Source organism: Buteo buteo, chromosome 8 (genome assembly GCF_964188355.1).
Source record: "Buteo buteo chromosome 8, bButBut1.hap1.1, whole genome shotgun sequence".
Classification (NCBI taxonomy): Eukaryota; Metazoa; Chordata; class Aves; order Accipitriformes; family Accipitridae; genus Buteo; species Buteo buteo.
Window position 1 is genome coordinate 19,282,096 of NC_134178.1, and position 144,179 is coordinate 19,426,274.

General features: G+C 42.9%; 1 protein-coding gene across 2 annotated transcripts; it reads left to right on the forward strand.

The window, feature by feature from the left end:
* Window positions 1–20,229: 20,229 nt before the first annotated feature.
* Window positions 20,230–80,770, forward strand: CYYR1 (cysteine and tyrosine rich 1). Of its 2 annotated transcripts, none has more exons than XM_075034732.1 (4): window positions 20,230–20,380; window positions 22,604–22,706; window positions 74,850–75,007; window positions 78,058–80,770. In XM_075034732.1, the coding sequence occupies exons 1-4, from the start codon at window positions 20,290–20,292 to the stop codon at window positions 78,189–78,191; spliced, it is 486 nt and encodes a 161-aa protein (XP_074890833.1). In that variant the 5' UTR covers window positions 20,230–20,289; the 3' UTR covers window positions 78,192–80,770. The 2 variants fall into 2 exon arrangements, with proteins under 2 accessions (XP_074890833.1, XP_074890832.1); XM_075034731.1 differs by having other exon boundaries at window positions 20,232–20,380; window positions 22,601–22,706.
* The last annotated feature ends 63,409 nt before the right edge of the window (window positions 80,771–144,179 follow it).

Genomic DNA, 144,179 nt, shown 5'->3' on the forward strand with positions numbered 1-144,179 from the left:
GCATACTGAACTCAAAACATAGCACCGTACCAGCTACTAGGAAGACAGTTAACTCTATCCCAGCTGAAACCAGGACAGTAACTTAAATACCCTCAGTCAATTCCTGCATGGGGAAGGAGGGGGGATGCAGTGCCATCAGGGCAGGGCACTGCCCTCCTTCTCCAGCCAGGTCCCATCCCACAGGCTACATCAGGGCAAGCCCAGCCCGGCTGGGACACCAACAAGCTGGCTTACAACAAGCTATAGACAGGTTCCAGAAATTTGAATCTGATGTTTTAATTTTCTTAATGGCTACATCAGAGGAGCTTGAAGAACAGACACAAGCTGTATGTCTGGTGTCAAATTATGGTTACCTCAGCAACACTACAGTCACAGAGACAGAGTCATGGATGCAGAGACACTCCTCCTCTCCCTCTCTCTCTGTCCTTCTCTTGCTTGCCACCAAATGTTTCCACAGAGAATGTAGCTATAATATTAGGGTCCAACACACCTAATGCAGCCCTGCATGGAGAGGTCTGACAGCTCCCATCTCCTCGAAAGGTTTGTTTCCAGCCTTTCTGTGGTCTTCCATTTCTATTGATGCAGCTGACATAAGGTCCCACTCAGATGGCATGAGGCACCCCTCTGGGGCCATCTGGCTTACAGGAACTGCTATGAAGACAAGAAGCAGTGTGCCAGCCACATCATCTGTGGAACATCTCATCTACTAATTCACCCATAACATGAGAGCAGGTTGTCAGTTAAATAAGGTGCTCTACAAGGTACGGAATAACGGATTACTCTTTCAGTCTTAACAGACAGGATGAACAAGAGGTTGAAAGGAGGAAGATGAGAACAGACTTGCTGATGGACAAGGAACTCCAGCCCAGTGTCCTCAAGGTCTTTGGGCACTCCTGTTCACTGGGTGTCAGGTCCTTTAAAACCCTTTGAGTACATGGGCCCCAAGAAGCTTGTGAGGGTACCAGAAACTGCGATCACATTCTCTGTTTTCCAGTCTAGGACCTCCTCAAAAGGCTTCTGATTAAGGAACAATTGTTGCAGGGAGCAGAAGTGGTTATGTCCTCTGAAAGTATGTTTTTACCAGTAGCCTGATGGTTGTGCTCAGCCCACTGGAGTGCTCTGGCTTTGTCTGGCCTCTCTTACCTGTATGCTAGAAGTGATTGCTGCTCCTGAGATCTGTTTCCTTTTAAGTCTACTTGACAACTTCATTGTAGAAGTAAAACTGGACCATGTGTTGAAGGGGAAGCTGAGGTTTGCTTCCCTCAATTATTCTCACAAAAATAAAGTTACAAGGACCAAGTTGCATGACTTTTATCAGTAGCTATTTCTCCTATATTTCCACTTCAAAAATAGCAGAGAGGATGGAAGTATACAGGTGAAAAAAGAAACCTTGTGACTGCTGGAAGCTCTACTGAATATCAGATGGAATATCAAAGAGTTTGAAAGGTGATGTTTTCTATGTTTTTTACAGTTGTCCTTAAATTCTGCCTGATTTGTACCTTAGTTTATTTGTCCATGAGGAAAAAAAGACCATTAAGTAGTTCAGCATGAGAGATTATCTTTCAGCATTTGAGCTAATTAACATGAATTGAGAACATATATTACTTTCTACTGACAGCATACCCTGGAATATATAAAACCAGAAATATCATGGGGTTTTTGTTGGGAGACAGTCTAATGGTTGTTTATTTCAAATTCTTAAGTGAAATGCTAAGAGTGTAGAAATTCTAACAGAACCTTGCTGATTTATACAGAACATGAGGTGCTGAAATTAAACAGGTGTTAACAAAAGCAAAACAAAAATTACTTTTAAACAATTGGGTTGAAACCCTATTTTGTTGTAATAGCTCATTTTCTTGTCTCATGCAGTCACGGTTTCATCAGTTCTGCAGTGAAAAGAATCATCCAGTCCAGGCAGGATCTGAATCCCTAATGATAGACAGGATGGAAAGAAAAAACTAAGTGGTCCTAATATATAAGGCAACCTAAATTTGGTCCAGCCTAGGAGAGCATCCCAAATGTAAATAAAGAATTATACAGAATTGCAAAAGAATCTTTCCTCTGACTTAAAGCCAACATCCCTTTCTTCATCCAATAGCTCTTAAATATGAGCTTTATTTTTTTTCAAAGCATTACATTCTCAATGCAACATGTTACTTTTGTTGATACTCCCCAAACACCACCACATTTACTTCTGTGGTGTCAGGTAAAGGAAATTTTCCAGGTCAGATTTTTGTATGTTGGGTGACTACTAAGCTATCAATGAATTAATTAAAGAGACACTTCCATATCATACATGACAAATTATTACTGATACTACAAGGAAGAGAAGTGTTGGAGGGGAGCTGCCATTTTGTGATTCATCGTGTTTCTGGCTTTCCTCCTGCTTTGTATGCATCCTATTGCAAGTAGCTGCTATTGTGTTGTTACTGATGCATTTTTCACACAGGCTGTAATCTCGGTCTTTACTTGCAGCAGTGAACATTATATTTCTATATTTTCCGCATTGTTTCAGAGGTCAGGAGACTGCAGATTTACATGCCTTGCTCTGTTACACAAAGCATGCATATTCACTAGAAAAAAAAGTCAACAAAAAAGAAGAGACTGTCTTGTAACTCTCATGCAGATAAAAGGAGCTGAATTCTTCTACATTAATCACACCAGTATTCAAGGATGAGAAGTCTCCATGGCAACCTTATTGTCATATGGCACGCATAAAGTTCCAAGTATCCTATGAAACTACTATTTACCTTTTTAAAATACTGAAGGACAGGGCAAAAGACATATTAAGGTGTGCTTCAGTAAACATCAATACATAGCTGTGTCCATAAATAATCTGAACAAATCTGAGGTCTTTACTGGTGGGATTTTTTAATCAGTCTTTGCATGTGCAAAACTTCTATTCGTGACAGTGCTGTTTAGGATCTGCATGAGAACTCAGCTATGTCCTTGCATGAGGAGCTTCCTCATTCTTCTCATTAACTGCATCTCAGATTATCATTGTAAGGGGAGCATAGCTATTGTAGGACCCTATCATACACCATAGCAGGGAGTGTATCTACTGGGACATAGAATTTACCAGAGGTGTGTCAGAGCAGAAAACAAAACATGGCCACTTCCTTTCCCCAACTGCTTTTAGGAGCCTCATTTTTGTTGTTTCTTCTTTTTATACTGGCAAATGAAGACCTATAGGCCTGATATCAGTGTAAGGCAAACTGACGGAAGCTGCACTAAAGAACCAAATTCATAAATGCACAGACAAATATGACACTGAGGAAGATCACATTATTTTTTAGTAGACACAAGTCATGCCTCACAAATCCGCATGAGTCCTCTGAAGTGGATTGAGTGGACTGAGCACACAGACAAGCATCACAAGTCCATGGTCTACTTCATCTTCAGAAGGCTTTCGGCAAGATTTCCTCCTCCTCCCCAAGCAGAAAGCTCTTCAAGAGACTCAGTTGCTACAAGCTAAAAGGAGAAAGTCCTCTTGTGGATCAGTATTTTACTAAAAGGCAGGAAACAAAAGGTAGGAACAAATGACATTTTTGCAAAAGGGGAGAGGCTGCAGAAATTGGTGCTAGGACCTATGCTCTCTAACGTATCCCTAAATTATCTAAAAATGAGTAGAGATTGCAGTGTCAATTTGCAGATGATACTAAATTTTTCAGGGCAATAGTCAAAAGAAAAGAAAAAAGTCAACTGTGACAGGCTGCAGAAGGTTCTTAGAAGAATGATGGGTGAATAAAACAGCATATGAATTTCACTGTTTGTGAGGTGATTCACAAGAGGAAAAACAACCCTCACTTTGCATATAGAATGATGGGCTCTGAACTAGCAATTACCATTCAGAAAAGAGATCTTGGAATTATAATAAATAGTTCTGTGAAAATGTCAGTTCAAAACTTGGCAGCGGTCAAAAAAGCAAATAGAACAGAGAACAAAAGAACAAACATCGCTAGGCTGCTGTATAGATCTAGATGGTAGCTGCATTCTCAGTAGGATGAATAACCTTCATCCCCCCACCTCAAGAGAATACAGTACTATTAGAAAAGGTGCAGCAAAAGGTAACACAGATGGTTAAGGTGTGGGACTTCCATACAAGAAAAGATTAAGCAGACTAGAACCCTTCAGCCTGGAAGATAAATGACCTTTATGATATCTATAAAGTCATGATAATGCAGAGGTAAATAAGGATGATTATTCACTGCTTCTCAGTATAAGGACAAAGGGGCATCAAATGAATCATAAAAGCAACAGGCTCAAAGCAAACAAAAGGAGTCACCTTCTTATATAATCCATAGCTCAGGTGTGGAATCCCTTACTGCTGGAAGCTGCGCGTGCCATAAGCTTTCTCAGGGGTTCAAAAAGAAATTCAGACACATTCATACAAAAAAGATCCTTCAAGATTTATCAAACAAAACAAGTCTGAGTCTCAGACTGAAGAAGCATTGCAGTGTGGTTTTGTCTCTTTCTTACGCTCGATCCCATGCATCCCTTCTTAGTCACCATCAAAGACATGGTACAGAATAAAGGAGACGTCCACCCTGGCCTGGACCAGGCATTCTTATGTTAAACCATTATTCCACAACATTAGAAGTGGGATGATACACACATTCAGCAAGTTTTCCTGTGTACCATGGATCTGTGCTTCCTATACAGTTAGGTCATCTGTATCTCAGTTTTGTATATGTTTGCTCTTAAAAGATATCAGCCTTCCCTAAGGAGTCTTGATCCTTGAGCTACAAATCTAGCCTATACCTTTCTGACCTTTGAATGATATTCCTGAGCTCCTGGTGCAATTCTTGATCAAAACAAGGGAAGAACTCCTTTCAGCTTCAAATTCTCAACAGGTCAGTTGTGAGTGGAGAAACCAATACTCCATCCATTTCCTCTAACCAGCTACTGTCAGTGTTGTACATGCCATTCCATAGCAAACTCTTGGGAAAAAAATAGTCAATAGCTAGCTGCAAATATACTCCTTGTATTGTCTAAATGTATCTTACACTTGGCATAATCTAGATTTGGCCCAGAAGAAGGATTAAAAAATCTTAACGTATGCATTCCTGATGATGATAAGAGGGCCATTTTCATCATTCCGAGCTTCTGTGCAGGAACTCATGCTCTTGGTCATGTGCTACTGTAGTTTTTCATCAGAAAAATGACATAAGTCCAAGGGTGTGCACTTAAATAGAGAAATGTACTGAATGTGTAGGGAGGATGGCAAGCTGCATTCTGCAATTATGAATTGCTACAAGCATCATTTCTTTCTCTTTCCATTCAGCACCGTATGAAGTCATGGTATGGACTCAGAGTGATAAAGTGCAAAAAACATGTATTACTTCTCATCCTTATAGCCAATTTGAAGAGTATGGACTAGGTGGGTGGACTGTAAAATGAGTGAAAAGCTGGCAAGAGTGTTGGGCTCAAATAATAATATTCAGTGGTTCAAAATCTAGCTAGCAGCTGATTACTGTCAGCATTCCTCAGGGTTGAGTACTGAGCCCAACTGTTCAACATCTCCACTTGTGACCTGAGCGATGTGACAGAATTCAGCTTTGTGGATAATGCCAAACCAAGGGTAAGTGGTTGACAAGGCAGAGGGGAGACCTGCATGCAGAGACACCTCAACAACTGGAGAAACAGGCTCCAAAAATCCTCCTGAATTTCAACAAAGACAAATGCAGTCTTTCACCTGGGATTGAACAATCCTGTGAGGCAGCACAGGCTGAGAACTGACCAGTCAGGAGGAAGTTTTGCAGAGAAGGAGCTGGGGGTGCTGGTGGTTAACAGGTTGAACATGAGCAGCAGTGCACTCCTGCAGCAAGGCAGGCCCACCCCACACTGGGCCAAGTCAGAAAGAGTGTAACCAGCAGGTCGAGGGAAATGATGCTTCTCCTATGTGCAGCTCTTTTAAGACCCCAGCTGGAGGACTGGGAAGAGAAACACCAACACACTGGAGCAAGTCTGGGGACAGAGCACTAGGACACTAAGGGGCTGGCGCACATGATGTGCAAGGAGAGGCTGAGGGTTTGTTCAGGCTGAAGAAGAGCTGGCTTCAGGGTGGCCAGGGGACCAATTGCCTTCTTCAGCTATCTTCTGGGGTTTATAGATGAGACAGAATTGTTGGAGGTGCACAGCAAAAGGACAGGAGGCAATGTTCACAAGTCACAATGAGGGAAATTCCAACCATGAGGTAAAAAGATCACAATCATGGTGTTTACATGCTGGCTCAGGCTGCCCAGTGTGTTTTCAGAACCTCCGTCCTTGGAAATATTTGAAATGTGACTGCACAGAGACTGACCAACCTAATCTGAGTTTGAAGTTAGCCCTGCTTGGAGCAAGGTGTTGAATTAGCCTTACAGTACCTTGCTGTCCTGGGATGCAAAGGGATGCTGGGCATTTCTCCAGCACATTCAAAGAGAATTGGGTGCACCTGTTCGTGTGTGCTGAACGGGTTGGTGTGGGCCTGCTTATGCAGCTGTTCAGAGCATCTGGAAGGACTGTCTCCTCAAGGTCTCTCTTGATGTCTACCAAGCCCCACAGAATGTAATACCTCCCAGCTGGCAGGCCCGTGTATTCTCCATAACACTATTTGTCCTGCAAGGAGGGAAATTACTATATGGCTGTTGGCATTTTAAAGATGTAAGGGGAGTTTCCCTCTCACTTGTGGATATTTATAGCTGGAACACTACCTAGGGAGAGACTTAAAGTGTTACTTTAATGTTTTATCGTCTGTGAAATCTTTTTCATGTATTTATTTTTCTGTAGTTATTCTAGTAGATAAAAATACCTTATTTTGCCCTTTTTCTGTTTTGAGGTTTCTTTTAATGATTATTCTTTCACGTCTGGGTAGAAACCAGCAATTCTTACCTTTCATTCAGGAGACTAGGAAGGGTCCATCTTGGGTAAACACATATTTATTCATACTTAATAGAGCAAAATTACTCCCACCAGAGCTATCAGTCTATCAGCTAAGTATGTAATTAAGCTTTTTTAAAGCATATTATGTACTCGGCAGACCAGAATGACAATACAGAAGTTACACTAGTCTATCTGGTAAATAGGCAATTATGCCTTTTATTCAAATTTTTATTTACCATTTAAGAGACTCATTCGAGCCTGTTAAATTTTCTACAGACAGTACTTTTGTTCATCTTTGTATGTAACAACATTTCATTTATTCAACTGAATTGAACATATATTTTGAGTTGCTAGTGGGGTATGCATGAAGAAATATATGTTATCCAACATGTCATGAAAGTCTTAGTCATATAAAAACATGGCATCTAGGGTGCATCACTTACCTTCTGCCTGTCGCTGCCTCTCTTGGGGCTTCTCTAAGCTTCCCAAATCCCTACTATGAAGCATATATCAGCATTTTGAGAGTTACAAAAATCTGCCACAAAAATAATTTGCCTTAAAATGAGAATGATATATAAATATAGGGTATTCCTGTCCTGACTAATGACAGGATAAACATGCAATACAGCTAATAGTAGCTGGATGTGGAAACCTTACACCATACGGGAAGAAACATCCCAGCTTTTCCACTGAGCTTTTCCATTTGTTTTCAGGACCACTTCATGGAAGCTTTTATGAATTAAGCTCATCCTTATTTAGCAAATACTCACACACATGTTTTCTTCCTTTGAAGTGACCCAACATTAAGGATGGGTTTGAGTGCCCTGCTTTAAGTAGGTTCTCAGTTTATATCAATTTTGAAAGCATCAACACTGAAGAGTGATCTCTTCTAAATAATTTCTGGAGAATTCTAAAATGTTTTTATTATACATTTATGTGTTACGTATGCAATTTAAAATGCCTTAAAATGCCACTTAAATAGTGTAATTTTAAAAAAAATATGCAGGACTACCATTGTAAACAGATTGGTCCATAAGCAGTGATCTGCAAAAGTAAACAATCTCTAAAAGTTGCAACTTTTAGGTGTTGATGTTTTTAAGCACAAGCTTAACTTTACCAAACAGGTAGATCCTTACTAGTGGAAGTAATGATACCATTCCTAAAAATGTAAAAAATTACGCTTTTTCATCTTTTCAGTTTTGTACAGAAGAGTATGCCCAAATTTATGAATGCCCAAATTAATCATATCCTAGATATCTGTAAATGGCTTACAACAAACAATTAGACAAGTCATTTACTGTCAGAAGGAAGAAAAGCAGTTATTTTTGACAAACAAGTAAAATACCATTGTAGATTTTTAATATTGCCCTCTCTCAGCATAACTAACTGTGTTTTTACAGGGATTTTTTAAAGGCTTTTGTGGAACACAGAATTTAGGCAAGAAGCATTTTTGAAACTAGGAGAATGGTGGTGGTGGTCTTTGTTGTAGAATTTGAAGAACAGACTGAGCAGGAATCCCTGGGCTCAAAGTAATGTGTCTTTTTTCTTTACTCCATAGAGAGAATGGCAATAAAAAAGCAGCTCTTGTAGTAAACAGACCTTTAAAATCCAAGCCTATTAAAATGCGTAAAATAACCTCTGTTCTGGAAAATGTGGATGATGCTGAGTCTCTTTCTTCCTCTAAGTAACAAATGGCCTTGGATATATTCAACTGCATTACAGCCTTCAGACGTGGATGCTACCATGAACTATGCATTCATTTGCACAGCATATTAGTAAAGACTTCTTTGATCCTGGTATAATAATGGAACAAACAATAAGAAATGTTTTAAAAGCCTCATTTTTACATTCTCTGTTGGCAAGTGACCAAGATTTTTCATCTCTGAATTTTGGTTATGATGTTTCTTACTATAGCACAAGTTCATCAGCAATCTTTGTGTTATCAAAAAAAAAATCTATGCAAGAAGTGTTATACATTTAAATTTATTATTGATTTATTATACCTATAGAATTTGAACCATAAGATGTAACTTACCTTCTCTTGCAGATACTGTTGATGGTTTTCAATGTATCTCACAAAACAATAGTGAACTAAGCACTCTGTGGGTAGCTGTTATTGCCCAATTTAATTTATGGTTTGATAAACAATACAAAGGTTAGGGAGCTCACAAAGAAAATGCTTGCCACTTCTGAGAATAACTCCCATTTTTTGCTTTCAGCCCTCTGTTCCTGTTATTCTTGCTGTTTCTCATTGTGGCTTCCAAAAAGTAATTGGGATTTGATCCTGTGGTTCAGTACTTCCCAGTTTATGAGTTTGTGTTTATGTTTTCCTGCAGTTTGCACCTTCTACAAGCTTTGTGCATAAGTAACATGAGCCAGATCCTTATTTGCTGTAGACTGGTGTAACTGCTCAGATTTCAGTGTCTCTATGGCAGTTTGCAACAGCAGAGGCTCTAGTCCCGAATTCCAAACATAAATGGCATGTTTCAAATATCTTTCATTAATTTAGTGGGGTTATTTAATATGAATGCTACAGCAGAATTTACCTAATCCTCAGAATACTGCTTTTTTAAATGAGTATTTTCCATTTTTTTATTATCCCAGGTGCCATCATGCCCTGTAAGCAACTTTCTCAAACAGGAGTTAGAATATCACTGTTTCCTGAAGAGGTCACTCCTTGACTGTTTGTCACATGGACACAGCTATTACTGACCAATAGTATTGCCTTTAGGAAGCCAAAACAGTATTTCTTTTGAGAGTTATGGTTATGAACACATATGTATTATATGTGCCAACTTCTTTGTTAATGTTTTAGTAAAACTGCATGTGGCCAGCTGGTGTAATACAATGGTTATAATTAAGATGTCAAGTTTTTTTATAGGTAGAAATATTTTCTGTTCTGAATAGAGAAAATACCAATCACTGTGTGATAACTGTCTGCAAATCCTAATTTTCATTGACCATCACTTTATTGTAACTAATGACATGTAAACTCATGCATAGGCTGTGAAACACCTTTGAGATTACTTGTATTTATTTGAGATTACTTGTATTGCTAGTTTTTATTTTTATCAGTGTTGCACTGCTAGCTGAGTATACAACCACAAGTAAGAGACCTTTGGAGAAGATTTTCAGGAGAGGAATTGATTAAAAATGACCTTTCATAGCTTCAGCTTTCCAGCTGCTTTCCCTGAAGTGATCCTCACTGGTCGTCAACCAGTTACAATAATTACCTCTGATCACTGTAAACAGGTGAATGGAATTTCAAACTTGTGCCTTATCACAGGAATGTCTGGCAGGAAGAGAAATAATGAATACAATGTAGTAGGCTCTTAGACAGACAGGGACTCCAGATAGAACAAAGGAAATGGAAGGGATATGCTCATTATGTATGTTGTGCCTTGCATAGACATCTGGCCCAATTTTGCTCTCAGAAAATCACCCAACCAGAAAATTTTTTAAAAAACAGGAAGCAATGGTTGAAGCAGTTTCCCAGTCCTCCTCACCAGGCGATCCTGCCGATTCCCAAACTAGAACAAGAGAAGGGGATACTAGGAGCAGAATGGGAGCATGGGTGCATAACGAGGTGGCTTCTTTTGGAGGAAGTTGTCGTGTAAAGTGTTTGCGGGACAGAGCTCAGTTACAGCTGTCCATATTGACATAATGCCATGGGTTTTTGCAGGAATTGCTCCGAGCTGGTAGGAGAGTCTAGGCAGCTCTCCTATAAGTGAATTACATGATTGCATTGGTGTGTTCTTAGCAAAATCCCATACCTATCAAATTTGGCACATGGACAAACTAGGTGCTGAAGACCTGCAGAGACACATTTTTCCAACAGAACAGATTTTTAGCCACTCAGCATCAATACGTGGACACAGAGTTTCCCTACGTCCCTTCCTCCTCCATCGCCCACCTTCCTGGGACCCTAAATAAGTCTGCACAGAGTGCTGCTTTCATGACATGGTGAGGACAAAGTCCTGTGCTGCAACAGTTTTGATAAGCTGACCCATTCTGGTGTCTAAATAGGAGCTTCAGAAAGAATGTCCCTACAGGTAAAGGCTGAAGTACTTGATAAAATGTTGCCCCTACTTCATCCAGTGCACGTGGATTAATACAGGAGGGAAGAGCTTGCTTTTTCCCTACCTTTTATAAAAAATAGTTACTAATTGTATATTGAGTAATCCATTGTGTGATCCATTATAACAGAATAATTCTGAATAGATGCAATTAAATCTAAATGTACATGAAGATGCCTTCTCTTCTGATTAAGATAGTAATCTCTGGGCTTGATTCCTACAATACATTTTACCAAGTCTTTCATTAGTTTGAAAAGATAATTCTTTCAGTTCCAAAATGGAATGTATATGGCTTGATTATAACGCGGCCCCCCCCCCCGCCCCTTATGATTATACGCCTGTGCTGTTCCAGCCCTTTGCTTTTCAGTTCCACATCTTATGTCACCACACGATGAACTCTGCTGAATACAATTAACAGCTGTTGTGCTGCTGGCAAGGATGACATTGCATGCAAGCTGCTTCCCAATTCAAAAGAAAAACCTTAAAAAAATGTTAAGAGATTGAAAACTTCCACCCCCAAAGTTAAGGCATTCCATGAAAAGTGGGCCATTGCTTGAAAATGGATCACCTGAACTGTTATGGCAGCTGGCCATGAAATCTCCAGAAAATGTTTTCCTCTCAAAAATTATTCCTTAAATGAAAGCCTATGAGCCTTGATCTCTGTAGGAGAGAGCAGGACCTCCAAAGACCCAAGTGTCTGGGAATAATAAAGAAGGTGTATTTGTCACTTGTTAGACATGTTGTTATTAATGGCATTTTTTTATTTGTGTTAACAGCTCCTTGATTCTAGGAAGTCCTTCTTATGGCAAGAACTCATTGTGAGATGTCTGTGGGGCATTTCTCAGAAGAGTGAGCTTTAATCTTCCAGTTATTAGTCCTTGGCACTTACTTCTGAAACCCTGTGCTTTTTCTCTGTCTCTAGCCCCAGGACTTGAAGACAGTCAGATCTCAGGGTTTGAGGAGGAAGCCTTTGGCTGCCTCATGTAAGGGCCACAACACAGTGCCACTACGGAAGAGCATGGGGAGAGACTTTGACAACTGCACTTTCCTCCTCTCAATCCACTGCCTCCTATGGACATTACCTCCTAGCCTTAGCCAGAAGCACTGGTTCTCCATGACAAGCATCTTGTCCTCCTCTTGTACCCAAAGGCCAGACTGCCAAGCACCAGAACAAACAGCTCTGGGGTTTCCTGCTGTCTGCTACAGAGGAGACTTACCACTACTTACTCTTCTGAAATCCTGCTGTAATGTTCTGTGAGGACTGGAAGTGAGGGGTAAGGCTTGAGGTTACCCACCGTCTAGCTAACAGAACATTAAGAAGATAGCATTAGGCTGTGTCCCTTGTCCTCTTTCTGCAACATCCAACCACTCTTCAGCTATAATATGGGTGATATGTATGATTTCTGCACTGCACTTCAGTTTCCTTCCTCCAGCTTCACTAAACTTCCAAATGACTAGGTATTTTTGTATGCTTGTTTATCAGAACTCAGGCTCATTGCCTATTTACATATATATGTGTGTGTGTGTGTGTGTGTATGTATGTAAAAATATTTTTATATACACATATATAGAATATATATATACATGTATGTGTACATTTAGCGTATTACCAGGAAGAAGAACAAGTTTATATCTTTTATATGGGGTTACACAATCTCTGCATTTTGAACCAGAGCAGAGCCATAGTTCTTGAAGCAGCTTTTTTCATTTATGTGTGTGGCCAGAGTGTGATGGCAAGGTATGGCCAGTTTTATCTTAACTTTCTCACCAGAACCTGTTGAGGAAACCAGTCTACCTAATATTTCTAGTGCTGTATTCAGGATAAGAATCCTCCTCCCTTGAAGAAGGAGCTCAGGATCATTCAGATTCAAATCTTGATTCCGTCACTGACTTCTCAGTGGATTCGAAAAGCCATGTAGTCTCTCTACCTTATTTCCTTACAGACCAGGGAGCAGAACACCACTGTAAGAATATTGACAATATTTTTATTCTAATATCCTCTACTTCATGGGGGTCGCTACAAAGATGCTTGCACAGAGCATTGAAAATAGGAGACACAAGTTGTTCAGCTGAGCTTTTTTGGGAAGCTGAAAAACATCTAGCAATTGTGAGGATATGTTTTTTTCCCCACAGTTTATTAATACAAATCACTTGTTTCTATTGCCAGTTCTAGTGAACTAGCAAGCTGCCAAGGTGCTAATGAGCATACAGTCTGAATAGCAATTCCAGTGCCACTGGCCATGATGATTAGGAACATTGCTGAACATAGAAGATGCTGTCTTGACCCTTCTCTCTGCCTCCAACTTGAATGCGTTCTACCCTGCTCTGAAACATTTGTCTTCTTCTTTAACTGAAAATTTTAGAACATTTTGGTTTGTTTTTCAATGCTGCCACTTCTGAAAGCATCCTTATGTAGGAGAAATAGCCAAACATTTGCTTCCACATCCTGCAGTTGCTCAAGGAAGAACAACTGCATGATGACTAGAGCAATTCTAATCCTGAAGTTAATAAAAGTGGCCACCCTCAGACATGTGGCTTTGAGCCTTTTCATAGTTGTAGAACTGTGATTATGGGAGTTGGGTTTCTTTCTCTTCCCCATCTCACCAACTCCTCATCTACCTCTGCTGTCCTTCATATCAATTTATATAAGAATTTGAGGTGTAGACATACAGGCCAGAAGAATTTTGAAAGGCAAGGCACTGAGTCCAGCTAACAGGGACTGGGTTCTTTCTTGTATGAGAGTTTAATAAAATAATGCTATCAAATACCACTCTCCTGTTTCAATCCATGGAAACAGGATACTGAAGGGAATGACCAGGACCCATCAGCATAGGATATCTGCTGTGCTAGCAACGTTCCACCACCATTTCCATGAGCAGCATGTCAGACTGCTGTCCTTTCAGATGGGCTATGTCTGGATTCCCTTAGGCTCCAAGAGGAAAAGCTAAGCTTTTCCCAGTGCAATGGTTCCTCCTGTCAAGCCATACAATGTTGACAAGCACTGGGAGCCACATACCTTTTGTTGCAACCACGAGGATTAAGAGGATGTTATACAAAAGATGGCCTTTTAAAAATAGTAAATAGCTATCTTTGCACAAGCAAATATGTAAGAACATAGCACTACAGAAGACGACTTGTTTCAACCCACATAACTGTAGGCCAGGGACTAAAGGATCAGAAGAATAACTATTTCCTCCCTCCTAAATACAAGAAGCTGCAATTCCTACCGAGTGTGCTCCTCTTCATTTGCCACCAGTCTTAGCTGGACTCTGCTACTTGCTAGTTCATCTTTATTCAAGTAAATAAGTGTATTCATTTGTAATCCAGTTTACCAGCAGACTGAAATGATTAATCTATAGTCTGGTGTTTGTTTCTATAAAACATTTTCCTATATAGATCTGTTTAGCAAAGAAGAAAAGTAAATTTAGCAATATTTTTCACAAAGTTCTCTGAAGGTCACAAATACCAGCGAAGCATCAGCAATTACAACGGACACTGATATGGGAAGTTGAGGCTACTCACCCTATGTGCTGGATGCTGCAGGAAAAGGTGACATTTGGCTGTTTGCACTGTGTATTTCTTAGGAAAAATAATTTCAAGAGATTCATTATACAAGGGGGGGGGGGGATCCCCAAACCTGCTCTTATCATAGGTGCTAAATAACACAGACAAACTGAGATCATACATGATGTGTTGGGAAAGCACAAGATAGAGCAGACTTGATAAGAGAAAATGTACCATACCAGACAGAGCTGTTCTCCGGACTCTGATGCATCCTTCACCAGCTACTGCTGATCCCATGAAACTTTCATCTACCTATCCCCAACATAAGCTTTTAAAATCCTACTCAGCACTGAATGGTGGAGGCATCATGACTGTGCTCTGAATGATTCTGTTTAAAACTAAAAAAGCATTCTGTTTGGAGCAGAAACTTGAAGTTCACCAAGTTCATTGTTTCTTAAGTGGGGGTATTCATCTGCTTCTCGCAAATAGTTCTTTAATGTTAGCCTCTGCCATGTGTTCAGAGGTCTTGCTTTGTTTGCATTGAATGTGACAGAGGCCAACACTTCCTATGAAGCTTACAGCACAATAATATATACTTCTAAGCAATCAACTTTATTAAAAAGATAATATTTAGTATTTTCTAAATATTTTCTACAAGTATTTTATAGAATTTAAAAATTCCAGGCCACACCATCTTAGGTGTGGCATCTCTGAATCAACATGTGAGAGAGAACTTTAAGTCATATTCATGGTTCCCTGAATCCTGGGCTGCTGGATTTTTCCTAAGGCACAAAACTAAGTATTAGAATAATGCTAAATCTTGGCTGCTGGTAATAGCCCCTGACAAACTATGAGGATTTATTGCTTTCTGAGTTATATCACTTGCTGTGGCACTGAGATAATTTCGTACAGAGCTCTCCATACTATTTCAATGCTTTCCAACATAATTGAAGGTTTGGCTGATCATTTAAAATACTCTGTAGAAGGAATGTGAAAAATAAGTGACCAGGACGTCGATACCACATTTTAACATGGTAATCTCCAGCTTGTTGCTCATCCCCTTGCATACCTTCCTCACTGTCATTCTAAAAAAGGATGCTTTTCACAAAAACTTACCATTGTCCCCTAAAACCATGTGCAGGACAAAATTTTCAAAATAACCCCCAGAAATTTAAAAGAAAAAAAAAAACCAAACGATTATTGGTCAGATGATAAGCTAGCTCTCCTACTACCTTTTACTTTGATATTTAACTCACTCACTTAAGCCATGGATTTCATGAGTGTTTAATGAGATTTCATGGATGTCATGAATGTTTAATGGCTAATGCTTAGTTTCAAAAGGAAATAAAAATCTAGTTTTGATTAAGTTATTATATTTCTGATTTTGATCCAGTCAAATCATACATCCTCAAAAGCAATATAGGTATTTAAGAAAGACTGTTAAATTACTTAGATTCTGAATTCTTATACTGAATTACAAAAAAAAAAAAAGATTGTTTGGGAGGGAGGGGGTTTGGAAGAGAAAAAACACCAATGCTAGCACCTAAACCCAAGACTTCTGTGGTTACTGAATTTCCCCTAGATGTTGTTACTGTTTGCTAAGCTTCATCAAGCACTACTGATTAGTTTATTAAAGAAATGTAAGCATACAAGTGCCTGTATTTTTAAATAGTGTTTATCAAGTCTGAATGAAATTCAGCCTTTCAGCAGATCCCTACTGTCAGCATAGGTTTATAAATCACTGTCTGGTGCTCTACCAGAAAGGATACAGCGTTTTTGAGACACTCCTTGCTCTTAATAGAAATAATGTAAAAGGTGTTCCACTATTTCCCTTCCTGTAGGCATATGCATGAAGATGGTATGAACAGGGAAATTTCTGACTTGCAAATAATTAAAAAACATCTATCTATCTTCTTTGCTGCCTTGAGCTTTTCTGTAGGCAAAATGTAGGTAAAGATTTCACTAGCTTTTATGCAATTTTACAAAAATAATGTATTTCTACCTGCAGAATTATTCTATTCTGTAGAATATAACCACTACACTGCAGAGATTACATCTACCTTAACAAAGCAGATATAACCGAAGGGGCCATAAGACATGTTGTTTGCTGCCTAGGAATAATGGCATTCCTGCATTGCTTTTTGTGAGCTTTACACAGCAACAGGCAGGAGTGTTGAGTACATTTCCTCATGTGACAGAGACCGGCAGTCTGTGCAGAGAAGAACAAGACTGTCTTGTAGCCTTCTAGGAGCTCTGCGATAAATTCTCCAGTGTCAAAGATACAAGCAGCAATCAGAAACCCTGAAGGAGATAATAAAGTGGCTTGTGTGGAGATAAGTAGCAATGTAATCATAGACAACATTTTTGAAAAAGAAAGCAAGCATGTATGTTTTTGTGTTATAGTCATTAATAGTGTACATGTAACTATATGCCAATACTACAATAGACCTAATGCGTGCTAATGGAGTGGTCAGGAAAAGACATGGCACTGTCTCAAAGGACAGCAGAGTCTGATATTGAAAATCCATTTTAAATATTGCATTTAGCATTCAGGTCATCCTCAGAAAAAGGTTTAGCAGAAAGAGCATCCCAAAGTGGCAATGAAACTGATTAGAAGTGCAAAAAGATTTCCGTTTAAAGGAGGAGAAAAGATTAAGTCTTTTTGACTAGTGGCAAGATAAGTAAAAGGAGACAGAAGTGAATAAGAAATTAAACGCCCGGTCCGGCTAAGAGTGGAGTCATTGCAAAGCCTTTCATTAACCTCAGAGGTTGGAGTGTGCCCTCTGTCAACTAATCCTGGTTGTTCTTCCATGGTGTAGGAAAAGAAAAGATTCTGAATGAAATGTACAATGAAATTATATTTGCCATCTGAAGTACAGTCTATGTGTTGTACTCCCTACCACTGGACATTGACAGAAGGAACCTACAGGAAAACAAGGGTGACAGTTACACTTCTGCCAGGTACCAGAGCAGACACAGGCACCGCTCCTGACTGAGAACCACGAACCTGAATCTTGCAGAGCCAGGAGGAGAAGGCAGGGCTCAGGGGTGGCTAACACCCAGAAAGAAGATGAGACTATCCCTTCATGCCATTACAGGATAAGATGGGACAGAGCTAAACAGACATCTTCCCAGCTGCCCCTCTTTCCAGAACCAGGCATTTGCCCAACTCCACAGCTCCCCTGCTGCTGCAGAGTGTGCCCAGGCTCTTTTGGAGAAGCTCAGAAGTTGGTCGGCTTGTCATGTACTTGAAAACATGTAGATTTATCATTCCTCATGTTGAGCCAGTTAGCAGCTTGAGTTCAACAAGAGACATCTTTCGTGTGTATATAAGATATCCTGTTAATTGTTTTGAAGTGATTTCTCTAGAGGTAGTCTAGAGGTAAAGCAGTTTAAATGCTTGTCCTAAGCATGTGCCTTTCTATTAAGTTTCCTCTAGTGCTCTATGTGTGATAATTACTGTTTCTAAACTGCTAATTAAGCTTCTGGAGACAGAGATGCCCGATTATAGTGAGTTTTAAAACACTAGTGCACTGGGAGTGGGATTTTCTCTTGAACTGTGCCTGAAGATTAGCACTTCAGGGCTTGTGCACTTAATGTTGTCGATCCTGCATGCTTGTCAAAACCATCTTTCAAAAAACATTTCTGGTAAGAGATGATTTTGTCATCATGTGGTGCTGATATGGAGTTTTATAAGGAGTATTGTTGTGGCTAGGACCTTAGCTCTAATCTTTTGTTTTTCTTTGCTATGAATTAGTCTTCCTTTAAAATCTCTTTATGAGAACACAAAATAGGTTTTGGTCCCGGAAGGCCCTCACCTCACCCCAGCACAACCAGATGATACCACCCTGACATTGTTCTCCCTCTTCTCAGCCTTCTACAAATGTCCTCCATGATACTGGGAGGAGTGGAAAGATTAGGAGACAAGTTAAGCACGCCTTCTTCCAGCAGATTCCTTCATTTTCAGAGGGGACAGTAGAGCTGGAATGACGAGCAGGCCCAGGGCTATGCTTGCTCTTCTGGGTGCCCTTCTCACCCAGGCAGCCCCTCAACCTGCCCGTGACAACCCATTAACAGGAGCAGCACCACACCGCCCCGGGCTCTCTTAGCCTGGTTTACTCGCAGGGATGGGTTAAAGGCTGATAGCACAAGGCCAGAGGATGTTTTGTGATTTTCCCCACCCCACCCCCCTTACAAGAAAAAGAAAAATCCACAGGAGGAAGCTGGTAAAACTTTGGATTGAAAGTTTCTCACTGATTATTTTCAACATTAATTTGCAGATATATTTCCCTTTGACAGACAGACCTTTCAATCGTTTGTCCAAAGGACAGTACTTGGGAAGTAATAATTAGGGCTGGGGAGTGTTAGAGAGGTTCAAAGGACTTGTCGCCTGCTGGCAGGAAAAAGTAACAGCTACAGAAGGTCCATAATGTTGTTAAGTGCAAATCAGTACTGATGCCAAGCATGCTACACTGGCTTACAACTACTTAGCAATTTTACCCAAAATTTTTGGGAAATACTGAAATGTGACTTGCCGAGAGAGCTATGACGGGGAGGGCACTGCAAGGGAAGGAATCAACAACAAAAATGGAAGAACAGAAAATAAATACCAACAAAAGGCTTTTCTAAGACAGACTGGCATGGTGATCAAAGATGATGAATTAAAACAAAAACCTGGAGATGTCAGTTTCTGCAAGTTATCTACCAGATGCAAGTCTCCTTTATCTGATAAATTCTTTTCCATTACTACCAATGCTACCTATTGGCAAAACCTTTTTATTTTTTCAAGCTTTTGTTCAGGGACAAACTGTGGCCTGCAACCACATGAACAGAGAGGGAGCAGATGCAATTCCCTTGAAATCGTTAACCCACCTGGTCCTAGTTTTACTCTCAGCAGCTAACATATAACTGAAATTTCCTTTTATACACTTAATTCAGGCTGCTGCATAAACTAAGGGATACACACTGCAGGGTAGTTAAAAACACGAGAGGTTGTTTTTCTTTGTTGACAGCCAGGTTCTGGCATACACTTGAAAAAAACATTCAGCTGTGCATTGATAAAACAACCAGCTTTCAAGTGATTTGGCTTGGTGGTTTGGGGTTTTGTTGTTGTCGTCGGGTGTAGAATAGCTAAATCCTTTAAAAAGAATTTCGTTCTGTGTTTCTGTGTCAGCCTTCCTCTCTAAACTGGCAGCGGCAGGAAGTCCTTTATGAGCAGAAACACCTGTGGATGTTTCTCATTTTTGTGCACATACTTCAACTTTTCAAAGGGCATTCCTCGACCTGCAGCTCTTCTCGCAAAGTCAGGGCTAACCCTTGCGTTCTGTGAGACCACGGGGGTAAACGTTTGGTCTCCGGGCCCCGTCCGCGGCACCCCACCTTCACCAGAGCGCGCCCCGTCCCACGCACCGATTCCGCTCTCGTGCTTGCAAACCCGTCGCGATTTTAATCCCAGTGTACAAACAATCGCGGGTTTAATCCCAGCAGAAAACCCCTCGAGCGCAGCCTTCGACCGGGGCAGCGGGAGGAAGACGGCCGCAGCCTTTCACGCCCCCTCGGGGCTCCCCCCGCGGGCCCGGCCGAGGGCGGCGGGAGGCGGGGAAGCGTGAGGGCCCGTGCCGCGACGGGGCGGCCCCGCCGCGCCGCCGCCACCCAGGGCGCCGCCGGGCCAGCCCGGGGGCGGCCCCCGGCGCGGCGGGGGGCAGCGGGCCCGGCCCGGGCCGGCCCCGACGGCGCCGCCCGCCACCGCCACCCTCCCCACCCCACCCCGGCCCGCCACCGCCCCCGGCCCGCCTCCGCGCCGCGCCGCGACGGGGCGGTCGGCGGCTCCGCGCCCGCCGCAGGCATGGAGGCAGCGGGGCGGCGCGGCCCGGCCGAGGGGCGCCTCGCCCGGGGGGTGCTGCTCCCCTCCTTCCTCCTCCTCCTCCTCCTGGCAGGTCAGCGGGGCCGGGCGCGTGCGTGGGGCAGGGGGGAGGCGCGAAGCCGCAGGCAGCGGGTGCGAGCCGGGCCGGGGCCCGGCGGCGGGGCCCGGCGGTGGCCCCCGCCGGCAGCCGCCGGCCGCGGGTAGCGGGGCCCGGCGGTTTCAAGCGGAGGCGGAGGCGGGGGCTTTTCCTCGTTGTCGGCGGCTGAATTGGCAGCCGGAGTCGGAAGAGGCTCGCCGGGGTGTCCCAGCGGACCTCTCGGGCAGGGTGTGCTGCGCGGCGGTCCTTCCCGGGCTGCAGGGCGGTCAGACCCGCGCCCTTCGGGAGCGACGCCATGAGGTGCCCCGGCCCCGCGCCCTGGGGCAGGGCGAGGGCTCCCCCCGGTTCCGCCGCCTTGGGGGAGCGAGCGGGAGCGGCAGCTGCCCTCACGTCTGGTCGGGTCTCTGTGCCTGGTGGGCGCGCCAGGGGCGCAGCCGGAGACGCCAGCGCGCCTGCCAGAAACGGGTAACGGCGCGAAAGCCTGAAGCTGCGGGCGTGGGGAGTCGCTCCTGCAAGGGTAACGGTGCAGAAGCCTTGGCACGGGGGGGGTCCCACACGCGGGCACGGCCGTCGCTGCTCCTGCTCAGCAGGGCCCATGCCAGTCGCTGGCCTCCTCCCTCCTTCTGGAGGTTGCCGTTGCTCCGGCTGCCCGCATTCGCCTGTTGCGGGGGCCGGTCTTCAGACTGATGGGCCAGTTGTTGCGCTTTTTCGTGCATGTGCGTTTCTTTAGTACAGGGGTAATTGCGCAGGTTTAGGGCGCAGCTGCATGAGCTGACCCGTGTGCCGCGTTGCACAGCCCTCTCCTGCCCTCACCCTCCCTTGGCACTCGTTTTGAAGCAGAGACCAGGCGTGAGCAGGTTCAGAGAGCTGACCTGCTAAAATCTAATGAGCGAGGTGAAGGTTTTGGGATGGATCATCAGCATGAGCCATTCACTGCAAAGTACCCTCGGCGCGAGGTGGGAACTTGCAGCCAGAGGTGGGGCAGGAACGGGAGCGTGGCGGCAGCTGAGATGAGGTGGGGTTGCTCAGATCCCCACGTGCCGAAAGTTGGGCCGGAATGGATGAAAGAAAGGCAGTAATGGGACTGGGAGAGTGGGAACCCTTTAGCGTGATCTGCTGCCTGGGGAACGGGAGCCACAGCATATCGGGAATGCAAAAGCATAGTTCGTCATCCTTGTTTTCAGGTCCCTGCCATGGCAGCGTGTGTGTGGCCAAGAGGTCACCAAGGGTGATGGTGCACGGGGCAGGGAGTCCGTTTGGACTCATCCAGGCTGCAGCTGAGGTCCTGGCAGTGGGGAAGGAGGGCCTGGGATGAGATGCGGGAAGCGAGGGATCCCTGAGGGGGTTTTTACAGGGCAGTGGCGGTACCCAGAGACTACGCAGTGTTATTTGCTTGGGGGGGACCTGACTTAGGGCCTTGAAAACACTGAATCGCAACAGCACAAGAGGTCCATAGCTTTAAAATAGCTTCTCATGGCAATAAAAGGATACGTATTCTTCCGTGCTTCTTAACTGTGAAACAGCAGTAAGACAGCTCTTTACAATTTGCATTGTTCCTCAGTCCGGCAGACCATTGCTGCTGGAAACGTTTGTGGCCCCGGCTGGGCAGGACAGTCTTTGGCAGGGGGACAGAGAGGGCACTGCTGGCCCCGATGCCAGGTGCTGCTGTGCCACACTGGACGTGGCCCTGGCGCTGGAGCGGAGCGAGGGGAGCCGCTGCCAGCTGGCAGGGGAGGAGGGAGCCCCAGGCAGCTCTAATTTACACCCGGGGCTGGGGCTGGGCAGGGACTGTGGGAGGTAGCCAGTTCCCAGACAGCTTTCTTCTCCTCTCCTGCAGCTCAGCAAGACAGGCAGCCGGCCTCAGGTTTCCCTCTGGACTCCTTGCTGGAATGGAAAAAGGTGATCTGTGGTGTCTTGATGTTTCAAAATGCTCTTTTTATTTTAAATGATGAAATATGAGAAGGAACTGATACAGCCAGCTATAAAACACCCATATGCAAAGCACCTAACTCTGAACTTCCTGCTGAAATGCAGAATGAGTGGGAATGGGCTGCCATTAGGATTACAGCGTCAGGTCGCACCTCTAGTGATGTCCTGTGATTGTATAAAACTGTTAGATTGCATTTTCTTTAAAGCTGTGCTGTACAGCATTTTTTGTTGCTGCCGTTTGACCGCATGAACGTTATTTTTATTCAGCAGAAGATTGTCTGGCTCAGTGTGATAATGACTGCAAAGCTTACTGCTGTGATGGGACTACTCCCTACTGCTGTTCATATTATGCCTACATTGGGAATGTCCTTTCGTAAGTATATTTGCACTTTAGAAAAAAAACTGATGGGCTGTGTTCATGGACTTGATGTAAACTCAATTTGTGGGAAACTGTTTTGGCAATAAACAGTGACAGGGTTTGGGGTTTTTTGGTTTTGGTTTGGTTGGATGCTGGTAACAAATATTGGTATTTCTCTAAAGTCTCATGTTGCATATATCTTTGAAGCATACCAGAAAGCTTGCTAAAATTGAGGGTTATGCCCTTAGCTTGTGTACAATAAGGTAATTTGTGGAAGTAAGCTTTAGAGGTGGCGAAAACTTTGTTTCAAGCTCTTCAGATGAAAAAGACTGTGAATAGAAATCTTGTGGGTTGTGTTGAAATGCTTTGTTACAATACCTGAGTCGAACCGCTATTCAAATGACTTGGATTTGAGATTCTTTTTGCTTCGAGTACCTTTTTTTTCTTTTTTTTTCGCTCCCCTTTTCTCTTTATTGACCTGTTTGGTTTTGTTAAATGGTGTTTTGGCTTTTGGTGGAATTTATTGAATAGATTCCAGGTAAGGGTGATCTGACCCTTTAACGCTGTGGTATGAATAGTGTGTTTCACAGTGTTTAAAAAAAACACAGCAGGTGAAATGGAGTGGTTATGAGTATTTCCTATCCAGAGGAAAATATAGGAGTAAACTGTTGATTAAAAACATAAGCTCCAGTGCAGCTGTTTAACTCTGCATCGCTGAGGAAGAAGAGAAGCTTGCGTGCTAGTGGACATGACTGTAGGCTCTGGGCTTAATTTAAGTGACAACCCATAAGTATTACATTCATGTGCAAAGACAAACCTAAAAAAACCATAAAATGTTGTTCTTCAAGATGGGGCATCTTACCTTCTGTTTCGTCAACCCCACCAGTAAATTCCTTAAACTTTAGCATGCAGTCTGTGGCATACTTTTGGTTTATATTCTTGACTAAAACCAGAAAAGGAAAAAGCGGTATGTCATATGGACTGCTCAGTGCTTGGGGAGGAGTGAGTGGGAAGGTTGTAGTTGCTTTTTCTAAAAAGACTCCTCTGTTGCAGGTTTTGTTTGAGCCATGGTACCTGGGGAACATGCCAGTGTTCCCTTCAGCATATTTTATAGCACTTTGAAGGAGTAGGCAGAATGATGGTATTTTAATACAGAATTGATCCACAGTTTTTAAAGCAGATCAGACACTTCCTGGGCTGAAGTAAATAAAATGATGATAGAACATCAGAATCCTTCATTCCTCTGGAAATGAAAAAGCATGTACTTAAGATTGATTACTGTTGGAGAATGACAAGTGATTTTTATTCCCACTCACACAGTGAATGTCTGCTTTGATATTTTTTTTCTTTTCTCATTCCAAAATTGCTTTCCCATTTATATGCATGGAAGGAGGTGCTGTTTTGAATACCTTAGTCCAGCTCACATGTGGTTAGGAATGATGGACCCAATAACATGGGTTATCACATTATAAGAAGGAGGCTTCTGGATTTCATCTCCCACTTCCATGTGATCATCACTGGCATTTGTCTAGCCTAATGTCAGAACTGTGCTTTGGGGAGGATCGACCAGGGGATTCTTTAGAGTGACTGCTGAAATGTTCAAACCATGCCTTCAGCACCCGGTTGACACCTAGTCTTTTGCGTGTTTATTCAACAAACAAAAACAGCTATTGAATTAGAGATGAGTTCGAGTGGCTCTGACACATTAGAAGGGTTTTTGTGTATCTGGATAGTTTTGAATACCAGAGGGGCTCTTACAAGTGCTGTTTGCGACAACACGTCTTGAAGGAGACATTTGATTTTCTAATTTTTTATGGTTAAGTACTTCAGTTCATAGACTCGAAGACCAGTCAAGAGTCATTATATTTCTCTGACCTGACATTTTGTGTGATTGAGCCATAGATTTTTTTTTTTTTCTTCCCCTAAAAGTTGTTTTGGGTGTGTCTTCTTTAAACATGTGTAATCTCATTTTGAAAACTTAAGGCATTAATGAGTTGACCATCTGCCCTGGTAAACTGCTCTGTAGTTCATTTACTAACATTGCTAGGAAATTTTGCTGGGAAACGAAGGTTGAAATTCCTACTGTCAGCTCTTAACTTATCTGCGAGTTTGAAATGTGGCCCTAAATAGTCATCATGACAGCTCTGAACATTATCACTGAGCTGGGTGAACTCTGTCAGCCTCACATGTAAGATTTGCTTTGTTTTGCTTTGCCCTGCTCAGGGGTCAATTCTTTGGCCTTCCTTTGAGCTCCCTCTAGTATTTTCACTTCCTTCTCGAAGTGTGGCTAGCAGGGCTGAGCACAGGGTTTTGACAGAAGCCTTGCTAGGATTATTTTTTCCTGTATCTTTCTTTGAGTACCTATTTTGAAGCATGTGATGATCACAGAAGACATAAATGAACTTAGCAGTTCGTTCCATCTCTAAGTCATTAAGTCACAGTCTTCAAAGTATGTCTACTGCTTTAAGTCTGCAAACTGTTCTTTGCTAGGGTTACTAGCTTGCATATAGTTACATTGCAAAAGATGTTATTGTGACTTTAACTATGCTCCGTAAGAATAACCTTCCCTTTTCATTATTTGGCACTATATTGGTCTTTTTTTTATGTGCAAGCTTTTCCCGCAGAAGTTTCATGTTGCCGAGCCCCCAAACAACAAACCAATGAAATTGCATTAGAAGATGACACGATCCCTGCAATTTGGAAATGGCCACTACTGACCTATCTGCTTATGTCTTTCTGTTAACAACTGGGTATTGAAATCTTTTAAAGAACCATTTTTAATCCAACAAACTATGTGTCCTGATAATTCCATATAATGCTGTTCTTTAAATATCCTTCCTTTCCCGTATCATCATTTTTGATCCTTCTGTCTGCACCAAACAATGGACTTCATCTGCGTGGGTGCTTTCAGAAGTGCCTTTTTACTGTCTTAAACACCGTTAGTAGTCCTCAGTGTTGTATTGGCTGCTCTGCTTCTTTAGAGGTTGCCTGTGCTTCTTCATTTGTTTACCACTAATTTCTCTGCTCTCTTCATGCTTTATAAATCTGCATGTCTTTCTGAAATTTCTCTTCTTTATCTTCTCTGGAATCTTTTTTTTTTTTTTTTTTTCACAAGCGTAACTTTCTTGCAGTTTTGGAAGAACCTTTTGGTGGGCAGTGGGTTCTTTTTAAACAATTCTCTGTTTTGTTTCACGCCTATCACTCTTCTCTTTCTAGACCCATATATGCCAGCAATTGTGCAAACAGACTATAAACACCAAGCAATAATGTATATACTGATTCTAAAATGAATTACCTGTGACTAGGTCATGATCATTGATACTAAGTTGCTTGTAGCTTTTAGGTGATTAATTAACTCTCTTCACTCATTAAAATGAGGCTCAACATTGAGATATTTCATGAAGGGTTTTAGATTTTTTTGATTTTAAGAAATTGTCATCTTTTTAGGACACCGGGGAATTTTTTTTCTGTAGTCAGATGAAGTTTTCAGCAAACATCCTCCAGGCTGTGTGCATCTGTGATTAGCCTGTTTTTCTTTCCACACATGAAGAACAGATGCAAAGTTATTGGCTCACTCTAGTATTAGGATTTCAGGGCCTGTAAGAGATGTTTCAGTAACTCCATCTTTAGTTGGAGTACACGTATAACCTGTAAGCATTCAAGGTCTGTGATTGAGTCATCTGTAATCCCATGAGCATCTCTAATGTAAAGTAATACGTCCTTCCTCCTCATCCCCTCCTTCATGATACCCTTTCAGAGCAAGTTGCTGCAGCATTAATGTTCCAGCTCTATTTCCCTTCCTACTAGTTTTCAATAGCTATAGCATGTCATTATTTCCTCTGATGCATATGCATTTCCTCCTGTTTATTTGCTCGGCATCTAGTGCTTAATAGTTAGCCCATCTAAAAATGTTTTTTTCTTGGACAAATTACAGATTTATGTTTGGACTTGAGCAACATAACAGAGCTGTGTCTGTGGGATGAAGGAAAAGGTGCAGGGATGCTTGAGTGCTGAGCCTGTTCCTCCAGCCCACTTTTCACTCCCCACCAGAAGAAACCTTGAAGGCACACTTCCCAGCCTTCAGCGTCATCCCAGCCCTTTGAATCAAGAAACTCAAACTGCCCTCCTCCTCAGAAGCTAGTTTCCAAGCTATTGAATCATTTGTGTCTGACCTTTTATCAGTTTCCCTGTGCTGCATCTGCTTCTGCAGCTTGGTACCAGGCTAGGGACTGCAAGGACTGCAGCGTGCTTTCTCCATGAGAGATGCTCCACGTTTACCCACAACAACAGTATCTCCCTAACTAACGAACTGGCAGCATTTTGCCTTCTGTCACTCAGAGGAGTTGGACGCATCTGGTTATTGCCTTCAGCGCCAGCTCCTCAGAGGTGGGAGTCAGTATGAAAGGGGTTTCTTCTGCAGAACCCAAATTTTTCTGTGTGAGTGTTCCTCACAGTGCTCTTCGTATTTGCTTTTGAGAGGCCCCAAATTGTCTGGCCCTCATGCTTATCCTGGTGGCTGTTGGATTTTCTGTGGGCTAATTCCCAGTTTAGTCTTTTCCACCACATTGTGCATGGTGTTTATCATCGCCCACAGGTGACTTTTGAGCTGTGGGGAGCTCTCCGTGCAGAGATGTTAGTAGTTGCATGCTGTCGAGGGTGGTTCTGGATGCTGCCTTTGCTCTTTCACAGCGCTTCACGGCCAGCAGCTGTGAGTTGATATGAAATAATCCCAGATTCCAGGTGAATAATGGAGCAAAGAGGACAAATAGTCCAGCTGTTCTTTCAAATTAATACTGCTGGGCCAGTTGAATATTCAGTGGAAATGAAGGGACTTACACCCTGATTTGGCCCACAGTATTTAAGAAAACTCATTGATAAAATATTCAGCCCCTGCTGATTAGTCCATATTTTCCTGGGTAAGTCTTTAAGGGGTGTAAACTGGAATATTGGCTTAAGCAGAAGAAGAAAGCTAAGATGCAGTGATGCTATGTTACATTGCAAAGTGTATGAAGTTTCTTGGTAAATGTCTTCAGAATGACTTACTCTAAGGCAACTTTTATTTAGAAAAACATAACAAAATAAAACAAAACGCGTGATTTGAAGGACTTCAGAAGTAACTGGAGGAAAAAGTAAATGAAAACTTAAGAGAACTGTGATCTCATTACAGGTAGTGGATAGTGATTTGCAAGAGAGTAGGTGGAAAAATCTTGCCAGAGATAATGAGGATGCAACAGCCTGTTTAGTGACTGCTGAAATATCAGGTGTTATTTACGTGAACTTAATGTATTTTGGAGGGGGTGAGTTTTTTGAGTGGGTTTTTTAAGTCTAGAGGTTGCACAATGGGGCCAGGAAGTAAGTCAGCCAGGCAGAGAGAATGGGAGGAAAAGAGGCAGAGAACACATTTAGCATAAAAATCGTGTGCATGCCTCAGCCTGCAAAAGTGAAGAAAAAGCCATGTGTAGTATATCTAAGTGTGACAGTTGGCATGCAGTACTTTATATCCAGTAGTACTTTTGAGAAAAACAGCTGACCTCAGAGAATGCCTTTTTTGTTCGTGAAAGGAGGAATGTCCCTTAAGCTGATTCCCTTGATACGAGAATATGGGATGGAGGGTGGGTATGAAGGAGGAGTGCACCAAAGGACAGAATTAATATTTTAGAGAGTTAAGAATATAGAGATGTAGCCTCTGGAGTTCATAGTGAATAAAAAAAATTCAGGAAGCTTGGCATTTTCTGTAGATTCCAAATAATTAAAATTAGATGCTTTGAGGCATCCCATAGTAAATATGTGAAGCAGCATATGGGTTGGGGATGGTTCTGTGTCTGCACAACAGCTGTATGTTACTCTGCTTAAAATAAAATTGTGTTCCTCTTCATCAGTGTAATGTTCAAAATTTCCCATGATTGAAGCATTTGGGGATGATATGTAAGATTGCAATTTACCTGGGAGTTGCCATTTCATGCCTCTGGCTCTGTGAGTTCTGATACGATGCCAGAGGTGCACCAAAGGCCTGGTTCAATAATTATATTTTTCATTTCGCTTGAGTTTTGGCTTCTGATCGGGAGAGTCTTCGTGAATGAGCAGGTGGAGCAGAGTCTGAGGATGCTTGTGCTGAGTGCTGGGGGCTAGCTATAAATGTGTCATTGGTAAGGGCAAGACTGATGATTAGACTAAAACTATTTCCCTTTCATTCTGTTTAAGAGGTGAATAGCAGTTCAGCCTCTTAATCCTTGGTCTTCCGCATCTGGAGTACCTGTGGAAGCATGCTATTTGTGCTTCAGCCTGGGAAAACCTCCGTAAGAGAGGCATCCAACTCTCTCTGTGCAGGGGGTTGATTAACCACAGCTTAGAGGAAGATCTGGGACCACATTTTCATTGTAAGATCTGCTGGAGAGAGAACTGGTATTCGAAATGTGACCTTTGCAATGTGTTTGAACTTCCAGTTGTTTTTTGTTCCATGCCTATTGTCCCAGTTCATACCCTTCAGCAGAGAATGTGCGATCAGATTTACAACCAAGGCAGTATCTGCTCTTGATGACGGCTGCAGAGGAAACCCTTGTCAGCACCAGAATTAAAACACAGGGCACCTCTTCTTTAGCCTTTGGTGTTTTAATTTCTGACCCTGTGTTGTGACAAGCAGCTCAAAATGGGAAAAAAAACCATTTTGCTTGCCAAACGGCAGCTCTCAAAAGATAGCTCTTGCTTCAAGTGTCCCACCTTTCTTTTTTTTGGGTGTGTGAGTAACTGTTTTGAAATGTTTGGGACTAACTGGAATGGGTTCTTTTGTTTGTTTGATCGTTTTTGGAAGTTCAGGGGATTTCATTTTAGTAGGTAGCATAAGAACTAGAATACTTTTTTTTTTGTGGAAATTGGAAGTCTTTGTAAACATGCAAGTTCAGTTGAGATGTTCATAAGAAAAAAGACTAGCATGGTTTTGTGCTAAAACTTGCATTGTTGATATCCCTGTGGATCATCTGTTTTTCATCATTTGGAAGATTGTTAGAATTTGGCCTGAAAATGGAAACATTAAGGTATAAATTACTGAAATGCTCTCTGTGGCTTACAGAAAACTCTAAGGGGGGAAAAATAAACATTCATAAGGAATTCAGTGAAATTAACTTGCTTATACTGCACTGTTTATTTTGAAAAGATTTTTCAGTGAAAAGGAGAGATAAGTTTGTGTTTATCACTTGCAGTGGTCTGTTTTGGAAGCCTGTAGGATTTTCCCATAAGGTTCAGTCATGTAGAAGATAAATGTTTTCTTAACACTTAGTAAGATTGATGTGAAGACTGAGCCTGGGGATTATGTTGATCACAAGGGGACTGTCCTTTCTTCATAAGAATTTTACCTTCTGTCTGTTACTTTATACCCCCTCACACACCTTTCCCTTTTTCAAGTGGGGGAAAGTTCCACCTCCGAATTTGATAAGAATCTGTAACTTTGTTCAGTCATCTGTACCTCCAAAGCTTTCGAGAGAATTCAGATAGTCTGCTAGGCACCAGTCCAGCAAAGTAGTTAAGTGCATTTGTAACTTCAAGGTGGTGAGTAGATGCAATGGACAGAGTACTCATCCTGTTGAAATCAATAAGCTAATTACTTCAGCAGGGATTTCATGCACTTGACTCTAATGGGACAAGTTGTAAGCTGAAGTACCTTGTTGAATCCAAGTGTTACAAAAACCCGTTTGTTCTTTCTTTTTTTTTTTTTTAATCACCATGGTACCTTCCATGTTCACTGCCGCTTCATGCTCCCTTGCTCCCAGTTCAAGCGCTGCTTAATAATGTGTATCGCTCCTGGAGGGTCAGGAGATACGCAGGACAAATCCCACCTCATCTGACTCATCCACTCCCTGCACATCCAATGCATACATGCTTCTCCTACCCCTAGCTGGAGAATTTCTGTTTTATTGGCTAATTCTGAGATTTCACTGAGCTTGTGGGATTCTCAGAGGGATTCTCAGTCTGTTGCATTTTGTACTGGTTGCTCTGTAGTAATATCACACCAACTCAGAGCAGGGTTATTAATGAAGATTATTGTGGGTCAAAAGCTGTGCAAGAGGGCCATTTGATGCTGTGCACAGTGAAATTGCAGCCAATCCAAATAAAACCTGTAGCACTAATTCAATATGTGAACAATATTGTCCTAGAAAAGATAAAGTCTCATTCTCATCTTAATGCACCTCTTTAAGGGACAGAAACAAAGTTTGGCACATATAAGCGAGTTACTAAAAATTAAAGGAAATGAACTATTCATTCACAGGGCAGCCACAAGTTCCTTTGAGATTTATAACCACACCTAGATAGAAATTCCACAGTTAATATGATCTGTAGAAATTCAATGAAGTTTTCTCAATGATTTTTCTCTGTTTAGAAAAGAAAAGCTATGCCGTTTACTTTCAGAATCACTTCTGCTATCATGAAGACTTTTTTTTTTTTTTCTTTCCCCCCTGTAATGAACTATTTTTGTAAAATACAAGATTTCTCCTGGGACTTACTCCATATGTAAGTACTTAGTATAGGATGGAGAGGCACTAATGCCACAAGCTGGGCAGGCATGTTTCATCATCATGTCTCCCTCTGTTGGCTCATCCACACAGATAAGAGATTTTTACTGCTATCATTAAATGGAGTTATTCCTTTTGCTCACAAGGGAGGCTTGGTTTAATGCTGAATGTTCCAGCTTCTCTCTCTTTATTGAGGCCTGTAGTACAGTTTGGCAAAAGCACAAGAGGTACTAAGGATCTACAGCTATTGTTGAAACATCTGTTCATCAGCCAAGATGCAGTGAACCTTATTTTTAGGTACCTTGTGGACTTGCTATGCTGCTATTGAAGTGTAAAGGGACTGTGCAAACTGTCTCTACTCCAGTCCTTCATACAGTCCATGGTCAAGATGATCTAATGAAGGTATAATTAGGGTGCTGCTGCCCTGTAGCTATTTCCAGCTGCTGAGCAGCCCATAGGGCACTGGTGTTCATGAACTAGGAATAACATATAACATATAAAATGCAGGCCCAAATATGTGTGCTTATGCTATCACATTAACTGCAGTTTTGCTCTGTGATACTATGTACTGCTTATTCCTGTTATGCCCATGCATTTGACTTTTTTCCTTCCAACAGCAGGGTAAGAGAGGGCCTGGATGTAAGCAGTGCCCCTTCTTTTCCTTCCCTTCCCTCCTGTGACCACTGGTGCTCCCTCCTTGTCCCCAGTAAAAGGAACAGAATAGAAATAATCATTTGGGGCTGGAGGGAAGCAGTTGGCCTTTTAGAGTGGCATGTCCCTCTGTGGAGGGGGAGGCACCAGCTTCACCAGTGGATGCCTTGCACTTCAGAGGACAGAGCACCCCAGGAGCGGTTTGCAACCCTCCAGGTAAGGTAACAAACTGGAGAGAACAGGAAGGTTGTCAAGGAGAGGGCACGGGATTGCAGCTGCTGCCTATTATCTTTCCTACATGATGCATGTATGTATATACATGTGTGTGTATGCGTGTGTATGTATACACACAATTATTATCTTATAATGTATTTTCTTCTGAAATTCTACCTTGCCATTTTCCTACAACACTAAAACCATCTAGAGTACCAGCTGGCATTAGGATCCTGTTCTGGTATCTGTATTGTTGAAGAACCGCATCAGTGGTCCCGGTCAGCAGCACTTGGCGTTGGGAGTTCAAGGTGCCGTGGAGCTTGCGAGACCCCCTTGCCAGGAGTGCTCCAGGCCAGCCGGCCTCTGAGACTTTGGCTGGGGTGGTGAACAGGGAGGAGCGCTGCAGAGCGCTTGTTCCCGTGTTGTGATGCCTCTGCAATAGACCTGTGGAGAAAAACAGAAGGAGAAATACTCTGATAGCAGACTGAGGAGAATTCAGAAATGGAAGACAAGTGGTGGAGAGTCTAAAAATTACTTACGTGTAAGTAGCACTTACAATATCATGGTGTTTAAACAGTACATGACAGCAGCTCGTAATTCTTTTGTTTGGATCACATCCTTCAAGTCCCTGAGCTTTTGTGCCTCTCCTCATCTGCTGCGTTGGAAACGTAAACCAAGGGGAGGGAAAATAAGCAGCCAGCATAAGTTTAACACTTCACTTTTCATTGTTGGGACTAAAGCAACACTAAGAGTATTTTGTACAAGACCTTGTTGAAACATATCTCTTGGAATCTTCGAGATTTTCCTGAAAGAGTAACAAGAATTTTGTTAGTGCAGTATTTTGTATAGAGAATACAGCTTTTTTGTAATCGTATTTGCTTTCCACTTTTGTAGGATATTATCTTTGAGGGTTTCAAAATACTTATGATTTTCAGTTGTTTCAGTCTAATGCTCACAATATCCTGTCACAGTGTCTGGGCATTGCCTACCTGGCATCCATGTAAAGCGTGCTCCTGCTGGTGATGGTCTCCTCAGTTCTAAAAGCAATATAAAGTACCACAAATAAAGATAAATTATTTGGGTTATGGGCAAAATTTTGATTACTTGGAACCAAAGTTTGATGTCTGAATATAGACATTGAATATGCCATGGATAGGCGTATTCAGATGAAAACCTTTTGGGATGGAGAACGGCCTTGTGTGCCATGTCCAGCACAAAAGTGCTCTCAGCTGTCAGTGAGAAGCCTTGGTGTTAATATAATCTAAGTAATTAGTAACCTTCCCACAAAACTATTTTGTCATGTGCAAATGTTGCATTCTTTTAAGACAAGAGTTATTTTTGCCTGCCTTTCTGTTTGCCGACATCTCTGCTCTGCGGCACAGCTTCTCCTGCACTGCAGTGTGCCGACCACTTGCTATGCTGTGTGGTCCTAGTCCGCAAAGACCTCAGTGAGGCTGTGTCCAATGATAGCTAATATATTTACACGGCTGAAAGCTAATATTGTGTGTTCAGTCCACAGCAGTAACCCTGTGTTTGGCTTGGAAATAGATGGCCTGTTTACTTAAACTGAAATTATGAAAATGGATGACAGGATTGCCAATCTGCTTACCTCGCATTGCTTTCCTCCAGTGGCTCCTTGCAGGGATAATTTGATATTAAATTCCAGTGGAGAGCGAAAGAATACAGCTTCAAAGGGATGTGGGATGGATGAAAAGTTATGGCCCTCATTCTCCATTTTCAATAACATTTTAAACTGTCTGAAGTAAAGCACAATGCATCTTTGTTCCTGAGCCTTCACAATTGTTGAACAAAACTTAATAATTGAATTAGCGTATTTCCAGAAATGTAATAAAATGTCAGCTTGACAATAATGCTTTCAAATTGCTATATTACAGGGGTGCTGTAAACATAGTGGCCTGTCTGCTGTATGTTTTGAATAATACGCTATGTTAAGATAATGTGCTGAGATTAGGAGGGAAGCTACAGCATTTAACATCTGTATTTGGTAAGCTTACATTGTCGCTATCTTCTAACATAATTTATTTTGCATTAAAATTCCATATCAAGAGAGGAAATTTTTCCTACTTGCTCCTCACACCCCTCCCCAGTCATCCTTTCTTCTGAAGTAGGTGAGGATGAAATGGCCTCTATGGCATGGCTGCCTGTGCTAGCAGGAGATGGATTTGATGACCTAGGAAGGTCTTTTCACATTAGCCACAGAAGTAAGATTTTGTTCTGTTTTGGGCCTGGGCTGATTGAGCATTTTGAAGCACTAGGCAAGCTGATAGCTATGGGTTCTCTCTCCCATATTCCTCTGCAGTCACAGGCTGAGAGCAGCTGCTTAGAAGCTGACCTCCAGGCTGGCGTTTGCACAGCAGACAGTGATCAGTATTGTTTATCCAGACGAGACAGTCAGCTCTGCATGTGAACTGGCCCATGCACTGCTAGGGAAACAGCCCTGGTTTACATCACTCCAATTTAGCGAGTTACAAAGCAACTTTGTTTTGGTTTTTGAACCATGGATCCTCTCTTAAAAGAGGGAGGGTCTTTTTTTACCTCCTACAAGGGAGGTTTTGTTCTGTGTATCTGTGAGTAGTTACCCAGAAAGATGCCCCAGTAGGGGCCTGAAGAGTCCTGCGATCTCCTCCAAGGTCTGGGAAGTCTTGCTGGGGGATCCCACTTGGCCAGGTGGGTGGTGGGAGGCTGCAGAGAGGCTGTTGTTGTTGCCAGCCCAGGGTTTCTCCCTGGACTCTGTGCTGAGTGTCCACTAGATTGTCAAGGTATTTTTAGGAGTCCAGAAAAATTATGCCTGTAGTTTATCTCCATGTCATTTGAAATCTGTCTGGTACAGGTACAGTCAGGTACTTTTGAGACAGCATCAGTTAAATTTCTGTATACTTATGGTTTATTTTCCTTCCAGAGATTTGTTGTCATTACAGAGCTGCTTGCAATCCCAAATAACCCCAGGAACATGCAATGACTAGGTTAGACTCTCATTAAAGGTTGACTCATCTCTTCTGTGAAGAAGTTGCATTACTTAGAAGTTCTTGTTCCTTAAAACGTGGGGAGGTTGCTCCCTGGGGGAGGAGGGTTGCTGGCTCATCCAGAAAATCACGGACACTCTTTGTAAGGAGCTTCCAGCTGTCCAGACTGCTGTCCAGACGTAGCGGGGCTATGTCGAAGATGGAAAACTGCTGCTTGGTACTCTCTTGCTGTGCCTCATCGTATACTGGGGTTTAAAGGAGAATTGTTCACGGCATTTGTGCTCCATAATTGAAGGAAAAGGGCAGACTGTACCTCAGTAGCTAGGAGCTCTTCTCCCAAGCGTGCTTGCTTGGCAGGGGCCTGACCCCACTGCCCACCCCAGGTGGACACCTGCATTTCATCCTCCTTGTCCTGCCCATGGTTTTGTGCTCTGGGGAGGGCACAGTTTTGGGTGCACTGGTCTAGCGTGGCGCTCAGCATTCGCCTGGCGAGTAGGGGGTGGCCAGAGGGGCCCCCCAGGAGTGGCTGGGAGCTTGACAGGGAGGACGCAGAAGCCTCACGGGTGGTAAGGATGTGCTCTTGCTGCATGGGTGCCCTCTTGCACCTTCCCAGTAGGCTCCCACGGCCACCTCGTTGGGGTACAGCCCTTGTGTTGAGGGAAGACGCAGTACCTCTTTTAGCTAATATAAAAGCACTTGCTGCTCTGTGAGACTGGTAACTGGAAAGCAAGTTATCAGTTAGCAGCCATTGTTTAAATCTGAAGGAGCCACAACTCGAGTCAGGTTTTGCACTTTGGCTTCATTATGTGTCAATAATTTAATGTATGTTGCAGTTGCTGTTAGGGCTTTGTGATGAGATGCCATTGTTTTTCCAGGCTGAATACTTGCTGTGCTCACAAAAAACACTGGATGTGTGGATATGTGAAACAAGTCAGCTGATTTATTACTGTTATCTGTCACTTGCTTTGAATGGTTTTAATAAGTTCCAGAACTAACAGCTCATCCATAACCACCACTAGCACCGCTATAGTTGTTGCTGTATTTTTATCACTCTTTTTTTTTTTTTTCATGTCAGGAGATACAAACTGTCAATTAATTGGGCAAAATCCTCAAGTCAGTTGATTTATACTGACTTGCAGTGGCTGAAAATATGGTCCAGCATGAGAAGAGCTAGGGGATTTTCCTCCCAAACTGGCAAACAGATCTTTCAGGCTGTCTCAGGCCTGTCCAGAAGACTGTTGCAGCAGCTCCGCCACCATAAGGATTCTCTGTGCTCCACTGGCCACGTGGGCTGAGGTGTAAGAAGTAGCTTTTTCCTTGGTATCGTCAAGAAAATCTTCATATTGGCTTCGCAAGAGCAATACAAACCTTTCTGTCCAGGTGCCTGTGCCATAAAACAGGGACTGGAGGTTTCTCCCCTGTGAATTCAAATCTTCAGCTTTGGGTTTTGCGCTCTGCCCTACTTCGGAAGTTCCTTGAGGCTGAACTTCAAACTGGCCTCTTTTGTAGCCAGGTGTTTCCAGTCCTGTTTTATTCTTGGTTTTTTAGCCGCTGCTTCCTCAGAAAATAGCCAGCTGACTTGACTTGTTGTCTCTGCCCCACCTGCCTGGCCTGCTGGTGAACTTGGAAAGCCCTCACGATGACTGCAGCAACACAAAAGCCTCAGACACGAGCACGTTGCTTGGAAGAGCTCCCCTCACCAGGCATTTGCTCTTCCAATGTGGCAGCTCCCAATAGGCACAGGAGCCAAACCAAAATGTTCGGGCTAGAAAGTGCAGCTTGTCCACCACAGGACCGTAAGGGTTCAGAGCAAAAAGCTCTCCCTTCTGTTCCTTGCATAGGCGCGGCGTCATCGCTGCTGTTCTCCGTGGGGGACAATGCTGTGCCTTTCGTGCTGTAGCTGTGTGGAGGCACAGATCACCTGTCCTGAGGCAGGTCAGGCTGCAGCCCCTGGGTGGGAGCTGGTGTTGCCTCTGCCCAGGGAGCCGAGCTGCAAGCAGGCCATCTCTCTGGAGGAAATTGTGCATTGCAGGGGTGTTACTCCTCAGCCCTAAATGCCTGCTGCTGCTTCTCCCGGGCTGGGAGCCCCATCCTCCCAGAAGGTTTGTCCCAGAGCTGTCCATCCCTGTGAGCAGGACCCCTGCCCTCTTCTCCCTGCCACATGCCAGGGAAGCGCTCGCAAGGGAGAGATCAGTGACCTTCCACGGGACGATGCTGTTGTGTAACTACTCCTTCATTAAGAAGTTAAAAGGATTAAGAAGTGGCTGACATGTCAAAAAGTGGCGGCAGCAAAGAATTATTGTGTAATGAGGGTTGTTTGCGGTGAGGTTCTTCAGGGACTAGTACTAGCACTGAAAATATTCCAATGCCAATCAGAACCTAGGATGTAGACGCAAAATCCCTGGTCCTAAATATGTGTGTGTGAGAAAGATACATTTTAAATTAATGCACTTTAGAAGTTCTCAGATGACAGATTTAAGGGGGTTTCTGTGACCTTAATTTGTTCATTTTTTGTATACTTTGTGGTGCAGCCTTCAATTACATGGTTTTCACGGAGCAGTGGGTTTATAACATTTGTATGCGTCTTCCTTGGAGGTGTTTTCAATGTGCAAGGGCATGTACATCTCTGTACAGATTTAAACTTGGCCCCTTAATGCATATTGCATGTAGTAGTGCAAAAGCCCCTCTCTGGTCTTGATAGGGGAGATTTCAGACCTGTAAGTGGCTTGGGCCTTTGATGGCCAAAAGTCTTTACCAGCTCATATGAAATATGCTGCTGGCCTCATTCCAGCTGTTACTGATTACAAGCAAAATTTAACACAGCTGGTGCCAGGTGAAATATTAGTTGGATAGCTCAAACCAGAAGTACAAGGGCCAGAGAACTGAGTGTGCCCTCTCCTTGTACAGGCAGTATCTCCTGGCCAGGACAACTAGCAAGGCAGTTTTCTGGGGCATAACTTACCTGAACACAAACAAGATATGTTCTCTGTGATGTTAGCACGTTACGAAAAGACAAAAATTTTCAGCATACTAATTAAGTGTCAATTTTATTGTGCTGTTTCAGGAATTCAGTGACAATACAGTGAGAAATGATCTATGCAGCCTAATTAAACACATGACAAAGTGCTTTCCAGCCCCTATGTTCAAAAGTGTTTAGGGATCCCAGATCCCATTTTCATGTATCTAGCAAGAGGCTTACTTCCAGAGGAGAAGTTCTGGGAGGCCTCAAAAGACTCAGACTTTCTGCAGGTGGTCTCCTGTGGAGTCACCCCTGGCTTTTGGGACACTTGCTTTCTGTGACCAAAATTTTACCCCCTGTATTGGAAAACTGCATGTTTTCCAATGAAATGTATGCTGACTTGAGTGCACTTACTTCCTGACTTCTTAGTCTTTGCACCATGGCTCTTTCCTGTTCCTTTTTAAAAAAAAAAAACACACACATGCACACTTCAAAAACTCCTTGCATTCTCTACTTGCTCAGTTACTCTGATTCTTGATCCTTACATACTTTCCAGTAACATCTTTACATTATTTCTGCTAAACCATGAAATATAATAAATAAAATCTTAATCAGATGTGACTGCATTCCTGTTTTTGAAAGCTGTCCAAGATGGTGAATTAAATGGGGAGGGAGGTGGGGTTTGGATTGTGCCATGATCTCTGATATTTGAATGTAGGTTGAAAACTCCTTTGAATTAGTGCCATCAGATATAAGACAAAATACCTAGAGTTTCAGGGCATCTTCTCAAATAAAGGTCAAGAAGAGAGTGAAAATAAGCTCTATCCTGTTTGAAATAGATTTCAGTAACAATATATTCATTCTCTTAAGCTACTTAGCATAGTTTTCATAGCAATATTATATTTAATCTATGAAACAGGATTTTTTTGTTGTATTTTTAGGAAGATATTTTCAAGACTGTCTTTTAAAAAAAATTAAAAATCTGCCCTTATATGTCTGTCTCAGGCTTAATTTCTACTGTCTGAAAACAGATTTCCAATGGTGATGAAAATGCCAACTTGATTTATCTTGATGTCAATAGGAATCTTGTTGAAGCTGTAGAACTGGACTGGTAATAAATGCCCCTGGTCCATGTGCACAGTGATCATTGATGCATGGTTCATGTGTGCCTTTTTAATCTCTGAAATAAAATAGATGGAAATGATGGTTGGAGCCCAAGCATCATTGCAATGCATTATCAACGTAGAATCTTTGTGGCATTCTTCCATTTCTTCATGAACCAGGATGTCTTACCATCCAACTTCGTACAGTGAATGAGCTGTAGAAATTTGTCCAGAGACTGTCCATTGAAAGGGACTACCTTCCCTGTGGTTTACTGCACGGATCTAGTAACTTTAAGAAGATGTCTTGATTTAAAGCCTCTCCCACCCAAAGTCACAGTGAATTTACTGTTTGCTTCTTTTTAAGTTCTCAAAGTGTTTATTATTCCCTGGCAAATCAGTTGTTGCCTGCATCTTGCCATTTAATAGCTCTGTCAAGTGACCAGTTTGGTTGACTTTATGTAATTGTATTAGTTCATGGTAAGCTGTGTGTCCAGAGGAGCTCACAGAGGTGGCAGCATGGCTCAGCAGGCAAGTATGAAAAATGAGGGGTGATGGCAGAGCATATCTGCCCCCTCCAGGGGTGCTTCGTGTTCGGGGAGAGGCAGGAAAGGGGTAGCAGAGGTTGTCATCCTCCAAATGTAAGAGCCAGTTCCCAGGGATGTTTCTTCTGTCTTGCAGAGCAACCTGCAGAGTGTGGGAGCTGAAAGGGGTTGTGGAGGAACATCATCCCCCTAATCCCCTCCTTCTGGAAGCCTGGCCTGTTTTCAGGATATGAGAAAATGGCCAAAGCCATTTAATGAATCACCTCCTCTTTCTGCCAGGTGGCTGCCACTCTGACTGCATGAGCAGCACACTCCTCTGCATTCCTGGCTCACCCATGCCCACATGGAGGTGACCACCCATCCCCAAGATCTCTGTGCTGGTTTTGGCTGGGATAGAGTTACTTTTCTTCACAGTAGCTAGTATGGGGCTATGTTTGGGATTTGTGCTGAAAACAGTGTTGATAATTCAGGGATGTTTTAGCTATTGCTGAGCAGTGCTTACACAGAGCCAAGGCCTTTTCTGCTCCTCGCCCCACCCCACCAGCGAGTAGTCTGGGGGTGAACAAGCAGTTGCGAGGCGACACAGCTGGGACACTCACCCCAGCTGACCCAAGGGATGTTCCATACTGTAAGATGTCGTGCTCAGCATATAAGGCTGGGGGAAGAAGGAGGAAGGGGGGGATGTTCAGAGTGATGGCATTTGTCTTCCCAAGTAACCGTTCCATGTGATGGAGCCCTGCTTTCCTGGAGATGGCTGAACACCTGCCTGCCCGTGGGAAGCAGTGAATGAATTCCTTGTTTTGCTTTGCTTGCATGTGTGGCTTTTGCTTTACCTGTTAAACTTTGTCTCAACCCACAAGTTTTCTCACTTCTACTCTTCTGATTCTTTCCCCTATGCCACCGGGGAGGAGTGAGTGGCTGCTGCGTGGTGCCTAGTTGCTGGCTGGGGTTAAACCACGACAGTCTCCCACCCCACCTCACCAGGGCAGGGAGGAGGATGAGAAGGAGAAAGAGGGCATTTTACTCTAGTGCAGTCAGCAAGGCAGGAGGGGATGTGCTTTCAGATAGCCTGCTGGGCTGGTTCTCACAAGGAACAGCGCATAAGAAAGAAGTATCTACTACAAAATACGTAGTGATGGCTGAACCTAAGTGACCATTCCAACGCTGGTACAAGTTCCTGAAAGCCTACAGGTTTAGTGGGAACCAGAGTAGTTTTATGCTAAGGCGTGTTCTAACATTTCTTGAATAGTTTTACAAGGGCCTGAGTGTTGTTTAAAATACTGTTTATTTTGTAAGTACAAGTGATTGTGCTGAGAGCGTATGGATTTGCTGTAACCCATGTAGATGGTTTCTTTTTTTGTTGTTTCATTTGTAATGAACTTCTTTTAAAATCTGCTTGGTTTGTAACCTGGGTCCCAGTTCAGCTCCCAGGGAATCGGCAGAAAGTTTCACACTGTATTTCATGGGCTGTGGTGGAGGAGATTGGAGGACTGTCACTTTCCTAGCGGTAATACTATCCTTTCCTCCTCCACCTGAGCAGAAACGACATTTGCTTTTCAGTCCTACTGCTCAGTTAACCAGTCAGCATCAAGACTGGCACCAGTTATGGTGGCTTAATAGCCAGTTATGGTTATTGGGAGCTGTACCCCTTTCAGTTCAAAAAGTGGACTGAAGCTATCAAATTCCGCTGCTGATGTCACAGCAGTATTTCTGAACTGATCACATGGAAGTATGTTTTATTAGCTCCCCTGGATGTCTCAAGCTAGCAAACAGCGCATTTAAAAATCAGTGTAATCTCTGTTTAGAACCTGAAGCAGTCATATACTAAACACAAGGGTGCAGGGTTTGGCTCCAAGAGAGGTGTTTTGTTGTAAAGCTGATAAATTTTGACTCTATTCACTTAATGCCAGGAAGCAGCACAGTGAATTTTGTAATGTATAGTCCATGCCTGGCAGTTTCCAGTGAATGAGTTATTGCCACAAAGAAGGCAGTGTGTAACAGAGACAACGCCTGCAGAAACAGCTAATGTGCTGTTGGCTTTAGGGCTCCATTTAAAAGGCAGGGTGATAATGGAAGCATGTAATGTTGCTCAGACATGAATATCTACTGCTGTGGTCTGCAGGTCATGCTGTAACTGCACTCTAAATTTGAATAGGTACTTACTTTGTGTGTCTGCACCAGATGGCATAGGTTTAGCACAGCGTTGTGCTGCGCTGACTGAAATGGAGCCTTTTTTGGTGGTGGTAGTAAGGATATGTCCAGCAAGATAAAGTACAGAGTTTTGTTCCCCTCATAGTACCTTTCACTGCAGTATCTGCCAGTGAAGCAGATGATGCTCTCTGTAGGAATGAATGAACAAAGGGGAGTGATAACTCCAGGTGGGGGAGAGTTATCAACTTGAGCAAATGGTTGATCTGGACGGTTCCTTGTACTGAGATAAGTGGTTAAAACCAGACCAGTTACCCTTAATAAAGTAAAAGCATAGTCTTTTTAGCAACTCCCTTTAGTGCTCTCCTAATATCACTTTAGTAAGGGGATGCAAGTATCTTGTTTCAGAGGATTTGCATCTGCTAACTTAGCTGTGGTGCATCTGTCCTGATGATTAAACAGTGCAGTTTCCAAACCAGAAATTTAAAATTCCACAGATAATCCAAGTTATAACTAATTTTTAGTGTTCTGTCACTGGACTTAAGCCTTTTTTGTGGTCTGTTTAAATCAGGATGCTTAGGAATTGACCATTCCCTCTGAAAGCTGTGCTCCCCTTAACCGGCAGAGGCTGCATGGCATGCTCAGACGCTCAGCTTCATGCATGTCTCTTGGATCCCTGGGCTGGATTCATAGTGGTCCGGGCATTTATAAGGATCTCTGCACACGCAGTGTCTCTGTAGAAGTCTATTTATAGTGCAGACTTGAAGGAAATATAAATTAAGGCGTACACTAGCAGGTGACAGAGACAGGACATGTTTTAGGGCTGAGTGGAAGGCAGGTCAGTTAACCTTTGTTTTGCCAAATAGGAAATACAAAAAATATATATGAAATCACTCCATGTTTCATGAAAAATAAAAGTAATTAGTTATTCTGTAATCAAATTACTTCAGAAATGCTAGGTAGTAACAACTGCTGTATTCCTGCTTGTGAGGTGCTATGCATCTGGAATTATTTTCCTGATATTTCAAAGGAAGTAAAATTGGGTTTGTTCTCCTGAGAGTCAATTAGTTCTCTGCAGGTAAATATTTCTAAATCTGTAGGTAAAAAAAGAGTAAAGCTTCATCTGTGCTACAGAGAACAGGTCAATTGTGTAACTGCTTCTGCAGAATTCATTAGCAGAATAACACGTCAAAGCAGAAGGTTAATTTGCAGAGATTTGTGCTCTTCAGCCCCAAGTCCTCCAAGCTGTAAGACTGCTGCACTTGCTGAGGACCCCAGTGCCCGCAGGGGACCAATTTACCTGCAGCTTTTTTGAAGTCTCACCTTCTGGTTTCCAACTAAAACAGTAGTTATATTTTACACGTGTAATCTGGCAGAGCAAGGGAATCTACCTGTTAGTGGCTTTTTCCATTGATTGCTTTGTATTATGGGAATACTGGTTTGGCCCTTAAGTTGTCAGATTTGCCACCGTCAGTCCCGTGTGGCTTTCCAAGGTCCAGTTTTGTGACGGTGTATCACTGTAGACTGTGACCACTGTTCTAATTTCAGAATACAAACTGCTGCCAGGGGAAAGATAGTTATGATACAAATGCTGTTATTTTTCTTTTCTACTAAAAAATGTACAGGTGTGGTCTTGAGAGCTAATATAAAGAAACGCAAAATTAGCCCTAAGATATAAAAATATCTGCTTAGTCTAAGTTCAGTTTTTAAAGAGAAGTTGGTGTTGAAGTGAAGCCTTCAAGGTGAAATCTTGGCTCCTTTTGTATGGATCAGGAGTGGGGACTGGGCTATTCAACCCAGGATGTCAAACAAGTTGCAGATTCTTACAAGTTGCGCTCATACATTTAAAAAAAATTCATCACACTTTTCAAAGAAGGAGCCTGCCCCTCATCTCCAATTTATAAATATTTCATGCTGAAATAATGCATGAGGTAGTAGAGCTCACACCACCCTACAGGGCTGGAATCACTCTTTTTGGATTCTGATTGAAGAGAATCACTGGGGAACTGCATGTATGCTGAAGCCAGTGTACCCAAATCTACCGCTGCAGGGTTTGCTTCTCAGCAGAAGCGTGTGAGGGAAACCATTTGGCTAGCAGAGACCAAGTGCAGCCCATGTTGCTTGCTCTCTAGATTGGTACAGAGGTTGAGCTTTAAGAAAAGAGGAAAAAAAAGTAATGTTGTGTCTAATGTTATTCTGTAATGCAATTAGAAATGCACTGCCCTTTTCACCAGGTAGTGGGTAAGTGAAATCAGTGCATGACTCATTAAGAACAAAGCTGCCTTTTTCTCCCCTTCCTTTTTATGGCCCAGAAGTTCAGATTTTGGGCTGCTGGTGGTTAAGTAGGGTAAGAGTTAGTCTCAAGAGACAGTTATGGGAAAGAAGAAGAAAACCTCCTTTCCTTTTTGTGGCTTTGGGGCAGAAAGGTAGATTCCCTGAGCATCGAGTCATGAGTGCTTCATGGAAATGGGGTTCGGCTGCAGCAGCAGGTGGTGGCAAGCCTGACGGCTGGCGCTCCCTTTGCAGAGCTGCCCCCCAACCTCTGGGAAGCTGTGGGTGCCAACCTCTAAGAAGGATGTGGGGAGAGCGAAATTAAGTTCTGGGAATATCGTGCAAGGAATGCATGAACGCCCATTACAGCTCGTCATTTATCATGGAAATTAGGTGTACAGGGCAGACTATACAGTGTAATTTAGTACTATTTGTATTCCCCGAGTCAGCTCATTTTATCTACATAAAACACTTAATTTCCTGTTCTCTGTCTCTCCCAATACTCAATTTTGTCATGAGCCCCACAGAATATGGGGATTCCTGAAGGTCATATGTTTCTAGTTATCCAAGAGGGAAGATGTAAAAGAACGGGAGCCGAAATAATCACTCTGTCAATTAAAATATTATATGCCTCGTTTTCTGAATCACTAGTAATTTGCATGATCTGGTGAGAACTACTGGGAAGAAGCCCTTGGAGAAATATTATAAAATGCTCAGATGATTTGCATATTTAAACAATTTATTCAGCAATCTGTTAAATCTTAAACGATCTGTTGAAACAGAAAATACAAATCACCTAATATTTTAGCACAAATGAGGTTTCTTCATTGAAAGGTAAAACTTAGTTGTACGTTGTGCTGTTCTATTAGCAGGATTTTTTATCCTGTTAAACCTTTATAAGGTCAGTAATTGTTTTACCAAGCCAGTGGTTTGTTGAGGATTATCTGCATCGTCCCTGTTTCTGATGCGTGGGAGAGAAACACGTGTTCCAGCCAGACTATAGTTGTGATTCATCAGAATTATCTCAGCTAATACTGGGATTTCCTCCCTCTTGGTTCATTTTGTGAAAGAATCAAGGAGAGAATTCAGGTTGAAGTGCTGGATGAGTACTAGTGAAAGTCACAGATAATTCTTGGCTCTGGCACTGACGTCCCGGGCAGCCTTGGGCAAGCCGTCATCAGCTCAGCCTATAAACACATTGACGGAATCAAGTGTTCCCAAATCTGTAAACGTGTGTATAATCTTTATTATTTTCTTTTTTTCCTGGCTGAGTAGGTTCATAGTCTTGGTTGAAACTCTGTAGTACTGTTAGTCATAATAAAGTATATTCCCTGTTTACTGGATGCACTTTGACAGAATTTAAGAGTGAAATTAAATCAGAATTACCTCCACATTTTATACTGCCCGCAATCCCAAAGCTGCTAGGAACCAGATACTGCTTTACAGCTCCTTTTGCAAGTAGCAGAAAATCATTTCTTCCCCACCCCCCTGTGTTTGCAGTGAGGCACCATGAGATGAAGTGAGTTGTCTAAACATTTTAAATGAGTGAGGGATGGAATTATATCACCACTCACAAACCATTTCTCCTGATATCTGGTCCCTTGCTCCACTAACTGCATCACTATGCAAGTCTTTACCAAATGCAGATTGGCAGGGTCTGGCATAGCTAATGGACTCAGTCCCTGCTCCTGCCCTGCAGACAGTTGGCTCTAACATTGGAATTTGGTTTCTTTAAAAGTCATTTTCATTGTTTGAAAAGAAACAGGCTGTTCTAGCTGCTGACACAGGAGACTTAGAAACTGATTGGCGAATTTGAATGCAGAAACCAGACTGGTTAAAATCCAAGTGCATATGTGATACTGGTTGTTTTTAACATTACTGTAATCAACTAATTTCTTGTGGATAATTAAGTACTTGGAATTCTTTTGTCTTGCATTAGCTGTTTCAAAGATCAGGAAGAGAGTGGTGGTTGTTTTTCTCTAAAATTATAGGTTAACAAGTAAAAATAGTGACAGACTGGCAAGGAAGAATTATGAAATGTGAAACTTTAGTCATGGAAAAAGGATATAGAATGGGTGCTGCTACCTCAGCAGCCTGAATTGTGCCAACATCTCCTGTGTTTCTATGGTGGGTTGACCTTGGTAGGCTGCCAGATGTCCACCCAGCTGATCTCTCACTCCTGTCTTCAACAGGTGGACAAGTAGAAGAAACTTAAGTTGAAAAAGCTCATGGGTTGACATGAGGACAGGGCAATCACTTACCAATTGCCATCACGGGCAAAACAGACTTGACCTGGGGATAATTAATTTAATTTATTGCCAGTTAGAATAGAGTTGGATGGTGACAAACAAGGACAAAACCTAAAATACCTTACCCCCACCCCACCCCCTTTATCCCAGGCTCAACTTCAATCCTTCATCTTCAACTCCTCTGCCTCCCCTTTCCTCCAAGCAGCGCAGGGAGATTTTCGGGAATGGGGGGTTGCAGTCAGACCATAACAGCTCCTCTCTACCGCTCCTTCCTCTGCACACATTTCCCCTGCTCCACTGTGGGCTCTCCATGGGCTGCAGTTCTTCAGGATGAACCTGCTCCAGCACGGGTCCTTCCCATGGGCTGCAGCTTCCTTCAGGGCATATTTTGCTCCAGTGTGGAGTCCTCCATGGCTGCAGTGTGGGTACCTGCTCCAGCGTGGTCTCTCCAGGGGCTGCAGGGGATCCCTGCTGGGGTGACTGGAGCACCCCCTTCCCCTCCTCCCCCTCTCCCCTCGGTGCCCGCAGGGCTGTTTCTCACACTTTTCCCCTCACAGCCGGGCAGCGCTTTGCCCTTTCTTACACAGGCTTTTTGGAGGTTCCGCCGTGGTGGCTGCGGGGCTGAGCCGTGCCCTGCGGGGGGTCGGTCGGAGCCGGCTGGAACCGGCTGTGTCCGGCTCGGGGCAGCCCCGGCCTCTCCTCACAGAGGCCGCCCTGCAGCCCCCTGCCAGGGCCTGGGCACCTGAGTCCAGTAGAGTTTCAAAACCTAAATCTATTTAGGATCTAAATTAGTGTAGGTCCTCAAAATAAGTCCTGCAGAGATAATGCAGCATACCTTCTCCAGCTTGGGAAGGCTGGGGTTTCAAGGATTAGCAGTGTCCAGATCTTGGTCTCTTGGGTAGCAGTAAGCATGGTGGTAGCACCCTTACTGAAGCACTAGCATCTCTGGCATGAAGATATGCCAGTGGGAAGCAGTGAGTGCTGTGAACGTCGTGAACTGAGCTGTCACTCCACGTGTTTGGGGGTGCACTGACCCAGACAGGGAAAGATGCAGAAGAAAAGTCCACCATAGTCAGTGTCAGGAGGTGTTGTTGGGTGGAGACAGCCATGGTCCACAGACAGTTGTCCCAAACTGTGGGTTGATCACCCACTGGATCTTTTCCTTCTGTTATATCTGCTGCCCTGGATGAGGTGGGAGAGGAGACACAGCTGGGTCTGAAGGAGGAGATGGTGTCCCGTCATCCTCTCCGGAGCTGGGAGCCCTGGCTGTTTCCCTGCTGTTGTTCAGGAGAGGTGATGAGCAAGCAAAGAAGGTACTGAGATAAAACTTGAAGACCACTGTGCCATCAATGTTTCTTCTGTTTCAGCACCCATCTGGCTGGAAGCTGTGCTCCTTGTCTCCCCTGCCTCCGTGGTAGGCAGCTGAGGCTCTTCCAGACAACCTCTCTCAATGGCAGGGCACCCTTACTATTCCAGTGGCTCTCACTGATGAGGATGTGACATGGTTCAAAATTTGGAGGGCAGGGTTGCCTGATTTTTAATCATGACATTAAAATTACATTAATTGGATTTACCACACAAAAATCCTCAAAAGCTTTTATAAGTGCGAAATTAGATTTACAAATCCTTCCATGCCTTTACAGTACAAATCCTGCCAATAAATCCTAAATACACTTTCAAATATAAATCCTTTCTTCATCCTTGGGATGGAAATCACTGATTTATGAATCAGAACGGTAAAGATCCTGAGGTTGTGTCAGGCTTACAAATCCTGGCATAATTTTTAAATGGAAAATTCTGGTCTTGAATTTCTGGGGTTTGTGTCACTTCATCCCTGGAAGAACAGTGCATGGTTTCCATCTGCTTCTACTTCTGCATGTGCTGGCAAAGGTCCTGGGTGTTTTATTTCAGCCTGGGTTGTCAGTAAGAAATGTCTTACTGGACATGGTAGGAAGGAGAGGTTTTTTCCTTCTCTAGAGACTTTCAGCGGTTACATGTGAGAGGCAATGGAGTGTGATTTGTTGCTGACCCTTCTTGGCAGTGGCATGACTCCCTTGTGCTAACGCATTTAGAGGTTGGCTTCTCCCAGGGCTGACAGTCCAGGCCACCCTCTAGCTCCTGATCCCGATCCTGAGATGAGAGGTAAGATTGGTAGAGGTCCTGTGAGGATCAGAGAGGTAGCAAGCTCAGCAGCAGCCCTTGGCAGGAGATCAGCCTGGCCAAATGCAGAAACCAGCAGAAGGAAAATAATCTTGAAAGGCTGCTCAGAAGGAAAAGTAACTTTTGCCAAAACAGTAGGGGAGACTGTCACATATTTAAAGTGATTTCTGATACAAGACTAAATTTACTTCTGAATAGAATGGAAAATAACTTCTGCATGTAGGAGCAGTTCTTCTCTCCTCTTTTGGCAATCATGTTTGTGTCTTCCTGCAGACTGCCCTGGTCTCCATCTTCTCTACTGTTTTTGTTCGTCCTTGCTCCCCAGGGCAGGTTGTTTAGGTCCTGACAAAGAGAGGAGAAAACGTAACTGTGCCAGACAGCTACAACTGTGTGTTCACTCTGCACTGATGCAAGCTATTGCTCGGGGTTGTATGTCTGGCCTTCTCCATGCATCCATCGCACTTAACTGTTCTCTCCTTTGAAAAGTTTCCTCCCCAGAGCCAAGGGCACAGCTGCAGCTTGCGTGAAATGATGAGGGGGCTACTGGCTCGGCAGTAGCAGCACTCACTTTGTTGCTTTCACACTTTGAAAAAATGAGTAACTTTCTGGAACAGCTCCCAAGGCTCTCTGCATGAAACTGCATTTTCAGAGGCGTTGCAGAGATGGCAGGCACCTCAGTCAGCAGTGGCTTTTATTGCAGCCCATCGCTGTACAGGAACAGATGCTTTCAGATGCTGACTGCCTTCCTGTCCTGTTTAACCCCATTACCTTAGGACCCTCACAAAACTGAGCACAGGAGCTTCCAGGGCATGCAGCACTGTTGCAGCCTGCAAACTCACCTTAACGTGCTGCTGCTTTGGTGCAGACACAGCCCTCCACAGCTGTGATATGTGGATCCAAGATTGCCCTTACTGAGTAGCTGCCATGAAATAGCCCTATCATCTTTATGTCATAGGCTTTAACTGAGCAAACACCTATGCACAGGGATATAAATGAGGAGAAAGGAGGTGTATTGAAAGAAAGGAGAACTTAATGCAGCAAGGCAATCTTTGAGCCCTGTCTTTTGAGATTCTGAAGTGAAAGCAGACTGGATTTTGACAATTACTCTGTTTAAAAAATCACAATGGTGAGATGGGAAAACCAAATACTTCCTTCCATCAGTGGACGTATTGTCACTAATGGAAAGCTACCATAAAGACCTCTTAGCTCTATTTCCTTATTTTGAAATTGCCAAGAAACTGTCACGTGGTATTTTGCATAATTTGCTAGTACAAATGTTGTCATTGTACTCCTTGTACTGTCATTGTACTCCATATAGTCCTTGAAAGAAATATTGACTTGGATGTGATTAACAATGGGAGAACTCGATACACCTGGGTCAGAGGCTTGAATGTTTGGTAGGTTCATGTCAGCAGCCATTGCCAGCTTGACTTCTGCTCCACAATTTAATTCTGCGTATTTATCATGCTCACTGTACCATTATCTAGTACAAAGCCAAGAGGTTAAATCATACTGAATTCCTCAAAAACACCTTCTTGGGAATGCCTTTGATTGGGTGAATAGTCACACTCTCAAGTGGCCAGTGGGACAACTTAGAACATGGTTGCAGACTGTCTTTAATTATCTCAAAGGCTAAGTTTCTTTTATATTTGACGCACTGCTAGTCCCGAGAAATTATTTGAATGATTTTAAACTAAAAGAGGATAGATTCAAACTAGATATAAAGAAGACATTTTTTACAATGAGGGTGGTGAAACACTGGAACAGGTTGCCCAGAGAGGTGGTAGATGCCCCATCCCTGGAAACATTCAAGGTCAGGTTGGACAGGGCTCTGAGCAACCTGATCTAGTTGAAGATGTCCCTGCTGATTGCAGGGGGCTTGGACTAGATGACCTTTAAGGGTCCCTTCCAACCCAAACCATTCTATGATTCTATGATCTGTCAAAGCCATCTTTGGCCATTCTTCTGTCATGCTTATGGAGATGAGGAGTAGGGATGGGCCATCTTAATGCAGACCTGATGCTGGATCCTGGGCCTTCTCATGACCAGAAGGATTACCATTGCAGACACCCCATGGGTCAGACACTGATCATCTGTGCCCAGAGGTAAGAACTGCACACAGTAAGGCAAAAATTTCCATAGTCTGCAAAGCTCATGAGCAACCATTGAGACAGACAGTTAGCCTGGCATGATTTGAAGTTGTTTTTCCTGAATATCTACAGCCTTGTTGTGTCCAGGATGCACTGCCCTTACCACATGTATGCAACACAGTATGTATGCACGTATTTCTTCCTGCGAATAAATATTTGTTTTCAAGGTAATTAATGAGAAGCTTAGGTTCAAAAATGACAAAGCAAAGCTCAAATGTGGCACTGTCTTGCTTTAAAAAAGTGTGAACAATATTAGCAGAATACTGTAAACATACAGCTTTCAGAGGAAAATTACAGATTTACCTCAGTTGCTTCATTTTTTATTTTGTTACAGCTAGAATTACCCCAGGAATGACTGATACATACCTTCTTTATAACACATGCTGTTACTTGTACTGGGGTTGTGCTTGTTGTAAAGCATGCTCTCTCTTAATGTCATTTTGAAGGTAGTTCATGAACAATGCAAACAAATTCAAAACTTCATGAAAAGGAAGAACAGGAGTAACTCTTACACTGATCCCAAACTTTGAGTCACTGCTCAGAGATGGTAAATAAAAACATAGATGAGAGGTCTTTCTTTATGAGAGATGTAAGATATTTTTTTTCTGTTTGCCAGGAATGCAGAGCTTCTACGACAAAGGAAATAGGGAGTAATACAATGTCAGTAATCTTCTGTCCAACTCCAAGATATGTATTATGCGTAAATAGTTTTGGCTGCCAGGCAATTAATTTCAAAAAAGCTTGGATTTACACTGCATAGTTAACATTGAAAGAATTACGTTGCCAATGCCTTTGTGGCTTCCAAAGTATTTTATGTTCATGTAGACTCAATGCTGAGGCAAAATTACTGTTTCTAATCTCCAAGTCCTGAGCCAGAAGCCTGCCTGATTCCTGAAATGAAAGAAAATGCATTAATAGTTCCTGGTTTATTTGAAACATGGGGAAGTTGACACAAAGATTGAAAGAACTGAAATGTTGAAGGGGCAAAACACATTGGCGGGGATTTTGATCAGACTTGTTCTACGAAAGCTCACATATATTTTGTTACATACCTTTGTGACTTTTCTGCCTGGTTCAAAAGTGCACAGCAGTGCTTTTTTAAGATTCCCAGGGGGGTGGGTACTGTCTTCTTGTATTACATTGGTGCCACCATTTCAGTCCTGTTTTTTAAGGTCTGAGCATGTAATAATGATCTGAGAAGTGCATGTTGCTTGTCAAATAACTCACCTTCTGCTACAGCACCAGTTGTGTGAAAGAAGGAGCATCTCAGAGATTGACAAGGGACTTAGGGCCATGCATAGCCTGTAGGACATGACAGGGTCCCAGCATAGCAAGGTCTCAGTGTTGTGCATAAAAGGCTCTTCTGCAATCTCCTTTCTCCCACCAGTTTTACCATGAATGCCCAATTTACTTTTTTTCCCTTCTACTGCTTTTCATCTTGCATGTTTATACAGGAACAAAGTGAGTGTAAACTCCTACCCTGCTAATCTGCAGACTTTGTACTGTTGTTTTGCTTGTATGTAAATGGCCACACTAAAGTGCAAAACACTATGAAGAATGGGATGTGCTACCAGATTTTTTCCTTGTTTATTAACAGATAGGTGAGAGGACCTATGTCTTTTATTCCTGGGAGTGACTCCATTCCACCCAGCTTCTTGCCACATGACTTAGTGTCAAGTAAAGTATTCTATATTTACCTGGACATCAGGAAAGCTGGAGGCCTTTCCCCCTTCTACACAACAAGCAAACCTACAGCGTAACTCTTTGCCTTGGATTCACTCGTTCCATTCATCCTCCAGTCAAAGGAGGAGAAAAAAATCTAAGGGATACAAAAGAGGGGAAATGCCTGAAGTTTACTACTTCCAGCAGCTACAGGCAGCTTATCTGCCGCCCTCAATGCTTATGTATTGAGCACATCAAGGGTTAGTGTTTCAGTAAGAGTCCTGTTTGCCACAGTGCCTGAGGCAGGAGAAGCACCCAATAAACCTAAGTCTGTTTTTGAACAGAGATGTCTGGATGAGATTGAAACTACCTGTAGTACGTTCTGGGGCTGCACTTTTCCATTCATTGCCAGCCTTGCTTATACATCAGTGCCCTGACACGTAACTTCTTCAGTCTCAGTTCATATCTAGCCTAGAACCAAACTAATGGATCATGGAAATTTGCTGGTAGCCACAAACTGCTCTACATTTATTTATGACTGCCATCCTTTTCGGGTAAGAACTCCTTACGAATAGTGAAGGAAATTCAAGCCTGGAGTCACACTGAATCACTGAAGGGCTCTTCCGCTCGGCACCAATTTCTGGAGCACATTCTTTATGTGTTAGACCCTTTGAATGCTTATGCTAACGAAAGGAAAGGATCCCAGAGCCTGCATCAAACTCTGCATTTCTGTACAGATCTTTGTGCTCTGACTGTTGAAGAAGCTTCTAGCACTGCTTTTTGGTATCTCCACATCAATGCAGTAAACCACTTGGAAATTATAAAGCTTTATTTTGCAATAGGGAGATGGATGCCTGTGGGAAGCAGCTAGTATGTATGAGGATTGCAAATCCTGGGTTCCTTTTCAGGAACTGCTGCAGTTCAACCTCTTGTGCCTCCTCTTCTTTCGTAAAACAGGGTTGTTGTTTATTTACCTTACAGGAGTGCTTTTATAAAGCTAATTTGCTGGCCTAAACAAGATTTGTAAAACCCACTTAGGGACATCAGCATCAACTTCCACAACTTAAAAAATGTGATTTCTAATGTTTATCTTGGCAAAGCAAACCTGCTACATAGGAGTGAATGTATAAAGAATCCATTTGTCTTTTCAGATAGTGAAGAGAAGGCAGGCAGTGGAGGCAAAATCCAGCCTATGACCTCTAGTTTGTCCAGCCATGCTGTCCCTTCCAGCATGACATCTCCATTTTATTTGGCTGCTTCAGTCAAACTTACTCAGATCCTGTCCCCAGGAGTGGAGACTGGTAGGGTGGGAAAGGACTAAATATCATCCACTTCTTCCTCTTAGCACGAGGATAGCAACAAATCTTCGTGCCACCACTGTAACTTCTAGGCTATGATTTTCTTGGCTGCATTTCCCAGCTTTGCCCTTCTAGCACTGACTAACTTTACAGCTCCACCTAATAGGATGCTGCACACATACTAAAAGAAGTGCCTAAGGTTTCCCTGTGGAAGGTTAGTAGGGTGGGCACAGGTATTTGTGAGAGGTATGATCTAGCTTTCTCTTAATAAATTTAGGTGATACACAGGCGTTTGCTGAGTTTAGCCTTGAAGACAGAGAATGTGTTTCCTTTTCTTTTGTGGTGTTGGGGTTGTCTTTATTTTTCTCTTTCCACATTAAATCATGGAGATTTTTGTTTTTTTTCTGGAAATGGTGGTTAACCAGCTACTATCAAGTCTTTTTAAATGTTATTGGAGTGCTAAATAGGCAATTTTTTTTCCCCTCATTCTATTTTTGCTTTCCGTTTAAACTATTGTCACTTATCTCCAGTGTTTCAGTATGACATTTTAATGAATGGCCTGTTCCCTCAGCTCGGTTCACAAAAGCTGTTCTACATCTGATTTTATGTCATGTCAGCTTGAGACCAGAATAGGTGAGCTTAACCTCTGAGCACCTGCGTGTTACATTTTTAAATATAATGTACTCTTTGCTGGTCTGTGCCAGTTCTGATATCTCTATAGTGAATTGCTTTGTATTTGCTCTCACCAAGCAGAAAATTTTGGAAGAGGCAGAACTTTCTACTGCCCTGATTTGGAGGTCACACTAACGTTACCAAAACAAAACAACAAAAAAAAAGCCCAGACATTCAATGAAAAACTATGCCCCTTGCCCTAAAATCACAGTCAAGCTTCATGCAGTTAAGGTAAACTCGCTCCCGTTTTGTGTTTTCTTAATACATCAGGCTATAATTTTTGTCAGTTGAGTAAGTAACTAGCGGAAACCTGAACGGTCCCTGCAGTGTGGATGGGAATCTCTGGGGAGGAGGTGGAGCAGGCAGCTAAGGGCCGGTCCTGGGGGTTTCTAAGATAGATCCTCCCTTCTAACCAGCTAAAAATCTGACTCCTCCTGGCATAGGAGCTGGGTACTTGGATATCTTGGAACATCTCTCTCTGAGAGCCTGAATCACTGAAGAATATTAGATGTAGGGCTCTAGATTATTTATCTGCTTGTGTTGGTTTGACCTTGGCTGGCTGCCACATGCCTACCCAGCTGCTCTCTCACTCCCCCTCCTGAACATGACAGGAAAGAAAATAAGATGGCAAACCCTGTGGGTTGAGAAGAAGACAGGGTGATCACTTACCAGTTACCATCATGGGCAAAACAGACTCGACCAGGGGAAAATTAATTTAATTTATTGCCAATTAAATATAGAGTTGGATGGTGAGAAACAAAGACAAAAACTAAAACACCTTCCCCTTAACTCCTCCCCACCCCTGGGCTTTATCCCAGGCTCAACTTCACTCCCTCATCCCCAACTCCTCTGCCTCCCCACCTTGAGCGGCACAGGGGAGTTGAGGAATGGGAGGTGTGGTATGTCCATAACAGCTCATCTCCACTACTCCTTCCTCCTCACACTTTTCCCCTGCTCCAGCATGCACGCCTTAATGGGCTGCAGTGTGCTTGGTACAGTGCTGTACAAGTTGGAGAAGCTATTTCTTCTCTCATTGACCATAGTTTTACATGTAGGAAGTACAGTAATGGTCATTTGAGTGCTACTGAGGAGAAATTATTCTGAAATGCTCTGAGCTAGGTCCTTGTCTGGTGAGTATCTGCATTAGTATTTGTCAGCTTTCATAGACCTACATTCTCTGAAGCCAGCTGGGGATCTGAAACAACTTTTTTGTCCTCTGGAAAGAAAGGAGAAGCTGTTTTCCATATTGTGATTATTGTCACACATGCATAGTGTTGATTAATTAAAAAGAGGTGAGGCTCTTTAGAAAGCTGGGAAAGAGATCTTCTCTCTCCCCATCTCCTGCTTTCGCTCACCCTGAGATGGCTTGTTCACCTGATGCTGAAGGTTGAGTAGTGGGACCCAAAGTGCAGTGCAAACTGCCAAAGGCAGTCAAAACCCCTATCTTGGTGTGCATCTCTGGAAATCCAGCACAGCTATAAGGCTAGGAAGAGCAGAGTATTTAATCATGACTTCTGTATTGGATATGCATTTAAACTCTCTCTCGCTTCAAATCAGACCTAACTGCTTGCCGGTAGTCTAAACTGTCGTGATCATGTATGATTTACATTTTGGTTTTGTAGAGTTTCATTCTGTAAGGAACTAAATGGGCTAAATGAAACAGCTTTCTGTGCAATTAGTAAATGAGGAAAAGGCAAAATTAAAACATGGCTGTTCCCTTTGACAGTAGGAAGAAAACACCATGGTTTAAATTATAAGAGCTTTCAGCTAAGCCTCTCATTAGTAGTGGAAACCTTTTTCTCTGAAATCTCCTGAACCCTGTTTTTGAAGGGAGAAACATAGGAAAAAGCACTTTGTGAAATTACTGTTTTGAAATGGAAGGATTTAATTTATTTGTTTCTCTGCTTCCCAAAAGTTAGTGTTTACAACAGGGTCTCCAGACCACCCGTGATCTGGTAATGGGTCTAGCATAACCTTCAGTCTCTAAACAGATACTTATCTGAGTATTATCTGATTCCCTTGTGGTGGGAGGATCTGTTCATAATCCCCAAACCCATTAAAGAAATGAGGGGGTTGTAAAAATATTTTTAAATAGATGAAACACCTTTCAAGATAAGTTACTGATAAAGGAAAGCAAAAAGCACAGTGGGACTGAACTGATGCCTTGGATACTTCATGCTGCATCTTTGGCAGCTGCAAGATTTATATCTTACTGTGGTGACTGTACTATAAGGCATGTACTGAACAGTAGTTCCAAAATAAATATCTGAGATGTTAGAAATACAGAGAGACTACTTTTTATTTTACTTTCTTATATTCACTTTAAAAAATGCAAATTGCTTCTTAAAAATAATGGTGGTTTGTCATTGACACAGTCCTGTTAGAAGCTTTGTCATCTTTGGTGAGTGCAGGAGATGAAGGCTGAAAATCAAGTGATATCCTGATGTTTGAAATTAAGGTCTTATAAAACATGCAAGCATGTATGTTACTTTATCCACATGAGTTCTCCGATCAGAAAAAAAGAAGCTGTAAAAATCTCTCTTTGTAATTATCTATGTGATAAAGCAGGGTAGAAACACAATATGGAAAAAAGGATTATTAAATAATTCCTAAGCAAAACCAAACTATAGAAACGTTACAATAATTAAGTAGCTAGATCACATACTTCATTACTCACAAGCTGGCAGACCATAAGAAAGGCTCAAGTGCATTTTTATGGCAGGAAATATGTCCATTAAATCATATACACCAGTCATTGTATTCTATTGCTTTATGGGTTTCATATGGACTTTACCTTCTATTCAGTGCTGTTAGACAAGAGGGTAGCATTAAAGATAGGCAGATAAAAATGCATTTACCTGATTGTTAAGTCATGGTTTTTGTTCAGGCAGACATACATAGCTGAAGTATGAAATAGTGAAACGGCAAAAAAGCCACTTGGAGTGTAAGCTGATCATTGCAAAAGCATGAAAATGAGAACTGTATGATAAAATACCTTCATGTTTTCCCGTTTTCTCTAGTTTCTTCATTATACACAGTGATGTTTTGCTTTCCTCCTGTTTTTTGAAGTCTTAAAATTTTTCTTTAGTGTTCCTGGTGGTGCATTGGTTTTGTGCAGTGATCAAATTTCCTCAAATATGAGAGTGGCTAATTTGGTAATTAATACAGCTGACACCTTACTCAACTGCTGTTCTCATTCTCCATTGCCCTTTTTGCAATTTGTGCCTGGATGTATCTTCATCACATCACCAAAACGTAGTGGCTCCCATGACAGGATCTCATTCTGTGATGGGAGTATGTGCGCCACAGATTTCTGGTGCATTTCTCATACTTACGGATGATCTTGTGTCAGGCGACTGGAACTTGGACACTCCCATCGCCCCAACCCTCACTCACTCCCACAACATGTGTGCCATTGCTGTTCTGTTCCTAAAGCATGCCTGACCCAAACCTTCAGTCTGGGTGAAATGTTCACTATTCACTTAAAGGGTGAGAAGCAGCAAGGCCACTGCTTGAAAAGCGAGGCGCAGTCCAAAGGTAGACCACCACTGGTTGTAAAACTCTGATCCGCTTTAGAGAAATCAGTGTGCCTACTGTTTCAGCTCATGTCACATATTAGACGCAGTGCCCTCTGTGGCTTCTGCCAAATCCAACTTACTGCCACTTATTTTTCTGTTCCTGCTTTCCTCCTTCCCCTTAAGCGCTGGAGTCCCAGTGCCACAAAGCATTTAAACATATGTTCAACCCTGATGGAGGTGTTTTGTTGAGTCAGGACCTTTGCATTCAACTCAGCCTGTTTGAGTGCGAGTAGCCTTTGAAGTTTGAAAGGCACAAGGAGACATGCTCAGTGGCACAGAGAGGACCAATTAATTCTTTCCTTTATTAGTCTCTTTGGTTCTTCAATGTAGTTGCTCTTAGATTCCCATTTTTCACTTTCTTTGCCTTATTGTACCATCTGCCTTTTTGCTTCACATCACTCCGTTCTTCTTTCATTTACCACTTGTCTTCCCCAGACTTGGGAAGCATAGTTCTACTTTGTACCTCAGAAAATTGCTGTACCATACAATTAGTTTAATTGAGTTGACAGTTCAGATTGGCTGGTACGTGACATGCTTCTGGTACCATCAGGCAGGTGACCAAGAATGCCACTCCTATGCCACGAGACCTCTCCAAGGGTACTATCTCACCTCCATTTGTCCTGATGGGATAAAAATATCTGTGCTGGAGTAAATGTTTGCTTAATACAAGAGTGTTCTGTGTTTTTTATGGGAACAGTTGATGCATGCAGCTGCTTCAGAAACAAAAGAATTGAAAATTTAGAGAAGTTTGGAATGGAGGCTGCTAATTAGATCCCTCTCTCAATTTCTGAGCCCAGAGCTTTCCCAGAGCTTTGGTGACTTAGCACTGACTCAGAGAGACGTGAGTCCTTTTGATGTCTTTGCGTATTTTTTTTTTTTAATACCTACTGCAGCTTAGCTCTGAATTCAGAACTTTTGCTTGCGTTGCATTCCCGGGTCACTGCGACCGGGCTCCCACTATCACAGGCAACCCATCATGTGATTGCTTTCATAAATGTGCCACGCTCAATATTCACACCTCTCAAGTAGCTAACCCCTGCTGCATCTACTGGAAAGCTGTTCCAAGAGCCATACTCTTCTGATGGTTGAAAATATTTTCTTTTGCAAGCTTCCTCTACAAGTGTGTTAATTCTAGTAATCTATCTCTAAATTGACCCTGCGTATGCCATTTTGATGTAAAACGGTGAAATTGCTTTTTAGATCCTTTCTCAAGTGATGGTATTTCCAGACTGGGGTTGTTTTCGGGAGCTTCTCTGTGGCAGAGTGTACATCCTTGCATGTATCACAGTGTTCCTGTTCAGTGTATTAGTTAACTGTGGAGGCTAAAGTACATTTCTTGATTCGGGAGCGTAATTCTTGTTTAATCAGTGGGGTACATGCTTTGCTTACACCAAGGGACAGAATTTGGTCCATTTTCCTGGGGAAACATTTTTCAGTGTTACTTCACCGCGTTGTTGACCAACCTGTTTGCTCTTTCCAACAGCTGCACATGTGTCTGAAATGACTAACGGACTGTGACACTTGGAAAAACACCTGACCCTGTGGGCATATATCTTAATGAAAACTGTATTAATATGTGGTTTAGGGGCTGTGAATGCTTTTAATGTTGAATATTTTGCAAGCCATATAATGGCATTCAGTCACTTCCTTCACACTGTTGCAAAATGGTATAAAGTTTAGATTAGTAACAGGTCATGACATAACAGCAGTACTTAAAGCCTCAAGGAAAACTTTGCAAAATGTTATGTTTATAGATCGTTCTGTCAAAATAGCTCAGATTGTCGCTACATCTCTATTTTTGCTGCCAGAGATATTTGCATGGATATGAGCCCTTCTGGCTTGTGGATGCTGTTGTTGTTTCACAGAGCCATGACGACCGCTCAGCCCTGTTAAAGAGCATGAACCTACTAGAGCGTGCAGTATGGCAAAGGACACCTGAAGGTTGGCTGTGCTTTGGTGTTCCCGGTTGTGTTTAACTACTGTCAGATGTGATAATCACAGCACAGGAGAGCCTTCTGCCAAGCTTCCTTGTGTTTCCGAAAGGAGGGAGCAGAGCATTTCTTTTCAAGTACTTGAATGAGCGTCAAAACTATTACCTTAGGCAAAACTAAAATGGAAGGATAACATTTTAATTGTCCAACAGACAGAGGATTTAGGCTTTTATTCAGCAAAGTCTGTTGACTTCATTGGGAATGTGATATTTAAACCTAAGCATATGTTTAAGTTCATTCCTGAAGTTTCCAAGCGAGGCTCTTTGGGAAAGCGCTTCTCACCTTCCCTGCATGAGAGGGAAAAGGCATTGGGCTCTGTGCCTAAAGAAATCAGGCCACTTTATTTGCTACATCTCATTAGTGTAAAAAGCAAGGTAAAGTGACACTGAAACTGTGAGGAAAGGACCAGGGCAAAGGACTGTCTCTTCTGCACAGCTCTACAGGAATAAGCAATGTCCTGTCTCTTGGGAAAGGGGAGGAAGGGACTGGGTTCTCGGTCTGCTCTCCCTCACTGCTCAGTGGGGTTTCCTGGTCCTTCGTCCAGGCCGTGCAGGCAGGTGAGCAAGGATTTCATGCACTTGGAAGGGAAGTTATTGCTGATTCATCAGTAACTGGCTCTTCTCCAGCCCCAAACAGCTCCTGAGGGTGGAAGAGGTCAAATCTAGCTCAACGTTACTTAATGTAGCGTGTGCACACATTTTTATCGTGCAGTGACTTCTGCATCCTCAGCATAGCTGCCTTCAGATAAAGCAACTTTCACCATTTTATGGAACCTCTAAAAGCCACAGCATGTTTTTGTAACTACAGTTTAATTTTCAGGTTTTTTTAGTTTTCTGACTCACAGTCCTTTTTATGATTCATATACCCGAGCACTTAACTCCTTTTACATTTGTAAATGGCGCTTCATGCATGCTTAATGAGGGTATTCCAAACCACTAAAACCATAATTTGCTTATGCTACATAATAGGGTTTGAATCCTGCAAAGACTTATGTAAATACTTTCAAGTTCATTGTAGGTTTTTGCAAATGGTGACTTAGAGCCAGAATGTCGACTGGCTTAGGCTCAGTGGGTCCTTGTGGTCCTCATAAGCTCTGACATGGCACCTGGGAAGAGAGAATGAGAAAGAAAAATGGAATGGGTGCTATAAATCTGATGCAGAAAAGAATGCAGAAGAGGCTCTTTTATTGCTTTCACAGGGGTAAGAGTTGAATATTAAAGTACGTTAGAAAAAGGAGATGGAAACAGAAGATGAAAAACATTTTTTTTTCTTTCACTCTGCTCCAGAATTTCTAAAATTAAACTCTCAGTGTCTTACTATTTTTATTGGAAGATATGAGGGAAAAATCCCTATACTGGATAATTCAAAGCCCAGGCTCAAAATATACGGTACTAGCTTGCACTGCCTTTTTAATAAGCTATTGCACTGTTATGCAGGCAATGCACATAATTTATGATTTTCTTTTTAAAATACAATCAAATAATTTATGATGCTGGGTTTTTAATCTGTTAATGCAGACTTTTTCTTCCAGATCTTCAGATTCTTCAGTGTCCAAAAAAACGCTACATCTTTTTCATTTGTCTGTCTAACAGACAGAATTCTGAAAGCAGTAAAATCTTCCAATTTGAGATGAATTTTAATAAATCATAAATGCATTTTGGGGGCACAGTTTTTGTTCTGAGAATTAGATTTCTGAAAAAGTCAAAAACCTTTTTTTTTAGGTCCGTAAGTAGTGTTGTTTGCAGGCATCTGTTCATTTTCAGGTATTTTATTGCTTTGTCTTATTCTATGTTATTTTCACTTTGTCATTGTTGTGAAAAAGCATTTTTGGTTACAATCTTCCTCTTTGTTGCATAAAATGACAAAATTCTTACCTTCTACCTCCCTCAATCTCCAAGAATAAAAAAGAAAAAAAAAAAAGAGAAGAGTTAATAAGCTTCTGCTCCAGGAGTAATTTATAACTCGCTAATGCCAGTGAAAGAGTACAACTGAAACGATACTATTTGTTAGGAAAGGACCATGAATTGCACGTCATGTGCATTGAGCTTTGCAGGAACTGGAAGGGGCTTAGCTTTTCACCATCAAAGCTGTTTTCTAGTTGCAGATGTCGTCACTGGGTAACTGGCACCAGCCCTGACACTTCAGTGGGTGGGTCCTGGTGCTCCTTCCCTCATGGTGCTGGTGTCCACATGACATTCCATTGAAAGGAGCAGGAGCATTGCTGGTCTTTCCAGAAGGTGCAGGGTTCAGCCAAAGCCTCCAATTTGTTTATACTCTTCAGATGCTTTTCAGTGATGTTGTGGATAAATACGGTTTGCGCTCCTGGCATTGCTGCATTCAGGTGTCTACTGATCTCTCCCAAGACAGTACTTATTTGAGAGAGAGGCAATTTCTGAAGAAACTGTGTTCCTGAAAAGAAGTTACTCTGGGTGATCTGAGGTCCCATGCAACTTTTAAATAGATGATGAGGATATATCCTAGGATGCCAGAGGAAGATCTGTGATTCCCCCTTGATAAAGAATGATGGACTCCTGAAAAATGGGCTGAATGAGCAGGGAGCATTTCAGGAATGAGAGTCTCCATGATGCTTTTCCAGTTCAGTTTGCACAAGAAAGAGCTGCAGTCAGTTTTGTAATATCTGGTCTGTGGCATTTGCTTTGTGGCTGATCCCTCTGCACTCTGTGGTCTTCATTCCTCTGAAAGCTCATATTTGGCTTGTGCTGTCTCTGTTGGGAGCTGATAGTGCAGTTCTTTGCAATGATTCAACAAGTGTTTATTTAGGGGCTACACTGCATCTAGGCAGTAATCTTTCAATATTAAAAATATGTCTTACTTCGCAATTTACATAAGCTACTAGACTGGCATCTAGGTTACTTTTGTCTTCAGAGCTGACCACCAAGAAGGAAAAAAATGTTTCTGTTGGCCTCCATAATTGGGAAGGAAATCTTGAGTCAGCAACATGCAATTTTATATGAAGCGTGGACTGAATGCAAAATACCAAGTTTGGGCTTTTGCCTCCATTAGAGTATTCTGAGACTGAATGTTTGAACCATCGCCTTCTTTGGGAGCCCATGAGGGGAACCAAGAAAGCCCAGGGTTGCGGCCTAGAAGAGCCGTGTTTACGTGATACAAACGGGTTTCTCATTAGCAAACCAAACAACATTGTCTTAGAATTATATTCGGTGGCATTTTGCTTCTCAAAGACAGCCCTGTCATGGTAAGGATTTAACTGGCAGGGAAGTAACGTGGTTTTACCTTGATTCACTCAGTCCTTGAGTTTCAGCCAGAGATACCTGGTCAGCTGAGTTTGGTATGAGTTTGTGCTGCCATCAGGAACAGGCAGGTGAAGTCTTTTCCAGCGCTGCCCTCCTGAGCCACCGACCCCGGTCTCTGCTGTGCCAGCATGAGCACTTCTGTGAAATGCCAGGAGGATGCCTTGTCCAGGAAGCAGGTCCCAGCCCTTAACACCTCAGGAAAGTCACCCTGATTCCTATCCTCTTTCACCCTGGCACCCAAATGAAACTCAGCAAGGAGGGTGCTACTACTATTTTTCTTGTTGGTTTTGCTGTTATGTTTCAGAAACTGCAGTAAAAAGGTGTGGTTGTCATGTTAAGGGGCAGAGGGTTTTCTGGCATCAACCAGTTCATTCTCTTTCATTGTTTTCTTTGTTCCAGCTAAAGGAATTGTGGCAGCAGAGGATGGTTAGCTCACAGCTCTGCCAGCGGCTACAGCTCGTGCTGCAGTGCTTGGGGTAGTGGCTAGATGGCACACACAAGGCTGTTGAGAAAGAGACAGTCTTATGTGGAGAAAATTAAATGCAGTAAGGATCACCCTTCACTGTACAAATGAAGTTGATCGGAACGGGCAGAGTGGTGTGAAACTATGAAGGCAGACATCAAGGCCAGAAGCAAGAAAATGAAGGGAGGACCCAGAAGATTACCTGGAGCGTGGCAGAGCTCTCCTTTGGTTTCCATATCTAGCATTTACTGCTCTGTTTAGCCTGTTGCCTTGGAAATAGTGAGGAACTGCTCTTTTTAATTACAGCCATTGGGATTCTTTCTCTTTTAAAATTAATTAAGCTGTGGGTCACCTCTATCCTGCCTTGGTGCTCCTCTGGCTCACAGAGCAAGAGTTAACAGCCCTGTCCCTTAGTGTCTGCTCACTTGTTTCACTGACCAAAAACCAGCCCTGTGCAGGATGTTCCCTGGCACATCAAAATCACATCATGCATGGCTGGCTTCAGGGTTTGTTACAGACACAAAGGAGGCAGCAGGCATCCTAAAAGGTACCAAACTATCAACCTTTATGGTAGCCGTGACTTTACAGGCTTGGCTTCAGGCTGGGGAAAAATACAATCTAGATGCATGCCTGGGTAAAAACTAGGCAGGTTTGACTCTCAATAGCTCAGAGATTTCAGGATCTGATAGGCAAGAGGTCCAAAAGTCACAATAGTAAGTAAGGCTCCTAAAGGAAGAGCTTCCTGGGAGGGGAGATGTGGGATTCTCCTGCGCTGAGCTCATGTGGTGTGCAAAGTCAAGTGTTTGCAGAAGCCGGTATAAATAAAATCACTGTCAGAAAGAGTATGTTGAGAATTACCAGAAAGAGAATATTCCTGGGATTCTCCTAAGTGTTTATACCCAGTAACATGGCTGCCAGAAGTGAGCTGTTAGTGGGGCTTACTAACTTTGTGGTCTCGGAAGCCCACCATATCGTCCTGACCTCTCGCTCTTTGATGCTCAAAGGGCTGAAGTTGGGCAGCAATTTCAGCCTCTGCCATTGCTGTTGATTCGGAAAGTGTTTTAAATAGCAAGCTCAGCCAGCAATGCAAACTGCAGGCCTAAAAAGAATAAAAATCCCTAAATTAAAGCAAAGGCTACATTAGGGACAGTTGTGCTGTAATTTTCTATTTTAAGTCAGCGTCAGGTTGGGCTTTGGATTCGTGAGCACAATGAGGAACGTTTTGGAAAGTGGAAATTGCATTATGGCTTCTCTTTCCTTTCCAGGGAAGCGTGTGAAGCACATTACAGAGCGGGGGAAGGTCATGACTGCAGGGAACAGCACAAGATGTCTGAGAGGGAAAGGTGGGGTGAGAGGAGCTGCTACAAAACAAGGACAGAGAAGCAGCAGGAGAGCATGAGAGTGAAAAGTGGTAACTGGAAACCTTGCAATATCTTAATCAGAATTCTTTCACATAAAAGGTCAAAAAAAAGCTTCTCCCCTGTTACTTCTGTATTTCTGACTTTTTTTAATCTCTTGTTTTAATTTAAATATGTATTGTTGGTTTTGTTTGGGTTTGGTTTTTTTTCACATTCTGGCAATGTTCTGAAATTTTTGAACTGCCAGACAGATAGACTCAATGTTACAAAACCAGCATCTGCATGTGTGCTTGTATTAGTCTGATGAAAATGCTGGACAGGCAGGGACTGACCGAAATGTATTTGCTTAGCCGTGCTCAGTTAATAACACCACTGTGTATTAAGTATTGTGCTTGCTTTATTGCAGCATTCACCTCCCAGCTATATTTCATGTGTCATTCCCTCTGTCCATAAAATTATTTCTGAGCCAGCCCTACACTGAGTCTTTAGCAGGATGGAAGCAATGCCATCCCTCCCTCCATCCCTTCTGTCTAGGGCAGTGGGAGGATCTCAGGCCTATTGTACACAGGCAGGGGAAGCAGTTTGGGAACCAGCTAGAGGAAGAGCTCTCTTTCTCTACTCTCCCTTTACTGTAGCAGCCACTTTGGCCCTTCCAGGATCACTTATTTGAAGCACTTTGCAGCACTACTGGCCAAGGAGCACCTCCAGCAGTGTGGTGGGGAGAAAAGCGTATGGTTTGGCGTAAAGGAAGTAAGCATAAAATTTCTACATATTTTTCAAAAGGCAAATTATCTGAAAAGCCTGTCCAACAATAGCCCAAAACAGAACAAGCTGTAATTACATATCCTTTTGGTTTGCAGTTTATATGATTTTCTCTCTGGTTTTGCAAGTGTGCCACAGTTACGCTTCAGTGGCTCAGCAGCCTTTTAACAAGCTGTAGAAGGTAACCTATAGCTCAGGCACTGTCAATACTAAAAGACAGAATGTACTATCCTTTAACCCTTTGCAAGATTATGTAGCTTAACAATATAGAGCAGTCTCAAAGTGATAACCTGCCCACAGGGAGCTGGGGTGAAGGAGGTCAGGAATTGGCATGATTACCCACCACCTTTTCATTGTACAGCTGCTACTCAAGATATTTGGGTGCTTGAGTTAATAATCTTGCAAATACAACAAGGTAGAGAGGGAATGGCACAGAGGAGGCTATTTGGAAGGAATTAAACATGAACAACACACCTTAAACACAACCGAGTAGGAGCAAAAGAAGGGAAATACTGTCCAAGTACAGCCTGTACCCAGTTTTAACAGGCAGGTGGGATTTGTTTACAGAAGCAGACAATCATCTCCTTCCTCCCTGTGGTAAAACATGTATTTAAAGGAAGTACTAGTCAGATTATGTCTAAGTACAATTTGCAAAGTAAAGCCTCAAAGGCAAGCCTGGTCCATTTGAGTTGCTACTCTGTAAACTAATTATTTAATTTAAAACCAGGAGGCAGCAGCTAGCTGACTATTTAACTGATTCCCGAGTTGGATGGCTTTTCAGTCCACACTGCCCTGGTGTCTGCGTTCCAGGGCTGTAAAACTCTCTGTGGTGAGAAGGTTGCTGGCTCAGCCATGGAGTAGCCCGGCTGACTGAGTCGCTCCTCCATCAGCTTTTGCCATAGGGTTCTCAAGATACACCAGCCGTAAAGCCAAAATGCCCTGGACAGCAAAGCCAGTCTCTTAGAGGATCACTCACTATGTGGTTTTGTCCTTATGAAAATAAAGGGACAACCATGGAGAGGAGCAAACCCCCCCAGAATGGGTCTGCCTGCTCCAGTGGAGGCAGGAGAAAATGGCGTGTGACCCTGCTGCGCTTCTGTTGTCAGTCCGAGTAAACTGGGGTTTGCCAACCAAATTAAATAAATAGCCCCAACACCTCCTCCCTCCAAGTAACATCAAGTCTGATTAAGAGCCCAAAGAGTACTTTTTCAAAACGTCAGTGGCTGGATGAGAAGATCAAAGATCATTGATTTTTTTTATTTTATTTTATCTCAGAGAATGAGTTTTAAAAAATCGCTTATCAGCTTCTTTTTGAATGCCTGAAAGGGAAAAAATTAAAGGGTTTAAATTAGTATTAGGAGTAGTATTCCAAAATGTATGGCATGCATTATTATTAATATTATTCTAGGGATGCAGTGCCAGCAAAGCATAGATACAGAGAGTCGGCAATAAATTAATTGGAGAACTAAAAAAGTACTGGAAATTAGGAAAGATGATGAGATGGAAGAGATCAGCTGAGCAAAGTGAAGACTGAGAATGGCACGTCTTTCTTGCGCTAATATGGTAATGAAATACAGCGAATGCAGAGTAGGAATACTGATCTTCACATGCTTCTATCAACTTCTTGCCATACTTGGTCAAATTGCTGTAAAATTGCTAATGTGAGCTATTACAGGATGAAAAGACCTTTATGCCAATATAAATGCATCTCTGGTGTCGGACTCTGTCACTTCTGCAACAATAGTTTCTAAATCAATACAGTATTACATGGTGAGCTGGGCTTTGGAAAAACTGGTGGCTTAAGTTCACCTGTGCTTGCTTTAGCCTCTGTTCTCCGGTAGAGGACATGAGTCCAGGCACCATGGCAGGAAACCCAGGACCCATAAACACTACATAATGCATGCAGGGAAAAACAACCCGAACTCCCACACAAATCAGTGGGCTCTGGGCTGACATTACCTCTCAGAAATGAGACTTGGTATTATGGTAAATAGTGCCATAAAACCTTAGTTCCCAACTGTTTGACAGTCAAGAAAAAACACATCTGTGTTTTTTAACAGATTTTAAAATAATACTGTGGATTATTTAAGAAGAAAATAGAGAAGAAAACAGCAAACATTATTGTGTCTCTGTCGTATGGGCTTCTGCTGGAGCTCTCAGACAACAACAGAAGAGGATGAGAAAAAGTGCAAGGAGGGGTGGCTGGGGTGATTAGAGGCATGAAGTGGTCCCTGTACGCAAAATAGCCAAGTAGGACAGGGCTCCTGCAGGATGGGGAAGAGTTGGCTGGTAAAGGTCTGTAAAATCATGGGCAGTGCAGAAGGGGTGGCTGGTAGCTCACTAGCTGAGAGCTAGGAGGCTCGGGTGAAATTACTGGGCATTCAGTTCAGAATAGACGAGAGGACACAGTTCTTCAGATACGTAATTAAGCTGGGGAGCTCTTTGCCACGTGAGGCTGTAGATGCTAAATTTTACAGGAGTTCAGGATGAGGCTGGGCAGGTTTGCAGAAGAGAAATCCACCGAGTGATACAGTTAAAAAAAACCCCAACCTGTCTGGGTCAGAAAGTTGCTGAGCTGCAAATTGTTGAAGGAGGCCAGGAGAGAAAGTTTTCTCCCTTTTCTTATGCTCTTCCTGAGGCGTTTTTTTTGTCTATTTGCCCTTTCTGGCTTCTCCTGTAAGAAAGCCTTTAAAGGTGTTCCAGGGAGGAGAAGGGCTAAAGAAAGACAGGAATCAAGAGAAACCATCTGCTTGTGTAGTACAACAAATGCAAAAAGGGCAGGGGTGTGAGGGTCGCACAACCCAAAGCTGAAGAGTCAGGGGCACAGGGACAGCCAGCAGCGTGCTGGGCAGCACCCGGACAGGGGAGAACACGCAAATGGAAGCAGTCCCCACAGCATCCTCAGAGGAGAACGGTGCCAGCAGCTGGGTCTGTCCCGGCACACTGAGGAGGTGCAGGTATGGAGGCATGAGTGCAAACGTGAGGGGAGGAGGGCAACCCAAGCCTCAGCAGGAGGGTTTTGGGGAGAGGCTGAAGCAGCATTGGGATGCAAGGACGTGGCTGGAGGTCTCTGATGCGGCAACGCCGGGCTGACGGGCATCTGTCCCCCTGTGCCTTGCCTGGTTTGCCCTGACCCATAACTGGAGCCACACCTGTGTGTGCCCCCATGCTGAGGACGCCTCAAAGGCAGGAGGAGGCCAGGGGGACATGCTGCGCGGCATCCCTTGGCCGCAGTGGTGTGGGGAGCTTTTGGGACGTGCACTTTGATGGGTATCCCTGGGTGGGAAGTGGGGGTGGAGGGGACAGATTCAGGAGGGACTGTCTCAGTGGTGGTGAGATTAAAACATTTTGCATAACAGTCTGTGGGCTTCCTGGAAAAGCTGGCTGAAAGGCTTTTTCTTTTCTTTGCAGTTTTATACTAATAGACCAGGCTCCCCAGCAAAGTTTTATGCTCCACGCCATACCACGTGTGAAGTTAGGGTAGAACCCAAGACAGAAAAGCAGAGGCCAACAGACTACAAAGTCCCTGCCATACAGCAGTGCAGGCCATGTATACCTGGATCCGAAATTTTGGCAATGCATTTAAAAATTGATGCTTATTCAGTAATCATTCTTCCTTCAGGAGACCTATGGAGCCATAAGATTTTTAAGCATCCAAGACCCAGTGTCCCCAAAGTGGAGATGACCGCAGAGGCACTATTTGTCTTGAGCAAGTTTGACATCCACTTTGCTTGCCTAACTCCCAAGGTAGTAGCCTTCTGGAGAGGGAAGGGGCACTAAATGAACTCCACGCCCATTCATGAAGACCTGAAGGAGCAGGTCTGCTCTTCAGTCTCTCTCCTTTTCTCCAGTCATCTCAACCCTAGCTGTTGCAGCCTGGAGCAACTGCTGGTGACACCTTTGCCACTTGTGTAAAATAGCCACGTTACCAGTTCCCCCGAGGGACAGGTTCTCTGGCCCCGGGCACTTCAGCCACGCCAGCTCCAAGAGCAGTGAGAGCCCTGCCTGGCTCCAGCATTGCCAAGGCCTTGGTGCCACCCAGCAAAAGGCCTGATCCCCCGCACAGCGTTCTGCTGGGCCAGAAATGTTAAGCTGTGAATGAGATTTATATTCTTTCCAGCAGAATGTTGCTAAAAGCGGGTGAAAAGCTGCTTCTCTGAATACCTGATTTTTACCCCGACAATGTCTCAACATTTGCACAACATTAAAACTACTTTTCCCCTTCTCCATCTTTACTTTTCTGTGCGTTGTTTTTCTGTGGCAGTCTTTTTCTCTTCATTGGCGTTGCTTCTGTAAAGGGCTTTGCATAATGTTTTCCTTCAAATTGTTCCATTTCAAAGTTTCCCCTTCATTTCAAACTTCCTAGTTGCTATGTGACTCTGCTGTGTGGTTTCTAGGTCTTCTTTTGCTTTACAGTGTCCTTTTTCTCTTAGGCACTTTCCCTTGAACAGCTCTATGGTGGTGATAGCATGAAAAATCGCAGTATCCCTCTGTGTCTCTATAGAGAAGTCTAAAATATCAGTGAGAGAAAGAGAGACAAAGCAAGCATTTTTTAATATAAAACAAGGGATATTTACTTTTAGGATATTTATTTTCAAGAATTCCCTAATAGCACAAAGAGAAACTTTGCCATTTTATAAAAACTACTTGCTTATTTTTCTTCATACGTTCCAGTCATACCATAGGCTTTCCACAAAAAGAACAAGTATTTATTTTTGTACTGTGTGCCCAGAACAGCTACCGCATGACCGTTGTCCTGCCAGGATTTGGTGCTGAGAAGGTGCAGCCTGATGTTTAGAGGCAGACTGCTCCTAGTTTTACTGGGAGGCACTGTGTGTGGCAGGGGCTGCAGGTCTCTGAATCAGGATGGGTTACATTTTGACTCACTGTCAGAGGGTGGTGTAGCGTTATATATATTCTGTTATAAGAGAGTATATGTCCTGAAGTCCTCTCAAACAGATCCTTGATTCCTGGAACAGTTTTCACGTGCGTGGCACTGGGTCTGATCTGAAGCCCACCGAGACCAGTGAGTGCCTGGTACTCAGTCAGGCTGTAACCAGATTTAAAAAGCGACCTACATCTTTTGCTCCATATCTCAGGCTCTCTGCGTAACCATCCATAGGTGCTCTAAATTTACCACTGCAGTGTGAAAACCTGAATCCACAAGCAGTGGTGGATCTAGCTATTTAAACCGCTTTTTGTCCTGATTTCAGAACTGTGACACTTGAACTTACCAGTTTTGTCAGCAAAGCTCAGCTAGTGAATATTTTCTTTGGTGACCATTTTTGTTTCTGGTTCACGGCTATACCAGCAGGAGCTACAGTGGGGACCATCAACAGAATGTTTTAGTGGATATTCTTTATTTCACTTATTGACTTGGGTTTGCTAGCCTGGCAGAAGTGGTTTTTGCTTTCCAGTATAGCTGTGTTTAGACTCAGAGGCCTTTTCCACCTTGGAATTTTTGCCAGTGGACTTCAGCCTTTTTTGAATTTTGGGTGCAGGCAGATGCAGAGGGCCTTTCAACAGCTGTGTCTTGCCCTGCTGCTGTTTCTTTGCAGAGGCAAGATAGTGCCAGTCAGCCAACACCGCTGAAGGGTCACTAGGAAAACCTTGGATCTCAGCTCTGTCACCCAAAGCAAGCTGGCAGGTGTGTATCTGCTTAATATCTCAGGCAAGGTGGAAACTCCTTTTGAAGATGGTATCAGACCTTTTGTCATCTTTTTTCCTTTCCTTATGAATACTTTTACTTCTTATGAAAAGTATCACAGAATCATCATTGGAATTAGTGGAGTGATATTGCTTTGGAGCAGTTGCTGTTCATGCAGAAGGGAAGAGTGGGCTTTGGGTGTGAGGCTGGGCACTGGCACATGAAGAGTGCAACCCATCGCTCAGGGCAGATGATCAAATGGCATCTGGCTGACCACTTCTGGAACAAAAGGAACGCCTTTGCCTTTGGAGACAGCTGAGACAAACTCTATTTAAACTGTGTTTAAAATAGGCTTTATTAATACAGAACTTCTAATTTAGCACTGGGAAGGTATCGTGTGCTGTGTGTTACACACTTCTGTCAGCCTTTAGGATGGAGGTTGGGTTTTCCTTGGGGTGCAGCTGGTTAGAAGTGCGAGAAACTGTTGTGGTTTCTGAGATGTGAGCAGATCAGCCAGGCAGAGTGTACCTGGGATGCAGGAGCTGGGCAGCAGTGGACCATGTACAAAGCAGAAATGCAATGCAGGACCTGAGGCCAGTGGTCAGCGGTGGCTGGTTCTGCTTATTCCACCTGGGAGAGGGATTATTCCAGCATAACAGAGTTCCCTGCAACTGTGATGCGGTGCCCCCAGTGAAGGGCACAGCAAATCATCCCCTAAATGGATGTAGCAAAAGTAGTAGTGATTAACAGTTGTTTATAATAGGGGTACCGTGCATTATGCCTGATTTTTTAATTGTGATATTACAAGAAAAAGTTTCTCGAATTAAGAGAGTACTGTGTTAAAGGGTCTCCTGAATCAAACTGTTCTCTCATACATCAGTTTCTCTCAAGGTAGTGATAATGTTCCCAGAGAGAGCAGGTTGGAAAAACTGGAGGTCTCTTAGTCACATCTTCCAAGAGCATCAGACTTTGTTTTTGTTAGATGCAAACTGTGGGGGATGTGGAGGGGGTGGGGAGGTGTTTCTGAGTTACTCATGGTGGTTAATACCAAAGCACTTGATCACATCAGTGTTTCAAGCTACTGGTTTTACAGCCAGGTGCTTGCTTCCATGAGTTAGGGTTTTGTAAATTAGGCCTTTATATATTCTGCAAAATATTAACAGGTGTACTCTCCCTGCTGTCGCGTCCCAAAGTTGGAGTAACTCAGGTTCATGGATTTCCTTTGTCAGAATTAAGGTGAAATGACACCAAGGGAGTTCAAACAGCAATCAACATTTATTCACCTAGCTAACCTTGCCCAAGTACAAGTGAACTTATCAATATGAACCTTGCAACATGTCATTAAGCTGCTGTTTGAAAAGAGAAGGGAGGTGTAGAAAAAGAAATGGAAAAAGGAACATGGAATTGTATCAGAAGAAGAGCCCTCCCGTTGAGTCACGAGGTTCAGAGCAGACCCCCTTGCTTTCTGGACTCCTTCTCAAAGAGGAGCCCAGGGGTGGCTAGATCCACTCCTAGTCTCAGACTTGGTCAACGGTTTATGTTTAACAGGATGAGGTGTAGGGACTGTGGAAAAGAGAGAAGGAAAAGAGGGAGAGAGAGAAAGAGACAAAGAAAGAGAGAAGAAAAGCGTTTCACCAGTCCTGGGTCCAGCGTTGGTCCAGCCAGCATAGAGATCCAGTTCCGGAGGGTGCGCACCGAGAACTCATTCTCCCTTCTTTTATAGTGTGTTAGCTGATGGTCTCGACATGCGCAGTTCCCATTCCCGGGGTTCTCTGGAATCGGTTGGTGAGCTTTGGGGGGTGGGAGGTTCATTGTGGAGCTGCCTTTCTTTTCCTGCTGGCATGACAGCGTAAGATAGAAGCACAGTCCCATCTTCCGTGGGGCCTTCTCCTCCAGGCGCATATGCTGTGCTCCTTGTCCTGGTCACTTAAGATAAGGAATTGCGGCTTTGGAGAAGTGCGGTCCCACCCTCCGTGGGGCCCTCTCCTCCAGCCACATTGTCCTGTTCACAAAACACCAGCATTTTTACAGAGGCTGTTTTCTCTACCAGAGTTCTTTAACAAATGTTTGAGACATTGACTATAATTTGTCAGACCGTCACACCTGCACACTCTTCATTCATTGCAACATAACAGCAGAGAGCAATTTAGTTCCCTGGCAGTGTATTTTAGTAAGACAGCAAATTGTTTGTGTTTACTAATGCTATACAATTCAGTAATTGTACTGCAGTCTTGGCCAAGTTCCTGAAAAGTTGGGGCCTGAAAACAAGCTCTTAAATTCATATTTAGGTTCTAAATAGAAGGTCTAATTTTTCAAATATTGAGTCCATCCTGACTTGCTGACTTTTTGGAAGCCTGTTGGCCTGGTACGTGTTCCCATGCTCGTATGGGGAAGCTAAACTACGGTTTAGACTCCTTTTAATATTTGTTTTTGTAGTATTGCACTGCCTGTTTTATTCTCTATATTGCAATAATTTCTAGTGTAGCTTATTCATGTTCACAGACTATCAGTTTGGATTGATTAAATTGTCCAGTTAAAAAGTTGCCAGCAAGGTTGCTATTTGAAATCTTTGCTGGAGGATGTGTTGCACAGAGTAAGAATATTTCTGGCAAGTCACTGGGTTTTTTTCGTAAAAGGATAGGCTATAAATATCATCTTTCATATAACATATGCTGCACTGCCTGTGCCTGACAACAAACCTGAGTGAACTAGGGTTCATCAGAAAGGCTGATTTTGCCCTCAGTATTATTGGGAGCTCTTCAGTGCCTCTTGGTGAGGTTTTTCTCCTGTGTGACAGTGCAATAAGGCTTCTTTCCCTTTCTTTGTATAATTTCAAGGAAAGTCTGATTCATTACTTCAGGGGCCGAGCTAAATTCTTTCCTCTGGACCATTTTAAAAGAAGTTGTTTAAGCCTCAAATACTTGTGCTGGCTGTGGCAGCAGATGTGTGAAAGAGTGGGCATTCACTTTGCTTCTTGCTGCTCATCCTCAAGAAGAGGAGGCTCTCCTTAACCTGTGTGCTCAAGCACAGCAGGACTTTGTGACCTAAGATAAAACAATCACCAAACCATTGCTGTGGAAGCACAGCATGCAGACACTTCAGGATTCTTCTGGAATATATTACTGGGGATAACTTACTCTTTCTTTTCGAAAGAAAATCATACTAATGCCTTTAGGAAAAAAAGTCTTGTGTGATGAGGGTAAAGGGAAGAAATTATTCTTGGTAATATTTAAAAGTTGTTAAATTCAGATGGCCCTGGAATGGGAGGATTTAATGCACGGTGTATCAGCAGAGTGATCTGGCACAATGGCAAAGGCCACTTTGAAAGAGTTTCTCATTTTGGTCTTGGAGATCTTTCATTTCTTCTGTTCAGATGCTCTGATGGACCAGAATTTGCAGCATTTTCAGTAATCAATATGCACCTTTTTTCTCAAATGGGGGCCACTCCTGAGAAAATAATTTTGTTTTGTAAACATTATTTGGCTGAGACTGACTGCATGTTTCCATTTTCCTTGCAGAGGCACGGCGATAGCTGGAATTGTTTTCGGTATAGTATTTATAATGGGAGTGATTGCCGGGATTGCCATCTGTATCTGCATGTGCATGAAGAACAACCGTGGGACTCGAGTAGGGGTCATCCGAACTACGCACATCAACACTATCAGCGCGTACCCAGGTAAGGAAGTGAAATGACGCCCCTGCAAGAGTGCCTGTGTTTATGGCAGGAGTGCATCTTTGGATAGTTATGGCCCCGCAGTAAATGTGGGATGTGAATACAGCAGCAGGCTCTTCTCAGTCCGGAGGGGAATGGCATGACTCCCTGCTGAGAAACGCAAGACAGCTCAGTGTGTGAAGTGTTCGTCAGTGCAGCCCTCTGCCTGGGCTAATTTATTCAGGTACTCAGTGGGCTAATGAGATCTGGCCAGGTGCCATACTCACACAGCTGTGTGGTTTGCAGTGCCCGTAGTAGCTTGTTGAGACCTCGCTCAGGGTGGTGTTGCATTATGCAGGATGGACCTTTTCGCTGTGCCAGAGGCTCTCTGGCGACAGATCAATTATTCTTATTTTGTGTTCTGGTTCTTGTATTTGCTCTTATTCACATGCAGTCAGCTCCCTTTCATGTCCGATATAATGGAGGCCCAGCATACCACAAAGAGGGGAAAACCTGGACAATAAGGTCTGTGGATCATAGCGCAAAGGCTTCGAGTGGTGCCACGTGGAGCCTAATGTAGCCTGAGCTGGCTGGTACTTGGCCAGAGCTCACAAGCGCTGCTGGGTGCTGCAGGATCCCAGATGACTTCTACAAAGGCACACAGGCGTGTTTGCAGTGTTCTCTGCTGTGTGTCCCAGGAGGGACTGCTGGCTGGTGTGCAGTGCTGGATCCGACTTAGCTCCCTGCATCCACCTGGCACCATGCCTGAACTGATAGGAGCTTGGAGCACTGTGAAGAGATGCCTGTTGTGCCTTGGTCAAAGTTAGCTGAGTGTTGGACGTGCTCAATGCAGGCTTGTCTGTGGGTTAACATTGTTTTGGTGTAATGTTTTTTTAGGTGCAGGGCAGCACCAGGGGAGGCACAGAGCCTAAGTCAGATCTGGCACTGAGCTAATAAGCTGTCACAGGCTCTGCGGCACCCCAGGGGATAGTAGGGACCCCACCATGGCTCTGCTCCAGTGCAGTTGTGCCCATAGTGAGTGGGAACTGGTACATCAGGCTGTACCTGAGGTAGCTCTGTGCAGAGCCACTCCCTGCACCACACTTGTCAACTAGTGCCAGTCTAGGATTGGGGTACAGGAACACCGAAGGTGGATCTGCACCAAGCTAGCTGGGGTCTGCAAGGCTTATTTGTCTGGACTCCCCACCACGTCAAAGTGGCCACATTTTTGAAGAGCAGAGCTGACCCTGGAAGCAGCATAACGGTCTTTGTGCAATGCAGCTATGTCTCTGCTTCAGTGATATTGTTAATTACAAATCCAGGAGCGATTGCCTTGGGATAACTTGAGAGTTCACTGTAATAAAAGGCAATGGTGTTTCATGGATGAAATCCCCTCATCCCACTCTTAGACATCCCCTGCCTTTATATTCCCTCCTGTTGCAAAGGTTGCAGCAAACCCCAGGTGCATTATGTATACTTATAGGCAAGCTATGCCATATTTATTATGTGTTCCTTTATCACATTCACTGCTCTCAGTGTCTGTTTTCTCCCTTATGCTCTTAACTTTCTAGTTAAACTAAAACCATGTATAATCATCCTTATCATTACAACATTCTTTTGCATAGAGAGATGAGTAATGAAAGAAAACTGCAATATTCTCAACCATGAATTGCTGAAGAGCTACTTCAGAATCTAATAGTCACTGCAAGCTGTAAAAACAAAAGCAAAATGAAGACTTCGGGGCTGTAGTCTTCTCCTCCCCAGGTCTGCTCCTGCTATGACTCACCCCTGTCTCCACCTCCGGGCAGTTTGATTCTGCACGGTCTGGGTTCCTAGTGCAAACATTAGCTTGAGCAGTTCTTCCTCTCAGCAGCAGCAATTTTTGGAGGATGGGGAAGCTCTGAAATGATTTCTGTGTTCCCCACTGTCATGAACACTTCTGGATTAATGACTGACCTGGCTTTGGCTGCAGGGTTTGTGACCAACCCTACCCCCTGCCATTACTGTTTTGGACAGGAATAGCAAGCGAGGGGTTGCCCTTCCTTTGGCCACAGCAACAGCCAGGTTTTCAGAGAGCAGGGAGTGCTTTTCATGGCACACTGGGATTTGAGTCTCTTCCCTCATCACAAATATCCTAGGTTTCTGTTTCCTCTCTGTTCAAGTGCTATTTCACTGCCAGTCTGCTTGAGACATCTAGGGAGGGGATAGGAAGGCATCCATGGTGACATAAACAGAGACATGAGCAGACTCTGGACCTTAAAATTTGTGGAGACTACTGTAGTGGGGTCTTGATATGGAGCCTTCAGTTCCTACCATGCTGTCATTCTGCAGCATTTACTGTCTTTTTGATCACTGAATTAATCCTTCTTCTCTAAGGTTACTAGAAGTAGTTGAGAAAATGTTTTCAGCTGTTTCTGAATATTCTTGTTGCTTCCTAAATGCCTGACCCAGTTTACAAATGCTGGGCTCTCCTCAGATGTTTCCATTGGGGTGAACAGGGTGAAAGCTTCCTTCTTCGTCAGCCGGAGCCCTGGGAACGTCCTGGGAAGATGTCCAGTGTTTGCCCTGGGAGGTGTGATGCTGCTATTCTGCTGTGTTTGGCATGGCATGGCAGGTCACATCACATATCTCCCAGGGATCCAGAGGGTGTTTGAGAGAATTGTGGAGATCAGTGAAAGCCCTGGCTACCCTGTAATTTTGAGACAACATAAACTCATTTTGCTGCTGAAGTGGGTGGAAGGGAATGGATCTGATAAAAACCTAACCTTCCTCCCCTGGAAAAGTTTAGCTCTGCCACATCATCCTGGTATCATCTGCCATACTGCCACTCAAACACTGTTACCAGCACAACACGTCGGTGAGCACGTGGCTAAGCAGTGAAAGAAAGGGCAATAAGCAAGGACTTGCATTGACATAAAGTGACTGTATAATGACAGTCTGAAAAAGAAGTCAGCGCATTGCTAGGAGACCTTACATCTGTTGTACGGAAGTCTGAATGTGAACTAGAAAATACTTGGGGGCCTGCATCTGAAAAAAAGATTTTTAACTATGTCTTCTTTTTCCTCCCATTTCAGTGGCTCCACCACCATACAGTTACGACTACGAAATGGAGTACCCAGCTGACCTACCTCCACCTTATACTCCAACCCCACAGACTTCAATACAGTATCCCCCACCCCCTCCATACCCTGGATACTCAGGGAAGTAATTACATGGCTTCATACAGATATTAACTGCCTGTTGAAACAGCAGCACCGTTGGGACAAATATTACCAGCTCAGGGACAAATAGGACAGGGTCTGCATCAACACATATGGCCAGGTGTTGAAATAACCTGGGAGGGTTGCCATGGCTCAGGATGAAGAAAAATACTGTCCACTCCGGACCATTGTGTTTCATGATTAAACAACCTGTGACCAAAACGAAGAAACAGTTCCTGTACATTAGAGCCTGATGAGTAGTGCTTAGCATCTGTGCTTAGCTTCAGCTGCAGCCCGTTACAGCACGTGGGAGTGGGGGTCTTGCCATGTAAGAATGTGCAAGTGGTGCAAGTGGTTCAACAAGCTGTTTCAAAAGCAGAAGAGGCAGCTGCTGGGGCTTATTTTGGGGGAAAACTCCAACTGTTCTCTTCAAGTATGTGTTATGCCTTTCCTTGAAATGAGGGGAATAAGGAAGAACAAGGAACACAAGCTATTTTCAGTTTCTACGTCAGGCTGATAATACCCAATGATCAGCTGTGCATATTGGTCTGATAAGCATATCACAAAGAGAAATGCTGCCAGAGTTATTCAGTAACCAAAAAATGATGGATATTATTTTTGGCCAAGTGCAGGTTGTTTTAAGTGCCTACTTTTAAACAGTTTGAGACTAGTTCGTGGCCTAAAACATAAACACAAAGAGCATTTTTATATGTGAAATACACTAATTTATAGCTGATTTACTTTTACCTGGACTTAAATACTGTATACATTGGAAATATGCTACAATGCCTTTTTTATCAGCAAATGATGCTTTGATTTTTTAAAAAAACACTGAATCAGGAAAACTCACAAGTGGGAGAAGAAATACAAAGCAAATATTAAAACATCATAGATTTATCTTCAATTGGATTGTGTAAAGACTGTTTTTTAAAAAAAAATCATATTGTTTACCTGTAATAATGATATTCAGCCTAACCAAAGAGATGAGCATAGAGACTGAGCTTCAGATTACTTTTGAATGTTGTCTTGGGCATTTTAAAAGTGTAAGTCACCAAAGAATTTTTTTTGCATTTGTCATGCATATTGTTCAAAATTACTTAATCTCTAAAAGTACGGACCTTTATGATTTAAAGTGTTCCATATACTTATGGTGCTAACTGTAGTTCAGGAGCACCTATTTGACTTCAGAATGAAGTATCCCATTGCCTAAAGCATCATCCTTCAATGGTAAGACTAGTATTTTTCTCAGTTTTATATGCAAACCACAAAGACAGTAGTTCTCTTCAGGGATTTAAAAGTGCTCAGTGCCCTTAGTTTGAGTTGGGTGGCTGGGCTGTTTGAGAATGCTACAGCAAAAATAGCGGAAGGTGACAAAAATACAGCACCTAGAGTTCAGTACAGCTGTGGCATCAGGTCCATTTCAGTGGGAGAGACTGCAGGTTACCACTGATCCCAGAGATCAGAACGCATTTAAGTGTTTTCCAGTGTAGCCCTCATCTTCTTTTCAGGTGTGTCATTGTATTAATGAATGAAAAAGCAGCTTGCAAAAGGTCGTACCATATCCCAGTGAACTCAACTGACAACCTCTCATCACCCCTTAAGTCTGATATTTTTGGCATTCGGTCCTGATTCAGGGAAGAACTCAAGCAATCTTTTAACTTTGAGCACAAAAGTTATTCAGAGGCTTTCTTGTAAACAAGACCTTACTGACTGTTCTTGCTCAGATTTTGTAGTTGTATTTGTCCTTTCCAGGCTGACTAAGCTTATCCTATTGAAACCCCACTTGAAAGCGCAAATGGCCTCAGAGCTCACCGACGTAAGTTCAGAAGATCTGTGTTGTGGCCCTTGGCCAAACTGAGCCTTGAGTCACAGGCCCATAAGCATTTGTAACCCAGTCAGAGGAAAACTGAGCTGTGTCATAGGTTTTGGTTGCTGCTGGTTCCTTGGAGTCTTCTCTAGGGAAGAAGAGTTATATTCTCACTTCTGTTTTGGTGTTTAGAGGTGGCACATCCTGAGCTAGGTTATCCTTACAATTACTTCTGCTCTGGGCTATGTCCTGTGACATTTCAGCTGGTACCCTGTTCCCTCAAGAGATGGATGTTCCTCAGCTGAAATCCTCCCGTGAAGAGCAGCTTTCTGTATGCAGTGTTTTGGCAGTCTGTACTCAAAACCATCTGCTGGGTTATTGATGCACCTGCCAACATGGTGGCCAGCATGAAGAACAGAATAAGCATAGTTTTCTCTGTGGAAAATCCTGTTCGTACCACATCATTCTATGCTAGGACCTCAGCACTTTCCAGTTGATCACACCGGATGATATTTCTGTGCCAAAAAGTTAACTATAGATAAAGAATATTGTCATTTTTCCCATTTTTGTATTTCATTTCTTTGTGCTGAACATGCAGATGCACAGATCAAAGAGCAGTTTGTATTTGATGAATCCAGTCTCCTGAAAAATACAGAGAAAGAAAACTATCCTATAGATCATAAATCTTCCCTTAGAGGAAGAATTTCTCCAGCTGTGACATTTGTCAGAACAAGTTATAAAGCGGGTTTCTTAAATAAAAAGGCATTTCTGGAAAATAACGAAAAGTCTTTGATCGCAGTCCTCTTTCTCAGCTTTGTGATTGCATGTTGCCTCTGATGATATTGCATGAAGGTCGTAGTAACCGAAGTACCTACAATGTATACATGACTTATTCCAGGGGAAAATTATGGAAATAGGAAATTGAGAATTTCGTAGTGGAAGTGAGCTGGTTTTTTGCTATGAAAACACTAGTGAGGATGTTGATTTTAGTATGCTAATTAATGTTCTGCAGATCCACATATATTGGGCCATACCAGACAATGATCTTAATCTAAAAGGACACCACATCTCTTGTCCTTGCTAAGGGCATAAAATATAAAGGTGTTGCCCTTTCAGCAAACCAGGTAAAACTAATACAGAGTGGCCTATTTTCAGAAAGAGGTGATGATTGCATTGAAAATAAGTGAAAGAGTCCACAGAGGAGGAGGGAGTCTGAAAGATTTATAAAAGTAAAAGAATAGAACAGAGAAGTTGCTGCATAAACAAATGGAAGCATTTGCTAATACTAAAGTTAGTTGAGTTTAGTTGAAAAAGTTGAAGTGTTGTTATACCTTAAGTGTTATTTTCTTTGTGTGGAAACATGTCATTTGTTCAACACCTCCATATTCAAAGTTCTGCAGCGCAGGTATTGCCAACCAGTAGTCATTTATTCTGTTTCACATGAGTAGCTTGCAGATGAGTGGGTTAGTACAAAGAGTTTTTACTTAGTCACACTGACTTATTTCAGTCTCATGCCCTACTTCATATTGTAAAGTAAGAAAAAAAATACAGAAATGTAATCTGTGGCTGAGAAAGGGCAAACAATCTTTTGCTTTTTGTGCTTGGCAGTGGACATTGTCACTAATTGGTCGGTGAATGTAGCATTGCCCTGGGCAGTACCTATACTTGGACCAAATGCTACTGATTTTCTTGTGGTCTCAGGTTTCTCTGCCTTTGGTTCACAATTTCCAGGCTGAGCTGGGGAGGCAGAGGGGGAATGTTGGTGTGTCACGAGTACAGGACCTGATCCCATGAGCCTTTCTCCTTGGTTTCCTAGTTTAGTACATTAGATGACTGCCTGGTTGCATGATTGCTGTTAGGGATTGGAAGCAGCAGGAGTTGCAGGTGCTTACAAGGGCACATATGCTTGCATATGCTCTGATGCCAGTCCTCTTTTGTGGAAAAAAAAAAATTCTGTGTGTGATGTCTTAGTTAATCATGTATCAGGGATATTTCAAGCCATGATTCATTTCACAAACTTAATTTAATCTGGCATTTCTTTAACTATTTTTTCCCAGAAAGAGCTACTTCGAAACCAGTTATCTCTCTGACAGCCTACTGTTTCTAGGGTATATACCAAACAGCAGGAGAAATCTATTTAAGAGCTAATGACCCATTTGGGAGACTTTACAAATTAGGTAATAATCAGTTGGAGGAGTTAAAAGGCCAAGGCAAAGCCAAGGGAAGTTAATGTGCTGGGCTGCCATTACCTAAATGACACACTCTGATGAAAGGATCGTTAATGCTATTATAAGCCTTTTTTAATTAATGAAAAATCTAACGATTTGCTTTTTTAATATTGGTAACTTTGAAAAATGCACTTTTACCAATGTACTAGACCAGATTTTCAGTAGTGCCACGATGAAAAGATTAGATTGCTCCATAGAGCACCTGGATCGATGTTAACAGTGTTCTTGGTATAGTAGAAATAGAGTCTTTCTATTTAAAGCAAATTTTCTCAAGACCCTTTGTGAAATCAGAATGATATTTTTTGGATATAATGGGATAGTTCACAAAGCACTGATGGCTATCTATTAGAATAGTGAATGTTTGGCATTTCTGTATTCACTTTCATCCTGGAAGCGCTCCAAATGCTTTAGTAACTAGAAAAAATAATTATTTTAGTCACCTTGGAATAAAATGCAAGAGGTATTTAGCAGCACACAGTAATAGTATGTAACACTCTGAGGCAGAAATTGCACAAAAGGATTAAGGCAAATTGAATATATTTCTTCAGCTTCACTAAAACATTAGTGCTTGGACAAAACACCTTGAGAAAATAATGACCAGGACCTTTTATCAAGTGGTCCCTATTATTACTTTCCAATGGGTACACCCAGTCTAGTGGTGGTTTTTATATTGCAGCAGTGTCTGAGGTCTGAAAAGCAGAGCTCCAGTCCAAGCCTGGATTGTAATGCACCCATTGTAAAAACACCCTTCCTGCTGTGTCAAGATATTGGTGTGCAGCCGAAAAGGATGAACAAACAGAGGATTAAAGAAAGGAGAGGTGATGGTCCCTCACTTTACAAAAGGCAAAGAGAAATAGGGAAAAACAAAAATGGTCAGGACTTTCTGATTTTGCGTGACCTACAGAGGATGGCTCGCTGGTGCTGTTGCTGGTGACTGTCACTGTAGGAAGAGCGAAAGCAATGAGCACGGAGTGTGCTGAAGAGCTGCCAAGCAATCAGGAGAACAGCCCAGAGAAGGATGCAGGGAGCTCCGGCTGGGGATCACGTAACTTACGGTGCTGGAGGCAATAACTAGAGCAGAAGCATTTGTCTGTCTGGTTTGCTGTGAAGATTAGATGGTCAGTATTTACACAGCACTGTAAATGGAAAATGTTAATTATTTTTGTTATGCTATGCACCATTTGTATTTTGCATCCTTACTGGAGAGTAGGAAAGGGCAGGCTTTGGATGCCATTGCTATCACAGTGATGACTAAGAATGGACTAATGCCAGCAGAAACAAAAGGAAAGCCAAAGACTTAGTTGTTTCTGAAGAAAGTGGGGGGGGGTTGTCAGCCTAGCATATGGAGCCGGTTCCTTCATGGAGGCAAGCTGGCCTGTTGCCAGTGAAGGCAGCTGATTTTAAACAGCTGAAGCCTGCAGGAGGGAGGCTGAGGTGCGAACTGTGTAATGCTGTTTTTCCCCAGGCCTGAGACTTCACCTGACCCCTCTGCTCTTTTGCAGGAAACCTGCTGGGGGGGGCAGGGGTGGTTCAAGGCAGTCCTCCTTTCTTGCATTAATGCCAAGCTGGCTATCTTAGCCCATAACCTTCACAAGACATCTAGGATATGTTCATTTTCAGGAACACGGGCAAAACCATTTTTTCATGGCCAGTAAGCAATCCTCAAATTTCTCTCAATAGATCCCATGTTGTATTGACGGGAAGTCCTCCATTACAGGAACTAATCTGGAGACTGGTACCACCTTTTGCCAGTTTATCCACATTGCCCCATCTTTTTTCTATTATAGCATATTTACCAGTGACTCATCTCATTGCCCTTATTTTACATGCTCCCTCAGGGCTGCATCCTTATTTTACTGCTGCTTGCCAAAGAGCTTTTCCTAAGAGCCCTGATTACAGGGATACATTTTCCAAGCAGACCCCTTCCCCTGCCCCCCTGCATTACCACTGCTGGAAGCTGCCTGGGGAGGCTGAGCTCTGCAAGAGTCTTCTGTACCCTGTTTTTAAACATTGCCTCCTCTGCAGGGGAGGAAGGCCAGCTGTTCAGCAGCTATCCTGAGATCACCCTTAGCCCAAGCTTTGTTTGTGATGAAACTTCACTCTCCCTCTCTGTTTCCAGAAATCTAAATGTGGTCAGTAAGTTCAGAAAGAGGAAAGGGAAATGGAAAAAGAAGTCATGCCCACATCTGCTTTCTGGTTTAGTTCAGTGTGGTGGGTTGACCCTGGCTGGATGCCAGGTGCACAGGAAAGCTGCTCTATCACTCCCCTCCTCAGCTGGATGAGGGGTGGGGGAATACAACAAAAGGCTCATGGATCGAGATAAGGGCAGGGAGATCACTCAGCAATTACCATCATAGATAAAATCACTTAACTTGGGGAAATTAGTTTAATTTATTACCAATCAAATCAGAGTAGGGTAATGAGAAATAAAACTAAATCTTAAAACACCTTCTCCCCACCCCTCCCTTCTTCCCAGGCTTAAATTCACTCCTGATTTTCTCTACCTCCTCCCCACCAGCAGCACAGGGGGATGGGGAATGGGGGTTGGGGTCAGCTCATCACACATTTTCTCTGCTGCTCCTTCCTCCTCAGGGGGAGACTCCTCACTCGTCCCCTGCTCCAGTGTGGGGTCTCTCCTGTGGGAGACAGTCCTCCATGAACTTCTCCAACGTGGGTCCCTTCCACAGCGTGCAGTCCTTCAGGAGCACACTGCTCCAGCGTGGGTCCCCCACGGGGTCACAAGTCCTGCCAGAAAACCTGCACCAGCGTGGGCTTCTCTTTCCACAGATCCGCAGGTCCTGCCAGGAGCCTGCTCCAGTGCAGGGTTCCCACGGGGTCACAGCCTCCTTTGGGAACCCACCTGCTCTGGTGTGGGGTCCTCCACGGGCTGCAGGTGGAGATCTGCTCCACCATGGACCTCCCTGGGCTGCAGGGGGACAGCCTGCCTCACCAGGGTCTTCACCACGGGCTGCAGGGGAATCTCTGCTCCGGCGCCTGGAGCATCTCCTCCTACTCCTTCTTCACTGATCTGGGGGTCTGCAGGGTTGTTTCTCTTACATGTTCTCACTCCTCTTGCCAGCTGCAATTTTTCTGTTGTGCAGTAACTTTTTCCCCTCCTTAAATCTGTTATCCCAGAGGCACTACCACCATCTCTGATGGGCTCGGCCTTGGCCAGTGGTGGGTCCGCCTTGGAGCCAGCTGGCATTGGCTCTGTCAGACACAGGGGAAGCTTCTAGCAGCTTCTCACAGAATCCACCCCTGTAGCCCCCTGCTACCAAAACCTTGCTACGCAAACCCTATGCACTCAGCTCTGAGGGATGTCTTTTTCCCTGTGTATTGCCAGCTATCAAGTTGATAGCATGTCTCCTCTTTTCTGAATGTTTCTGTTTTCCTCCACTGTAGAGCATCTTTAACATGAGGGGAGGGTGTGTTATGGGCATCTGTGCAACTGCAAAGACCAGATGTTCCCTGGGGCTGCCTTGTGATTTTGGTACCTATAGTCCCCTGCTTTGTGTCTGGACCTTTATGAACAATCACTCAACTGGGAAATAGTTTTTACCCTTTTTGTTGAAATATAATACACTTCCTGGCTTAATTTTTAGATATCTATGTCCCTTGGTTTTATACAGGTGGTACAAAACCTGTTGGTGACTAGGCTGTGCTTAATTAAACAAAATGTTAATCTAGGGCTGGTAATCCAGTGAACCTATGTAGCGGGACTCAAACTCTTTCATTATACCCTGAAATTTGAATGATAACTTAGCAACTACAGATTATATCGATTGTATGGTGGGATATGCAGAACATACATATGGAATAAATCTGTATATTTGTGCCTGGACCTCATTTGAGGCTGAGTACCATAGCAGTGAGCTGCTTTGTTATGGTAATGGGCTTGGGGTGGTTGATTACTTGCCAAGGCATAAAGGGATACCAGGGTACCTGCCGTTTATTGATAGCTGAGAGACAAGATTGCTTCTGTACCTGCTCCCTCACATAACAAGAATTTATTAAATCATCTGAGGCTGCCCTTGCCAATTATCATCATCATTATTTCTGTGTTTGAAAAACAAGGCAGAGTTCTTGTGGGCATTCATCAAAGAAGTACTGTGGTAGTGCAGTCTCCACTACTGTGCCTCACCTGAGACCTCATCAGGTAAATTCTTGAGATTCAGGAATGAAAATAAATACATATTTGCTGCATTGCTGTTCCTTATTTGGCGGTGTTCTTCCTCTGAGGTGGAGGGTGGGGCATCAGCCATCGGATTCAGGATTGGGAAACCAGCTGATACGTGTGTGTGCATGTAGTGATGAACTTGGAGATAAACCGTCCCAGCTGGCTGATCGAGTTGGGCTCCTTACCAACAAGCTGTGAACCTATGTTTAGGAGGTCTGCCACAGCTACACCATCACTGTGTATCCATCTTCATAATCTACAAGAGACTACAGTGAGGTACAAATGCTCCTGGACATATCTGAGAGACTGGTAGAGTAGAACAAAGTTTCCCCCAGCTCTCACTATGGGATACAATCAAACTAGGGCAGTTCAGTGAGCCTGCCCTGCTGGGGAGGGCTCCCTCTCCCCAGCTATGCGTGCTCACCCCTCACTCTGCAAGCAGTGGCTCCCTGGCTCTGCAAGGGTTGGTGTGCGGCACCCACAGCAGGACACGGCAGTAAGTCAGCTTGGCAAAAGCCAATACTTAACTTTCATTGAAAAATCTATCATTAAAATCTACATTTTCTTTTGGCTGCTGGTGTTTATTGCTGATTATAATTTCTGGTCAGTTTCTGTGAGTGAAATTGAGGACAAGCTGTGACTAGTGATGTGGTGCAGAGAGGGGATGCTGTATGTCTCAAGAATTGGAGTCCTGCAGAAAGGTAAGATTGACTTGATAATCAAGCCTGGGAAAAGTCACAACATAAAAATACAGGTTTATTGATGTGTATCTTTAAAGCCAGAAGAGTAGCATCCTGATGTTCCTATCCCTTCCACAGCTGTCATATTCATTTAAAAAAAGATGATGAGCCCAACATATGTTCTTTCTCTAGCTGCTAAGTGCAGAAAAGTTCCTTTTTAAGCCTGATCTACTCAGTGGTAAGCTTGGACAGTGATCCTTCTCACATGAATAAGGATAATAAAAGGGACTGATTCAGATCTTAGATCTTGGCTTGTGGGAAGTGAGGGAAAACAAAGCATCCCACTAGTTGGAGCTCAAGATTCACTGAAGTTTTAAAGACTTCTCCATTCCATGGCTAACAGACTTATTTTGATCATGATAGTCAAGGTACCTGATGAGAGTTTTCATAAATGAAATAGGACAACAGTGATTGGTTCTGTCTGCGATGGAAGAATAATTCTGGTCTAGACAGAGCAAAGTGTCTGGTTTCCCTCTGCCCAGTTCACCATGACCCTCACATAAAACTTGCGTGCATGATGAAGTTGGATTAAGCAAAGTGGGATCTACATCCAGGAATACACTGACTCATTTTATATCAATTTGATGAGCTGGTATTTTTAACCTTTGCAACTGAAAAGGGCAATTAAGTCTTTGCCATTTGCTTCTTCCATGCCCCAGGAGTAAGAAAGCAGAGTACAGGCTGACCTCTGGCAGTAGCTGTGCCTATGCTTGCTCTCCTGCAGAGCCTGGTGACAGTGTGGATGGAGGGATCAGACACAGCTCTGAGCATCTGCATCCAGCCTTGGCAACTGTTAGGCAATTATGTGGCCAACTCTGCAATCTGACTGTTAATTTTTGAGACAGTATAGTTACTTTGCATAAGTTGCCCATATCTGAGTGCCTACCCAAGAGTTGAGAGTATTTTGTTTGACTTCCCAGCTTCTGAAGAAAAAAAATCCTTCTTCCTGTATGAATGATACATTGCTATGAAAGGCCAATTCTGGTGGATCTAAGGGCTAAACAAACAAAAGGATAAATCTTCCCTGAGCTTCACCTGAAGACTTCCTCATTTCAGGTAATTAGCTCTGGTCCACCCTGGGTACAAGGGCTGGAAAATGACAGCCAAGGATTTCTGCTAAGGGGAATTTCTCATGCTGGACAGTGGGAGTGACTTTGGTGCTGCTTCTTTAAAATATGCATCATACAATCTGTAATTTAGAAATATTGCATTTATCCTGGTTATGAAAAGGAAACAGAACAACAGGAGGTAAGGGAAATTTTCAAGTGCAGATAAATCTTTCTGTTCTTCATATCTTGGAGGTCAGTGTTTAAAAGTAAGAAGCTGTAGATAAAGATCTTCAGCAATTTTCAGTCTTCTCTTGCCTGTATATTTCCCAAGTGGCTGTCAAGTGTTATTTCTTCCTGGTGTTGTCAGCTTCTATTGCCTGCTACATGATATATATTTTAATTGACAGCCTGTAACAGCCATTCCAATCATAGTGAAAACAGTATTTTATAGCCAGTGTGGATGGAAGTCGTAACTTGAGGACCTGTCAGTTACTTGTTGGAAATATGAATAATTGATACTGAACATAATACCTTTTCACAGTCTATTTATTAGAGACAACGCAATCACAAAATAGCTTTTTTTTTAAAAAAAAAATGGTTTCCTTTAAGTATGATTCGCTAGTTTGTGTAATTCAGGAAGAAAATTACTCAGCATCTAGTTAGAGTCTGAGTGAAGACTTGAACTTACAAATGTAATCAGGCATGACAAAATATTCAGTTTTGCCCACAGAAATATTGAATACAGTGTCTTGCTTGCGTCATTCATTGAAATGTGCTGCCAAGACTTCAGGTTAGATCCGAGTGGCAATGTGGAAGTGTGATTTTCGCACGTTGTACACCTCGAGGGCAGCAGAGAGGACACAACAGTCACACCCACGATGGGGAGGTACGCAGAGGCTCTGGAGAGACTGCACCACACTCCAAGACTGCTGCTGTAAGCCCCTTGCCCCACATCTTTGCTGCTGTCATTACTTATGTTGTTACTGGTAAATTTGAGTTGGGTGTATTGTTGAGTGAGATCTGATATCCCACCAAAGGCACAGTGAGAACAGAGTACGGTAGGAGAGGTAATGCCTTTTAAAGAAGCCTTTTGGTCTGAGCGTCCATTCATGTGGAAGATGAAGCTCCCGTGGTGTAGTTGGCTTCACTGGCAATTAACGTTTTCTGTTACCTGTGTGGTATTTTGAAGCTTGGCTAAGGCTCACCATTGTCTCTGTCACTGATCTTGAAATTTAATTTTTCCTGGGCTGGAGTGTGATACAGAGACTTATCTATCTAAACCTTTTCCTGAGACCATGCCACCAACATCAGTTCTTGTGATGACTGCAGGCCACCCAACCTGCCCTAAGCCCCTTAGTGGAAGGAAGCATCATTACCCCTGTGCACACTGCAGGGGTGTTGTCAAGAGCAGAAGGAATTTAAAAACATCTGAGTGGGCTGGAAGGCATCCCTTTTTTAAACCTTGTACCTGATGTTGTTGTAGGTTATGCAACAGACAGCCTACAAGAAGGTTGTCTTTTTATAAATGAAGGACAAATACCAGTTGGATAGGATGTTTTTCTTCAATTTGGTTTGTTTACCCTGAAATGAGCAGCTGGCCTGTGGTTTTGGGGAAAGAAGGGCGTTTTCTGCCCTTTGCTTTCCATGATTGTTGAATCAAGACCTGGGGGCAAAAGTAATGAAATCACTGTAATACAGGAAAGCTTTACACCTACTCTGGGTTTGTAGCCTGCTTGGGCTAAGATGACCTCGTCTCCAATTTTTTATGGGTTTTTCCTGTGTCTTCCTTACCCACCCAGAGAGTTTTTTCTTGGCAGATTTTGAGGACTTTCCAGGGTTTTGCTGGGAATACAGAGCAGACCCATTGAGGCCACCATGCAAGAGTCACAGGCAAGAAGGCTGCCACCTGCCACATGGCTGCCTGCACACCCTGCAAGCCTGATGGGTCTGAGAAGGGGCAGAGGTCTTCAGCCCAGATGCTGCCAATTGCCTGCTCCTTGTGGTAAATTAATTTTAACTTTGAAAGAGATTTACTGCATCTTTGCAGACCTTTCCAGAAAATTCAGATTTATTGTGTATGCATTCATATTTCTGTCCAGGAAATCTCCAGGCTTAAATAAAGGTTGCTGAAAAAAAAGGAAGAAAAAAAAGACGTTTTACCACAGGGTAAGCTAATAACTAGTCCTAATTATCTTATTGTAAAATCAAGTGGAAATAAAAGTCAGGGTTGGTTGTTTTAATATTGACAGCAACTTTCGTTTCCTCAACCACACTCTGCAAACAACAGGAGTCACTCCCCACACACACAATTTTTCACTGAGATAATTAGCTATCTCACAGCTTCAAAAAATAGGCAAATGCCCATCTTCCACATGGGAGAGATGCAGTGTTTTAAAAATCTCAACTGAGCTGAAGACAGGAAGAGCTCCCTTCCCATTTAAACCTGAACCGAAGCTGCAAGTTCAATTTTTATGCTCCAAATGGGATGGATCCTGATGGCTGCCCTGTTGCAACAGGGCACAGCACCACAGTGCCTTCCTTTCTGTGGTGGTGCCATCGGCATCTGCGTTTGGTGAGGACCCTCTGCAGTGGGGACGCTGGGGTGGGGAGAGATGGTGGAGCTGGTCTGCACCGCCATCGCACAGTCGTGGGGTGGGCTGGGTGCCCCTGCCAGCCCCTCTCCTTGGACTGCCTCCATCCCTGGTGGCTGGCATCTCATATCCAGCTGGGAAATGCCAGCTTCTTCACGAAACACTGCCGGAAATGTGAGTTTAATGAGACTGAAGTCAGCAGGTAGTTTGGCAAATTATCTTTTTATGTCCGTAGTTGATTTTCACACATCAGTTCCCTCTCCCTTTCCTCTGAAAGCTGCCTGTTGAGCAAAAGTATGAGTACATGAGTAGAAGTCCCTTGGCCCCCAACTCTTCTGCTCTGAGTGTAATTTCTCCTCTCAGTAGAGTGAGCAGCTTTGAGCCCTTTGTTTCTCTTTTTTGAGAGAGGACGGTGAATGCGGTGATAGGTGAAACCCCAACACAAGATGACTGGATCATCCACAGATACGGTCCTTCATTGCATCACATCAAAGCAAGCACAAGAAAATACCAAAAAAAACCTTGCAAGTGGAAACATTATACAGTGAGACCTGTGCTCATTCGCTGTCACTGGGCAGTCTGCTCCTGGGTGCCCAAGCCCAAATGGTGGCAATCCCCAGAAGAAACAACAGCCAACAAGTTTGCTGTGGCAACAAGCCCTCCTCTCCTGTGGAGCAGGGGCCGCTGGTCTGTGATTTGGGGGCTACCCATCATCCAGCATTCAGTTCTCCATGCCATCAAACATCTTCTTTCTGACTTTATGCTTCAACTTGAGCTGAAACATTCCTATTTTATTTTAAAACTGCCCTAGTAACTGAGATTTTTTTTTCCCCTTTTCTCCTCTCCCCAACATATAATTAGGGTTTCTGTTGGCATGAGGTTGCCTCATTTGGCTACATCGCACTGTTCTTCCTGGGTGGGAGTAACTGTATGGGAATTAAGTACCTTATACCATAGTTACAACAAAGGAAAGTTGTACTGCTTCACATGTAATGTCTACCATTTAGTTGTAAACGCTTCTCAGAAAGGCAAGGAAACTCTGTACATCCCTCTTAATCTCCAAGGCAGAGCCCTTTCCCCTTCTGGGGACCTTGCAGACACAAACCTAAAAAAAAACCCAAGCTAGCACAAAAGCCATCTCATTGCCTTAAAGGTTGTTTGACTCTTCTAGCGAAAACAGTGAAGAAATAACTAGGAACTACCACAGAATTTCAGAAATAAAGGACCATATTTGTTATCACTAATAGCAATTTATTGTGGGTTTTTTTCTGTAAGCTCCCCATTCCCAGCGAGTGCTGTGAGAGGAGTTTGTTGAGGCACGGTGGTGCTGGGGGACAAGGTGAGTAGCAGAGTAGGCAGAACCCCTCCATTCCTCCAGAGAGGTGCTCCCCTTGTTTGGAGTTGAAATTCACATGGTTATCTCTTCTTCCAGAGCCAGCTCAGCCTCCAGTGGCTTTGGGTTGATACATGGCAGATGAGATCTTGCCCCCAAATACAAGGTAGGGCACCACTACAAGCACAATATAAGCCAGTCTCTTCCTTAGTAAGGATTTAAACATAAATTTAAAAAAAAAAAAAAAAAAAAGAAGAAATGTTCTCTTACCCATTTTTCAATGAGTGGGTAAATTCTTATTAGGTAGTATTTGCCAAAGGGCAAGATGTTATGTCATTATCTCTAGGCAGCTGCTGTTTTCTATTGTATGAAACTTTGGAGAAACACCTGGGCTAAATAGGTGTTCTTAACAGAAACACTTGTGTCATAAATGGGCATGGGCAAGCCTTGCCCACCACGAGGGCATGGAAGGAGTGCCTTTTGCAGGGCAGAGAACAGACAGTATACAGCATAGTCTACCCACCAGCTCTGGATAAAAACCTAGTACATTTATTTTAGTCATCTTTCTAGGGGGGGCAGTTAACACCATGACTTTAAAAAAGCACCTCTAAAGTTTAGAGGATGAAGAGCTTCTATCATGTTTGACCCCGTTCTTGTCACCAAATAACAACGGTGCATTTCAGGATCTCTGCAGAGCTTGGCAAAGCAAAGAGTTTTTCAGCTGATGAAAAGGAGAGACATTTCCGTGAATGCCACATAGGCATGGGGTGGTATAACCTCACTGCATTTTAAGGAGAAAGTTAATATTTCAGAACCTTCTTTTTTTTCTCTTTTTAATATGGATTCCCCACAGGGTTTCTAGGATAGGAGAGATTCTGATGAGTAAACTGCTAATGACAGCTTTCCTTGACTACGCACACCGGGGCAAGTTTTTGGCATCCAGGGTAGGCCGGCGGTGTGGTACTCGACTCCCCAGCCCTGACACACGATAGCTCCGGGGCCAACATTTCTGCTCCCTGACACCGAGCTGGCATTACAGCTGGGGCTGCCTGCCTGCTCCTGCTCCTGCTGGTGCCCCCGCTCCCCGTGCGGCACCCCGTCCTCTGAGAGCAGCCTGCCGAGGGGTCCTTCCCTTCACCTCTCCCGCCTCCACCACCCCAGCGCTGGGCCATTGCCCAACACCAGCAGTTCTTCAGGTGCTCCGGCCTACGTAGGACGGGTCTTAGCAACGTGGACCCCTCTGAGGATTTCTGATCTGTTCCTTGCTCTCCTCAGCAGGCTGGAGAAGAGTATTCAGTCAAGGTTGAGGCATTTAAAGGCATGAAGCTGGGTTAAGTACTGGGTTGCTGGTGACTTCAGGAGGGGCTCGGGAAGACACGTGCGTGCTGGCAGGCTCCAGCACCATGGACATTATTAGTTTTCTTGCCATCTTGGCAGAAAACAGAGCTTTCTTCAGAGGCAGCATGCAACAAATTCCTCCGGAGCCCAGGGCCTTCACAAACGTTGTATCCATTAGGGATGAAATATGTATATGTTAATGAAAGAAGCGGCTCCTAAAAGGCAGCATTAGCCAAAAAGTGGGAGAATGGCCCAGCCCCGGTAACACCAGCTTGTGCTGCCCGGGGGGGGCTGCGGTGTCAAGGGCTCTATCCTGGTCTGCACAGGAGAATGGCTGAGTCCACGAAAATCAGTGGAAATATTCTCACTGCAACATGTAAAGCGTGTACCTTGGTCTTTCCTGTATGAGAACCTGTGGTTATTACATTGCTTTCTTGATGGCAATCTTATTTTACGTCAATTATTTGAAAACTATCATTCCTCCACCAGTAATACACAAAGTCCTTTCTCTTCTGCTTGCCATTTCTCATAGTTTCAGATCAAAAAGCTTTTGCGAGAAGCAATTATTTGTTACACATACCTTACATGCTGATGTGAAGCCTAATTTCTCTGCAGCGCAGAGAAGAGGTGGAATAGTTAATATCCCCTCGCTCTGAGAAAGGCTGCAGAATAATAACACGGGAAGCTGAAACAATCATTCTGCCATCAGTTGTTCTCCCCTGGGCCTGCCCACAAGAAGTCATATGGAGAACTGTTAGAGGCAGGCATCGCTGAAGATTGCCTGCTAATTTTACTCCCTATAACATGATCTGTTTATTCAGAAGATGCACTCTGTCTTCTCAGCTGTGATTCAGAAGAATCTTAATCTGACATGATTTCTTTCATTCTCTTGCCTTAGTAATTAATATTGCTGCACGAAATCTGAGACTTACTCTTTATTGCAAGCAATTTATTATGAACTGATTGTTTTTGCTCAAGAAAACATAATCTATACTTTATTATTAACTCTCTAAATCTGCTTTTCTTTTACAATAATAACATTATCTTGGGAGATGGTAGTTAAATATCTAGATTTTTGTTCTTATTGCAAAAGAAAAATTGATTAAGATGGGAGCAAGGATAGTCTAGAAAAGTATCGTTTATATAATTATTTAAATACAGCCTTTGAGTTTCAAACAGCTTCCCAAAGGTGAATATGTGTTGATAACTATATTTATGAGATACCCAAGGGACAGTGATTGTAGCTCACTTTGCAGAATGGCTGGGTTTCCTGTTCTTGTTTTTCTGTTCTTTTTTTTTTAATGTTCAAACTAAGTTTGGCCTGAGTTTCTGAAACTTGAGTGCCTGAAGCTCTGAGCCATTTCCACAGAACAAAAATCTGACTCCAGGCACCTCAGTTTGAGTAAGCAGCACCCGGAGCTGCATATGCTTGCAGTGTTCAGAAGAAGCTGGCCAGTGATCAGTGTTTAACCAATTATAGGACGCATTCTCAAACTACAAACCAGAGCTTTTTTTTCTCACTGTCCTGTCTTTCTCTCTTCTGCTTTTCCCTGGGGTCATGGGTCAAAGCAGATATTGCTCCCTCATCCAGTGGTCCTTCTTGTTCCCACACATCCCACACTCACAGCAGCAGTAAAAGAAACAGGAAAACTTGCCCCAAATGCCGTTTTATTTATGTGACAGGGGACACTCTTAAACAGTCAAAATGGAGAGCAGTTGCCTGATTATGCAGTAAAATCAGTTGATGATAAATCTGTCTTTCCTGTGGCTCCTTTCTTTCTATTAGTGTCTCCTTCTCCCATTATTTTACCCTCATTTTCCTCCCCAAATATGGAACTGTTAACAGGATATTTGAATGAATAGGACACTCACCTAGGATGTACTTTGCTTTTGCTCATAACTCTGCTGCAGCTGTGATTTTCAACATCTAATCTTTGCTATGCTTCAGTTCCCTGTCTGTAAGGTAGGGATGGCATTTCTCTGTAACACAGGGCCATTGTAATTGTAAAAGAGAACCACTTAAAGCTGGCAAGTGGTTCTGGTGAGGCCCTTAAAGAAATTGGATAGATTAATGGAGTGGTGTGCCCCTGTGTGCTAGCCAAAAAGCTTTTGGGACACTGCTGCTCACATCATCTGTACTACCTGTAACAACCAGGGAAAAGGGGCTGGGGTGAGCGGAGGGGAGTGTATTCATGAAGACAGACCATACAGAGGTGTATTGGCTTTGTGTGGCAAGGTTTTGGTGGGGGGGTGTTACAGGGGTGGCTTCTGTAAGAAGCTGCTGGAAGCGTCCCCTGTGTTCGAGAGAGAGCGAGCCCATACCAGCCGGCTCTAAGACAGACCCACCGCCAGCCAAGGCCGAGCCAATCAGTGATAGTGGTAACGCCTCTGGGATAACATTTTTAAGAAGGAAAAAAAGTTGGGAGAGTGAGAAACAGCCGCTGGAGAGAGGAGTGAGAACATGTAAGAGAAACAAGCCTGCGGACACCAAGGTCAGTGAAGAAGGAGGGGGAGGAGATGCTCCAGGCGCCGGAGAAGAGATTCCCCTGCAGCCCGTGATGAAGACCCTGGTGAGGCAGGCTGTCCCCCTGCAGTCCAGGGAGGTACACGGTGGAGCAGATCTCCACCTGCAGCCCGGGGAGGACCCCACACCGGAGCAGGTGGGTTCCCAAAGGAGGCTGTGACCCCGTGGGAACCCTGCACTGGAGCAGGCTCCTGGCAGGACCTGCGGATCTGTGGAGAGAGGAGCCCACGCTGGAGCAGGTTTTCTGGCAGGACTTGTGACCCCGTGGGGGACCCACGCTGGAGCAGTCTGTGCTCCTGAAGGACTGCAGCCCGTGGAAGGGACCCATGTTGGAGCAGCATATGAAGAACTGCAGCCCATGGGAAGGACCCACGTTGGAGAAGTTCGTGGAGGACTGTCTCCCGTGGGAGGGACCCCACGCTGGAACAGGGGAAGAGTGTGATGAGTCCTGCCCTGAGGAGGATGAAGGGGCAGAAATAACATGTGATGAACTGACCATAAACCCCATTCCTTGTCCCCCTGCACCACTGGGGGGGTAGGTAGAGAATCCAGGAGTGAAGTTGTGCCTGGGAAGAAAGGATGGGTGGAAGGAATGTGTTCTGAGATTTCGTTTTATTTCTCATTACCCTACTCTGGTTGATTGGCAATAAATTGAGTTAATTTTCCCCAAGTTGAGTCTGTTTTACCCGTGACAGTAACTGGTGAGTAATCTCTCCTGTCCTTATCTCGACCAACGAGCCCTTTGTTATATTTTCTCTCCCCATCCAGCTGAGGAGGGGGGAGTGATAGAATGGCTTTCGTGGGCACCTGGCATTCAGCCAGGGTCAACCTGCCACAAGAGGTCTTTGCAAAGTGGAAAAGACCTGTGTCTTTAAACACAACAGTGGATAGCCCTCTGTAGAAATCTGCCTGTGGGTATGGATGAAGACGGAATGATTCTGACAATTTAAAAAAATTGCTTTTGACAAAAAAATAATTGTGAATTCCCCAGTTCTGGCTTATGGATGGTGGAGGAGATTTGCAGAGGAAATGGTGTTTCCCAGCAAAAACTGAACGATGCTCTGCAGGGTCCCTTAAAGGTCCCTCAAAGCCCTGTCTTGCCTCAAGATACTCCCTCTAGGATGGACATTTCTCACCCAAAGGAGTGTTAGAAGGCCAGCAGGGGCTGGGTCTAAAAAGGCTTGCCTAGGCTCACTGTGTAGAGAATAAAATGAAAGACTTGAGTATCAGTGTTGTAAGAAATAACTGAGACTCCCCCAGTGAAAAACTGAGCTGAACTCGTAGCCTAAGGAAACCCATCACCAGCAAGGCTGATTCATGGGTCAGTTCCCTGGGCCAGGTAAGTCCCTGTCACAGTGAGTTGTCCCCTGCTTCACTTGAGATCAATACAGTCATGTGCCTCCTCAAAAAACCTTTCCCTCTTTCTTAACATTTCTGACACACATAACTGCAGACACAAGCAGTTGTTCTTCCACATTTGCAGTATGTTCTGCCTCAGCATTGTAGTGGCAACACCAGGGACTTAATATTTGAGCCAATCCAGGAATAAATTACTGTTCAGGACTATAAAAAGGGCAAAAATAGATGGTTTAACAAAAGATGGTATAGCTCTGTCAGCCTTTTGGGAGAATTGCTTGGAGGGTAACCAGAGACATCCCTGTTTATTTTGACCTTAAGAGTCCTCCTGAGGCAAGTTTTTTCCTCCTTTGTTTAGCTCTATGTCATTGTTTTAATTTTCTTATTGTCCCTATTTCCTTCAGAACCAAAGCATTCTGCATAAGTGATGGCAGGGCAAATAATAATGAAACTCTATTTTGTGGCACATACACCCTACTGAGCTGGGGATTGCTCTGTAGCTGTGTATTAGCCTGTGATATGGTTTGTCACATGACTGTGTTGGCTTAAATCACCAAAGAGTCAGAGGAAACAGGCAGAAAGGTGGGGAAAAGGCCCTCAGATTCTGGTTCAGTCTCGCTTTGGACCTGCAGGAGCTCATTCCTTGATGGTCCAGAGAACAGAAACAGGGAAGAATGTGAGGGCTCTGACAGATGCTAAAAAATTCATCTTCCCTCAAGGAAAGTGATCAGCTAAGGGACCAGACTGGTGCATCACCTGATGATGAGCTTCTAAATGTAACAGAGCAATTCATGTGGATGGTTTGTTCTCAAGTCCTTTCTCCATAGATCAGAATGGGTTGATCCTGCTTTTCAAAACAGTTCTTTGAGTTATACCACATTGTACAGGGATTATTGTAAGGAAGACCAGGACATGCCTGAACTCACGGAGATCCGTTGGACCAGCACAGCAAATACGCACCACGCTTGTGTCAAGAGCACGGCCAAAGTGGTAACAAGTGTGAGGTTGCTCCAGGAGCACATCTCAGCAGTGTGGTGCAGAGGAGAGATCTGAGTGAGGTCACGCTGTGGAGGTGGAGTTACACCCACAGCCATGCCACATGATCACTTGGCTATGCAGGTTGGCATAACTCCTATGGGACCTCGTTTCCAAGATGAATGTTCTCAACAAGAAATGTGAAGTTCATGGAAGGCAGGCAGAACTGGTGTAACCAGCTGAAGTCTTGGAAAATATGAATGAATATTCATACAAAAAATTCTCATCGTCTCCTTTAGCCAAAAACCTTGCTCTGACTTTGTTGTTCTCCTTGTTGAGAAAAAATGGGTTGCAGTAAGCACAGCTTTTCAGACCACAGTTTCCTACATTTGTGTCATTCTTTGGACTTGTAATTAAATATTGAAGAGACAAAGGAGACTTGGCAGGCAGTCATACTCACAGCAGTCTAATGTCATACAGTTTCTCTGAAAGAAAAATGTTCCGAAACAGATGAGATAATGTACTTAACTTTGAAAAAAAAGTCACTAAGCACTCACTGGACAAATACTCTCATAACATTTTATCATCAGTACAAGAAAATCAATACTTCTAAAACATCTGACTGTGGCAATGGCAGCTGAAGGTTCATGTTAACATTAAACCAGATTTTAGCAGTGCAATTTTGATTTTTCAAGGGCCACTATTTTTCTGTTTCTCTCCAACCAAATTAAGCTCAAAGCAGTGGGAGGCCAGCTTGCAGACATCTCTTGAACAGTGTATTCCTTTTATGTAGTGATAAATAAGAGTTTTTTCAGGTTCTCCTAGCTTTAGGTGAAAAGCCATCTTTTCTTCTCCCTCCTATTATGATTTTTAAAAGAATCTCCAATAAAACTGTACAAACAGAACTGCAATAATTATATCTGTCTTGGTAAAAATAAAGGGTTGCTCTCTGCCTTTCCCAGAAGAAGGGATAAATGCAGTGCTTTCCTAGAAGCTTTTGATTATTACACATCCATGTATCCCTGACCTCCCATTTGCCTTCAACTGAAGATTGTTGAGACTGAAAGAATGAATAAATTAAACACAAATTTTTAAAAAGTTTGCAACTACTTGAAATGCTCCTGCTGCAAGCAGCCCCCAGATAAAACACTGTGACAGGAAAGTTGTCTCTTATGGTCTATTCCACTTAATTGGCGCAATTCTTCACACCGCTTACTCAGGGAGTGAATAACTCCAGAAGCTTAATTCTAAGTAAACATGACTTATATTTGCATAAAACTTTCTTCCCTGGCATTCAACGAGTTTGTGTTCCTGCTAGTTTTATGCCTTTTCTCAGAACTGGTTTCCTTCAAAAGAAAAAAATGTGCTTCCTCATTCCTAACGGCAGGAACCAGAGCCTGACCTGCACAACCAGGCGCAGCTCAGCTGACGTCCCTACGACTAAATGCTTTCCCAGCCCAGTTCTGCCCCACCCTTTCCAGGCTAAAGGCTGCCTCCCAGGTAACACTAGGGAAGAAGCCAACTTCTTCCTCCTCTTTTAGATCCTCACTAACCTGAACATCACTTAATGGCTTATCTGTATGTTTATGCTGTGTGAAAGTTAAACCCCTAAAAACTCAGCTGAATAGGACATCGCTTACACCAAAGCTACTTTTGCAACTTTTTCATGATTATAAGATCAATTTCTTGGTTTGGCAACATTAATTAATACCACTGCTGCCAATGGAAGTGGCTATAGTTATTAATGTTCCTCCTGTTTTTTTCTAATTATCAAACCTGAAAGTCCTTTATTTTTCTTTAAATTACAGGTATTTCATGTCTGGACTCTCAATTGCATCAAGCTGAAGCCTGCGCTATGACTTGTCAGTCTTTTCATGAAGAAAAGGTTGCTTGTTTGGGGAAATCGAGACAGCCATGGCTCTTGACCTCTCTACCGAAAGGCAGACAGACAACAAGATCCTACTTCATACTAAACTGGAGACAAAAGCCAGCTCTCAGATTTCTCTCTGTGGATCCAGACGACATGGACCTCGTTAGAACAACTCAGAAACCCTGACTCTGACAGTCTTCTATCTCTCTATGATGGCTCTGGTAGAACTGATGTACTATGTGAATTATTTTCTCGTAAACCAAATCTAAATTTGAGCTTCTTATACCCTCTCACTTAAAGTGTCATCTGAAGAGAAGACAGTGTTTCTGTGACTTCTGTTCTGTGCCATAAATTAAAACAAGATAAAACTCAGATTCCCATAGCCAAAATGACACGCAGTATTTGTAATACTCAGCAGTAAGGAAAACTTTTATTTCCTCATTTTCTCCTGTCTTCTCTGATTCAGTAAATTCCATTTTGGAAGCTAATCATATTAAGTAGCTTAACTTATTATAGGCATGATGGCAGGCAAGCACACATAAGTCTAATACTCAGATTATTCTCAGGGAAACAATCCATGGTGTCAGCGAGTGATCAAATGTCCATTTACATTCACAGTGCTATATACAAAATGATTTAATTTCGACACCTATTTTTTTCTAGCCATAAATGATTCATTCGGTCAGCGGCGAGGCCCGCAGAGGCAACGGTAAGCGGGCGGCCCAGCGCCGGACCGAGGCGGACCGGGAGGCTCCCGAGTCCCCGGAGCGCCGGGCGGAGCGGAGGGAGCGGCCGGAGCCGGCGGCTCTCGCGAGAGAGGCTGGCGCGGCGTGGGCCTTGCCGGGGCAACCGCGGGAGATTGGAACGGCCCCGAGGGGCGCCGGCCGGTGGGAGTGCGGCGCGGCGGTTCGGGCGGGCAGGGCGCCGCCCCCCCCTTTTCCCAGCTGGAGAAGGCTACTCAAGCGGTGGGCGTCGGCCCGGAGGGAGAACCAGCTCCGGTCGCCACTCGGGTGAAAGCCATTGTTAGGAAAAATGTGGCGGCGCGGGCAGAGGTCCCGTGTAAACGTGCAGCTGTCCAGGTCTCTGGCTGCAGGGAGTGCCTGAGTCTGTCACTGATCCCGGAGGGCAGCGGGGCCACCTCTCGTGTGCGGTGTGACCAGGTGGGTGATCTGCTCAGCCTGGTGGCAGAGCTGAAGGAGGCAGTGGAAAGGTTGAGGAGCATCAGGGGGTGTGAGAGGGAGATAGATCGGTGGGCCCACACCCTGCCGTCCCTGAGGCAGAGGCAGCAGGTGGAGGCTCTGCAAGAAGCGGAGGTTCCCCTGTCCTCTTGCCACGAGGCAGGAGGGGACCTCAGAGATGGAGGGGAATGGATACAGGTCCCTGCTCAGAGAGGCAGGCAAATCCACTGCCGGTCTCCCTCACCTTCCCAGTTGCCCCTACACAACAGGTATGGGGCTCTGGAACTTGAGGACCAGGCCAGTGAAGATCAGGGTGTAGATGAAGCCCTATCTAGGGAGGTGCCTAGGCTCACTTGGGCAGCCCCACGCATTCTCACATCCTCTGAAAAAAGAAAAAGGAGGGTAATTGCCGTAGGTGACTCCCTTCTGAGGGGGACAGAGGGCCCAATATACAGACCTGACCCATCCCACAGGGAAGTCTGCTGCCTCCCTGGGGCCCGGGTAAAAGACATTACCAGGGAACTCCCTGGTCTGGTTTGGACCTCTGATTATTACCCATTGCTGGTTGTGCAGGTTGGCAGTGATGAGATCGCAGAGAGGAATCCAAAGGCAATCAAAAGGGATTTCAGGGCACTGGGACGATTAGTGGAAGGATCGGGAGCACAGGTAGTGTTTTCCTCAATCCCTTCAGTGGCAGGGAAATACACTGAAAGGAACAGGAAAACACACCTGGTTAATACGTGGCTCAGAGGCTGGTGCCATCGGTGGAATTTTGGGTTTTTTGATCATGGGGAGGTTTACACAGCACCGGGCTTGCTAGCGACAGATGGTTTCTAGCTATCTCAAAGGGGTAAAAGAATCCTCGTCATGAGATGGCGGGGCTCATAGAGAGGGCTTTAAACTAGGTTCAAAGAGGGTAAGGGATAAAACTAGGTGCACCAGAGGTGAGCCTGATGGCAGCATGCCGATGTCAGGGGTGGATTTGATAGCCCAGCTCAAATGGATCTATGCCAATGCACGCAGCATGGGCAATAAACAGGAGGAGCTGGAAGCCATAGTGCAGCAGGATAGATATGATTTAGTCGCCATCACGGAAACATGGTGGGACGACTCCCATGACTGGAGTGCTGCAATGGATGGTTACAAGCTCTTCAGAAGGGATAGGCAAGGTAGAAGAGGTGGTGGGGTGGCTCTCTATGTTAGGGAATGTTTTGACTGTACAGAGCTACACGATTCTGATGACAAGGTGGAGTGCTTATGGGTGAGGATGAGAGGGAAAGCCAATAAGGCAGATATTGTGCTGGGAGTCTGTTATAGACCACCCAACCAGGTTGAAGAGATGGATGAATCGTTCTACAAGCGGCTGGCAGTAGTCTCAGAATCGTGTGCCCTTGTCCTCGTGGGGGACTTTAACTTTCCAGATGTCTGCTGGAAATACAACACAGCAGTGAGTAAACAATCTAGGAGGTTCCTGGAGTGTGTGGAAGATAACTTCCTGACACAGCTGGTAGGTGAGCCAACCAGGGGAGGATCTTGCTAGATCTATTGTTTATGAACAGGGAAGGACTGGTGGGAGGTGTGATGGTCGGAGGCCATCTTGGGCCTAGTGACCGTGAAATGATAGAATTTTCAATTCTTGGTGAGGCAAGGAAGGTGGGCAGCAAAACTACTGCTATGGACTTCCGGAGGGCAAACTTTGGCCTCTTCAAGGCACTGGTTGAGAGAGTCCCTTGGGAGACGGTCCTGAAGGGCAAAGGGGTCCAGAAGGGATGGACGTTCTTTAAGAAGGAAATTTTAATGGCTCAGGACCAGGCTATTCCCATGTGCCACAAGTCGAACAGCTGAGGAAAACAACCGGACTGGCTGAATGGGGAGCTTTTGCTACAAGTCAAGAAAAAAAGGAGAGTTTATCATCCCTTGAAGAAAGGGCAGGCAACTTGGGAGGAGTACAGGGGTCTTATTATATCATACAGAGAGGAAATTAGAAAGGCAAAAGCTCAGCTAGAACTAAATCTGGCCACTATTGTAAGGGACAACAAAAAATGTTTTTACAAATATGTTAACAGTAAAAAGAATCCCAAGGAGAATATCCATCCTTTAATGGATACAGAAAGGAATGTAGCCACCAGAGATGAGGAAAAGGCCGAGGTACTTAATGCCTTCTTTGCCTCAGTTTTTAATAGGGAGACCGGTTTTCCTCAGGGTAGTCCACCCCCTGAGCTGGAAGGTAAAGATGAAGAGCATAACATACCCCCTTAATCCAGGAGGAAATAATTAGTGACATACTACGCCATCTGGACACTCACAAATCTATGGGACCTGATGGGATCCATCCAAGAGTACTGAGGGAACTGGCGGAGGTCCTTGCCAAGCCACTCTCCATCATCTATCAGTGTTCCTGGACAACAGGGGAGGTCCCAGAGGACTGGAGGCTTGCCAATGTGACTCCCATTTACAAGAAGGGTCAGAGGGAGGATCCGGGGAACTACAGGCCTGTCAGCCTGACCTTGGTACCGGGGAAGATTATGGAACGGTTTGTCTTGAGAGCACTCGCATGGCAAGTCCAGGATAAGCAGGGGATCAGGCCCAGTCAGCATGGGTTTACGAAAGGCAGGTCCTGCTTGACCAACCTGATCTCCTTCTATGACCAGGTGACCCACCTAGTGGATGAGGGAAAGGCTGTGGATGTTGTCTACCTGGACTTCAGCAAGGCCCTTGACACTGTCTCTCATGGCATACTCCTTGAGAAGCTGGCGTCTCATGGCTTGGACAAGTGTACTCTTTGCTGGGTGAAAAACCGGCTGCGTGGCTGAGCCCAGAGGGTTGTGGTGAATGGGGTGAAATCCAGTTGGTGGCGGGTCACAAGTGGTGTTCCCCAGGGCTCGGTGTTGGGCCCTATTCTGTTTAATATCTTTATCAATGATTTGGATGAGGGGATCAAGTCCACCCTCAGCAAGTTTGCAGATGACACCAAGTTGGGAGGCAGGGTCGATCTGCTTGAGGGTAGGGAGGCTCTACAGAGACATCTGGACAGGCTGGATTGATGGGCTGAGGCCAATTGTATGAAGTTCAACGAGGCCAAGTGCCAGGTCCTGCACTTGGGTCACGGCAACCCCATGCAGCGCTACAGGCTTGGGGAAGAGTGGCTGGAAAGCTGCCCGGTGGAAAAAGACCTGGGGGTGCTGGTTGACAGCTGGCTGAGTATGAGCGAGCAGTGTGCCCAGGTGGCCAAGAAGGCCAACGGCATCCTGGCCTGCATCAGAAATAGTGTGGCCAGCAGGAGCAGGGAGGTGATTGTTCCCCTGTACTGGGCACTGGTGAGGCCGCACCTCGAGTGCTGTGTTCAGTTTTGGGCCCCTCACTACAGGAAAGACATGGAGGTGCTGGAGCGTGTCCAGAGAAGGGCAACCAAGTTGGTGGGGGGCCTGGAGCACAAGTCCTCTGAGGAGAGGCTGAGGGAACTCGGGTGGTTTAGTCTGGAGAAAAGGGGGCTGAGGGGAGACCTTATCGCTCTCTACACCTACCTGAAGGGGAGTTGTAGTGAGGTGGGTGCTGGTCTCTTCTGTCAGGTAGCTGGAGATAGGACGAGAGGAAATGGCCTCAAATTGTGGCAAGGGAGATTTAGGTTAGATATTAGGAAAAATTTCTTTACTGAGAGGGTTGTCAGACATTGGAACAGGCTGCCTGGGGAAGTGGTTGAGTCACCATCCCTGGAGGTATTAAAAAAGCGAGTAGACGGGGTACTTCAGGACATGGTTTAGTGGGCATGGTTGATGGTTGGACTCTATGATCTTGAAGGTCTTTTCCAACCTAAATGATTCTATGATAAACAAATCATTTGGAACCTAAAAGAGTGGTATCATTGTAAATGTCTGTGTCTCAACTTAATAAAAGATGTCGAAAAACTGAAAAGCTATGACGCAAAATAGTTCCCTCAGCTACTTGAGAAAAAGAGAGGATACAGGATATCTTTACTACATTTTCAAAGGCATATGTAAAGAGGAAACACTATTAGAAGTGATCCTGCTGTTCTCTGTCCTCCCTGAAGCTGCACTCCAAACATAGTTATCTTTATATTCTTGCTTTATACTGTAAGCCTTTTTTTTAAATAAGCAGCCCAAGGAACCAAGACCTCTTATGGTGAGCCTTTACTTTGTATTCTCTCTCTAAAATAAATAACTGGGCCTCTTTTCTGCATAAGATTTCACATTTATAGCAGAAGAAGTCATCCTCTTCATGGGACACCGCAAAATTGATTGATGTTTTGGAAGTAAAGAACACACAGTTTCTGTGAATTCTGGGATAAAGTATTGTACAATAGCACTGGCTCTTTCTTAGCCATTTCTTGGTTAAATAAAATATCATCTCTACTAAACACTTACAGCAATTCTTAAGTCTAATAGACAGCATTTGTCCCCAATTCCCAGTCTCGGTGAGAAAAAGATCAGTCAGTACAGCTCACACATATGAAAACCTTTCGCAGGCTTTGGTTTGTATCCTCATGTTCACATACAGCAAGAGCTGAACATTCTTGGGATTATTAATGCTAAACAGGAGAAGCAGCTATAGAAAGACTCATTAAAAGTCTTAAAACAACCCAAGGTATTCTTGAGATACTAGCACTTCTAGAAAACATTGAAGAGAAACATGTGGGTCTTTCTTCAACCCAGTCACAGATTTCGTTCAAAACTTCATTTACTTTATCTTGTTTGTCATCTCTGAGCACAGGCAGTATCTGTGGTCTTTTTTGCTGGCTCTCCTTCAGTTGTAGCCAATGCTGAATGTCTGAATACTGAATGCAGATTTTGGATAGCACCTGGCTGACTCTCAGGGTTTGAAGAACCTCCTGTTCACCAGCATACAGCTCTCTAACATTTGCACAACTGGATCCTCATCTTCCTCAGGAAAATCTCACTGCTCTATTTCCAGATGCCCCTGCAACAGCTCCCTTGCTCCTGTTGCAGATGCCTGGCTCTTGTGGGGAGAAGCCCTGCCAGCACCAGGGCTCAACGCCAGCAGTTTGAGTCCTCTTCACCTTCACAGCCTTTCCTTCAATGTGGTGGCCAGAGGGGCACCAAGCCTCACGCCAGTCCCAGTGAACAGTTCCTGGGTACGACTATGGGAGTTAGCGTGGACCAGGGAGTCCATGGACAGCCTGCCCGCAGCCAGGCTACGCGGGGGAGCCAGGGCTCAGGGTCCTCAGTGGGCTCAGGGTGCTCCGTGGCTCCTGGCCCCAGAGCCAGGGGACAGTCATGGATAGGTTTGATTTACTAATACACATCCAACCTATGCATATTGACTTTGAAGTCAAAAATTGCCATAGATTTGGGGTCATTTTCTCTGGTATATATAGGCACCGAGCAAACAGGGATTTTTGTTTCTTTTCTTTGTTTGAAATTCTCCACAAAATTTGAGGTTTATGTACCCAGGCATGCATCATAACAAAATTATAATTTTATACTTGGTAGCAGAATAATGGGTTCCTGCCTTTTGTTCAGGTTGCTGTCGATTTGCCACATTTTTTTTTTTAAAAGGCCAATGAAATGGCCTTCATGCAGGCAGCAAGTCACCCTGATGCCATTAAAGTAAACAAGAAAACAAATAAAAGCTACATCTGTCATATTGCCTAAACTATATTGATGAGAAGGGAAAACAGACCATACGAGTGATTATGTGCATCAGATATCTGACAGTCTATGCTGTCATTGTTCTCTGACTTAAATACTTTGCTAGAAAGAGGACAATACGGCATACAAAAAAGAAGATTATCTGAAAAGGAAGTATGCCCTGCTTTTTGAGGGTCTGGGCTTTTTTTTTTTACTTAGCTTTTTTCTTTTTTCTTTTTTTTATTTTTTTTTCCTTGCTACTATCTTTAAGGTAGATAAATATGAAATTTACTGACCTTCATAGCAATAGCAAGTATTGGCACATCTCTTTTAGAATATGCCTTGTTTAGGCTATCTATCTGAGAGTCTGAGCTCCTGAAAACAACAGCTATCTATCAGCTATCCTGAAAAAATGAGTAGGACTACCCATTACAGGATAGCTGTTAGATAGCTGTTAAGTTAGATGAATCACCTGCTGAAGACACCTTGCTCTCTTCATTGCGTGCAGATGGATCCTAGATAAAATGTGTAGTCTAAACACCTGGGGTGGGATTCAGTTGCTTAAATATAAGTTTTCATGCTGTTTCAGTTTTTTCAGGTTCCTTAGAAGGACACTGTGGGGCTGGCAGAGATGACCTGGGACTGGTGGATCCATACATCTTCTGAAGTATCAGGTAGGTTAGGGTGAGGGTACCCAAATGATACTGGATGTTTGTGGTTTTGTTATTGATTTATACCTAGAATGCCATGGTTAGCAGAGGGGAGTATTGCCCTGGTTTCTCCCTGCATGTTATTGGGGAATATGCCTTGATAAGAGATCTACAGCTCTTGAAATTTCAAGTGAAAGACAAGAAAAGCAATGTAAGTTGCTTTTGGCTGTTTCAATGCAGAGAAAAGGCTTTTATTATGTACGTGAAAAAAAATAAGCTTTAAGCCACAAGGAATTATGGCAACTTCAGGAATTGTTCTTAGCAAGCCCTGTAGCTCTGGGTAACATCCACTGAGCTCTACTGTTGTGACAGCAATGAAATCGGCTGAAGGGGGTGTGTGTGTATGTGTCTACGAGTTGTGGTAGTTCTCTGGCACCACTGTAACTACAAGAACTCCAGACTGGCAAAGTTCTTGAGTTTCCAGTTCCTGTTTCAAGAAAGCAAGAAATAATTTTTAAATCTGACCCTTTGCCAGAGTGGTGACAGTAGTAGTATCCTGCCAATCAACACTTTTGTTTCTGGAGTTCCTCAGCCATGTACGCCTTGGCTGTAGTATCCATTAAGACTTCTTATTTACACACTAGTATAGCAAGTCATTCATTTAGCTTTAGACATAAAACTGCTTGCCGGGTTTTGTTTTCTGATATGTAACAGAATCTTTTTGCTTTAGTGCCACAGAAACAAGATCTGCTTTGTGTGTGTGTGTTTACACATACATACATGCATGTAAGCAAGCATGTACCTTTCTGTATGAGTGTATAAAAATGCTGGAGGGGGGGAGGGAGGGCACAGAAATAAATGATTCCCCATCACAGCAGCCCAGTAATTCAAATGGACAGGAAAATCCCTACAGCTGGGAGGTGAATCACTTGCCAGCACACTCCTCAACCTGTAAGACCCAGAAGATAATACGAAGTCTGCTCCCTCCCCAGCATGCATGGAGAAGAAGTTGTTCAAGGAACAGGAAAATTAAAGCTTTTTGTTGTCAGTACCATTTTCTATAACTTTTTTCATGCTTCTGCATTTCTGATGTAAACAATGCTAGTAATAAAAATGAGAGCAAACAAAATCAGAGGGAGGGATAACTGTGGAACAAACCCAGTAGCATCTCACAAAACACGTGGCAGGAAGATGTATGCTGTGAAAGTCCTCCTCCCCCTCCTTTCTTAATTCTTCAACTGCCTAGTATTGCCCCTGAATATCCTTAATATACTCATAGCTCATTTTTTGTAAGTGAATATCTACCATGTGGCAAAACTCTGACAACCTCCACAGAGCTTCAGTGTTGTACCCCATTGCAGACAGCTTCATGGGCTGCGGCAGGGAGCTGCGTGCCTAATAGGGATGAGTCCTCAGCTATTGCCAGCTTCTGCCTTATGGATCTCTGAAGTGCTGGGTAATTCAGCTCCCCGTCTGATAATCATGTTTTGTTTGATATAACTTCTTAATTATACCATGAGTATGTGAGGAAACTGCTCATCTGTTTAGAGTGTGGAGATTAAAATTAAAACTGTCTCAGTTTTCTCTGTTATTGTGTGGGTGTCAGTTCAACAAACTAATATGGAGCAGACAACTATCAACTGAGATGTCAAAAAAGGCAGTCATTACAGCAGCTGGAAAGGCTGCTATCGACTTCATTGCTGAAGGAAATGTTTGCTTAGTCTGTGTCTGCAGGTAACAATGAATCCATTAAAATAAACTCTAGATTCATTTCCTGGCACTTCACATTCCTTGAATGCCTAATCTCTCCGTAGTAAATGGAATTGTTGTTTGGGTTTCAAGGATGAAACATGAACAGGTCTCAAAGATATATATTTTTTAAATTATGTTTATTAACAGTAGCAGTGAGGGAACCCTTGCCTCTTCTATTTATTATTTTTCTGATCAACCAGGAGCTGGTGTAAAGATTTCAGATCTGCAGTGTTTCAGGAAGCCAGTTATTGCATGGCGACTGCTGTTTTGGTGTTTCTGGTATGTATCAGATTAAGAGGAACAACCACTAATGCTTCAACCTTATCATTCTGGAAGCAATAGCGTGTTAATTCAAGTAGAAAAAGTGTGGATAATAATTTTATTCACTTGCTCCATCGAGGAAAAACTGCTGTTCCACAGTGAGGTTTACCCATGAATGAGAAAGAGAAAGGCAATACAAGAACTGTTAGTGTATTTGGGGGCATCACCTGGAAGGCAAATAGGACATATCCTTGTGTCAACTGGCTTTCAGCAGGATTGATTTCATTTATGCTTACTGGTTAGTGGTTTGAATTTTATTTCATATAAGAATGAGATCTAATTATAAGGAGAAATACCAAGTATCTCATCAGAGATGCCAGATGTTCTCAATATAAGTTGTCATATAACTAGCCAAACCTTTTGCTGCTAAACCACCTCAAAAGTACCAGACTGTGCTTGCTGCAGTGTACTTTTAAGTCGGTGTCTTTCCTCTCATTCTTGACAAACAGCTGTTTGTCCAGATAGTTCTTCTAAATGACTACTGGAATATGGGAGTTTGGGATGTAGCTTGTATTAGTAGAAGGTAAATCTTCCAGAGACGTGAAATTCATGCTTATTGAGTTTTCTGTACTGGTCGGGAATGAATGGCTATTCCGGAAAATGTGCAAGCAGCCAAGAGTATCCATTTTATTACTGTCAAAGTGCTGCCAGCACCTTGAAGCGCAGAGGTGCAGGGTCACAGCTCTGCAGATGGAGGAGGAGGAGGAGGAAGCAGCAGCCCCCACAGAGGCACCCTGACCCTCTAGAGCCCTGTTACGCGTCATCCCTGCTGCTTGCTGGAGAAGCAGCAAGAAGTGTGACTCAGGTCCTGCAGGGTTTTTCCTCTGGCCGCCTCTTCTGCCTCTCTGTCAGGGCTGCTGCCGGTCTCTGGCACCAGCCCTGGCTGCCCGCTGCTCCCTGGTGGGTGGGGGTCGCTGGAGACAGGCAAGGTGAATGATCATTTACCTGGTTGTCTTGAACTGCTGGGGGATGCCCTCTGATGTGCCTCTGCTGCTTTCCGGTCATCATTTTGGGATGCTTTCCAGTTAAAGGTGGCCTTCAACTTCCATGCCACTGTGTTCAGCATTTCACCGTTTCAGCCCTTGATAATGAATTGTCTGGGTACTAAATTGGCAGTGGAAGACTGGATTAGTCCAAACATATTTCTTTCTAATCGGAAATCATCTTGAAGTGGGATCTGGTGCACAGACCATTAACCAGCTTTAATCACGAGGCCCAGCCCAGCTCCTTACTTGCTGTGGAGCGTCTCTTGTACGCGTCGTGGTTTAATCCCAGCCGGCAACTAAGCACCACGCAGCCGGTCCCTCATTCCGCTCCCCCCCACCCCGAGGCATGGGGGAGGAGCATCGAAAGGGTAGAAGTAAGAGAGCTCACGGGTTGAAAAAAAGACGGTTTAAGTAAAGCAAAAGCCGCGCATGCAAGCAAAGCAAACCAAGGAATTCATTCACCGCTTCCCATCGGCAGGCAGGTGTTCAGCCATCTCCAGGAAAGCAGGGCTCCACCACGCGTAACGGTGACTTGGGAAGAAAAAACACCATCACTCCCAGTGTACCCCCCCTTCTTCCTTCTTCCCCCAGCATTATATGCTGAGCATGACGTCATATGGTCTGGGATATCCTTTTGCTCAGTTGGGGTGAGCCGTCCCAGCTGTGTCCCCTCCCAGCTCCTTGTGTACACCCAGCCTACTCGCTGGTGGGGTGAGAAGCAGAAAAGGGCTTGGCTCTGTGTAAGCACTGCTCAGCAGTGACGAAAACATCCCCGAGTTATCAGCACTGTTTTCAGCACAAATCCAAAGCATAGCCCCATACTAGCTACTGTGAAGAAAATTAACTCTATCCAGGCCAAAACCAGCACAGTACACAAGTGTAAAATAACAGAGCTTCTACTTTTAAAAATTGTATATCAAAATATTATGTGACACAATGAAAGAGGCAAAGAAACTACTGCAATGCAAATAACCATTGGAGTACTTCAATAAATGGGAATAAACTCCTTAAATACTGCCTATACACAGTGCTGATAACCGTGGCTAGATTTTAAAAGATGTGTATTGTGAGTCTCAGTTCTATCCCAGAATAAAAACTAAGGATCCTTCTGTATAGCTGGAGGAAAAATCTGTTCTTTGAAAACAAATTTCTAACTTTACATCTTTGTGTTGAATAAGTGTATAGCATCACAAGTTTGGGGGGGGGGGTTGTGAGTGTGTGGGTGGCTCTTTTCACAGACACTGGTTAAAGAAGTCTTGTCACATGGCTTTAGTACTCACAGTGCATGCAAAGGATGGTTTCAAGAAGACTTTCTAAAGGCAAAGCTGGTATGATGTATTTAAATTTACTTCCTGACGTGTTCTCTTGGAAGCTGAAGAGAAGCAGCCAGTATGCTGGTTTGAGGGACTTAACTAGGAAATGTTCTGAGCCATTACCTGTATACAGAGAAACAGACCTTATTAAGGACTTAAGCATCTAATTGAAGTATACACTTAGATGTTGACCTGGCACTGTGGAAGGTTTCCCTAATTTTTTTTTTCCCCCTTCCAATTATCAAGACTTTGAATCTGAACTTGAAGTTTACCTGCCCAGTGCAAATTAGGCTTTGGATAAAGATGAAATACTGGATTAAGCTGAAAGCACCATTAAATATTGACGAAAACTTGGAATTGCAAGTGCCTGGAGGAAAGACCAACCTTTTAGTAGGACAGTCATTAAAGAAAATGACACATTACATCCAAGGTAAGAAATTACTCAAAATAATCTTAGAGGCTGGATCTTCTAGAAGCAGAGTAAAAGCAGGAGTTTAATTTAGACAATCCAAGTTCATCTTGGATATATTTCTGGAGACAAAAGTTTGCCTTTGAAAACTCCGAAGATCAAGCTTTAGCAACATTGTGATTGTATCCCTTAACATTGGTATAACTCTTCACTTAGGAATGGATGCTACTGTTTTATTTGCTGCCACACTTCAGTTGCTGGAAAGGAGATGGTGACGTTTCCTATTGTAACATCTGGAATCTGAGTTGAACTATTCAGCAAATGGGGCAGAAATTGAGCATGGCATATGTGAAGCTTATTTTGATATACTCTTGAGCTGTTACCCCAGGCTTTGACTGATGCTAGATGCTGTCTTCAGGAATGATAAAAGATGGCTAATTAATGGCTGATTTGCTTTCTCTTTCATTATATGCTACATTAAATGTACTTCTGTTTCATGTTAATCCACTTGGGATATTTTTATTGTATGCAAAAATTTGCTTCTCTCTCCAGCACTATGACCTTTTCTTATTTAATTTTGATCAACGTTTTTTTGTGGGAGGTGATAGTAGGAGGAGATTCTGTGACTTTGATGTGTTAATATATTTTTAACTAGAGGCAGATTAAAACTATGTTGATATGGTGGTACAGCTGTGCTCTGCAGTTCATCCTCAAGCCTTACTCCCCAAGCAAAATGTGGGGTTGGGGGAGGTGAGAGAGCATAGAAGGGTTGTTCTCCTTGTCCTCATGAACACACTAGACTCTTCTCAGTGATCTACACTGAAGTCTAACACACATGATGAACATGGGATGTGAGTGGGGTGCATCCAAATGTAGAGCTCAGCAGGTGCTCCTGGTCCCTCCAACTTGGATGTGGTTCCAGATGGTAGGGCCTGTAGATTGATGGGGTTTGGGGGTCCACATGTGTGTAAGTGTATTTAATACTGCTTTGAGACATTCTTCTCTTGAGATGCAGAATTATCTCCTCCCCACTGTTGCATCGGTGTTACATGGTGTCCCACATGGACTGTGTGGGTGATGTTAAAAGGCACAAAATACTGATAATGCACTTGGTCTGTGAAAGTCAAACACCGAATAGCCAATCATGGCCTGGAAAGACTGAAGGATAATTTCAAGCTAGAATAACTTGTTCATAATTGTCAGTTTGACTTTATAAAGTGAATTAGTCAACCCTTACTTCTTGCCCTAGGTGTTTTTCAGCCTCTTTACAAGCTCAGAGGAAACATTACATCTGTTTATACTATTCCATTTTAAGTTTACTTCACACCATATAGACAAGAAATGTAATTTAAAATTAAAGCCAGGTTGTATACTAGAGTGTATTCCTTTGGCAAGAAGCAAAATGGATTTTGTGGTAAATTTTACAAGCATGAAGTCTCATGATAACACCAACTGAATATAGTGTCACCTGAGACTTGGCAACAGCAGTGTCTTGTTGGAGAATGAAAAGATAGGTAAAACTCAGAAGATAAAAGCGTAGTAACTATGTTTGGGGTTTTATTTTACAGGCAGGGGAAGAAGCAGAGCTGCTGGGTTTAATTCATCCCTAAAAGATAAAATGTAGTAAATGTAAAATGGGGGTGGCTAGACAACCATAAGGAGGATAATGTGTAAGTGTTGAAATACAGTAAGTATTGGGGGAAAATAGGTTGAATCTTAGGAATAAATCCAGGACACCAATTTATTTTTATGATCTTCCAGGGAATCCTAAGCTAGTCCAGCTCTTAGTGATTTTTGCCCCACATCCAAATGAATTACTCTGTGTGTGTCCAAGTCCTGCCAAGTGGAAATGCAGGATTGCTAGTAAAAGCCTGTAAAGCTCCCCATCGCTTCCCTTTCATGGGCCACTTGAAATGTTGTGCTACATGTTTGCTGCTGTCCCTTTGGCTAATACCATGAGGAGCAGCTTTAGTGAAATAGGCATAAACAACTGCAAATTGACTTTCAAGTGGCTGTCAGACACCTAGAAACCCACAGCTTCTGTTTAATGGAAGCACAAAGCCAATGCTGCGAAACTCTAAAGGCAGCCAGAGTTACAAATGTGACTGATGTAGCTATTCCATTGAGATACAAAACCGCTGTATTCAGAGCCAGGCTTGCCATCTGACTCATTGCAGAGCTCAGTATTTCTGAGTTATAATTCAGAGGATTTAATCCTTCTGAAGGAATATTTGTATGATCGCAGTGAAGGCAACCTTTTGCCTTCATTATAAGATGTTATAAATAGCTCCCCAGAAAAAACGAACCTTTGCTACATCCATGAAATCTAATAAATGTAATATTTTAGTCTTTTTGACACAGCATGACTTCAGCCACTGATTAGATCTGTCCCCTGCATATGCATGCATAGAACACAGTGATAGAGATGGACATGCTTTCTAAGTTGAAACAATATCAAGTTTTCTTAACACTAAATTCTTTTTTTAAGCATGCAGTGCAATAAGCTTTTATTTGGTTTATTTTAATTGTTAAACCAAACAGATACAAAATGTGTGCCAATATCTTGCCCTATTCCTTTTTAAAAGAAGTCTCTTGGAACATTAATCTTTCCACTGACCATGTCTGCAGCTTTCCTCCTGAGCTCAGCAGGAAAGCGAGATGCCTGCTGAAGGCCTTGTAGGATCCAAAACTGCACATTTTGAAAATGTTAGCTTTACTGGGGGCTTTCTCTCATGAATCCTCATTGCAAATAAAATTTTCCTGGGGGGAAAGGGAAACACTGAGGGGCTGGAAAATAACAAAATCATAATCCAGCTTTTCCAGCAGTGCTCATAAAACTGAAGTGAGGAGGCAGCCTATAAAACAACTAAAAGAAGCATTTAATTACTATGTTAACCCTTCTTACACATTTTTTTTAAATTAATCTACCAGATTTTTTCCCAAATACCATAATGTAAAAAAAGTCTCAGAATGCCAAACAGTCTTGCACAAGCTGATGTGATTTTATATACCACTTTACACCTAATGTGTTGCACAGAAAACCTACTTTATAAATTCAAGGAAATGTTTTGCGTTTATCACTTCTGATTTGTTGATACCTCCTTGCTAAGTAGCATAGACTTTTCAACCCATTATGTTGTTAAAAAAAAAATTCCACTTTAATTCAGAATGCAGGTGAATATATAGCCTTTTCACTAGTCTAGCTGGACTGGTTTCAAATCCTACTTTAACTTGATCCATGGCGATTTGCTCTCAGAGCTTCAGATATTGGCTATTTCTAGAAGTGATCAGGCAACAATGTTTTCTTTGGGAAGGCATTGTACTTAATGGTCTGAAAATTCTTCCTTCAAATATGTGTACTCAGCCTCCTAAAAGAGTACGTTAAAGGATGTAATGTAGCCACAATAGTGTTATTCTTTCTTAGTGTTTGTTTCTGTTGGCTTAACTATTAACTCTTTACAAACTGCAACAAAGAAAAATCTGCTCCACATGGAATTAGGGTTGACACAAGCTGAGTACAGTTGCTGGGTACTTTTGAGGAAGGGAAAATGTCATGCTACTCATTTTCAGCTTGCATGAACTAACTAGCCACGTATGCATATCTTCTGTTCCGTGACCAGCGCACGCCTCAAAAAATCAGTTTAGTTTCTCTGTGCTTGTGAGCTGGGGATTCTTGGCAGCTTGTAGTGAGGAAAGCTGAAGAACCAAGAGGATATGTGACTTAATGTTCCTGGAAATCTGTACTAGTCAGCCATCGAAAGGAGGATCTCCAGACTCATGATACTGTACCTGAAGAGAAACCTGACTAACTTTTGAGTGCTACTTCAGGTACTTTGTGGCACTTCAGTACAGTATTTTTTCTTTCTGTCCAGTTCTGCAGAATGTTCCTATTTGTGAGATGCTTTCATAGGACAGCCCTGTATTAATATATAAGTATGGCATTAGGCTGGCTCTGATGCTGTCCTAGTCTATACTAATGGGAGTACAAAGTGGGGTGAAACCTTGACTGTCCAAAAAACTCCTACTCTATTCCAAAACTTTCACTGACTTTGCTGGAGTCAGACGTCTCACGCGCAAATACTCTAGTTCCTTGAACAATATACTGTATCTAGCTGTAGGGGGACATAAGGCTTCCAAACCCCATAGCTGTTCTAAGTAGCAATAATGATTAGATAATCTTGATTTACTGTACTGTAAATTAGTATGGAATCCACAATATTCTGTGATATATAAATGCTCAGCCTATGCAGTTTTTCTGTCACCGTTATAGCCAAGGAAACATTGCTCACGTCTTTAATTCTGTAATGTCTCCCATGCCTAAGAAACAGTAGTCATTAAAAAAATTTATCTACAAATCATGCTCTAATTTTGCAAGAAAACTTGATGGAGTAGCAGACCTCACTCAGATTTTGAGAGACAGAGCTGTCTCTTGCAAGAGTGACCTCTTCGGAGCTGTTGGAAGATCTACCTAAATGAAACCTGAAGTAAAATGGGTTATTGAGGAATGTTACTTTCTGCTGATTAGCAAAGCTGCTTCAACGTGTGGCCTGATAGAAGAAAGAAATGAGGAGAGAATCATGAAAGCTTCAGAGAAGGAATTTCAGTTTGGGCTTTGGGCCGGGGGCCCAAAGAGAGAGCCCAAAGCACATCATAGAGCTGACCTAGAACAGAAGTGTATTATAGGAGTGTGTAATCTCTACTCTGCTCATATACTATATTCTTTTACCTATAATTTATATCAATTGTCCTGAAAGACAAGGATGTGAACAGTGTCCCTGAAGTGCAGTCAAGGACAGCTAGAAGAAGCTCCAGCCTTTCCCTTGCCCCTGCAGAGCCTTGGCTTCCTTTGACACCCAGAGGTCTGCAGAATGAAGGGAATAACTTTGTTGGTCAGTCTCAAGCTAGAATACCAAGATCCTTCACAGCTCTCACCTGCTGCTCAGATAGACCTGCTGCATGGCCCATCAGTGTGTTCATAAGAGATTTTATGGCATTTTATGCATCATTTATTTCCTGACTAGATGCGCTCAGAGCTTCACTGTAACTCCCAAAGATACTGCCCCATGGCCAAACATAATACGAGGCCAGAAGAATGCTGATAGCTTGTCAAAAACAAGGAAAGGTGGACTCTGTGAATTGCCAGAGGGAGAGCTCCCAGCTGCTGAGATGTATCTTGCTGAGGGGAACTTTGTCACAGGCTTCATCTGTTCTCCCTGGAAAGCGTTCAGGTTGCATTTGCATTGGGATATCACTCTGGGCTGTTGCTAGCTCTTGATGCCTGGTCTGCCACCAGCTTACAGCAACCATGGTTAATCCATCGCTTGAAGCTGGGGATGAAAACTCGCTGGAGCCCACAAATACAGAGAACCTGCATGATCGTCCCTTCTGTGTTGGCTTTAGGAGCCTGGTATTTTTATCTGCTGAGATAGCAGCTGGTCTTTGACAGATGTATACTGGAAATGGAAGTATGATTAAGGAGACAGGATGTAGCCAGAGATGATAAAGGGCTTTATTTTCTTCTCATCAGGTCTTATTTCATGAAGATTTTAATCTTCTCTTAAAAGAGATATATAAAAATGGAGAAAACCAGCCTACAAATTTAAAAGTACTGTAAGGACTAACATTTTTTTATCACTGCTTTTCTTTGCTACCCTTCAGCTCCTGGTGCACTGCTTGCTTCTCTCATGCTGAAATCTAGAGCAAAATTTCTAGGCAAAGTTGGTGATCATGTTTTGTTAAGTGCCCTTTGCTAATCAAAGGTAATTGCAAAGTTAGAAGGGTTTCACTGATAGTCAGTTAAATGCTTTTGCAGTCAGTTGGTGTTCTGCAGGCTCATTCTCATGAGTCTGAGGAAAGCTCAATAAAAATGGAAATACCAGACTTTTTGCAAAGTTTATTTGTTGTTTTTGTTTTTTTTCCTAAAAACAGTTTAGCCTAATTCCAGAGCAGAAAACCTAACTCTTATGCAGAAGGAAGGTAATTTATGTTGAACCTTTGATGTTCAGTAATCAGACTGTTGATATTTGATGATGGGATTATGTACCAAGGGTATTTCCAAGTTAGAGCAAGAAAATTTCAAGTGATGAATTTCCTTTTCTTCCTTCAGCTAACACTTTTATCACAGAAATGAATTCCAGTATATCTGACTGCACAAAGGAACTAGGACTGTTCCACAACTATTTTAGCCAATTATTTAAACCATGTAAGAAGCTTTTAATCAGTTTACTGAAATAAACCAAAGAAATGCAAAGTTAAGATGTTTGTACATATTCTTGGCTTAACATATGTAGCTATAAGAGATTTGTTTGTAAGTTGCTGATTTTTATTAAAACCACTGCTTTAATCACTTTCAAATTTAAAAAAATGGTAACACTAGAAAAAAATCGAAAGATTAAAAGGGTGTGTTTTCTTACTGCCTAAAGACCTAGCATATGTTTTTAACTTTTAGAAAATAATTAGGGGGAGAAAAAAAATCAAAACCCCTTTGCAACTCACCTTTAAAACACCAAGCTGCTAAAGTTCTTATTGGGATGAATGTTTCTGGGAACAGTGACACTGGCCTAAGGGAATATTTGACATCAGAGCCCACCTATGAAGACACAGTACGCTTGGCTTCACATTGTGAAAATCACACTTACTTCATAACAGAAGCTCATTAAATTATATTTTTCCTCTTTTTTTCATGGAACATAAGCATTACATCTTTTTAAAAAGAAACTGCTTGCTTGAATGAATTCAAGTGAACTATTTTTCATTTTTTAATTCTATTCAGTGCTTCCAGACCTCAGGCTGCAGCGGATTGTTATTTGGTGCTTTAAACTTGAGCTGTGGAGGTTAGCTGCGATTGATCCCAAAACCTTCCCCTTGTTTTCTGACTGACCAGACCATGCCATTTTATTTCTTTTGCCAGCTGCTTGAGTAGTAGTTCCTGTAATCATGATGAGGGTGCTGCCACTGTGTTTCTGTTGGAGACATTATCAGATAATTAGGAATTCTTTTGAAATTGAAAATCATATCCTTTGAACTCCCCCAGGTCTTGCTTCTGTGCAGGTTAGGCTGCTTTAAGATTTCTTCGTTCGGGTGGAAGTTTAAAATAGAAGCAGGGGGTCTCATCATGTTCAGATAGAGATCTTGGTATGTGTGCATGGGTGCCCGGAGAAATCCCTGGCTGTTTCAGGGAGCTGCTGTGGGGTTCTGGCAGGAGGCCTGGGCTGAGTGGCCCCCCACAGCCACAGTCCTCTCCTGCTGAGAAATCCCTGCTGCTCGAGTCTGGCTTTGATTTGTTCGCAAGCATAATAGGCAATTTATTCATAACAAAACTGACCACTTTGCACTATTTAGAGGAGGTAAGTCAGGAGGAGAAAAACAGCAAAAAGTCACCTATACACAGATTCTCAGACTTACCTAATTTCTTGGGAGTTAAAGTCCACCAGGAAAAGCTGGCAAACCTTTTCTCACATACCTGAGCAAAAATACTCTTTATCAGAGGTAAGTGCCCACAACTGTTCCTCATACTAGGATTATATTGACTAGATTAAATGCACCCTCAATCATCTATTCTTACACAATGCAGTGAGGTCAAGACAGACTCGAGCACAGGGATTTACTCTTACAGCACAGTCATGAGTCTGTAACTCCAGAAACTCCCAGACACGAATGTGATCCCCCATCTCAGGAACAGAGGATGCCCAGTACTGAAGTCACTATAGTGTAACAAGGACTATGAAAGCACAACTTTCAGTGCCAGGTTTGTAGTCTGAAACTTAATAACATGTTTCTGTCTTCTAAAAACAGGCTTTTGTCCTTCAAAAACTTCCATTTAAATGGTGGAAAATCAACACTATGCTCTTGGAACAGGTAAGGCACAATATATTGTATCTGTTGGAAAGCTTTGAGTATTTCTGTTTTACCACAGAAAACAGTTGTCTCATCTTCAGTTGATCTTGGTGATCTTTAATAGTATTTCTGCAACTTTATATGTTTGGGAAACCATTTTGTGAGGCATGATATAGCTGAACACTACCAAGATTTTCTGCAAGTGTATTTCACATTGACATGGTTTTTAAGTCTTTATTGTGAAGTTGTTACTGGTTTACTGTTTCGGGCTGCTTTGATAGCCCTGTGTTCTTTCAGAGCAAGCACTCAATGGAATTGAAGAGCAAATAAAAATAAGTATCACACATCAGGTGTTCTCATAAAACCACCCCAAACTTGTTCTGCCTGCTAACCAAACAAAGGAGTATCTCAATTACTTCTTCTTAATGCACTAGATTTTCTTGGGGGCTTTGCCTATCTTATTCTACCCTCACACAGACATGGATTATCGAGATTTATTACAAGCTGTATTGATTTGCAATGCAGAGCAGTGACCTGTCCACATTTGAACTGCCACCCCTTGAAAAATTGCTGTATCTGATAGAATGGTGTCAGTGTTCTACAGTGGTGAGAAATTTAAAGAGGAAGGAAACAGCAATGCGAACAAAGCCTTACAAACTTGTTATATATAGTTACAGGTTCCAGTTCCATTAATATTGTTAGACATTGCTGACCCCCTCTATAGTCACCAGCTATTCAGCTGAGGAAGCTGGGTGTGCACAACAGCGCAGTTGAGGTTAAATTGTAGGCTTACATTGATGCAACCTCAGTGACTTAACTAGATATGACTGAGAACAGCGTGTGACCAGCTAGATGACTCAGAAGGTAGGCCAGGCCCATTCTCTCAATGGATAATTGTAGACCTCTCCCTTCGGAAGCTGCTTGTGGGTTATAAACAGGAGAGAGAGAGAAACCTCTCTGTAGTCCCAATTCAGGGATGTAAAATCCAGAGGGGGACAGGACCCAGGCACACAAAGGTTTTCTGTTCTGATCTTTAGACCACCTTTGAAGGCTCTGAATTGCAAACAGGGCAGCTTATATTGGGTGCCAGCAGACGATGCATTTATCCTTACTTCATGGAGGCTCTGCAGGCCTGAAGCAGTTCGTGTGAAGGTTTTGTCTAAACACATCATGTTGCCTTGTGCAGTAGAGAAAGTTCAGAGGCTTCTTGAGCAACTTGTCCTTCACTGCAGGAAGAAAAAGTGGAAACCTATAAGGGTGTTGTGGGCACCGGGGGGCACCCATGTCACCCACCATTGCAACATGAGGTAGTCCCTACTTGCAAGGCAGGCCTGCCTTCTACCATTGGTAGATTTGGTGCTTAACTCTGGATCCTACTCTGGATAATAAGTCCCTAAAATCTGTGGGTATGGACATAGATGCTGTGTTTAATCAGTGATAGATGATTTAAAAAAAAAAAAAAAAAAAAGGCAATATAGCCCAGTAGTCTGTTAGAGATTTCTGCTCCTATAGCTGGGATAATGGAATAGCTTGGGAAATAATTGAGTTACAACCTGAGTATTACAGTGCAGTGAAACTGGTGTTGGGTTAGAGTAAAAACCCAAGAATGTTGAAAAACAGATATTTTTATATAGAAGTGTACTGGTACAGAATGGAGTATACAAAGGCTGTATGTGAAAATTTGCTTGCAGCACTGTGCTGTTCGTACACCTGCTTGGGTTCTCAGTTGAAGCTTTCCAAGTTAAAGATGCCACAGTGATTGTAAAAGACATGCTGTGTTTTGTATCATCATTTATGGTGGTGGATTTCCTTCCATCTCTAAACTGCAATTAAATGTTCCTATCATCCTGTAAATTAGCCTTTCTCTTTTAAACATCACATTTGCAACTCTATGTTCATATAATCCTGTAATTATGTAACTATTTTGATTTCAGCACTGATTCAGCAATGTACTTAAGCATATGAATAATATCTTTGAACCCTATGGGACTCCTCACATGCTTAAAATTAGGCACGGTTTAATTACTTCGCTAAATCAGCAGCTATACTGGTATACAGAAATGGGGATAAAGGAGATGGCTTGGATCTACTGTAAACAAGACTGTTATTGAACTGGACATTTCTAAACTCTAATTTTACCTTCCTACTTTAACTGTTTTCAGCTGAATCATAGTATTGGAGACACCATATGTGAGGTATTCGGATCAAATCAGATCTTTTAAAACTACATTTTAACTAGAGGCAAAGCAGTTTTAAGAGGCTTAAGCCCTCCCTTGCCCTGTGCGCTCTCTTGAAGTTGACTGCCCTTTGAGGCATGCCATTGCAACTGGTTGCAGACCAACACCAGAGAGGGCGCTTTTTTCCCTGTAAAAAGTGGATTGCTGTCCCTAACAGGATTACAACATGATCTCATATTGCATAGGTATATCTGAGATGGTGATAAATCATGATGCATGAACAGGAACTGATAGTGGAGATGGGAAGACTTGAGGCCACCTCAGTCCACTACACTACTGAAGAAAATATATGTATATATTTACATCCTGATAAATCTCTACTGTGGTCTTTTATTCTAAAATTGCATATTGTCTAGGACCTATAACGTTAACAGTTTTAACCAAAGCATATCCACGAGGTCTCTAACTTTTACCTTATGCTATATGAACTAGGTAACTTGAAGCATGGCCACTGAGTTGGAATTACAGCTCTTCTATATTCACAAGAAATGGGACAGCAAGAAGTACTCTTGAAGAAAGTGGGAACATAAAAGAATGAAATGAAACATTGCAGACTGCCTTTTGTAACAGAATATGAAAGTCTCTTCCAAGTATCTCCAAATTTTACATTAGGAAACAGAGGCAAACAGGCTAAGATCCTCAGAGTTAAGTACAAATGAATGATTTCTATAAGGCCCAATGTTGTGATAATTTTAAAGACATTTTCTTACTGTCATAAGGTCTCATCCTAGCATAGAAGACCTTTCAGAGAGCAATGGTCTTACCCTGAGTCAAAACAGGACTGATAGGTTTGATATCTTTGGTACTTACAGAGTGATTATTTTACAAAAATACCAAGACACAATCAAAATTCTCTACAACGGGCAGGCAAGGACAGAATTCTGTCCCAAAGTCAGAAATTCATCCTGGCACACAAAGAGCAAAAAAAAAAAATATTGCCAAAATATGCTCAAAGACTATTTTAGAGACACAGAATCCATACAACAGTTGTTAAAGTTCCTGATTGTGGCTTAATATCTGCTAATGGAGATGGACTTACCCGAAGCTGTGAATAATGAGAGGCTGCCCAGACAAACGTTTATGGAACAGGGTGGCAGTCTGCAGGGAGCCTGGATCTCAATTAAAAAGCCAGCACACAGCCCCATAAAAAAGATGACAAAAAGAGCAGAGGGGGGATATTTGTACTCCTTGGCTAGGAAATCTATTTGGAGATGTTCACAAAGTGAATGGGAATGGACCCCTTATGAGGAAAAGAAGCTTTAGAAAGGATCAAACAAGAGGGGATTTGATCTATTTGTTTCACAGATTAGGTTCTGAAAAAAATAGATCAGTCTGTGAAGAAAAGGCCTGATTATTGGTTTCAAGTTGAAGTTCTATTTCATGCAGGTTTTAATGATAGTGGCCTGGTGGTGGTAACACTGCTGCTAGCAAAATGACTAATGCTCTGGAAGGCATTACTGGAACAATTTGCCATCTTGCAGAGCTCAGCCCATAACTTTACCAAATGTTTTTTGCAGCAAACCCTTACCTTCTGCCTGAGCATATCTTCTAAGCATTTAATGTTGATTTACAGATTTGCTTGGATAGAGAATAAATACACTTCATCTAGCGAGATGTGCTTTTTTTTACCTGAATTTCTCTAGCTTCAGATATCAGACATCATATGAGTCAGTTAAATAGGTCTTTTTATATCTCATTCCACCAAAAAGATCACTGAGGCCCTATATATTATACAGAAAAACTGCTTTACCTTCTGATGTTCTAACAGCAGACACCTCTGACTACAGAGCTAGGCTCCTGTAGTACAGGGAATCCAATTAAACAACCTCCGTATAAGAAAAACAGAGCAATGTTTAGCACTTCAGAATGTAATTTAGCTACCTAAAAGCTATTCTATACAACCTAAAATTGGGATTATAAAGCTCCTGTTCCTATTTATCTGTGCAGACTAGACATGAATGCCGTTTTGCATAAAAAAACCCCTGAGTTTTGCAAGTGAGGGGAATGAACACAGCCTTTTTTTTTTTTTTTTTTTAATTTGATCTGTGTTTTGTTGTCAAGCACTGAGAGTGCAGTGTCCCCACAATTTGGATATTGCCACAGTAAATTTCTAGGCGCTTGGCCTCAGTACAGTAGTGGTATATGCTGGCTTCTTACGTACTGCAATAGGAAGAGCTGGGTACTATGGAAGGGATCCAAGAGGCTCTGGAGTTTACTTGTGGCTCCTTGCCTTCCTCCAGTTAGGATCCCAAGTCCAATACCTGTGTTTAATAGTGGTTTCTTTGTTTCCTTGCAAGAGTAGATCAAGGATTGTTTTCTCTTTTAAAACATTGCTCAAGGGACGTTTTTGTGTTTTCTGCTGCACATTTTAACTGCCGAGTGTGGAAAGTCTTTGGTAATGTACGCAGGAACATGGGTTCTCATCTTCTGTGAGATGACTATTTTGGACATACAGGTACTCATTATTTGCTCTCAGATCTTTCACAGTTCCTGCAAAAGGGATAGGGATTATGGCTACTTGTTCCTATGCTTGCTTTTTCATGGAATCCCTTGGGTGGGAAGGGCCCCCAGGAGGTCTCTGGTTCAACCTGCTGCCCAAAGCAGGACCAGCTCTGGGATCAGGCCAGGCTGCTCAGGGCTTTCTGCAGGCAGGTCTTGAAAATCCCTGTGGATGGAGGTTTCTTTTCCTTTCTTCTCCTATGGATGACAGCCATTATCCTGGTGATCAGATCATTCTCTTGAAGTAAACAGGCTGAACAGGCCCTAGCAGAATGGGAGTTTTGATATTTTATATAACAAAGGGTAGTAGCAGCATCCACCTTTTCTACCAATCGTGCAGCCACAACTACAGCCTCTTAACACATCCAGATTTGCCAGTGGTTGTCAGGTGTCTTCTGAGAGTGTCTGCTGCATTAGGGGTTTCAGGAGGTGCAAGGAAGGATTGACTTTATGGTTGATTTAGTGGCAGTAGATAGAATAACTTCTATTGGTATTTAACTGTGTGTTTTTATTTACAAACACAGGGACACATCTTCTCTGTAACATACTCCTCCCTTGTCAATGGTCTTCTCCTGTTTCAGCTCCTTGACGTTCTCAAAACATCCTTCAAAAATTGTAGTCAAGTTATGTTGTGGGCAAAACTCTTTATCAAAATTAAAGGACAAAATGTTCATTAATATTGATGAGTAATGAATCATAGGATGTTGCCCTTAGATAAACCAGCTATAAACATTAATACAAGTGACCATTTAATGTAAACACAAGTATGATGTTCTAATTTATTTTCTGTTTCCTTCTGTTTGCTAATTCATTGACGTATTAAATTGCTTAACTGGAAAAAAGACTTTGCAAATAACAATTTCTTTTGTTACACATTTATAAATGTTTAATATTAATAGTTCAGGAATTGAAGAGCCGAGGTCTGTTGGAATGATGCTACCACCTGTGCAACATGATTTTCCCAGCTTGCCATTATCTTCCCATTGCTCAAGATTTGGATCAGCACAGGGCTCACAATAATCTCTGATTTGTATGTACTCTCTCTATGCAGGACAGGGATGAAACAGCTCAGAAGAGCCTCCTACCCACCATTTGTCCTACCATCTATGTGAGTGACCAGTGTACTGAAGGAAAAAGAAAAATATCTCAGGCCCCCATGTATGCTCTTGCACCAGCAGATGGGTTGAGACATAATAGGTTTAAGGACTGTATACATCAGAGTTTGTTTGTTCTGCTGAATTGTATGCTGTGCAAGGTACAGAAATTTTATGCTTGATGCAGCTGTTGGATTGTTACTAGTATTGCTCTGATTTCTCACTCCTTATTAAGAAATCATTCACACTTGTGATGAGCATCATACCATGATGAGTCATACAATAGCTTTTTTTTTATGCTACGTCTTTCCAACATTCACAAAGCTGGCTGACTTTGCTTTAAGAAAGGGAAGTGAGTCTGAGTAGCTGCTCAGCTCCTGCCTCTTCCACTTTTACTTAATTTTCTCACCACCTAAGTTTTCAGATGTTGGGCGTAGAATTATTATGATGTAACTCATGATCAGTAACTCATGATTGCATTACTGAAATGATTCATTGTGGATTATATCCTTCTACAATAGGAGGATGGTTTCTAGTTGAGTAGCTTCAGTGCAGCTAGATTCCAAGCAACCACCTCTGTTTTGCTTTGCTCATGGAATACACTGGAGTAGAGAAGCTGCCTAATGAGAGCTCATCAAGGAACCTGTGGACGCAGGGTTTGTGAAGCATAAGTGTCCTGGTTTCAGCTGGGATGGAGTTAACTGTCTTCCTAGTAGCTGGTACAGTGCTATGTTTTGAGTTCAGTATGAGAAGAATGTTGATAACGCTGATGTTTTCAGTTGTTGCTCAGTAGTGTTTAGACTATGGTCGGGGATTTTTCAGCTTCTCATGCCCGGCCAGGGCACCTGACCCAAACTGGCCAACGGTGTATTCCATACCATGGGACGTCCCATCTAGTTTAGGAACTGGGAAGGGGGGGGCGGGGATTCGCCGCTCCGGGACTGGCTGGGTGTCGGTCGGCGGGTGGTGAGCAATTGCCCTGCGCATCATTTGTACATTTCAATCCTTTTATTACTACTACTGTCATTTTATTAGTGTTATCGTTATCATTATTAGTTTCTTCTTTTCTGTTCTATTAAACCGTTCTTATCTCAACCCAGGAGTTTTACTTCTTTTCCTGATTTTCTCCCCCATCCCACTGGATGGGGGGGAGTGAGTGAGCGGCTGCGTGGTGTTTAGTTGCTGGCTGGGGTTAAACCACGACAATAAGCAAGCAGGTTGTATCCTTACCAGCTCCCAGAATTAATCTATTTTCTTATTCATTCAATAAAAAAAAATGAAGGAATAAGCTTTTCCCACTCTTAAACTCTTTATTCTATTCATTCTCTACTTAGGATAGCCTGCTTTTTCCTTTTCTTAAAAAATAGACCTAATTTTTCCTCATCATCTCTGTTCAGTTGACCATTCCATTCATGATACGACTCAGTTGATCTTAATAAAGGTTATATCAGTAATGCATTTGATCCAGTGAATCTTAAAGTAGTAGACTCTTTTCTTATTTTATCCTACATGCTCTTGTTTGTTTATTTTTTTCCTTACAACTGGTGCAAAGAAAATGTGGTAACATTCCCGTTTTGTGTTATAGATACATGGTTATTTGTCCTCATGGGCTTGAGGATGGTTTGTGTACTGCATCCTAATAAACACCCTGATTACCATGAGGCCCTGATTATAACCCATAGGCAGTACATTATCTTCAATCCTTTGAGTAAGATTTTTTTTACATTTCACAACACTATTCAGGAAAAAAAGTAAATGTTACTTTCTTTTGTGTTTTTTCTTGTCTTGTTAGCAGCCATTGTCCCTCCTCTGTAGCTAGTATAGTTTGCCTCAAGGGACTTATGACATGGTTGAATCTGTTTTAACCATTAAAGCCCAAAACTGCCTTAACATCTTCTGTGAAAATACTTTCCAGGGCCCCAAAAAAGCTTTTTGGATTTGAGAGTCCCCATGTTGATCTTCTCAGTGAAAGCTGACAAGTGCTTGCTGCAGGAGCACTAATGTGCTGAGATGCACCAAGTATTTGCCATGAATGCCATAAAAATAACATTGGTATTTTTCTAGAGGTAGTCTGGTAAAGTTTAATATCCTCAGTTTTGTTTTTATAAAACTTAGAAATCTACTTAAAAAGGGACAATGGAGGATTCTGGAAGAAGCTTGCAAGCAAAAGAAAAACAGCCCTGAAACTTCTCTTGTTCTTATTTTATTGTGGACACTTGTTCAGCACCATGTGAGATGATAAAGGGAAAAGTGATGTTCTTGGACTGTTGTCACATAACAAGGAGGAGCTGAAAAAAGCTGCATAAAGAGAAGCATGGCCAGGTGAGGTGATGAAGGAGGTGATTCTCCCCCTTTACTCCACTTTTATGAGACCCCACCTGCAGTACTCCAGCTCTGGGGTCCCCAGCACAAGGAAGACGCAGACCTGTCGGATTGGGTCCAGAGGAGGGCCACAAAAATGGTCAGAGGGCTGGAACACCTCTCCTAGTAAGAAAGGCTGAGAGAATTGGGATTGTTCAGTCTGGAGGAGACTTTATTGGCTCCGGGGAGACGTTATTGTGGCCTTGCAATATATAAAGGGGGCTTATAAGAAAGGAGGAGAGAGACTTTTACCAGGTCCTGTAGTGACAGGATAAGGGGTAATGGTTTTAAACTAAAAGGGCATTGATTCAGATCAGATAGAGGGAATTAATTTTTTACAATGAGGGTGGTGAGACACTGGTTCAGGTTGCCCAGAGAAGTTGTGGATGCCCCGTCATTGGAAGTGTTCAAAGTCAGACTTTGACCAACTTGATCTAATGGAAGATGTCCCTCCCATGGTGGGGGGGTTGGAACTAGGTCCAACAAGGTTTAAAGATCCTTTCCAACCTAAACCATTCTATGATTTCATGAAAAGATTAAATCAATGTAATTCATACTGCCTACAAGAGAAAGGAATGACTCCTTTATATAAATGCACTTGTATATGAAATTAAGAAGAATGTGGCTGTTGACTTTTGTTCTTATATACATTTTAATTCTCAACCTAAGAAAAAATTTTGGAAAATTCTATGCTAGTTAGTAGCTGGAAAATGTACTTTTCTACTTAAAATTTTGTTTTAATGAATTCAAGCCTGCCTTTACAATTTTGTGGCTGCTGCTCAGGCCTTGTAGGTAACTTTCTATTTACTGTCAGCACTCCCCCAAAGTTCAAAACTGCTGCCTTGTAGCATAGCCAGAGGGGTTTGGGTTTTCAGACTATGTATGCCATACATTTTCCATGAAAAATAATGAAAGATTAGTGTGTTTCACTTAGAAAACCTTAGCCGGGACATTTATTTCATAGACTTACTTGGCAAAGCATTCTAGGCATGTAATCAGTTGAGATGTCTCATAGACAAGAGGTAAGCGCTGTTACATGCAGGTGTGTTGCTGATACTGATGGGCAGATACTAATCACTTTGCAATTACTGGTAGCATGATGTGCACGTAGATACGCACCCAAAGAGTGGAAAGCAGGGAATGATGGATTTAGAAAGATACTTTCAATAACATCTTTGCTATTCTATTAAATTAAGGGCTACCTCAGCTTGAGCGCTCTGGCTGTCTATCACACAGCCTCCAGGAAGCACCAGGTACACCCCAGCAAAGTGCCCCCAGAGTCACCTCCAGGCAGTGCCCCCCGCCTGGCACTGCTGCTCTGGGGTTTGCGCTTGCCCCACAGCGAGGGCCCCCTGGGACCTGGCCGTACCCTGTTGCCCACCCACCACAAATGATTCCTGCCCTCGCTCCTCACCTCCGAGCAGTGGAGGGGGGAGCAGTGCCCAGGGCCTTGCTGTGGTGTGTGTCCTGCGCTGGTGGCCACCTATACTAAACAGCTGGGATCCCTATGAAAAAGCCAATACTTGGTCCTTCAAAGCTGAAATGCCCTGGTTGCTCTCCAAGCAGAGACCCAGGTCCTGAGGAGAGCCTGCTCCTGCCTTTGCCCAGACTGTGGTCCCCAGGTGCCAGCTCATGGGGCTTTTAAAGCCCCATATCCCACCAGCACTGGTGTCAGAAAGGATACTAGGCAGGACCAGAAAAGCCTCTCCTGAGGCTACCCCTGTGGTGAGCGTGGTTCCCCCTCCAGTGTGGCACAGCCCTGGGGCTGCTGGGCCATGCTGCCACTGAGGGTGTTGGTCCCATATCTCCATCCAAGCAGGATGGCCACCTCTGCCAGGGCCACGCTGTGGGGTGAAGGAGAGACCCAGGCTGCCAGGGAGAAGCCTAGAGCTGCCACATCTCTTCTGGGCCCAGATGGCACGCAGGAGTGCCCTGGGGGGGGATGTTCAGAAATGGTGAAGGTGGAGCTGCCCAGCAGCCCTGCAGGCAGCTTTCACCCTTCCTGCGCAGGCTGTTTCCAGAGAGACTGCGCTGAGCACCTGGGGGAAACTCCTGTCTGAATCGGAGTCCCGCAGCAAAAACATCATGAACCTCCCTAAAAGCGTACGATTCATCTGAGAGAGGATGAGTTTTGCTACACAAGCCCTTATGGCCCCCCGGGCAGGGGATCATCATTCTTCCCACATGCATAAATTTGTGCTGTTTCTTTCCCCTGGCGAGAGTCTTAGCTTGGATAAATCAGCCCATTTGCACTGGCTGGCAGGCTGGCTGCTGCACAGCCACCACACTAGCTACTTTATTATTATCATCATCATTATTATTATTATTATTATTATTATTATTATTATTATTATTATTATTATTTTAGCCACTACTGGGAACAGAAACTGAGGCATATGCCGCATCTGCTCTCTCTTGATCCTTAAGCTGATCTGCAGCCATAAAATCAGGGCATTTGGTATTTTTATTTCTGTATCCAAGCATACCATACTGAGTCTGACAGGGAGGCCCCTCTTGACACACTGCTCTCCAGGAGACACTGAATGCTTTCCAGAGAAAAATAAATCTGGTGAAATACCTGGTTTCGTTATTTCAAATGAGCTGTGCATTATGGCCAAATCAAAATAATTTGCTTAGGGCAGGCAGGAGGAGGGAGGGGTAGAAATGGAAAACTGAGGAACTAAATTCACAGACCTGAGGGGAATAGTAGTGTTGCCTTTCCCTTCAGTGCCTCAAATTTCCCTCTGAATGCTCTAACCCTGTGCTTCTGGGTAATACGGAGCCAGGGGTACCATCCCCGGCTGTCTAGGGATTCAAATGGAGTCAAGTGACATGTTTTGAATGAAATTAAATCTACTGTGGAAGATGTTCATTCCTGTAAAGCAAAGATCTAAAGATCTTAAATTTTACCTGAATTATATGTGCATGCAACATTTTGCTTCTCCCACTCTCCAGCTGAAAATAAACCTAGCTTTTGCCTGTCTCTGTTATGGACCAAATAGAAGAGACAGATGTTGCTAGAAAGGCCTTAGATCCTCGGACATTTTCAGAATATGGTTTTACAATACCAGACTTATGGTCTGCCTCTTCATGCAAATGTTTATGAAGTGCCTAATGTTTATCTAAAAGGGATAGCAGAGATGTGGTTCTTTGAGTATGACCTCATTAGGGCTTGTGTAAATGTTTAACTCAGAGGAGATGAAAATGCTTCTTGAAAATGGTTGCCTTCAAGCAGCATCCTAGTTGCCCTTCTGTATGTAACAGAAATGAGGAAGAAGATAACAGGAAAAAGCCCCCAAAAAATCAAATACAAACACAGAGCTCTTGACGTCAGGAAAAAAACACCAAGAAGGCATTTTTATGCTGAATTTTGTGAACTTTGTGCTAGAGCTTTCAGAAAATATAGTCCCTCTCTTGCTGATTAAGTTCTGTCCAAAAGGAAAGAGGATTTAGTCTGTTCTTTGCAAAATAAACTACAAATGTTAGTCAGGTGTCCCATCACTAAGGATGGACACAGACAGTATATACTGGGCACCACACAGACGAGAGCAAGTTTGCCTCTATTCTAGAAGTGTGAAGATTTGGAGAAGACTTCAGTGTTAGCCTTCTCTGCTTCCATGAAAACAAGTCTGTGTCTTTAATTTTCAAATGGCAGTAAAAGTGCCAAATTTCAAATTTTCAAATTGTCATAAAAGTGAATAATTTTAGAATATTATTGACATTCAATCAAAAGCCTAAGCCAAATTTAGGAGTAAAAATTGTGCCATCCCATTTAAACACAGCATAAAATGTTCCTTTTCATTTAAATAAATTGTTATGATCATTGCAGGTGCTACCTGTTCCTAGGTACTGTGCCTCACCACCTCTCTAACCTAAACCAGAAGCTCTGGAGAGCAGAAGGCAGCAGGAGACCAAATGTTGAGTCTATTTCTAAATATAGACATGCAAACACACTAGAACTGAACTGGCTGAAAATGTTGTTTCTCCATGTGAAACACTGAGGGAGAAAAGCTTGCTTTTCACATGGATTTCTTTTCTTCTTTGGGATCATTCTAACAAGCTGGTTTCAGTTCAGGTAGAAAAATCTATCTGCCCTTCATTGCAATTGGTTTTAATTCCCCCATCACCTGCTGCTGGGACAGTGGCAGATAAGGAGGGCCTGGTGAGGAACGGGAAGCAGAGGGCAAGGAAAACACCCATTTTATCCAATACTGCAATTGTTTCCTTAACCCTGTGTGTGTGGGGTGGTTTGGAAGGTGCACCAGAAGGAAGATAAATCAATAAATCTGTTCTCACAAGTTTGAAATTAAACACTTATAAAGCACTGATAGAAAGGAGATTTTGTCTTTACATTTTTTCACTAACCAAAATTCAGTGGAAATTTTCATGAGATTTTTTTCAGCTTACAACAAAAGTTTGGGGTTTTAAATTTCTTAATGGTTTCAGACGTGACTTTCAAATTTGACCAATGATTTTGATTGAGGAAAAATTTTGATGTGCCTTCAGGGTAACAGTTAAGGAATAACGAACTCCCATATTGTAAAGATCCAGATTTTTATTGCTGTCACAAGGCAGATAATTTGATGACTGGTCTTTCTACAGGATAGAAAAAATAATGCAGTCAATATAGCCTTGGAATGCATTTCCTTTAACATTGGTCAAATGCCAATTAAAATGTTTTCATTAATGCAGTAATATCTGTTTTAACATGTAAACTGTATTAAGCCTACTTCTGATTAACTTCATTAAATATGTTCATTAACTAGAAATCTGAGGGGCTGCAGATGAGAAAAATATTATTTGATGAGCCATCCTTTGAGTCAATCAGCATTATTCCATTGGCAAAAAGCATTGTAAACTAGCAAGAAACAAATATATAAAAGCCAAAGGAATGGATGCTGTTGTAATTACGGTTAATAAATCTGGACAAAACACCAGTTCCACCACTGCCTTAGGTCTCTACTATGGCTCACCTCTGCATGACACAAAGGGAGAGCTTTAGGCAACCCTGCCACATGTCAGAATAACTTCCCTAAAACAGAGCAAATTAAGCAAATTAAAAGCGTGAGGATAACACCAACTCTCAGGGTGTGAGCTCCAACCAGTGCAAGAGAGGATTTGTACCATGCACGTGTTCTGCCAGCAAAAACTCCTCTGAAGGGAATGTAAAGACCCAGCGCTGAGCTTTGCTCTGGGCACTAAGGCCCCTGGTGTTACACTGGCCTCCGTAATGATTAGTGAGGTGGAGTTGCCTGACCCGGTCCTGAGCAAGAAAGCTTCAGGAGGGGGAGTATTAGTACACCAAACCCCGGAGAGGCAGGGCACCATGGTGTCCAACTTGCCCTTGCTCTCCCCAAGCCTGGTGTTTCTGTACTGTGCCACCCGAACTTTCTATTTCTGTTGCTCTTGGCACTTGTAGCTCTTAGCTGATCATCTGCATGCTGAGGGTTTCCGCAAACCAGCCAGGTATGAGGGAGGAAGCACTGATAAGCGAAGGAAGAAAGGTGTGCTTCAGAGGTGCTGCCTACTGATTATGCTAAGGCAGCATCCTAAATCAGACAAAGGGATGTACAGCATAAACTGGTCTGGTCACCCAGTGTACTACTCACTGCTCCAAGGAGTAGAGTTGCTTTTGTTTTGTTCCTGTTTTATAGGAAACATGGTGTTCAGTATGCCCAGCTGAATTTGGGAGAATTTGGGCTAACTGTTGTTTTCTCAAAAAACGCCTCCAGTATTATTTATTGAAGTTGAACTATCACTCTAACTTCTGAGGAGAAATGGCTGAAGAATGAACATCTTAAAAGGGGATATTCTAAGGCTGCCTTAGCAAAGAAAAGCAATGTCTTGGAGAAAGGAAGCCTATGCATCTTATTTTCAGGAAAGGTACTTTAAATGTATAGGTCATGGTTTAACCCCAGCCAGCAACTAAGCACCACAGAGCTGCTCACTCTCTCCCCGCCCGCCCCCATCAGTGGGATGGGGAGGAGAACTGCAAACAAGTAAAACTCATGGGTTGAGATAAGAACAGTTTAATAATTGAAATGAAATTAAAATATAATAATTGTAATGAAAAGGAAGATTACAAGAAGAGAGTGAAATATAACTCCAGCAAGACAAGTGATGCACAATGCAATTGCTCACCACCCGCTGACTGATGCCCTTCCAGTCCCCGAGCAGCGATCTGCCCCTCCTAGCCAACTCCCCCCAGTTTATACACTGGATGTGACATCACATGGTATGGAATACACCTTTGGCCAGTTTGGGTCAGCTCCCCTGGCTGTGTCCCCTTCCAGCTTCTTGTGCCCCTCCAGCTTTCTTGCTGGCTGGGCATGGGAAGCTGAAAAATCCTTGACTTAGTCTAAACACTACTGAGCAACAACTGAAAACATCAGTGTGTTATCAACATTCTTCTCATACTGAACCCAAAACCACAGCACTATATCAGTTACTAGAAAGAAAATTAACTCTATCCCAGCCAAAACCAGGACAGTGTGATAGATGGGTAATAGCACAGGTAAGGAGATCTTGGATGGCTCATCAGTTCATTTAATTCAGAACAACTGTAGCAATTTTGTTTTCTTCTGTTTATCCCAGCTGGACATCAGGTCTCTTGACCTTGCTAAGTGGATACAAATATATGTTTGCACAGCAAAATGCTTTAGATTTTACTTTGACAACAGAAGTTATGTCAGATCAGCATCAGGATGAAAAGCACCCTACTCAGGCTTGTTGATAAAAAAAAGTTTTTTTCACTGGGTACTAAAGTAAAAGATGAATCCTGGAGGCATCTGGTTACACATAAGAAAATAACATCCTGTGACTCTATTCCTTTGACTTTCAAATATGTACCCAGATAAAGAGCATACCCAAATTTACTTTCATCAGCTCTGCTGCTCTTGATGTTCTGACTGTAACACTATATATGCATTCTTTTAAATATTGCATCTTCCCTATTTAAAATTAAGCCTTGGGTTTCAATGCATACAGGTTGAAGTTCACTTACATTTATGATACAGAAAACAGCTGTGGTAATGGATTATATTATAGTGTCTAAAGATAAACTGTATAGACAAGTGAGGAAGAGCATAGAAGATGAAGGGTTAAGTGATGATGTGAGCAGAAACTGAGCTCAAAATTGGAGCTGCTATAAATTGAGAAAACAACATAGTTCCGAGGTGTTTTATGTCTTGAAAACCTATTATTCTATACATAACATTACCATTAGTTACCTATGTAGGCTGTATTAAAACAAAGCCGAGAGTTAACTGAACCTTACATTTTATAGGTGCACGTTTAATTAAATTGTAAGTTTTATCTGTAGTAATAAAATACAAGACTCATCTGGGTTAACACACAGTTTTACAGTTTTAAGGTCTGAAACATCTTCAGCATCTCCATTCAGGGCTCTTTGGTATATGAGCCATAACATCCACTGGGGGAAAGTGCTAATCTCTGAACCTTTTCATTTGCAGCTAGAAAGCTATCCTGCTCATCATGCTGATGGTGTATTAAGCAAGTAAATAAAATAGCTTCCTGTTCTGGAATGAAGTGAACCTACAAACTCAAAGGAAAATTCTCCTAATAATTGTAGAGCACTCAGCTTTGCATATGATTTAAATCTAAAAGCACCAACACAGGATAGTACTATAAAAATGTATTCAAGCCATGCTGAAGGACACGCAACTGTTTCCTGTTGACGTTGGAGAACAGAGGAGGACACTTTTACATAAGGCAACGTTACATGAGAAACCCTTATCTAACCATCTGCACTGTTCTTGCAGTGTTTTATTTCTAACCTTTGTTGACTGTGAATAATCTTTCATATTCCCCCCTATTCCCTATTACAACAGGCTTATAAGCACTTTATTTCAGGTATAACCCAGGAAAAGGCCTGATTCAGTAGGTCCTGATACTTCAGTTTTGTCTACAGAAGAGCTGAATTTGCTCAATGTGTACTTCTAGACAATGATTTTGCAAACTGAATTTCCAAAACCTTAGAAGGAAAACTGATGACCTGATGTGTCACTGCTCCCTTATCGTAGCACAGTGACTTGTCCCTTATTCTTTCTGAAAACTAAAAAGGCTTCAGTCCAGTTCCCACTCAAACGAGCGCAGAACATCCTCCGGGGCTTGGCTAATGAGGTTGTCTCCATTTTGCAAAGCTCTGCATTCAGCTCTGCAAGCAGCCCAGTGGTGTTGCCATGTTTAAAAGGAGGAGGCTGGGAAGTTGTGTGCAATATCACTGCCACGTTCATCCTGCCCCTTGGAGGAGCCTGAGCTGGGCAGACACCTGCCAGGCCCTGTCTACCATTCCTCTGGCTGGGGCTCAGACACAACACCTGCTCCCATCTCCAAGGAAGGTTTAAAATTAGAACGTCCACTGGTAGGCAGTTATATTATGTGGAGGCCAGTGCTATGCCTCGTCTGTCCAGGCTGCATGACAGAGCTGGGCTGCACCAAGTATACCGAACGTCTCAGTTTTAAGAACGCGCTGGAGTTTGGCCTATTTTTGCTTGTACGTAAATGAGTCAGGACTTATGAATGGAGTCAGATCACTGTCAGTCCATCCTGGCAGATGACTCTATGTGATGATCTCCTGAGCTCTGGCAACAGAAAAGATAGGAAACTTTTAAGGTAGAATCAGACATCGTTGAAAGTCATTTACCTTTGACTTAGCCAAACTTATGTGAATAAGGAATGATCTGGACAAAACAGACCAAGAAACATTTCTGCTGAAATTGGACATGAAATTTCTTTGCAGTACTTCAGTGTCCATGAAAACTCAGAAAGACTTTCATGTCCACTTCTGTTGTTGAGGTCCAAGATGATTTATAGGGACAAGTCAGCTGAAACTAATTTATCTCATTTTCTCTACAGGGTTTGCTGTCTTTCGGATGTTTGCTGACTGAGTTGGGAGAGAAAGAAGGAAATAACTTTTTTGGTTTTATTGCTATCTTCCAATGAATTTTCCAGCTATGATGGATTTGCAGTGGATTCTCAGCACTCATGTAGCTGCTGAGTTCCCTAGAAGCCAATGGAGCTAACAAAAACCTCTGCAGAAAGAAATCGCTACCTGTACCCTGGAGATCATCCTTGATTAGTAACGGTAATGATCTGTGTTCATCAGAAGGCAGAACACATCTATCATACAGATAAACCCGTTCTTCTCTAAAACACTACTTGTAGGTGTGAAAGAGATTGTTGAAGATTCTGTGTTTTGGAAAGCTTGGGCAAGCACCTGTAGCTGAAGCATAAGCCTTAGTCCCTCAAATACAAGTGTCTGTTTCTTAACAACGTTTACTGCATAGGTATGCAAAAATGTGTAACACTATACCCTTGATTGTAATATACAGTGGAAATGTAGCATTTGATAATTCTTTCTAAGGTTATTAGCTTTGTGAATTCTTAGATAAATAAAACTGTAAGCTGACTCTTAAGCAACTACCTTTTATTAGCAAGCAATACTTTGCACAGTCATTCCCAAGAGAAATAGTATTACCCTGGTAACAGGAAATCACAAGTCATTTATGTTAAGGTTTGGTCCTTGTCTGCAAATTCCCTTTGAGCAAAGATAGTATTCTTTCATCTCTCTGTAATAGCACCCTGAGTTTGAGTTTGAGACTTTGAGTGTCACAGTAATGTATACCTGTAATAATGCATTGCATGCACATTTACTGGGCAAATTTACATCCGGGGTTTGCATGTTTTTCTGTTTAGTTTACACCCCAGAAGAAGAGAGGAAGCGAAGATTATCTGAAGACGAAATATTTTGTTATCATGCCTGACCAGCCTGCCTGCTGTCTATGACGAGGTCACTGGCTGCGTGATGAAAGGGAGAGCAGCGGGTGTTGTATACCTTGACTTCAGCGAGGCCTTTGACACCGTTTCCTGCAGTATTCTTGCTGCCAGATTGGTGAGATCTGGATCGAATAAGTGGACAATAAGGTGGGTGGAAATTTGGCTGGATCGCTGGGCTCAAAGGATGGTGATCAGCAGTACAAAATCCAGCTGGCAGCTGATTACTAGTGGCATGCCTCAGGGTTCAATACCACAGCTAAGGCTGTTGATGGCTTTATTTATAACGTGGACAATTCAACTGAGTGTGTGCTCAACAGGTCCCTTCCAGTGTAAATTATTCTATGGTTATTTTCATTTGGGGATTCACAGAATAAGTAGGGTTGAACACAAGCAGATGTTAGGCACAGAGAATGTGCTAGCTCTCCTTGCTTGTAAGAAGCACTTATTTCAGAATAATGCTTGACAGAGTGTAAATGTGGATTCAATAACACGCTGACTTCATCTGTACCATAGCATGAAGGAAGTGGCATAGCACCAGGCTGGAAAATTCCGTCCTAAGTTGGTATTACTCCTGTCAGCTGAGTTACTACTCCTGGGACTGCCTCTTATGTGTGAAAAGAATCAGTAAATAATGGCATTTTCTCTTTAATCTGAAGTGTTAAGAGCAGGCAAGGTGCATAGCCTTAGTGTCGCTTCAGATGCTGTTTTCCTGTGGTTCAGCATCACCCCCAGAGCTCTGCCTACTCTTTCACCAGCCAATGCATGTTTCTGTAGGACCTGCCGGAAAACCTAGCTCTGCCATTCTTTCCAGGACAAAAGTGGAACAAATACCACTGTTGTGGGCATTTGTATGAGAAAACAATATTGCCTCATAGTAAACAAGCAGTTTAGTATTTGCCTGGAGAAGAAAAACTTTCAATATCCAGGAGACAGGTGGCAGCCGGTTTATGTTTTTAGTGGTTTGAGGTTTGGAACTTTTTTACAGGTCGGTTTTGTGGACCTCTATACCAAAATAGCTGTATTTTATCCTTGAAGCAATATATGACGGGGGGCGGGGGGAAATCCCTTGGCATTCTATCCATTGGCTAGTTATCTCTAGACACCTATTTCCACCTGCTGTTTTATAAACTACAGATTTAAAGCACTTCAAATAGACCACAAGACACTCATCTTCCTATTTTGCTGTTCCTATCTTCTGTTTTCAGCCTGCCTGATGTATGTGATGAGTCATCCCTGTCACTTTTACACTTCCTGACTATCAGCAGTTTGGGATGAGACTTTTTTTTTTTCCTCTCAGCTGACATTTTCTTTGGGAGTAAGGGGCAGGGAAATATTTTGAAGTAAATTTAGTGTTTAAAAAGGTTGCGAAAATAGCGTGGGAACTTCTCCCTCAGTGAAATCTGAAAAGGCACAACTTCATCCATTTCCTGCTGGGGTTCTTCTATTCTGACCTGAAAGGAGAGCCTTATGGAGTAAGAGGGTATTTCATTTTCCATACCATTTGGGTTTCTCCACCCCACCTTATCCTTTAATTCCTGCTGTTTCTATTTTTTTATTTCTTACCCATTTCTTCCTCCCACCTATTCTGCCTCCCTCATGTACCTTTCCCCCATCTGCATTCCATGCTCCATCTCAATTTCTCAACTTCCTTCTGATTTCAGCCTTCTACTCATTCCTGATTCTTTTTTACCTTTCTTGGGTACCAAAGATCTAAGTTATATGCCAAGAGAAAGCAAATATCATATTGCAGAACCATATTATCCTTGATGGCTACTGGCAAAAAACCCAATACTCGAATGCTCTTCTCTTTCAGTTGGAATATTTTTTTCCTCTAGATATCTTCTATATTTTTGGTTACATTTATGGATGAAGGTAAGAAAAAAGTGAACAACTATAATCTACAATACAAAAAAATGTTACCAGTAATGTAAAAATGCTACTGCCCCAAACATACAAATCCACAGGGTCGAAACCTTGACTTCTTGTTCAGTTTTTCATGCTCATTTTCAAGTACAGCTGCTACTGAGATGAGATTGGAACACAAAACCCACAGCAAAGAACAGCCATAATTCATTCTTAAAAACACTGCAAGGCTGCCATATTTGTAAATCCTTATGACAGACAGTAAAATATAAATTTTATGACTCCATACTTAGCCATTTTATTTCATTTCCAAAGTCACAGTCCACAGCAAAGATCATTATCACTTGTGTGATATCGGAGAGAGAGAGTGTGTTAAGCACAAACACTTGGTATCCACTTAAAGAAAATGATATCATTAGAAGCTTTGGTCTGCCATATCCGATAATGTCCAAGTCTTCTACAAGCTAGGTAAGTAATGTATAGTGTTATTTCAGAGCAACACTTCTTTCTGTAAAAAGTACTTGCATTACTATTTCCTTCCCCATTTCTATTTTAACATATATACATTTTTTAAAAGAGCAAAATTAGAGGGTTCTTTTTTCTTTAAGCCGTGATTTATATTCTCAGGTATGGGGGTTTTTTTGAGTCATTTCTTCTTGTGGAGGCAGAAAATCAATAATCAGCTTCAAAAAGAATGCATGTCAGAACCTGACAGAGTAAAATGTATCCCTACCATGCATACACCTCCAATAGACTCCACAACTCTACTACTGTCCCTTGTAACCTTAAAAAAAAAAAAAAAAGAGAGAGAAAAAGAAGAGAAAGATTGAAATCCAGAGATTCTCATTCTGAATATTGGACTTCTGATGTACTTTGAAGTCAGCAATTCATTAAGTGTGCCATTCTGGTACTGGAACAACCTATAAAACATTTACATTCTCTAGAAGCATTTATCATGTACTGACAGGAACAGTGAAATATGGCCATTTTTTAGAATGCCTTAAAAGATCAGTTTCCACTTCAACACTCAACCACAGCAAAGTTTTATGGTACAGGTGGTGCAGCCTCAAATAAGGACTTGCCAAATAGACAAAGATCTCTGTCTGGACTGGATAAAGGACCTTCCCACCTACAACTTTGATTTGCTAGGATATGAACTTCAGGTTTTCGGCTGGACTTTGCAATTGATGCTAAACACTCTGCAGGATCATTTCAGTTATGCTGCTGATCTAAATAAACCCAATAACTAGATAAGCTATGCAACTTAAAATATTTTCTTCAGGAGAGAGTTCCTTACAAAAATTTCAAAAGTGTTACATCTGTTTTATTAATTGCAGGAGCTTAGGGGGACTTTTACTAAAACAGTCATATTTTTACAAGCTCAGGGAGCGGAAGGGTGATTTAACTGCCTCTCCTCCAACACACAGTCTTACTGAGCCCAGCAAAGCTCATTGTTTCATTGCTCAGAGGTAGGTACCTACTTGTGAGCAGATGCTGTTCTTTTCAGTGGGTTTATTCACGTGCTTGGAGTTGTGCATTTCCTTAAATGCTTTCCTGAATTGAAACTCTGAGATGACATTCTTTTGGTTGACTTGGTCATTTCCTATTTGACTGCACTCCTCCTCACAAAAATGATTGGGTTTGCTCTCCAATGTCTCAGCAAGCAGTCAGAAATGTCTCCACAAATCTTTGGATGCCAATACAAATGCCAAAAGTGGCAAAACAAAGGTACTCCATAGCACTTTAGGTGGGCTTTTTCACTTTTATTGACAAAACTTCGTTCTTTTCGTCAACTACATTTGTCCATTTTGATTTATTTTTATATGCACAGCTTTTAGCATCACAGCAAAATGCGATTTACAAAGTTAGTTCCAACTAACTGTAAGTGGGAATATCTAGAATGCACGAGCACTGTTCAAAGCACTGATTTTCAAAGATTCGTTAGTTGTGAAATATATTCATTCTTCTTGGTTTATTTCTGTTTTTCTGTTCACTTCTGTTATTTAGCTCAACACAGCACTTGCTTCAGTGTGAACTAAGTCTGCCCTAAAGAAAAAAAAATTGGATTGCTCTAAATCATAATATCTCAGTAACAGTAAAAGATAATATCTTCAGTTTGTTATGCCTGCAAAAATGTCTGGGCCAACAGGACTGCCAAGGCTCATAAAACTCTTGCGTCACTACCAATTTATTGGCATGAATCTATCATATCTTCCTTTGGTGTTTACTGGCTCATGCCAACATTAACTTCCTTTGATTTTAACTCTCTGTGTGTGCTTGGGCATCTTTTTGTAGTGGATATTTTTGGTTTCTTATGTTTATGGTTTTTTTTTTTTTTAAGGAAATTGATGTACAAGACTGTCTTCAAATTTGGTGTTCTGAAAAAAGGAGGGTCTGCTCAGCTTGATAAGCTCTTTTCTTTTTGAATATTGAGATTAATGTGGACTTGAGCTTAAAAAGATATGCTCCAATATTTTCTTACTTGGCAAATAATGTTTAAATGTCATTACTTCAGGCAGTCTTTTTTTTTTTTCTCAAAAGGCGTTGAATCTCCTGCTATGATGAGACCCAGCTCTTTATAGTACAAAATGTAATCAGCCACTTTCCATTATTACATTGTATGGCAGTATGACTTCATTCCTAACACAATTTACTTAAATTGAACATTTTGGCAGATGTGTGTATGAGACTAGAGGAGCAGAACTTCTATTAAATCACATCCTGAAACAATAACAGATTGTGTTGTAGATCTAGCTATGCAGAAGTTTCCAGCTCTGCTCATAACTTACTGCACATTATAGGAGACATTAGGAAAGTACACCCAGCAAAAGACTGAAAAACACTGCACGATACGGCCAGAAATTACATGCATAGCTAAACAGTTTGATTTGTGATGAAGAGGTTTACATAGCACTGCTACCTAGTCAACAGAGGTCAGTAAATGCATCCCCTTGTAGTGATTCCAGTGACACTGATGAGAGGAAACAAACAATTCTTTAGTGAAAGATGCCTTATTCTTCTACTCTGCTGTGCTCATATACTGTTTTCTTTAGGATAAGTGACAAACACAAAATGTGGTTCTTTCTGCAAGCTGAAAACTGTGCAGGCACTGTGGGGGTTTTAGGAATGATTTGTGTGTGTGAATGCGTTACTAGTTGCTATACAGTAATGAAGACAGGTCAAAGAAATTCTCCTAGCACTTGGCATAAAGTCTTATGAGTGTCTGAGGAATCTCCATTAACAAATTCAGAGCAGTGTTTGATAACTGTCTCCTGCCTAAACACAGGGGTACTCACATGGCAGAATACTGCTGAGGATGAAGCAGGATTGTCAACCACAGACTTCAACCCCAAGGAGCACTGGGGTAACTTTTAAGATATGTTGGGTTGAGGGACAAGTTCTAGAACTTGAGAAAATATTCTGTGGAAAGTCAGAGTGACTAAAATCTGCATCAATATCCATATTTCACCCTTGTACTTTCTTTTGCATCTTCTCATTGGTGTTGTCTGTTCTAGATCTAACAGTGTTGACTAGGATAGTTTCAACTTGAATTAAGTCAACTTTAGACTGATCACAGGGCAGAAAAATCCCATGAGAAGCATTAGATGTGAGGCTTTCTGTACTTTGGTGGTAGAGATCAATTATTAGCACTAACCTGAAAGCATTACTGGTTCTCTACATAATCCAAAAAACAAAGAAAATAAAAAAAGGGCAAAACTAATTACATTCTGCAGACCTTGATTTTGGAATGAGCTTCACTGATTTTCTGAGATCACAAATACAACCCAATATGCTCAAAACGTGGAATCATCAAGCTCTGAGTGCCATGGGAAGATAAGCTTATCTCATCTTTAGTCCTATTTCCTCTTTTCTTGACTTCCTGATTTCTTTTAAAAGACCTATTAAAAGAAAAGAAAAGGAAAAAAACCAACACCAAAAGATAACACTGGAGATGCCACCTGGGTCGGCAAATCAGTAGAAGACGTACTTAAATCTGAATTGGCTAATATAACAAAGTACACCAAAGATTTCAAACCTCTAACCAGAAAAAACACTTAAAACATGCCAGACTTCAATGACTTTGAATAATCTTGCATTTAAATGC

What these genes read in the sequence shown, in the direction of transcription:
- CYYR1 (XM_075034731.1), top strand. Translation starts at nt 20,290, where the DNA reads ATGGAGGCAGCGGGGCGGCGCGGCCCGGCCGAGGGGCGCCTCGCCCGG. An exon ending in CCTCCTCCTCCTCCTGGCAG is followed by an intron (nt 20,381 to 22,600) that starts GTCAGCGGGGCC and finishes ATTTTTATTCAG; the next exon opens with CAGAAGATTGTCTGGCTCAG. An exon ending in CACTATCAGCGCGTACCCAG is followed by an intron (nt 75,008 to 78,057) that starts GTAAGGAAGTGA and finishes CTCCCATTTCAG; the next exon opens with TGGCTCCACCACCATACAGT.